At 37.0% G+C, this 144,179-nt stretch overlaps 4 protein-coding genes and 1 pseudogene across 10 annotated transcripts; 2 read left to right on the forward strand and 3 right to left on the reverse strand.

Moving 5' to 3' along the window:
- Nucleotides 1-1,046: 1,046 nt before the first annotated feature.
- LOC145803704 (uncharacterized) lies at nucleotides 1,047-2,091 on the reverse strand. The gene is made up of 3 exons (XM_082897023.1): nucleotides 1,949-2,091; nucleotides 1,360-1,891; nucleotides 1,047-1,229 (listed from the first exon to the last, which is right to left on the reverse strand). Exons 1-3 carry the CDS (start codon nucleotides 2,089-2,091, stop codon nucleotides 1,047-1,049), a joined length of 858 nt encoding a protein of 285 aa, XP_082753149.1.
- A 29,462-nt stretch (nucleotides 2,092-31,553) lies between these two features.
- LOC114277212 (putative sugar phosphate/phosphate translocator At2g25520 pseudogene) lies at nucleotides 31,554-42,082 on the reverse strand (annotated as a pseudogene).
- Nucleotides 42,083-59,080: 16,998 nt separating this feature from the next.
- On the forward strand, nucleotides 59,081-64,095 carry LOC114277284 (putative HVA22-like protein g). Of its 5 annotated transcripts, XM_082899118.1 has the most exons (9): nucleotides 59,226-59,654; nucleotides 60,370-60,393; nucleotides 60,496-60,631; nucleotides 60,803-60,869; nucleotides 61,012-61,110; nucleotides 61,981-62,037; nucleotides 62,127-62,190; nucleotides 62,317-62,535; nucleotides 63,574-64,095. In XM_082899118.1, exons 4-9 carry the CDS (start codon nucleotides 60,838-60,840, stop codon nucleotides 63,964-63,966), a joined length of 864 nt encoding a protein of 287 aa, XP_082755244.1. In that variant the 5' UTR covers nucleotides 59,226-59,654; nucleotides 60,370-60,393; nucleotides 60,496-60,631; nucleotides 60,803-60,837; the 3' UTR covers nucleotides 63,967-64,095. The 5 variants fall into 5 exon arrangements, with proteins under 5 accessions (XP_028074984.2, XP_028074981.2, XP_082755244.1 ...); XM_028219180.2 differs by lacking the exon at nucleotides 60,370-60,393 and having other exon boundaries at nucleotides 59,109-59,654; XM_082899117.1 differs by lacking the exon at nucleotides 59,226-59,654 and having other exon boundaries at nucleotides 60,216-60,393.
- Nucleotides 64,096-68,555: 4,460 nt separating this feature from the next.
- On the forward strand, nucleotides 68,556-70,543 carry LOC145804610 (transcription factor bHLH35-like). Its single transcript, XM_082899119.1, has 2 exons — nucleotides 68,556-68,739; nucleotides 69,072-70,543. Exons 1-2 carry the CDS (start codon nucleotides 68,704-68,706, stop codon nucleotides 69,312-69,314), a joined length of 279 nt encoding a protein of 92 aa, XP_082755245.1. The 5' UTR covers nucleotides 68,556-68,703; the 3' UTR covers nucleotides 69,315-70,543.
- Nucleotides 70,544-78,429: 7,886 nt separating this feature from the next.
- On the reverse strand, nucleotides 78,430-89,415 carry LOC114277287 (uncharacterized). 3 transcript variants are annotated; one of them, XM_082899122.1, is made up of 8 exons: nucleotides 89,221-89,415; nucleotides 88,697-88,945; nucleotides 88,166-88,278; nucleotides 87,886-88,072; nucleotides 85,078-87,802; nucleotides 84,006-84,111; nucleotides 83,498-83,606; nucleotides 78,430-78,799 (listed from the first exon to the last, which is right to left on the reverse strand). In XM_082899122.1, exons 1-5 carry the CDS (start codon nucleotides 89,297-89,299, stop codon nucleotides 87,510-87,512), a joined length of 921 nt encoding a protein of 306 aa, XP_082755248.1. In that variant the 5' UTR covers nucleotides 89,300-89,415; the 3' UTR covers nucleotides 78,430-78,799; nucleotides 83,498-83,606; nucleotides 84,006-84,111; nucleotides 85,078-87,509. The 3 variants fall into 3 exon arrangements, with proteins under 3 accessions (XP_082755248.1, XP_082755247.1, XP_082755246.1); XM_082899121.1 differs by lacking the exons at nucleotides 78,430-78,799; nucleotides 83,498-83,606; nucleotides 84,006-84,111 and having other exon boundaries at nucleotides 87,262-87,396; nucleotides 87,473-87,802; nucleotides 88,163-88,278; XM_082899120.1 differs by lacking the exons at nucleotides 78,430-78,799; nucleotides 83,498-83,606; nucleotides 84,006-84,111 and having other exon boundaries at nucleotides 87,262-87,396; nucleotides 87,473-87,802; nucleotides 88,160-88,278.
- Between the last annotated feature and the right edge of the window lie 54,764 nt (nucleotides 89,416-144,179).

Below are 144,179 nucleotides of genomic sequence, written 5' to 3' on the forward strand. Positions count from 1 at the left end.
TCTCAACCTTTCCACAATTCATATAGAGTTTTAAGAATCTTCTTGTGTGGTATTTTATTCAAAATATAATTTGCGGGAAGAATTGCTTCCCCCCACAAGTTCTGGGGTAAACCTGAGCTAATCAACATAGCGTTCATCATTTCTTTCAATGTACGATTTTTCCACTCAACAACTCTATTTTGCTGTGGTGCATAAGGCACAGTAGTTTGATGAATGATTCCAAGTTGTGAACATAATGTTCCAAAAGGAGCATCATATTCACCACCTCGATCACTTCTTAATGCCTTAATTTTCCTGCCAAGTTGATTTTCAACCTCAGTTTTATATATGAATTTTTCTAAGGCTTCATCCTTGCTTTGTAATAAATATACATAGCAATATCTCGTGCTATCATCAATAAAAGTGATGAAGTACTTCTTGTCCTCTCGTGTTTGAACAAATTTCAAATTACAAATATCACTATGAATTAAATCCAGTGGCTCAGTACTTCTTTCAACGGAATTAAATGGTGCCTTAGTCAATTTTGCCTCAACACACACTTCACATTTATGATTTGAGTTAATAGAAAAATTAGGTAAATAGTCCAAGTGAATTAATCTACACAACGAATCATAGTTAACATGTCCTAATCTACCATGCCATAAATGAGAAAACTCAAACAAATAAGCAGAAGATGTGGTGTTCTTATTAATACTAGGAATTACAGTCAATGCATTCATTTTGAATAACCCATCACACAGGTATCCCTTCCTTACATAAACACCATCCTTACACAGAACAAATTTCTCAGAAACAAAGACCAATTTAAAACCATTCTTGCTTAACAATGATCCAGACACCAAGTTTTTCCGAATTTCTGGAACATGTAAAACATTGTTAAGCGTTAGCTCCTTGCCCGAAGTCATCTTGAGCACAATCTTCCCTTGTCCTTCAACTTTTGCAGTAGAGGAGTTTCCCATGAAAAGATGCTCGTCATCCTTAACTTGTTAATAGGTAGTAAATATTTTATTATCTGCACACACATGTCGTGTTGCCCCGGTGTCTACCTACCATTCCTTGGAGTTTGATCCCATCAGATTTACTTCAGACACAACCGCTGCAAGGTTCATCTCAGTCACTCCATCAGACAAAGTCTCCAATTTAGTTATGTATGCTTGTTCATACTTCGTCTTTTTGGAAGGACCTTGTTGATCTTTGTGATTCCGACAATCTTTGGCCTGATGTCCTACCTTGTTGCACATAAAGCACTTTCCCTTGAACTTTATAGATCCAATCTTAAAACTCCGACCAGTATTTTGTTTAAAGTTTTGCCTAGGACGCTGTCTCTTTTTCTCTTTGCTCCAATATGTTAGCCTTTACTTTAAAAATAAATCCCGGATTTCGTTTCTTTTCAGCATCACGATTATCTTCCTTAATCCATAATCGGACAATCAAGTCTTCTAACTTCATTTCCTTGCGTTTGTGCTTCAAGTAGTTTTTGAACTCTTTCCAAGATGGTGGTAGTTTTTCAATGATAGCTGCCACTTGGAAAGATTCGCTCAAACTCATATCCTCTGCATAAATTTTATGTAAAATCAATTGAAGCTCTTGGACTTGACTAATTACAGTCTTCGAGTCCACCTCAGTCTTCGAGTCCACCACATATTCAAGAAAACGGCCAACCACATATTTCTTGATTCCCGCATCTTCTGTTTTGTACTTCTTGTCCAAAGATTCCCATAATTCTTTAGCCGTTTGTAATGGACTATACACTTTATACAATGTGTTGTCTAATCCATTCAAAATATAGTTTCGGTCCAAAAAATCAGAATGCTTGCACGCCTCAACTGCAACAATTACTTGCCGATCAGTTTCGTCCTCACTCAAGGCGGGTGCATTTTCTTTTACAAATCTTGCCAAATTCAGAGTTGTAAGATAAAATAGCATTTTTTGTTGCCATCTCTTAAACTCTGTCCCATTAAATTTTTCTGCCTTTTCATTGTGGTTAACCAGGATAGTGGTGGGAAGTGAAGTAACCATATGAGTAGTAACCACGACAGATGCAGATGTTGGGTTTGCATTTCCAGCACTGATTACAGTCTCAGTTGCCATTTAAACGTTACATTTACAATTCAACAAACAATAAAACCAAATCTTTTCACAATAAGTAGCTAAGATAAAAGAACCTCAAAATTCAGGAGACCAATAACTGATAAAATAAAAGAAAACAAAAGCGATGCAGACAACACCACAAACTATATATATAAATACACTTATTATGTTTTGTTATACTTAACAAATAAACAGATTCTGACAATATATTAATATATGAAATATAATCTAATAAACAATCTGAAACACAATAAACCATAAAGTAATTGATCTAGGCAAGCCACAAACAAAGTGCACCAAACTAAACAAATAAATAATAGTGGTCCATGTTAATATAATATTGCTTGTTTGTATAAACTTTCTCTTTTCACTTTATTCTTTCGGTGGCTTCACTCATCACTTGGGATCCAATGTTATTTCTTCTCTCTATAAAGAGAGTTCACTTCTCTTGTAATATACAATACACATAATACAGAACACATTATGCTCTCATTCTTTGCTCTCTAGCTTCTCTCTCAAACTAATCTTTCATGGTATCAGAGCACATCAACCTGTCCGAAATTTTCTCCTGAGTCCAACGGCACCAAGCCCGTTCTCAGAAAAGCCAACACGCGCCCACACGCGCCGCCCTTAGCCTCCGCGCGTCAACACGACCGCCACCACTCGCACACGCGCCCACACGCGCCAACTCCTGTCGCTCACTTCCGCCACGCGCCCACACGCGCCCACACGTCCGCGGCTCCCATACGCCGCGCCTGCTACCGTACGCGTACCGTGCGCCGCTTTGCTAGTGTGCACCCGCGTGCGCCAAACCAGCTACCGTGAGCCGCGCCTGCGCCTGTCTGCTAACGTGCGCCGTTGCCTTCCTGCTAACGTGCTCCTCCCTGCACTCTGCTAACGTGCGCCGCTGACATCATTGCTGACATCATCTCTGTCCAGCATACCTTTCCTTGCTATTTTCGACCTTCCGGACTCACTGGTACACTCTGTTTTACCTAATTTTGCTCCTACGGATCTATTTCTATCACTTTAACCCTACTCAACTAGTAATATGGATCGTCATGATGCCTCCCATCCCATTTCCGTCATTTTAAATGGTTCAAACTATGTTCTGTGGGCCCAAGCTATGTCCTCTTTCCTCAAAGGCAAGAAGCTCTGGCGAATTGTCACCGGGGATGTGGCTAAACCAGTAAAAGACAGTACCACTACTGAAACTTCTACTGCTACATATGAAGACCGACTTGAGGAATGGGACAGTAAGAATTACCAAATCATTACCTGGTTTCGTAATACCTCTATTACCTCTATCAGTCTTCAATTTGGCCGCTTTCAGCTTGACTCTGTAACTACTCCTGCGAAAGACATCTGGGAGTTTTTGAAAGAACGATACCAGACTACTGGTCTTGCCCATCAATATCAACTTCAGAACCAACTTCACCGCATGCGCCAAGAATCCACTCAGTCCATTAATGACTTCCTTTCTCAAATGTACTCTGTTTGGGATCAGCTTGCTCTTTCCGAACCAACATGGCATGACCCCGAAGATGCCGTTTTATTTACTATCCATCGCAACCAGCAAAGGTTGGTGCAATTTCTCATGGCTCTTACCTCATCTTTTGAGCCCGTACGTGCCTCTCTGCTTCATCGCCATCCATTGCCCACTCTTGAACAAGCAATTTCTGAGCTGCTATCCGAGGAGACTCGTCTTGGTACTCTTCAAACTCATCATGTGGACTCTGTTCTTGCCACTCCTCCGTCCCGGCCATCATTTCCCCAGCGGACTACTGCTTGCCTCTACTGTCAGAATCGGGGCCTTCCTTCAACCCATCTCCTGGTCCATTGCCCCGTCAGATCCTGCCGCTACTGCAACAAACTTGGTCCTGGCCATCTGCAACAGGATTGCTTTCGCAATCCCTCTCGCTCATCCTCCAATAGCCACTCCTCCCGCGGTGGCTCTTCCCGGGGAAACTTTCACCGTTCCGGCAATCAGTCTCATCACACTGCTGCTGCTGCTTCCGGAAATCAGTCTCATCCCACTGACACTGCCACCTCTGCCGGGTTCTCTGAGTCACCTACTCCATCTACCCCTCGCTTTTCTCCAACAGATGTCGAGGCCATGCTCAAACAGCTTCTCTCCCCATCTGGTACACCTCCTCCTACTGCTTTGTCTGTCATTCCAGGTAACTCTTCTTGGTATTTTGACTCTGCCTGTTGTAATCATATGACCTCCAGTTCTACTATTTTTTCTTCCTTATCTTCCTCTCCTCATATTCCCTCAATACATACTGCTGATGGTTCTCTCATGTCTGTTCGTCATGTTGGTACTGTTTCCACCTCTTCTTTATCCTTACCTCACGTTTATCATATCCCTGCTCTTACCTTAAACCTTATTTCCATTGGTCAATTATGTGAACTTGGTCTAACTGTCACATTTTCTGCTACTGATTGTTTGGTACAGGACCCTCAGACAGGGCAGACTATTGGGATCGGCCGTAAGCATGGACGTCTCTACGAACTCATTCACCTTCATGTCCCTGCCTCTCCTCAAATTGCTGCTCCTACATCTACTTCCTCACTATCTCCCTTTCATCTTTGGCATTGTCGCTTAGGGCATATTTCTGTTAATCGCTTAAGGTCTTTGGTTTCTAGTGGACAGTTGGGTCATGTAATTCCCGATAATTTCGATTGTATACCCTGTCAACTTGCCAAACAACCTGCTTTATCATTTAATAAAAGTACTTCTGTTTCTCTTGCACCTTTTGATCTTATACATTCGGACATTTGGGGACCCTCACCTACTACTACTATGGGGGGATCCCGCTATTTTGTTGTTTTTATTGATGATTTTTCCCGGTTTACTTGGCTTTTTCTCATGAAACATAGGTCTGAATTAAAACACATTTATTATCGTTTTGCACAAATGGTCCACACCCAATTCTCCAAAACCATCAAAATTTTTCGCTCTGACAATGCTCTGGAATATCGGGATTCAGATTTCCTTTCCTTTCTTCAGCATCATGGTACATTGCCTCATCGTTCCTGTGCTGGCACATCCCAGCAAAATGGCCGCGCTGAACGGAAACATAGGCATATTCTTGACACTACTCGCGCTCTCCTTCTCTCTTCTTCCTGTCCTGAAAACTTTTGGGGCGAAGCTGCCCTCACTGCTGTTTACACTATCAACTGTGCTCCTACACCTGTCCTCCATAATCAAACTCCCTTTGAACGTCTGCATGGCACTCCCCCTCCGTACGCCAATCTCCGGGTTTTTGGCTCTGCCTGCTTTGTTCTACTTCAATCCCATGAACACACCAAGCTTGAACCTCGCTCTCGTCTTTGTTGTTTTCTTGGGTATGGCATTGAACATAAAGGCTTCCGCTGTTGGGATCCTCTCTCTCAACGTCTTCGTATCTCCCGCCATGTCGTTTTCTGGGAACACCAAATGTTTTCCTCGCTATCCTCTTTTCACTTACCCGGACTTTCCACTATTGCACTATTTACTAATCCTTCCATCGATCTTTTCTCTGCTGATTTTGATACAGGTTCCTCCTCCATCGAGACGCCCTTGCTCACCCCTGATCCTGTCCAGCCTGCTCTACCTGAAGGTCTACCTCTTGCTACCACACCTCCTTCTCCACCGGCTCTTCCTCTCACCGATCCTCCTCCGGGTCGACCACGCCGGGTAACTCAACCTCCTATCCATCTTCGTGATTATATTGTTGGATCTGCTGCCTTCTCTACTTATGAACCTACCTCCTATCGTGAGGCTTGTACTAATCCTCTTTGGCAGCAAGCTATGACTGATGAACTCCATGCCTTGGATAAAGCTCATACTTGGGATCTTGTTGATCTTCCTCCTGGCAAGACTGCAATTGGCTGCAAATGGGTTTACAAAATCAAAACACATTCTGATGGCTCTATTGAACGCTACAAAGCTCGTCTTGTTGCCAAGGGCTTCAACCAAGAATATGGCATTGATTATGAGGAGACATTCTCTCCTGTTGCTCGGCTTACATCTGTTCGCAGTTTACTTGCTGTTGCTACTGCTCGCCACTGGGGGCTCTTTCAGATGGATGTCAAAAATGCTTTTCTCAATGGTCATCTCCTTGAGGAGGTCTACATGCAACCTCCACCTGGGTCCACTTTTCCACCTCATCAGGTTTGCAAACTACAGCGTGCTCTCTATGGTCTCAAGCAGGCACCTCGTGCTTGGTTTGCTACGTTCAGTTCTACCATTCTTGCCTTCGGATTCACCTCTAGTTCCTATGACTCTGCTCTCTTTATACGGACTACTTCTAATGGTACTACTCTTCTTCTTCTGTATGTGGATGATATGATTATCACTGGTAATGATACAGCTGGTATTCTCCACCTCAAACAATTTCTCCACCAACAATTTGAGATGAAGGACCTTGGTACTCTTAACTACTTCTTAGGCCTTGAAGTATCTCATGATTCTACTGGTTCCTATTTGTCCCAGGCCAAATATGCATCCGATCTTCTGGCTCGTGCTGGTCTTACTGATTGCAAAACTGCCTCTACTCCGATTGATCCTCAGATTCGTCTCACTCCTCTCGATGGCACTCTTCTCTCTGATGCTACTCTTTATCGCCAGCTCGTCGGCAGTCTTGTCTATCTCACAGTCACTCGTCCTGACATTGCCTATGCTGTTCACATTGTCAGTCAGTACATGTCGGCTCCTCGCACTCCCCACTATACTGCTCTACTCCGCATCCTTCGCTACCTCAAAGGCACTCTGTTCCATGGTCTTCACTTCTCGGCTTCTTCCTCTCTTGACCTACGTGCCTTTTCCGATGCTGATTGGGCTGGGGATCCTACGGATCGACGCTCCACCACGGGATTCTGCTTCTTCTTAGGGGATTCTCTTCTTGCTTGGCGTAGCAAAAAACAATCTCTCACTGCCCGCTCTAGCACCGAAGCTGAATACCGAGCTCTTGCTGATACTACTCAGGAACTTCTCTGGCTTCGCTGGCTCCTTGCTGATATGGGAGTTTCTTCATCTACTCCTACCCCTCTCTACTGTGACAATCGGAGTGCTATTCAGATTGCTCACAATGATGTTTTTCATGATCGCACCAAACATATTGAGATTGATTGTCATTTCATTCGCCAGCATGTTACTTGTGGAACTGTTCATCTTCTTCCTATTGCTTCAGTCGATCAACCCGCTGATATCTTCACTAAGGCTCATCCTCCTGGCCGCTTTAATGATCTTGTTTCCAAACTCAACTTGGTAGATGCTTTCCCTCCTTGAGTTTGCGGGGGGCTGTTAATATAATATTGCTTGTTTGTATAAACTTTCTCTTTTCACTTTATTCTTTCGGTGGCTTCACTCATCACTTGGGATCCAATGTTATTTCTTCTCTCTATAAAGAGAGTTCACTTCTCTTGTAATATACAATACACATAATACAGAACACATTATGCTCTCATTCTTTGCTCTCTAGCTTCTCTCTCAAACTAATCTTTCAGTCCACATATGACGTTTCACCAACGAACAATTTTTGTTTTGTTTTTTTTTTTATGCGTTTGAAAAAGAAAACAGACTAGCAGATTCAAACAAACACAATTATAATATATATGTATATCTAATAGAAACCACAACGTTAACAAAAAGTACAACCTAGAATAATAAACAAACAGAATTTACAATATGAAATCTTGTATTAAAACAGAATAGAAAAACAGTCTAAAAACACACTTATTCAGAACTGACTTATTAAAATTATGAAAAGATTAATAAATAAATAAATTTTGTATTAAACCAGAACACAAAACAGGAAAGGGAAAAAAAACACTGTATCAAACAGTAATTGTAGCTGAAACAGAAACATGCAGAATATATTCTGTATTTGAACAGAACCGACACACAGGGAAAAAAATGAAACCAGAAAAATTAATTTAACCGAAACCTTAATCAGAAGCGGTTTATTCTGTCTTAAAATTGTTGGAGAATATTTTCAATAAAATTAATTAATAGCGAATAACAAATAAAATAAAACAAACTTACAATTTTTCGTAGATCAAACTATTGAACGAAGTTGTGATTGAGGCCAGTGTATGGACACTGTGTCTTTAAGATAGAATAACGCCCTCTCCACTGGTGCTCGAGATTAATAGGCGTCCTGTCTCCAGGATACAACAATCACCACACACAGAATTTGCACTAACTCTATGTGTACAGCGAACCAGAATATGTGCTTTACACTCTCTCAAACTTAAACTCTAAAAATATAAAAATGTAGGATGAACAAAGGAGGAAAAAACTAGAAGTCTGATTTTCTTTTTACTAATTTGATATGCAAACCCGTATAGAGGACTGCCTTAATATAGGCAATGTAAAACCCTTTCGGAAGAGACATGTTTGTTGGAAATTTGAATATGAAATTGAAATCTATTGAGCCGTTGCAAAATTTTGAATATGAATTTCAATTTTTTTTTTTGTTTCCCAGCAACCAATTGAAAATAGTTTCAAATAATTTTGGCCCAAGAAGATATTAATGGGCCAACCCAACCCAACTCACACTTTGGGTGTCCTTTGAGCCCATGCCCAAGGTTCCATTTGGGACCTTATATCTTCACCAAATTTTTCCTAACTTTTTTATGTGGGACAAGAACAATCAACACCATTTTGAGGAATATTTTTTTTTTCTTTACCAACATGACTAATGCTCATGAACCTCACTTTCGAGTCAATTTCCCCTTCACCTATAAATGGTTTTGACTCACTAATTTCATAATCTTGTTCACCACACGGCAACGAACACATTGCTATTCAGACCCTCCAAACTGACTTATGGGTCCTAAAAAATTATTAGCATAAAGTTTCCGAAAAATCAGCATTGCAACCATTTTTCCAACAACACATTGCCTTCTCTCATAACTATTGGTATTTTTTCATAATAATACTAGAAAAATATATAAATTAAATTAAATAGAAGTAACGAAATTTTTTTTATTAAATAATGAAATACATAATAAATTACAAAACTAAAAATACAAGAATGAATTAGATTACATCATGAACATCGCATAGACAAAATGACCAATAAAACAAATTATTAACATGTAAAACTAAATATTAGAAATTGTCGTGGTAAAATAAATTCTAAAAATTAAAGAACAAATGACAAGAAAAAAAGCAAATCGAAACTTGAAGTATACATAGTTTCCTTAAAACAGATTCGCCACCTCGCCAATGGATCCTGGAGAAACGTCAGTGTCTGTCTTTCAAGATACGACATTCGAAAGTAGATAGAGTAGAAATATCTTCTGAATAGTTTTGGCGAACTTGACAATAGCAGCATTCTCTCTCTCTCCAACAAGAACCGAAAAAGGGGCTAGCAAAGAAGATAGAGAAGATTTTCTTTGGAATAAAAACCATCTCGAACTTTGTTATCTCAAAATACCATCTCATTTCCTATCTCAAAAATCTCTCCAAAATAATCCTATCAAGTTGTAGGAGAAATGCTTCTATTATACAAATAGGGGACTCCTTAGCCATGAAGACTATCATTATAAGGGTCATCAAATGCCATTAATCAAGGCCATCAACTTTAATCATTAGGACTAGAGTTACAAAGGTTGAAAATCTCCCTTACATTAGATATAAACATATATATATATATATATATATATATATATATATATATAATACTATTTAAATAATCTAACTAGATGAGTCGCAAAATGGATACGGGTGTTGGGTCACTGTCACGACCCAAACCCGCATTTATAGGTTTAGCATCATAACCGGCCAGTAATCCTAAGATTATCGAAGGCCTCTGAAACGGATTAACAAAATAAAAGACTAGTGGAAGCAAATTTATAAAATACAATATCCATAGATTACGGGCTAATTACGGATCAGGGTTGTTACCGTCACAATCCGATCCAAACCCAATCCAAAACATATGCACAAGATAAGCCCAACCTAGCGTAGTATAACCTGGCTCATGCCCAAGACTAAGTTCAACATATGCACATAAACAAACCTAGGCCCAAACCCAACTTCTATTGATATCCACTTTATGAAATAATTCTTATTCACAACTCAATAGTATTGGCTCATTATTCTCGTATTATAATCTTCTCACTTAAGAGAATACAACTCCACTTGGACCCACCTCAACTGACGGTTAAGTCCTACTTTAATCTCAAATTAAAATTACCAAAAAATCATTATTTTCCAACAACAACATGGTGGATTGTACAGCGGCACCGTTGCAGGAGTTGTTTCACATCTTCCATAATGCTGCGCAAGGAAGCATTAATTGTTGAATTTGATTGCATCAAAGCTACAACTTCGGTTGACTCTAACTCTATCACCGCATCAATGTATCCCTTCTCAAAGATGATAGTGAGACCTCCGTAAATGTCCCACATTCTGCCTCCAAGCTTATGCAATTTTTCAGTTTGCCAAAATAACCATATAACCATATTCCAGTGTTATCTCTGACCAAGCTTCCAAATCCTCCAAAACCTAGGTCTCCTCGAGCACATCCATCCGTATTCAACTTAATTTTTCCTGCAGGGGGAAGTAACCATTTGATTAGAACGGGCTTGTTCAACGAATTGGAACTTAAATTCATGTTACCAAATACAACATTAATCAATTGTTACACATAGGGAAAAAAATGTATTAACTCACTAACTTCTTCACAATTAATATGTAGAAATGGGCACAAACTAATTAACAAATCTTCCTACTAAGGTGTTCTCATGTTTCACAGGGATCCAAGCCCATGTCCGAGTGATGCGTCCATGACAGTTTTGTCATACCTCTGCCTCTTTTTCTTTTGTTCTATTTTTTATTTTATTTGTTTATTAAATAAAAAAGTTGCCATCAAGGAAAGTTGGTTAAATTGGTTCAAAGGTGTAGATAATGCAATAGGTCAGAGAAGTTTAATCATTAATTTATTTATTTTTTAAATTTTGGATAAGCTAAATTAATAAAATGTCAATGAATATAAAGAAAAGTTGTTATTCCTAGTTTTGTGGATGAGGTATTTAATCAATAATATGTTTTAGTTATAAAATATGTAGTAGATTAGGTTTAGTGAGACAAGATCTCTCTTAAAAGAAACATTAAAAAGCAAATATCATAGGTAATTGATCTGTAAATCAAAGGTAAACGCAGCGGATGAAAAATTATGGTCATACCTTTTTTCTGCAGAGTCTGAATTGAAGGATCTCGTGGGTAAATCACGTGCTTCCTGAATCTGATCAATCAACCTAGCAATGGAGTGATATTACAGAATGAATATCACCCACACAAGTCACAGTGCAAAATGGCTCTTGATCGTTGTATTTTTTGGGAGAGAGTCAGTATTTGGGTAAAACATACGATATACGTTATTATTCTCTTAATCACCCATATCCCATATTATATCAGATATATAGGATAATAATAAATCTATCCATATCGGTTATATCAGACATATAAGATATCTATATCATCTATCCATATCAGTTGATATGATAGATATAGATATCCTGAGTAGTTATCCAAATAGGTTTTGAATTCAAATTCAAACTTATTTGGATAAGGTTCAAAAGGTTCAAAGAAGGGTCAAGTCATATGGGCGCCCAATTTCTAATATCTCCCACTCGCACATGAGTTGGCATGACACTGCCACATCTCTATCTCAATCTCCCAAAAATGAACAATCTCATACTAGCCAATACACCGTGCGACCGCTGAGAACACCTGCATGTGGGAGCTCTATACTAGAAACTCAATATGAGTCAGCATAGAGACATCAACCCCAAAAGAACAGAAATAGTGTCTCATGTACCCAGACCCATCTAGCTACATCAGTCCAAAAAATATCTCTAATCCCTCAAAGAGAATGTTTGACTCTCCTAGGTCCCGCATTATATTCACACCCAATCAGCATCTCATAAAGAGTGATGTGAGTTGTCGACAGTGAATATAGAGCAGAGATGTAGAACTAGATGATCTTCCCTTCACCCTCATATCATTCAATTTGAAATTGACCGCTTTCCCAGTAATGTCCCTTAAAGTCGAATCACACATGATCGCAGGCAACATACCAAAGTCGCTGAACTTCAACTCCTCATCTTATGACATAGTCAAAGGTCACAAAAGGCACAAAGTGAAGTCATTTAGGGAAAAATGACTTTTAGGACTCACACGGTGAAGAAGCAGGGATCTATTCTTTCACCTCGCTAACTGGTCGATAAGCACATGTAGTATGAATACATGTTATAGTGAAGTAACTCTTCCAAAGAGTGATGTTAAACTCACATACCATACAGATCTTGGTCTAGTCGCTCTTAAGCGCACAAGTCGCTTCCTAGCATCTAACTCGAATTCTCTATTTGCTCGTCTCTCAGGCATCAAATGAGATCTCGCATCTGGTTATCCACAACAGGCACATCATGGAAAAGTGGGTACTCTCATATCTATGGTCGGTCTCTAACAAGACCTCATCTTGGCTCCAACCAAGGCGACATAGCTAGTGGATAATTTTGACTTTTCTATTTGCTCCAAATACAATAAGCCACTAGTCTCATCCTTACTCGCTACCTAGCGCCAAGGGCGATTGCTCGTGTGATTGAGCTAATCTTGCCTGTTAACATCAATTTAATTATTTTGTGTATGCTAATTCACAAACCATTGCAAAAAGTAGTAAACATAAATGTGTAATAAAAATAAATATGAATACTAATGGCATAAATATCCCAAAAAAATATGAGTTCAACTGAATACACATAAATATATCACCACCTACGTAGTCCTAAAGCTCTAACATGAGTAAGATAAACATCTCTAGCAATAGGCTTAGTCAAAGGGTCTGCAACCATGCGACTCGTAGGGATGTGCTCCAGGATCACTTCTTTTTGCGCCACAATGTCTCTGATAAAATTGAACCTCACATCAATGTGTTTGGTTCTGCCATGGTATTTAGGATCCTTAGCATAAGTGAGTGCAGCCATACTGTCACAATGGATAGTCACAGGGTCTGAAGTGTGTGTGACAACATCCAAATGCTGAAGGAATCTCCTCAACCAAACGGCTTCCTGAACGGCAAATGAACAAGCCACAAACCCAGCCTCCATAGTCGATAAGGCGATACAGGATTGCTTCTTACTGCTCCAAGAAATAGTACCATCGCTAAGCATGAAAGCATATCCTGAAGTAGACTTACGCTCATCTAAGTCTCCTCCCCAGTCAGCGTCACAATAGCCAACTAGATGTAGATCTGAACTTTGGTAGCAAAGTATGTAATCTGCAGTCCCTCTAAGATATCGTAATATCCTCTTAACTGCTTTCCAATGAGTTAGTCCTGGGTTGGATTGGTAACGACTCACCAATCCGACTGCATAACAAATGTCAGGGCGTGTACACATCATAGCATACATCAAGCTTCCAACAGCATTTGCATAGGGAACACGGGCCATCTTTTCATTCTCTTCTTGAGTCTTAGGACCCATATCAAGGCTTATGCTCTCGCCTTTTGCAACAGGAGTGTCAATGGGTTTGCACCTTTGCATCTGGAATCGCTCTAGGATAGTCTTAATTTAAGTCTCTTGAGACAAACCAAGAAGTCTCCTAGAGCGATCCCTAAGGATCTTAACACCGAGCACATAGTTTGCCTCACCTATGTCCTTTATCTCAAATGTAGAGAACAACCACATTTTAGTGGCCACAATCATCTCCTTGTCATTTCCAGCCAATAATATGTCATCTACATATAATGACAATATCAGAAAAATGTCCTTGGACCGCTTAACGTACACACAGTGATCTTCATCAATCATCGTAAACCCATTAGAAACAATGACTCGATGAAATCTCAGATTCCACTGTCTGGATGATTACTTTAAGCCATAAATAGATCGTTGAAGCTTGCAAACTTTGCGCTCCTCACCTACTACCTCAAAGCCTTCTGGTTGATCCATATAGATCTCTTCATCTAATTCTCCATTGAGAAATGCAGTCTTAACGTCCATATGATATAGCTCTAAGTCCAACTGAGCTACTATGGCCAGGATGACGCGAATAAAGGCAAACCTTACAACTGGTGAAAAAGTTTCCTCATAGTCCACACCCTCTCATTGGGTGTAACCTTTCGCCACTAGGCGAGCCTTATACCTTTCTATGGAACCATCCACCTTGCGCTTGATTTTGAGAACCCATTTGTTCCCAGTAGTTTTGCACCCTGGCGGTAAATCAACCAAGTCCCAGACATGATTTTTCTTCATAGACTTTATTTCTTCATCCATTGCAGTACTCCATTCTTTACTAGTAGGGGATGAGAGCCTCTTTGAGATTCCTATCACTCGGAGCAATAATGAATGCTTCCCCTTCAATCTCAAAACGATGACGGGGTATAGCTCCATGTTTGCTTCTACGTAGTTGAGAATCCTGAGAATCCTTATCCATTGGATCTAATCCATGGGTAGGTAGATCGCTCCCACTGTTCCTAGGAGCTTGAAGAATTATCTCCTCATTCTCTACTAGGCTACTAGGTGCGCCTTCAAGTAGATCCTCCATCTCATAGAGTTCTACTTCTCTAGTTACCTCACCTCTGCTAGGGAAATCCTCCTCTAGGAAATCCACATCTCGTGACTCAATTTTAGTCACACTTTCATCCGGATGCTCCCCAACAAACACATAGCCCTTAGAATGCTCACTATAGCGAATGAAGATACACTTCTTTCCTCTAGGGCCCAACTTCCCAAACTTATGAGAAGCGTTGTGTATGTAAGCTGCCGAACCCCAAGGCCGTAAATTGCCCAAATCAGGCTTTTTGCCAGTCCACATCTCATATGGGGTGGAAGGAACTGATTTGGAGGGCACATGGTTAAGGACATAGGCAGCAATCGACAAAGCATCTCCCCAATAAGAAATGGGAAGATTAGCTTACGCCATCATTGATCTAACCATGTCAAGCAATCTGCGATTCCTTCTCTCCGCTACACCATTTTGCTGCGGAGTCCTAGGAATTGTCAATTGCCTGATGACTCCTTTTTCCTCACAGAGAACTTTAAATTGCTCAGATAGATACTCACGTCCTCGGTCAGTCCTTAGAGCCTTAATGCTCTTGTCTAATTGATTCTCAGCCTCATTAACATACCATCTAAAGCAATCCAATGCTTCTAACTTGTGAGAAATCAAATAGACATGACCAAAACGCATGCAATCATCTATAAATGTGATGAAATAAGGGGCTCCATGCCTTGCCCTCACATTCATTGGTCCACATATATCAGAATGAATAAGTTGCAATGAGATAGATGCCCTTATGGCTTTCCCAAATGGTTTCCTTGTTACTTTACAAGCAAGACAGTGCTCACAAGTAGGCAAAGTGACTCTAGCGAGTGGGCCTAAAAGACATTCTCTAGCTAATCTAGTCATCCTGTCTTGCCCTATGTGGCCTAATCTGGCATGCCATCTCATAGAATTATTATCACAAAAAGATGCAATATTCGAAACAGAGCCATTGGCATTTTTATTAAAACTAGAATCATCCACATCCAAAACTAAAAAACCATCTGAAAGATAACCAAAACCATAAAAAATTGTTCCCAAATAAATGCAAACACCATTATTCTAAAAAAAAAAGCTAAAACTACGGCTCATCATGCTAATAACTGAAACTAAGTTTCGCCGAATATCCGGAGCATAAAGAACATCATGAAGATACAAGGTGCGCCCTCGTCGCATTTCCAGCTTGTATGTGCCAATGCCAAGCACCTCCACACTGGTCTCGTTCCCCATGTAAACTTTTCTGCTCCCAGCAGGTACTCGGCGATACTCAACGAACCCTACCCTGTCCCTCGCGATGTGGTCTGTTGCTCCGGAGTCTACAACCCCAAAATGAGGAGAATGAGCAATTAATGCTTGACTAGACACAAAGCATTGAATGCGAGAAATTAAGTAAGGGAGTACCTTCTTCTGCTTAGGGCAATCCCGAGCGAAGTGTCATTCTTTGTTACAGTTAAAGCATGTCAATTTAGCCTTTACCTTCTTGCCACCTCTCTTGCCCCTACGCTTGAAATTTCTAGCGCCGTTGGGTTTTAGCGCAGCTGTTGCTTGCTTTTTAGGGGCACCTTTTGCTTTTCCACATTTGAACTGAGAAGTCCTATGTGAGCTCGACTCAACCACCATAGCAGAACCATCAGACTTAGCTGCGTCAAAGCGCTCAGCCTCTAGCTCCAAATGACGCGATATGTTTTCGAATGTTTTCACACTCTCATTATGCATCATGTTCTGCTTTATCTGCTCCCAAGAATTTGGCAGAGAGCGAATCACAGCTTGTACTTGCTGCTCTTGAGTCAAATTGTGCCCAACAGCCGCAAGCTCACGTATTATGGCGGACATGACCCTTAAATGCTGCTTCATCGAGTGATGCGCCCTTTTTTGATAAGAGTCAAACTTCATAGTCAGCCCACGTAGCTTTGCCAAGGAGGTAATACCAAACTTTTGTTTGCGAGCTTCCCACATCTCAAATGCAGTCGGGCAATGCTCAAACTCACTAATCAAGTCGTTGTGCATGCTACTCAACATAGTAAAGCGCGCACACCGATCTTTGTTATGCCAAGTCTGAAAGACTTCAAGATCACGATGATGTGGAGCTGTATTGCCCTGCTCTGGTTCAACCATCACTTGTTCAAGTGTGGTCAACACTTCTTGCTCATTGAGGAGATATTGGATCTTACGGCGCCATATATCATAATTGTTGCCATCCAATTTCTCTCCCTTAGTTAAGTCTGTCGCCAGCAGCCATTTCTACATATAGAGTAAACAAATGCGCAGGGGATATTAATGATAGCAACACAAAAAATTATTTTGCAGCAAAAAAAAAAACTAAATTAAATAATGATAATTTTACACATGTCTCAAGATCGAAAACTTGCTATGCTCGTAATTATCTCTTGCGCCTCTAGTGATAATTATCAAAATTTAATTTAATTCTATGCGCAAAAAAAAAAAAACAATCTCCCACTACTTATGGCATATACAAAGCATGATAAATTCTATACAATAGCATCTTAATGTAAATTTACAAATAACTCATGCTATATTCATTTAATAATGAAATTCAAATAAATAAATAAATAAATAACTAATCATGCTTCTTTAATTGCAACATATTACAAACCCTGAAAATATGATGTATTCAATATTCAGATTATGCCACAATAAAAAGTACATCATTTTGGAATTTTCTGGAATTTTTTCTGAAGTTTTCTGGAATTCTAAATAACTAATAAACACACATAAAATTAGAAATCAAAAATTCCAGAATCTGATAAACTGAAAAAATTATACCAGTAAATAGTAAAACATTTCAGAAGTCTACAATAAAAATTTCAACCCCAGAAAATTATTTATGCAATACCAGAAGCATTTTAAAGCATAAATAATGAATTATTATCACAGAAAAAATACTTTTTATTTCATAAAATTTTCGCAATTTTACAGAGCATGGAAAATTTAATTCTGAGTCAAACAGTACTAACCACGCATAAAACAAATCTATAACGAATTAATTATGACCATTTAACGTGATTCAGAATTAAAAACAAAACAAACAGTGCCTTATGCAACAGCAGCCAAGCTAGCCAAGCTGGCGGAGGAAAAAAACGGCGCGGTTCAGCGCGCGCGGCTCAACACGCGACTCAGCGCACAGCTCGGCGAGCGGCTCGGCGCGCGGCTCAGCACGCGGCGCGCGTGTGTGGCGCGGAGGGCGCCCGCGTGAACAGCGCCGCTGATGCGCACGCGATGGTGCATGGAGGTGCGTCAGAAGCGCGTCTGGCGCGTGGCAGTGCGTGGCAGCGTCTCACTTCGTCAGGTGGCGCGTGCGGACCACGCGCCGCCTTCCAGGGTGTTTTCTGGTCCAATTTCGGTACTGCCGGACTTTTTCTTTCAAAATAAAACCATTTATGGTATTAAAAAGACATTAATGAACGTAAAAAATAGGTATTTATACTCTTAATTTAATGAGAGTAGACATTTTTCTCCTTTATAAACATTCATGTATATAATGTGTACATATATATATAAAAACATACACATGATTAAAGAAAATACGAAAATACCCATTCATGCTCTGATACTAATGTAAATTAAAGGTAAACGCAGCGGATGAAAAATTATGGTCATACATTTTTCTACAGAGTCTGAATTGAAGGATCTCATGGGTAAATCACGTGCTTCCTGAATCTGATCAATCAACCTAGCAATGGAGTGATATTACAGAATAAATATCACCCACACAAGTCACAGTGCAAAATGGCTCTTGATCGTTGTATTTTTTGGGAGAGAGTCAGTATATGGGTAAAACATACGACATACGTTATTATTCTCTTAATCACCCATATCTCATATTATATCAGATATATAGGATAATAATAAATCTATCCATATCAGTTATATCAGATATATATAAGATATCTATATCATCTATCCATATCAGTTGATATGATAGATATAGATATCCTGAGTGATTATCCAAATAAGTTTGAATTCAAAACTTATTTGGATAAGGTTCAAAAGGCTCAAAGAAGCGTCAAGCCACATGGATTCCCAATTTCTAACATGATCTTTTAAAATATAATTTGAAAAAGACTACGAACGTGACATGATAGAGTCATAATTATAAAATAGCTTCTAATTTTACCCTTACGTGATGATATTAATTAGATTGGACATGAAATATTAGAGTATGAATAGATTGTGATGGAATAAATATTGATTATATTCGATTTGTCAATGTTCAACCCTTGTTCAATTTATCAAACCACAAAGTATTCAATGTAATAACAAAATAATTTATGTGCAAAATCCAATTGGAAATACCTCAAAGAAAGAAGAAAACATGGTCTCAATACTCAAATAAAATTTACTATGAGAATCAAGAGTATAAAATAGAAGACTTACAACGCTTAGGTTTATCTAACTATGAAGTCTTAAAGAAACTCCAAGCATGGCCTAATAGTTACCTTTTTTGATCCATTGGACAGCACAAAGCGCCACACCTCAATCTTCGTTCTTGAAAGACTCCGATTACCTAATCAACCCTGAGTGTAAAAACACAGCAATAAAACAATATGCAAAGTTTTGAGGGTTTTTGAATACTAACTCTCAGAAAATTCTCTCACAATTATAAATCTCAAAAAATTTCTAAAAGTCATAAAAAAAATAAAAAAATAAAATAGTTGTGTAAATAATAGTTGGAATACCCTGAAAATATTTTTTGATGTGTTCATATAAAAAATCATATTTAAAAACTAATTTAGGGCAGGATTTGAAAAAATCATTCTAGTTATCAATTCCTTTAAGTCAGTGATCACTTCACTTTTATAGTGATCGATTCCTATCAAACTCATATCGACCGTTGTCTTCTGAAAAATTATGTATCTTTATTTCAAAATAGGATCGATTGCATATCAATTGTTAGTTAATCGCTTTCCACTAAAAAAATTCTTTTATCATAGTATAGATCACCTAGCAATAGCTTATTAATCGTTAGTCTGAAAAAATATACAACTTCCGTTTGAACGAGCAATCGATCTCATCCAAAAGAACTTCATAAGAATTTTCTTTTTTAACCACGAGTTCCAAGAACATTTTACATTCCCATTATAACACTTTTTTTCAAAATACTTTTTCAAGTGAAACTAAAACATGTGTGCTTAAATTATACTTGAGAGGGTAATGGAGTATACATATATAGCTAAGTATGATAATTTTACCAAACTTCTCCTAAATATCCTAAAATTCCATTACAACTTGATTTTGTCATCAAAATTTGCCAATTAACCCTATTGTATTACAAGACAATGATAAAGTTAAGAACTTGACAAACTTTTTATGTCCTATGGACTCTTTCAAGAAATTATATAATAGAATGATTGAATTAAACCACTGTGTAGAGGGAACTACTTAACAATTGTCTTCTCTAAATGCAATTTAAATCAACCTTTTTAGAAACAACTCTACTTACTTTCAGTTTTTTAAGTTGAAAACATATTTTCAGTAATTAAGGGTGAGGGTCAAAAGCCAATGAGCTGTTGTTTCTCTTCATTTGTATAAAATGAAAAGAATAAAAAATAAAAAAATACATTCCATTGCCAAACGGTCACAAAAATTTCAAAAATGCAATTTCTTGACTAGGTCATGTAAAACATGCACTACAAGAAATTTCACTTTGGCGACAAAATTTTTAGTCGCCAAAAGTACGATTTTAGTCGCCGAAAATTTTGCCCAACTAAATATTTTGGTCACCAGATTGGTCGCAAGAAGGTTGTCAGGAAAGGTATTGGCAACTAAAAAATATTTAGTCGCCAAAAGTCCTATAAATGGCGACTAATATTTTTAGTCGCCAAAAATAATATTTTAGTCGCTAAAAATCTTATTTTCTGCCACTAAAACTTTGGTCACCAAAACTTGAAGTACCTACGGCGACCAAAGTTTTAGTCGCCAAAGGGTTTTTTTTTCATCTTATTTTATTATTATTTTTTTTAGCTACTAAATTCTTAGTCGTCTAAAATCTGCTTTTATTTTAGCTACTAAATATTTAGTAGCCAAAAATTTTTCTTTATTTTATTTTTATTTTTAGCTACTAAATATTTAGTAGCCAAATTTTTTTTTTCCATTTTATTTTTATTTTTAGCTACTAACTATTTAGCCGCTAAAAATATTTACTTCATTTTTGGCTATTAATTGTTTAGTCGCCAAAAACATGATTTTATTTTATTTTCTAATTAATTTGTCCACAACATATATGTATTCCATGCAACCTGTATCATATATATAAATAAATAAACACATCTATTATCAATCATTCCACAATTTGCATCCATTTCACTTCCAACCATCCAAAAAGGAATAACTTTTAATGTCAAATTTCATACAAATTAAGTATATGCCAACCTAAAATAATAATATTATTCCATACAAAACAGAGAATCAAACCAAAACATGTTCTCCGTACACAAATATATTCACTACCATGCCAAATATATTCCCTAAAGAAGATATCTTTATTGCTGTAAAGTGAGTTGACAATGATGTCCATAAGCCGAGACACCTTAGCTTGAAATTCAAACTTCTTTGCATTACTATGGAATGATCTCTTTGACAAGTTTCCCTAAACCACATAATTACAAAACATGTTAGAAGAAGAAAAACCAAAAAAAAAAAAAGGAGAAGAAAAATGGAGAGATGGAGACAGAGAGAGGGGAAGGTAAAGAACTAGAAAATTCCAGTTCTCAAAGGACATGACAGTTCCATAGCTTGGGTGGGATTTATTCCAAACAATATCTAAACAAATATAATTTTTATACATAAAACTCATTTAGAATGACATGACAGTTGTATTTTCATAATTACAAGCTACAATGATCAATATCTTGGATGGATTTGGAAAGTGGAAAAGGCAATCCACAAGAATCTAAGAATGAAGAAAAATCTAATTGTAGTTCCGATGACAATCCATCTCAACTAAACATAAGTTGAAGTTCAATTCTCTTTCAAAAAATGATTTTTTTTATTTTTATTTTTATTTTATCAATATTATGTCACAGATTCCCTGATTCTCATGCTATGCCATGCCATGCCAATTTCTTTATATCATCATTTTAATGCTTTCAACCTTTAAGAAACAAAAGGAACTTACCGCAACATTTCATAAAATATTAAATTGATAAGATAAATCACATTATATTATAATCCATACGGAGATCCAGAGCATTATGCGGTTGAATATATTCCAAATCTAAATTACAAGCTAGCACATAAACCATACACTATAACAAATATAATTTCCACACCCTATGGTTCTACATCAGAAGAAGTCATCGCAAGTTATATGGCATAAAACAATTTCCCAAATTCCCATTCCATTGTCATTTAATCAGAACTTCATTCCATACATTCTCAAGAAACAAAATTAGCCTCAACCAACAACCCACAAAAATTTAATCTTGCAAGATCAAACCATCATATATTATATAGCCTACAATCAGATCCAGAAGCTTATGTGAACGATCTAGCATCTATCAGACAAATTTACCAAAACATACACCATTATCTTTTTAGGATGATGATATATTCAACTCCTTATTAAACTTAATGTGGGACCCCAAAAGAAAAGCTAGTTAGGTAACATTAAAAAAATATATATTAAAAAATAGAAGGAAAAAAATAAAAAATCAAGAAATTTATCTCGAAAGGATGATATGTGCTTTGAATTAAATTTTTGTGTAGTGTGATTCACATTTGAAATGAATTTTAACTACATAATGTTTTTTTCGAACCTTTAATGTTGCTACAAGAATAAAGTATAATGTGTAGATTTAAATTTAATAGAAGGTTACATCCAAAATAAATTCACAATTAATCTGGAAGGCAAATGGTCCATAAGCCAAAGTTTCTGAATAGTTGGGCAACAAAGTTAATGTGATGATTGATAACTTGGCACAGCAAATTGATGGAGACCATGTACCAAAAATAAGTGTTCTGGGTTGGTTGATAACAAGGATGTGAAGAGGGAAAGTTTGAGCATCGAAGCAAGCTATTGTTTTCTATTCTTTTTTGCTTAAAATGGTGCAATGCTTTGATTTCAAATATGAAATTAGGACAAATAGGGCTACAAGAAAGTCTCATGTTAAGGAATCTGAGATTGAAGGCTCTGTTTTTGTTTTTGTTTTTTTTTTTTTTGTTTTTGTGGTGAAATTGCACATACAAAGAGGATGCACTTCATTTATCAAAAACTAAAGCAAGAATGGATTAAAAAAACAAATCTTAACCTAGCAACATTGTTTCTGATATTGGTCATATAAGCAAACTACAATTACTTTAAAAACTTGTGAAAAATTAGCAAAAGTGTGTGCACAAACAACCCGTATATCAAGAAAGATGCATATATGAATAAAATAAGAATTAGAAAAGTTCATCATTGGGATGGTTCCTACAGAGTTACACTTACACATATAAAAGTAAAAGAACAAAAAAATAAAAGAAAAGAAAAATTAAAAAAAATAGAAAATTAAAAGTTGATATTTGGTATCTGAGATTCTTACTCTCCTAAAACACATGAAAATTGGCCCCTATATGCAGTAGCTGCGAACCTCGAATCCCTAATACCAGCAAGAAAAACAACAATAAAACTGGCAATAGATTATGGATAATCTAAGCCATAATCTAGTGATGAACTACAATGAACAGCTTGAAAACATACATACAGCCCATGTCCAAGTTCACGAACAAAAAATATGTAGAAATGACATCAGGTAGTTGACAATTACTCACCGTATCCTGAGAGACCAGCCCAACATGGCTCCTTAAACTTTCCAACCGAATATTTTGGATTTTATGATTATCTATTAGTATACAACCTGTTAACATGGGACAAACAAAAGGTCATATAAAAATAATGAAAATAATCACAAACAAATTGTCAAATGTCAAAACAAGGTTTATAATCACAGATGACTCACCACACAGAGGATCATAAAGGCGAAGAAGCAGTTTCATAAGCGTTGTCTTTCCTCCTCCTAAGGGCCCAACAAAAGCAACTGCTTCTCCAGCTTTTATATGAAGGTCCAACCCATTTAATACAAGAGGCATATCCTCACCATATTTGAATGATGTCATGAAATATCACCTCACCGGTAACACAGTTTAAATTAACAACATCCAGTTTTTCAATCACCTAAATAAAATAACACAATAAGTGGCTAATTTTCGAAATCAAATCTTAACAACACCAAACAACAACATTGACTACACTGTCAAGTCAAAATAAACAAGACCGCAAGAAAGTGAGACAAAAATCTATCGAGTTTGTTTAAGTTGAATACCATTAATCAACATAATTGATGGATAAGGACTACTATGGAGGAGATACTGATCCAAAACCAAATAGCCATGTGTATTGCCAGCTATGAAACTCTAATCCTGAGATTTACATAGAATTCATGGCATAGAAGAGGTTGTTTTAGAACCAAGGCTTTATAACTATGTGGAGAAGCACAAGCATTTAGAAAAATAAAAAATAAAAAATAAAAAATAAAAAATAAAACCATGTAAGATCACACAACAATAAATTTTTGAAGGTGAAAGACCATGTAAGATCAAAAACCTCTCCATTGCTTCCAAGTCAGACATGTATGATCAACATCCTGCTTTTTTTTTTTTTTAATATATGTAAGAGGAGCTAATTTGAGCCCACTAAATTAATTAGGCCCAATAGTCCAAGGTTGGTGGGCCCGAATTTATCGCAAGTTCAAGATTGGTGGGCTCGGATTTATCGCCATCAAACAGGTTGAATCGCTCTAAGCCTCGAAAGGGTTCGGATGCACGAACTTAGAGACTTACTCGGGCTCAAACTCGAAAGGGTTTGGATCCATGAACCTAGAGATCTGAAGCACTTGGCTTCGAACGGATTCAGACACAATCTAGAAGTCGTTCCATTAATGAGTCCCAAAAACACTTGCGGGCTCGGAGCTTTCCGGGATCTACACACTAGAACCATAGACATAATGGAGTCCGAATAAAGGACCCGATCCCAAGGACGGTGAGTGGAGATAAATTCACTTTTCGGTTAAACTGGCCTATACCCAGGTCAAGGTGGCACGATCTAGGGGGTCCCTGAGACTCGGCAATATTTGCGGCAGGGCATTCTCTTGAACTACCCCTGACCTTATACGGCAGGACATCCTCTGGGACTACCCTTGACCCTTTGGGATGATTAGGGATCATTGGTTAGGTGTGGCTACGAAGAAGGGTTCGCCGAGAGGTTGATCTCCTCTTCGAAGTTTTCCTCATCCTCGGAGAGGTCACCTCCTCGGACAAGGTGGTTAGAGAGAATACATTGGCTCCATCCTACATCATGAGGTGCCTATAAATAACACTCACCCATAGCTTTATAAAGGATGGATTTTGGAGAGACAACACTTGGGAAAGAACTAATTTTCCATCTCCATTATCAACCTCGAGAGTGAAAGTGAGAGATCCATGGGAGAGCCTTGCCATTATCCTCTCTCTAACTACTTTGCCTTCTTCTTCACCCAATCTCTTATCTCTATCATCTCTTTGCTCTTGTGTTCTTAGTTGAGACAATTGAAGAATCTAAGCCTCTCATCATCTTCTAGAGAATTCAAATTTTTCTTCAAGGATCTGCGAAAATCTTTGAATTTTCTAACGACGTTCTTGAACCCTCTCATACATTTGGCGACTCTGCTGGGGAGGCGGATTGGTTAATGGTCTCAACAAGATTTGGAATCTACACAACTTTGGTGAAGATGGCGAGAGAAGAAGAAGTTCATCAACAAAGCTCTTCCAATGGTGGTGATGAAAGGGCTCAAGTTCAAGACTCACCTCTCATCCTTGAAGCCATTCAAGGACTCCAATACACTCAACAAGAGATTCTCACAACCCTTCAAAATCTCACCCACACCATGTTAGTGATAGGTTCGAATTTCGCACCACTAGTAACAAATGGAGGTCAAGTTGGCCCCAATAAACATCAACTTCATGGTAATGTTGGGAATGGTCAGAACCATCAAGATCCACTGCAAATTCTCGCTGAAGTTGTACAAAATGGTGTGCAAAATCACGTGCTAGGAGGAACAAGTCATGGCCAACCTGCGACCCATGGAGCGTAAAATCATGCACCTGGAGGATCGAGCCATGGTCAAGCGGTGGTTGGAGGAGTTTCCAGCGCGATGAATGGTGTTCCAGCGACGGTGGAAGTTCAAGGAAGGCCTACAGAAATTTCTCTACAAAATGGTGCTCCATCCATGTCTAATTTTGTTCCACTGATTGTACATTCTACTCGTGTACCGAGTGGGTCTCCTTTGGCTCCAACCCCAAGTTTGCAAGTCCAACCTAATATAGTTGTGGCGTGCAATGAACTTTATGGGACCCAATGCAACGTCTCATCACCAAATGGCATGTCCATAGGTGTCGATGGCAAATATCGTCATGTGTCTTCACTGATGATGAATTCTCAACACCAGAGTGGCCAAGTTGCTCCTAGTTTAGTCTTGGGGTCCATAAGCCAAGTTTTGGGAATGCCACCATCAAACTTTCTCCCTCAACAGTTTCTCACGCTTGCCGATGTGCAGGCCATGTTCGATCTCGAACGGGGCAAGAAGACTTTACCCTATTTTCCTGATCTAGATGTCAAGGCACCTTACCCTATTGACATGTTGAGTTATCCATACCCGGATGGGTATACAGTGCCGAAGTTCATCAAATTCGATGGCAAACAAGGAAATGCTTGAGAACATATTGTGCAATTCATCGAGACCCTAGGTATTCATGGTTCAAACCACGTCCTCCGGCTGAGAGAATTCTCTAAGGCCCTCACTGACCGAGCATATAGTTGGTATGTTAATTTGGCACCAAACTCTGTTCGGACTGGGAAGGAAATGGTCAGCAAATTCCATGCCAAATTCTTTCAAGCGACTAAGAAAGTTACTGCACTTACCCTATGTAAGGAAAAGCAGCAAGAGGGTGAAGACATTCTCGAATATGTGAAGAGGTTCCAAGATAAAGCCGTGAATTGTCATGAGGCTGTGGAAGAAAGCTACTTGGTCCAAATCTGTGTTGAAGGGGCATTGAACGGGTACAAGATGTTTCTTGTTAATCACAAGCTACCCACCTTCTCGGTACTAATTGAAGCATCTCGAAACATTAGCATACCTCAATCTCAGGAGATCGAGTTCGAGACTAGTTATAAAACCAGTTTCAAGTCATCCCGAGGACCTTCTGTCACTGCGGCTTCCGCGTCTTCTACCCGAAAGTCGCAAGGGGAGGGATTCAGAGGTCAGAAGAGAAAAAACTGCGAAGATGACACTCCTTTTCCGTGTAGTGTTGAGGAGGTGAAGGCCTTAGTTAAAGAATGGGTAGCAGATGGGGAATTGAAGTTGCCTCGTATCGAAAAACTTTTGCCGAAGAAGGACCGTGAGGGTCCTAATTATTGTGTTTTCCACTGATCACTGGGACATCCTACATAAAAGTGCAGGACGCTTAAGAAGATCTTTAGAAAGAAAGTCGAAGTAGACGAGCTAGAATTCAAAGAACAAGGGCCCCAGGATATCTTAGAAGACATGGCTATGATGGTGCATGATGGCCACAGCACAAGCAGCTGGTGAAAGCTTTCCAAATGACCTTGCAACTCCAGGGGCAAATGTCAACATTCCGCAGAAGAAGTCTATCTATGACATTTACAATTTGTATTTACTGCATTGTCCGAGAATTTTCTATCTTTCTTTCTTATGTTATGAAGAAAGTTATTTCCTCAATATTGTGTATCTTTATTGGAAGTTATTTTCTCTACATTGTATATCTTCATTGTGTTATGTTGCTTGAAATAGTTTTCAATTTTTTTTGTTGGCCCTTAAAGAAGAAAGAGGAATAGTAAACTAGGTTACCAACTTGAAGGGATCTCTCTTGTTGAAGCAGAGTGTGTGCTCCCACTCAGACTTTCGAAGAATAGACCTCGTTTCCATCAGTGTGAGCTTTATAGATCTTTCTTGCTGAAGTAGTGTATGCTCCCACTCAGACTTTTGAAGAACAGATCTCGCTTCCATCAGTGCGAGCTTCGAGGATCTTTCTTACTAAAGTAAAATGTGTGCTCCCACTTGGACTTTCGAAGAAGAGCCCTCAAGACTTGGTTGCCTGTCAGAAGAGATCTTTTTTTTGCTGAAGTAGGATGTGTGCTACTATTCGGACTCCTGAGAGATAGCCTTGCTTCTGTTCGAACTTCCGAGGGACAGCTCTTGCTTTCATTAGTGCGGGTCCGAAGAACAGCCATTGCTACCATCAGTACAAGCTCCGAGGATCTTTCTTGTCAAAGTAGAGTGGACACCTACTCAAACTCCCGAGGGATAGCCTTTGCTTCCATTAGCTGTCAAAGTAGAAGTGCGCATCCACTCGAACTTCCGAGGGACAGCCTTGTTTCCGCTCGAACTTTTGAGGGACAGCCTTGTTTCCACTCGGACTTCTGAGGAATAGCCTTGCTTCCGCTCGGACTTCCGAAAGACAATCTTTACTTTTGTTGATGCAAGCGTGGTAGACTTGATTGCCTTCCAAAGGGACCTTTCTTGTTGAAGTAGGGTGTGTGTTACTATTTGAACTCTTGGGGGACACCCTCGGACTTCTGAGGGACAGCCTTGCTTCTGCTCGGACTTCCGAGAGACAATCTTTACTTTTGTTGGTGCAAGCTTGGTAGATTCGGTTGCCTTCCGGAGGGATCTTTCTTGCCAAAGTAGGGTGTGTGCTACTTTCGGACTCCCAAGGGACAGTCTTGCTTCCGTTCCGAGGAACAACCCTTGCTCTTATTAGTACGGGTTCTGAGGGCCCCGGGGTCATGGAGTTCTTACAAGAATTCATTTGCTTGAAATAGCGAAGCTGACAAACAAGACTAGCAATATCAATTTCAAATCATGATTCAGGCATTATCGGAATGGGGCAACATCAACAAATAACAATAGTAATGATTTACTTAAGCTGCAACAATTTTATTCCTCTGAGCGAGTTCATGAAAATGCAACAATCAAGGTTTTGTCTCTCCAGGCCGATTCCTTTCAAGCCAACGCAAAGCTACAATGGTCACACAAAATTTTGGCATCAGCTATGTATTTCCCAAGCATCCACAAGATCAACAAAACGACAATCAATGTTTCGACAACAAGATTTATATGCAATATGAGGACCTCATTTCCTCGGGTTTCATCGACAACAACAACATTTATTTTATTCACCCCATTCAAGCAAAGCTAGCAACAACGGCACCAAGACTCAAAGGATTCAACTTATCTCTCTCTACACTAATGAATCTTTGCAACAATAATACTCCATCTGTGTCAGATTTATCAATATAAGGTTAAGCTCCAAAACATGAATTTCATGATTACATTACTCATGCAAATGAAGATACAATAGAAGCTTCAATCATCTCAAGTTCAAAATTGGTATACAACAATGCCCACAAATCTCAAAAGCCCAAATCAAATTTCCAGCAAGGCTCACAAATTCAGATTTCGTCAAAACAAGAGGTTAGAGAGTGGCTTTTGAAGAATATACTTACAGATCTGAAGGCCACAACCGTGAGAGAGAGTGGCCAAGAACAGTACAAACTGAAATCGCGAGAAAACGGCGTCGAAGTGAGCAAATGTTGAAGCTGGCGAACTGGACAAGCTGAACGGCGTTAAGCAAGGCCACACGACGCGTTGAGTGGGCGACGTGTGGTTGGCGCTGTGCAGCCGAGGCCAGAGGTGAAGTTTCAGCAAAGAGAGGATGACGATAGGTTGGTTTGGCGTTGGCACAAGGCATCGGGTGCGAAGGATACGCCAGCCAGCAACGAGCTGGGCGGGTGTCGGCGTGAACCAGTGGCCGAGATGCGACGCTAGTGGTAACCAAAACTGTTGCGGCGGACGGCGTGCACAATGGTGTAGGTCTTCAGCGACGACTTAGGTCGCGGTGTCGGCGTGTCTGGAGTTACAGCAGTTAGCAGTGAGCAAACCCGAAGCAGAGCTGCTTGAAGAAGAAGAAAGCAAATGGGTCCTTGGATTTTGATCTTCTGTAAATAAAAAAAAAGTTTCATCGTGGTCTCTGTTTTCTTGATTTAGAGAAGCGGCGGCAGTGTTCTTCAAATGGAGTGCAAAGCAAGCTTGGGTCTTGGCAGTGGTCTTCAAATGGAGTGCAAAGCAAGCTTGGGTCTTGTCCCAGTGTAGAGAGAGGAACAGGGTTTGACAAAAAGGGATAAGGACATATATATAAAGATAGTGGGCCTTCAATATTTAAAAATATATATATGGGCTTTATTTATTTTTCTTTGACCTGGATAAGAAAGTTTGTTTCTCAGATATTCTACAATATATATATATTTATATATTATTGAGATTTGTTTATTTGGCTTCAAAAAGGAACCTGAATCAAAATTATGAAGAAAAGCTACGTGAGCCCTTTACAAGATAAGACCAAAAAAAAAAAAAAAAAAAAAGAAGAAGAAGAAAAGGAAGAAAAAGAAAAGTGTCTAACTATTACTTGGGAGAGGAGTTTAATTCTTGATTATTCTTGGTGGGTGGATTATTAATATTTAAAATTTTGATTTTTTTTTTTTGGAGAGAATAAATCAAAGGTATAAAAGTGTATTTGCCAAACATGGCATAAGGCTAAAAGATTCCTTCTTATCAATATTAGTTGGCAATCTTATCTAAAAGTCATATGAAGGCAAATATTCCCGAGAGAATGAAGTGTAGCATGGCCGCAGAAGTGGTAAATATGCATGTTTGAGAAATTCGCAATTTCTCATACACGTAAGGGGCAAATGTAAGAGGAGCTAATTTGAGCCCACTAAATTAATTAGGCCCAGTAGTCCAAGGTTAGTGGGCCCGAATTTATCGCAAGTCTAAGATTGGTGGGTCCGGATTTATCGCCATCAAACAGGTTGAATCACTCTAAGCCTAAAGGGTTCGGATCCACGAACTTAGAGACTTACTCGGTCTCGGACTCGAAAGGGTTCGGATCCACGAACCCAGAATCCGAAGCACTTGGCTTCGAACGGATTCAGATGTAATCTAGAAGTCGCTCCGTTAATGAGTCCCAGAACACTTGCGGGCTGCTTTCTGGGATCTATGCACCAGAACCATGGATGTAATGGAGTCTGAACAAAGGACCTAATCCCGAGGACGGTGAGTGGAGATAAATTCACTCTTCGGTTAAACTAGCCTATACTCGGGTCGATGTGGCACAATCTAAGGGGTCCCTAAGACTCGACAATATTTGCGGCAGGGCATTCTTTTGAACTACCCCTGACCTTATACGGTAGGATGTCCTCTGGGACTACCCCTGACCCTTTGGGATGATTGGGGATCATTGGTTAGGTGTGGCTAAGAAGAAGGGTTCGCCGAGAGGTTAATCTCCTCTTCGGGGTTTTCCTCATCCTCAGAGAGGTCACCTCCTCGGACAAGGTGATTAGAGAGAATATTCCCCATGTGCCTTGCACATGGGCTCCATCCTACATCATGAGATGCCTATAAATAACGCCCACCCATAGCTTTACAAGGGATGGATTTTTGAGAGACAATACTTGGGAAAGAACTAATTTTCCATCTTCATTATCAACCTTGAGAGTGAAAGTGGGAGATCCATGGGAGAGCTTTGTCATTATCCTCTCTCTAACTACTTTGTCTTCTTCTTCACCCAATCTCTTATCTCCATCATCTCTTTGTTCTTGTGTTCTTAGTTAAGACTATTGAAGAATCTAAGCTTCTCATCATCTTCTAGAGAATCTAAATTTTTCTTCAAGGATCTTCGAAGATCTTCAAATTTTCCAACAACGTTCTTGAACCCTTCTCATACAATATATATATATATATATATATATATAATTTCCATACCCATTTTCTCAAATTCATTTCTTGTGTTTCTAAATTATTTTAACAACGAATCAATCAACAATCAACAACCAATCCTTGACAACCCCAGCAACATTCATAGTCAAAGCCGATGTCTTCCCAACAAGCAAAAAAACAGCAAGATTCAAAGCAAAGCACAAAGCGAACTGGTCCCAAAAATGGCAAAATCGAAATGGAAACTGGAAGTGTAACAACCCTCGTCACTGTTTACTGATTAACCACTGATTACTGTTAAACTGAACTGATTATGACTGATAAGTGAACTGAATAAACTACTGAACTGACCGACTGAAATTGAAACTGAATTGACTGAGTATACCTGTTTAGTTGTAATTCTATATGTTTGGTTATTTGATTATCTGTTCGTGCTTTTATGTTTAAATTGCAAATTGGAGGCCTTATCGGCGGCCGAATCCGAAATTGATTGATGATTTGTGATCCTTAGAATTAATGTGATTTTATGGTATATTTATCTGAAAACTGATTCGGTATGATGAAATTAGGTTAATTATTGAGAAGTTACATAGTTTGACTTAACTACAACTTTGCCATTTGAGTGGGCCATTACACCAAACCTTGTCTAAGGCTTAGTCTTGCTTTACAAACATTTGCACAGCCATTATTCTTGAGTGTATAGCCGACTAGAGAGGGAGAATAGGGAGGTAGAATGAATTCATCTTGAATTGCTTGGAATCTTGAAGAAATTGTGAGAGATTTGCCTTCTTGAGCCTCCATACCTCTAATTCAAGACCTAGGTAAGGAATTCCAACCTCTCCTTGTTGTATTTAAGCTTTTTCATGCGTGGTTCTTGAGCCTTTAGTGATTTAAGTCAAGTTTTGGTCTCATAATGTTGAATTGGAGCCTAGTTCATGCATGCATGCCTTTACTTTAAAGTTTTGAAGTTGTCCTTCATGAAATTGTACATGCATGCTCATATTTTTACAGTAGACCATGTTTTCACCTTGTCTTTGAAATAATTGGCTCAGTAGAGCATGAAATTGAAGCTTGAAATGGTTTAAATTCATGCATGTTTGCATGTTCTTCTTATTCATGGAAATTTGTTTGAATTGGATTTATTTGAAACACCCTTGGGCTTTGATTTTACAAATTGAGTTTTGAATCATGTTAAAGTATGAGTTTTGATGTGTTTTCTGGAAAATTGACCCAAGAGGATCGAAATTTATGGTTTAAAACTTGGTTTTGAGCTTGAGGTTCAAATCTAGAATTTCTAGAATTTGGACTCACGCTCGAGCGGGGTGACTGGCGCTCGAGCGTGGAAATCGTGTTCCCAGCATTCTGTTCTGTTTTGAATTCCGCTCGAGCGGAATAATTGACGCTCGAGCGGGGCATTGTGTCTCATGCTCGAGCGGGTGTCGAGCGCCCAATCGAGCGTGATTTTCGCATATCCAGCACTTTTGACTGTTTTGCAGAACGCTCGAGCGGGTAATTCTACGCTCGAGCGTAAACCTTTGTCTGCATGTCCACTCGAGCGGAGTAACCTACGCTCGAGCGTGACCCCTGTTTTCTGAAAATGCTTTTAAAGTGCATATTTTCATCCTCATCTCATCCTAGGCATTATTAAGCCTAGTTTAAGGCATCTTAATGAGGATATAGATGTAGAACACACCGAGGCAATTAGGGATTAAGTTATTATCTTTCCCAACTGTGTAGCTTAGTGTGTGTTCAATCTGTATACTGTGTAGGGTTGGCGACTGGGGACGCGCTCTAGCTTTACTGTAGCCCAGAACTCTGTGAGTAATAACTGTGTAAAGATATGTTCAAAATGATTATCTTCTGAACAATTGAAACGTACTGCTTTCTGAACTGATATTGCTAATTGAATGAATGTATGTCCTATATTCTAAACTATTTTGTGGCATCCTTAGCAACTATTGTTTGCTGCTACTGCTATAGAGATCTCTGTCGGTTCCCTCGTTGGAACCACTACTATTACTGACTGATGGCCATTATTTACTGCTCGGTCTTTTTAAGACCTACTGTTTACTGTACTGTTATGTTAATGGATGTACCACATATGACTGTATCGACTGAACGACTGAAATACTGATTTAATGAACTGTTTTCATCACTGTAAGGACATTCATTCTTAACCTCTTTACGCATTGTGTTATTCACTGGGCTTTAGCTCATTGTTCATATATATATGTAGGTGTGCAGGCACCAGACCGCAGCTAGAAACGTCGGGGTAAACTCCAGTTTTGTCAAGCCAACCGTTGTGCCTCACTACGAGGTTCCGAGCCTGTCAAGCTACGGCTTAAGGGTGTTTTTAAATTCCCCGTCTGTCTCTGTATCTGTCTTGTTCGACTGTATAGACTGTTACTGTACTGTTTGATAGGGATTAGGTCCCTGAACTGAATGATCGTATATATGTACATACTGTTTTGTCTGACTGTATATATTTGAATGAAAAGTCTTTTTGGCATACAGACTGTCACAGCTCATTGGACATTGTTTATTTATTGTATTGGCTTCCGCCAGCCCCTGTACTCTGTATTACTGTATTACTGTTAAGCAGGCCTTCAGTAATCTCGGATTACTAGCCTGTTACGGTGCTAAAGGTTTGGGTCGTGACAGAGTGGTATCAGAGCGATACTTACCACGAGTCATAACGCACACACGTGTCCAAATGAGCTATAGGATGTCCTAGAAAAGTGATTAGGGCATTACATGAGCATGATAAATGTGTGATATGACTGACTGAATATATGCTAAAGTATGAACCTGTGTAAACAATGACTGCCTATATTGATAATTGTTACAACTGCTTATAGTGAAATGGATAATGCAAACACTGCAACTGAATCCTCATCCTCTGAGGCCAGAATGGCCAGACTGGAACGGATGATGGAACTGATAACTGAAAGATTAGACCAGCAACAGAATCAACAGCCCCCACCTCCTCCTCCGGCTGTACCGGAACAGAATACTAACGTTAATGATAGGGACATAATTGCTCTCACCCACAAGTTCAGCAAAATGAAACCGCCATCCTTTCAGGGAGGCCTTGAACCGTTAAAAGCTGAGGCATGGGTTCTTGAGACTGAAAAATTGTTTGAGATTTTTCCGGGCTCTGAAGCACATAAAGTGCTATTGGCCACTTTTACTCTGCAAGAAGAAGCTAGAAGGTGGTGGATGCTTATCCGTAATGAAAATACAGTTATGACTTGGGCTCAATTCAAAGGAGCCTTCTTCGAAAAGTAGTTCCCTCAGTGTGTCAGGGATAGAAAAGTAACTGAGTTTGAACAGCTGAGACAGGGCACAATGTCTGTTGCTGAATATGAAACAAAATTCACCGAACTTGCTAGATATGCACCACACATGGTGGACACCGAGTATAAGAAGGCCAGGAAGTTCGAAGGTGGCGTTAATGTTGCAATTCTCGACAGAATTAATGTTCTGAAACTACCAAACTATGTAAATGTTCTTGACCGAGCCTTGATGGCTGAATCGAACATCGAGGCACAGAAAACTGAAACACCAGCGTCTGAATGGCGTGGGAAAAGGCAGGGTTTCAAATTCAAGAAAGGAAAACATAACCCAGTGAACAAGAAACAGAATACGGGGTCAACAACTAGCCCCAGCCAGGGAAGTGGTTTCATACCACCCTGTTCTGAGTGTGGCAAGAAGCACAAAGGGGTCTGTTACAAAATATCTGGAGCTTGTTACAGGTGTGGCAAGGTGGGCCACATGGTTAAAGACTGCCCCTCTGCTCCACAGGCTAGTAGTAAAGCTACACCAAGCGTGGCAGTCTCAACTGTTGCACCAAAACCGAACCCCAAAGCTACCGGGAAAGAGCCCATGAGGCAGGGCCGAGTATTCGCCCTAGTACCGGGAGACGTGCAGAATACCAAGACCGTTGTTTCAGGTATTCTCTCTATTTGTAATCAAAATGCTTATGTACTGATTGATTCGGGGTCTACGCATTCATATGTGTCGCATGCTTTTTTGCGAAAACTGAATAGACCATTAGAACCCATGAATTATCTGTTAGCTGTATCATCACCCATTGGGGAATCTATGACCTGTGCATATATGTACCCTGCTTGTGAAATTATTGTTGGAGATGTACATTTGTTTATTGACTTACTGCCACTGAACATTGATCATTTTGATGTAATATTGGGAATGGACTGGTTAACGAAATACCATGCCACCATAGACTGTGTAACGAAACAAGTAGTTTTCCGTCCATCGGGTTTACCCGAATTTGTGTTTAATGGGGTCGGAGTAGTACCTCCTCCGTATTTGATTTCATCTGTGAAAGCTGTTAAATTGATTAGAAAGGGGTGTAAGGGATACCTGTGTTCTGCATTGACTGTATCTACTGATGATGATGCTAACGTGAACAGTATTCCTATAGTCAGAGAATTTTCAGATGTTTTCCCAGATAATCTGCCAGGGGATTTGACTGACAGAGAGATTGAATTCACCATTGATGTGATTCTGGGAACGCAGCCAGTATCTAAAGCTCCTTACCGAATGGCTCCAACTGAACTGAAGGAATTGAAAGTGCAATTGCAGGAACTGTTAGATAAGAAGTTCATCAGACCTAGCACTTTGCCTTGGGGTGCTCCTGTTTTATTTGTGAAAAAGAAAAACGGCTCACTGAGACTGTGCATTGACTACCGTGAACTGAACAAGGTAACTGTGAAAAATAAATACCCATTGCCACGTATTGATGACTTATTTGATCAGTTACAAGGTGCTCAAGTGTTTTCTAAGATCGATCTCAGATCTGGATACCATCAGTTAAAAGTTAAACCAGAAGACATTGATAAAACTGTTTTTCAAACGAGGTACGGACATTACGAATTTTTAGTTATGCCTTTTGGAGTTACCAATGCACCTGCTGCATTCATGGACCTCATGAACAGAATCTTTAAACTGTACCTTGATGACTTTATTGTCGTATTCATTGATGACATACTGATTTACTCCAAAAGTATAGAAGAACATGAACATCATCTGAGACTTGCCCTACAGACCCTAAGAGAATATAAACTTTATGCTAAATTGTCTAAATGTGAATTTTGGCTTGATCATATTATGTTTTTGGGGCATATTGTTAGCAAAGATGGAATTTCTGTTGATCCGCAGAAAATTGAAGCTGTAGTGAACTGGCCTAGACCAATAAATGTGACAGAAGTTCGAAGCTTTTTGGGACTAACCGGATATTACGGAAGATTTGTTAGAGATTTCTCCAAAATTGCCTTACTGTTGACTCAGTTAACTCAGAAAGGGATATCGTTCGACTGGACTGACCAAAGGGAATCTGCTTTCCAGGAGTTGAAAACTCGACTTGTGACTGCACCAGTTCTTACCCTACCTTCAGGTACGGATGGTTATACTGTATTTAGTGATGCTTCTCATAAGGGTTTGGGGTGTGTTTTAATGCAGAATGGGAGAGTAATTGCCTATGCTTCCCGACAACTGAGACCGCATGAAAAGAACTACCCGACCCATGATCTGGAACTTGCGGCAGTAGTATTTGCACTAAAAATCTGGCGTCACTACCTTTATGGGGCGACGTGTGAAGTATATACCGACCATAAGAGTTTGAAATATTTCTTCACACAGAAAGAACTGAACATGAGACAGCGGAGATGGCTAGAACTGATTAAAGACTATGACCTACAGATTTTGTACCATCCGGGAAAAGCCAACACCGTTGCCGATGCACTGATTCAGAAATCGACTGAAAATTTAGCCTGTTTGCTCACTGGGCAGAAAGAATTGTTTTGTGACCTTGAAAAATCTAAAATTGAAATTGTTTTACGAGAACAAGGTAGAACCTTAGCTGCTATTTCTGCTCAACTAGCACTGATTGAAGAAATTAAAGAGAAACAGCAACTGGATGACTTCTTGAAGAAAATCATCGAAGAAAGGGAAACTAAACCAAGACCGGGTTTCAAATTTGAAAATAATGTACTGAAATTTCAAGAAAGACTGTGCGTACCAAATGATTCTGAATTAAAAAGAAGAGTTCTGCAAGAGGGCCACAATTCAAAATTTTCTATCCATCCAGGGAATACGAAAATGTATCAAGATCTGAAACTGAATTTCTGGTGGCCGGGAATAAAGAAAGAAATTGCCGATTTTGTATCAAAATGTCTTCATTGCCAACAAGTCAAAGCCGAACATCAACGACCCGCAGGCTTATTGCAGCCCTTACCGATACTGGAGTGGAAATGGGAACATATTACCACGGAATTTATCGTTGGATTACCTCGCTCCAGTAAAGGTACGGACTCAATTTGGGTTATTGTTGATAGACTGACTAAATCTGCTCACTTCTTACCTGTCAAGACAATTTATAATACGGACAAATTGGCTATACTCTATATTGATGAAATTGTTAGACTGCATGGAGTGCCTGTGTCCATTGTTTCTGACAGGGATTCGAAGTTTACATCGAGATTTTGGCAAAGCTTACAGACTGCGTTGGGTACTGAATTGAGACTGAGTAGTACTTATCATCTTCAGACCGATGGCCAGTCAGAAAGAACCATCCAGACTCTGGAGGATTTACTGAGAATGTGTGTCCTTGATTTTCAGGAAAACTGGGAAAGCCATTTGCCGTTGGCTGAATTCGCCTACAACAACAACTATCATTCAAGTATTGGTATGGCGCCTTTCGAGGCATTGTATGGCAGAAAATGTAGATCTCCGATTTGTTGGGCAGAAGTTGGAGATGGGCCTTTGCTTGGGCCCGAGATTGTATACGAAACAACTGAGAAAGTGAAACTGATACAACAGAGACTGAAAATCGCATAGAGCAGACAAAAAAGTTATGCTGATGTCAGAAGACGGGATAGAGAATACGAAGTGGGTGATCACGTGTTTGTGAAAGTGACACTGATGAAAGACCAGACTCGTTTTGGAGTCAAAGGCAAATTAGCGCCGAGATACGTCGGACCATATGAGATAATTGAGAAAATCAATCCGGTGGCGTATCAAGTTGCACTTCCTCCTGAAATGGAGCATATGCACAACGTCTTCCACATATCTATGTTGAGGGACTACCTCCGGGATCCTTTCCATGTAATAGAGCCTACTCGTGTAGTGCTGAGTGATAACTACACTTACGAGGAACGACCTATTCAGATTGTAAACAGACGGATCAAGAAGTTGAGAAACAAAGAAATCTCGTTAGTGAAAGTCGACGGGCAAAACCACGGTGGCGCGTATACCACTTGGGAAAGGGAAGATGACATGACTAAAAGATATCCCGAACTGTTTCCACTGAATCCTGTTTTCTTCCAAAACGAAGGTAACTCTAGTTTAGAGGACTAAACTCTTTTTAATGAGGGGAGACTGTAACAACCCTCGTCACTGTTTACTGATTAACCACTAATTACTGTTAAACTGAACTGATTATGACTGATAAGTGAACTGAATAAACTACTGAACTGACCGACTGAAATTGAAACTGAATTGACTGAGTATACCTGTTTAGTTGTAATTCTATCTGTTTGGTTATTTGATTATCTGTTCGTGCTTTTATGTTTAAATTGCAAATTGAAGGCCTTATCGGCGGCCGAATCCGAAATTGATTGATGATTTGTGATCCTTAGAATTAATGTGATTTTATGGTATATTTATCTGAAAACTGATTCGGTATGATTAAATTAGGTTAATTATTGAGAAGTTACATAGTTTGACTTAACTACAACTTTGCCATTTGAGTGGGCCATTACACCAAACCTTGTCTAAGGCTTAGTCTTGCTTTACAAACATTTGCTCAGCCATTATTCTTGAGTGTATAGCTGACTAGAGAGGGAGAATAGGGAGGTAGAATGAATTCATCTTGAATTGCTTGGAATCTTGAAGAAATTGTGAGAGATTTGCCTTATTGAGCCTTCATACCTCTAATTCAAGACCTAGGTAAGGAATTCCAACCTCTCCTTGTTGTATTTAAGCTTGTTCATGCGTGGTTCTTGAGCCTTTAGTGATTTAAGTCAAGTTTTGGTCTCATAATGTTGAATTGGAGCCTAGTTCATGCATGCATGCCTTTACTTTGAAGTTTTGAAGTTGTCCTTCATGAAATTGTACATGCATGCTCATATTTTTACAATAGACCATGTTTTCACCTTGTCTTTGAAAGAATTGGCTCAGTAGAGCATGAAATTGAAGCTTGAAATGGTTTAAATTCATGCATGTTTGCATGTTCTTCTTATTCATGGAAATTTGTTTGAATTGGATTTATTTGAAACACCATTGGGCTTTGATTTTACAAATTGAGTTTTGAATCATGTTAAAGTATGAGTTTTGATGTGTTTTCTGGAAAATTGACCCAAGAGGATCGAAATTTATGGTTTAAAACTTGGTTTTGAGCTTGAGGTTCAAATCTGGAATTTCTAGAATTTGGACTCACGCTCGAGCGGGGTGACTGGCGCTCGAGCGTGGAAATCGTGCTCCCAACATTCTGTTCTGTTTTGAATTCCGCTCGAGCGGAATAATTGACGTTCAAGCGGGGCATTGTGTCTCATGCTCGAGCGGGTGTCGAGCACCCAATCGAGCGTGATTTTCACATATCCAGCACTTTTGACTGTTTTGCAGAACGCTCGAGCGGGTAATTCTACGCTCGAGCGTAAACCTTTGTCTGCATGTCCGTTCGAGCGGAGTAACCTACGCTCGAGCGTAACCCCTGTTTTCTAAAAATGCTTTTAAAGTGTATCTTTTCATCCTCATCTCATCCTAGGCATTATTAGGCCTAGTTTAAGGTATCTTAATGAGGATATAGATGTAGAACACACCGAGGCAATTAGGGATTAAGTTATTATCTTTCCCAACTGTGTAGCTTAGTGTGTGTTCAATCTGTATACTGTGTAGGGTTGGCGACTGGGGACGCGCTCTAGCTTTACTGTAGCCCAGAACTCTGTGAGTAACAACTGTGTAAAGATATGTTCAAAATGATTATCTTCTCAACAATTGAAACGTACTGCTTTTTGAACTGATACTGTTAATTGAATGAATGTATGTCCTATATTCTAAACTGTATTGTGGCATCCTTAGTAACTACTGTTTACTGCTACTGCTACAGAGATCTCTGTCGGTTCCCTCGTTGGAACCACTACTGTTACTGACTGATGGCCATCATTTACTGCTCGGTCATTTTAAGACCTACTGTTACTGTACTGTTATGCTAATGGATGTACCACATATGACTGTATCGACTGAACGACTGAAATACTGATTTAATGAACTGTTTTCATTACTGTAAGGACATTCATTCTTAACCTCTTTACGCATTATGTTATTCACTGGGTTTTAGCTCACTGTTCATATATATATGTAGGTGTGCAGGCACCAGACCGCAGCTAGAAGCGTCGGGGTAAACTCCAGTTTTGTCAAGCCAACCGTTGTGCTTCACTGCAAGGTTCCGAGCTTGTCAAGCTACGGCTTAGTGGTGTTTTTAAATTCCCCGTCTGTCTCTGTATCTGTCCTATTTGACTGTATAGACTGTTACTGTACTGTTTGATAGGGATTAGGTCCCTGAACTGAATGATCGTATATATGTACATACTGTTTTGTCTGACTGTATATATTTGAATGAAAAGTCTTTTTGGCATACAGACTGTCACAGCTCATTGGACATTGTTTATTTACTGTATTGGCTTCCGCCAGCCCCTGTACTCTGTATTACTGTATTACTGTTAAGCAGGCTTTCGGTAATCTCGGATTACTGGCCGGTTACGGTGCTAAACCCATAGGGGTGGGTTTGGGTCGTGACAGGAAATGTCCCTCAAAACAGGGAATTCAATGAAAAGACAAGGAACAGAGATAAAAACAAAACAACAAGGTGCAAAATAGTAAAGCGAAGTGATTGGATTCAAAGTAATACCTTTGGAAGTAAGCAAGATCTGAATCAAAACCAATCGAGTGGCTTCAAAACCCACAGCACCGAGTTGAAGAAAAAAACCCCAGGAATCGAATTTGGCTTCTCCATAGGCAGCGATGGCAACGCCGAAGGAGATAGAGAGCATGTTGGCCATGGTGTTGGAGTTGAAAGAGTCTTTTCGGAAGATGATTCTGATGGAGTAGATAGCGATGGGCATTAGGGCTTTGAGCATCTGGATGAAGGAAACAGAGAGGTAGATGTAGGCGGAGTTGGAAGATAAAAACTTTACAATGCGAGGAACTGTGAGAGAGGAGCAGCCGATCGAGCTTCATTGAGTGATAGATCTCAGGCGACGATGACCAACATTGAGGTGAATCGGTGCGCCGGTTGTTGGCGACAGCGAGGGAGGGGAGAGGAGTAGCGGAGAGGGAGAGACAGATGGAGAAAGAGAGAGAGAGAGAGAGAAAGAGAGAGAGAGAGAGAGATAGACAAAGGCGCTGGTTTGGGTTTGGAAACCAAATATATCTATATAATAAGGCACAAAGGTTTTTGAAAATATGTTAGAGACAACTGTCCTACTAGGACATTTTAATGGTCCTGATTCATTTCTATATTTAGATGGACAGCTGAAATGAAAACCTTTTCTCTCACCCTACTTGAATTTTCCGTCCAAGAGCCACAAACTTTGCAACCACCCATCATTATCTTATCTGTCGCACCTCACCTTTCTACATTTTAAATTTCAAAACACACCCATCCACTCTTTACAAAAAATGAATTTTGGATTAAGAGAAACCAAAAATGTCGTTTTCAAAACTTTCACCCTTCCTTGCCCTATTCATTCTTTTCTTTCTTTTCTTCCAAGCACCGGCTTTTGCAGCCAAACTGGTAATTTGGCTTCCTCTAAATTTTGAAACCCAATATGGTTGAAAAATTTTACCTCGCAATTCAATGTATATCCCATAATTATATTTTTTATTGTTTCTTTTAATATCCAATTTATGGACAGTTTTCTTTTTTCCCTTCTTTTTTCCATCTAATTGATGCTTATTAACATATCAAATACAGTCATATATAGTGTACGTGGGAGTGCATTCACATGGACTAGAAGATGCAGAGGCTACTGTTACCAAGGTGAAAGATTCGCATTGCCAGTTTCTTGCATCCTTCTTGGGAAGGTATGGAATTTGGTATATTATATCTCTACTTCTGTATATGGGAACAACTATACAAGTCACATTTTTTTTTTCAAATTTAAAAATAATAAAAAAAACAATCATGACTTGGACCTCCTTTTTTCCCGACCCTTGACCCCCTTTTCACCTGATTGGTCTCTTTCTTTTTCTTTTTCTTTTCTCTTTTCTTCCAATCACCACCCACCATGTGTATGTGTGGGGGGGGAGGGTGAGGGTGGTGATTGGAGGGGGTCTCAATCCTAAAAAAAACTTACAAATTTTTTTTGAATTCTTTATTTTTATTTTTAATGAATTCTTAATTACGTAATTTTTTTAAAAAATATTTTTGGTCAATCTTTTGTAGATGAATTTTTAAATAAAAAAAAATTGAAAATGCCAAAATAATTAATTGTATTTTCTAAATTTTTTTAAAAAAAATTCAGTTCATCTCATCAAGTCAAATCTAAAAATTTAAAACTTTTAAAAAATATGAAAAAAAAAATTCACTAAAAACAAAAATAAATAATTTTTTTTTAAAAAAAAAAAAAAAACTAAACTAAACATCTCCTTATAATGTTGGCGCAGTAATGAGAAGGTCAAAGAGACAATATTTTACTCTTACTCTCGAGATATCAACGGTTTTGCTGCAACTCTTGAGGACGAGGAAGCAGTAGCAATTGCAAGTACGTACAAACATTATAAACTCTTGAGGACGAGGAAGCAGTAGCAATTGCAAGTACGTACAAACATTATAAACTCTTGATAATGATGATGACAAGGCATATGCATTTGGGGTCTTTTTTTGATGATGATGATGGCTTTCGGTGAGAGAGAATGAGTGGCATCAGAGGCTTTTTGGGTTGTGTGTTTCTAATCTTAAGATGTGTTTGGTTGTTTTTTTTTTTTTTTTTTTTTTAAGTTCTATTTGTTCTTTATTTATATAGATTTTTTTTTTAATGTAAGGTATGGATTTAATTTTTTAAAAAATTTTGGATTTGAAATAATATTTGATCTTCATAAAATGGGTTTTGATTTTAGTTTCATATATGAAATGGATTTAATTCCTTAATGGAAAATGAGTGTTGATTTTTTATGATTTTGAAATAGTTTTTGAAATGGATGTTGAAAATATATTTGTTTGGTATAATTTTTCAAAAATCATTTTTAGACTGGTTTTTGTTTGTTATTACTCAATTTTTTTTCCCTCCATATTTTAGTCATTTTTTTGGGGGTACTTTTTAGATATATCAAAATTAGATGCATTTAAAAAGTAAAATACGAAAAAAAAATTCATTAAAAAAAACAAAAATCCAAATAAAAATGCACAGATTTTTGTTTGAATTTTTTTATTGTTAATTTTTTAAAATATTTTAGTCAATTTGTTTTAATTTTCAAATATATTTAGATTAGGTGCATTTAAAAAGTACAAAAAAATGAGAAAAATACAACAAAAAAAATCCAAGAAAATAAATGAAAATACCTTCAAAACAATTTTTTAAAAATCAAACCAAACAATTTATTTTTGTCAAATTAATTTCTATTTTTTCAAAAAAATCAAAAAATAATTTAAAAAATCAAACCAAACCGCTGTATCATGTATTATTTTTAATATAAATTCAAAAAAATTAATAATTTTAATAAAAAATATTAACTTTGATATTAGAATAATTTGAAGACATTTTATCATAAAATACTAACATTTAATTTTTTAATTTTTTAATAAAAATTTAAATAAATTTAATGACCTGAATTTTTAATACATATAATAGCATTATAGTAGAAATTAAAAAATGAGTGTTGATTTCTTATGATTTTGAAATAGTTTTTGAAATGGGTGTTGAAAATATATTTGTTTGGTCTAATTTTTCAGAAATTATTTTTAGACTGGTTTTCGTTTGTTATTACTCATTTTTTTTCCCTCCATATTTTAGTCATTTTTTTTGGGTACTTTTTAGATATATGAAAATTAGATGCATTAAATACGAAAAAAAAAATTCATTAAAAAAAAACAAAAATCCAAATAAAAATGCACAGATTTTTGTTTGAATTTTTTTTATTGTTAGAATTTTTTAATATTTTAGTCAATTTGTTTTCCTTTTCAAATATATTTAGATTAGGTGCATTTAAAAAGTACAAAAAAATGAGAAAAATACAAAAAAAGAAATCCAATAAAATAAATGAAAATACCTTTAAAACAATTTTTTAAAAATCACACCAAACAATTTATTTTTGTCAAATTAATTTCTATTTTTTCAAAAAAATAAAAAAATAATTTAAAAAAATCAAACCAAACAGCTATATCATGTATTATTTTTAATATAAATTCAATAAAATTATTAATTTTAATAAAAAATATTAACTTTGATATTAGAATAATTTGAAGACATTTCATCATAAAATACTAACATTTAATTTTTTAATAAAAATTTAAATAAATTTAATGACCTGAATTTTTAATACATATAATAGCATTATAGTATAAATTAAAATTTACTCATAAAACTTAAGAAAATTTGAAAAAGTTTTTGAAATGGGTGTTGAACTAAGGGACTCATCGCCACCTCCGCTCTGTGACTGTCCACCACCATTGAAAAGGAAAATCTTAACATTATGTTTTAATAATTTTATTTTGATTTATATTTTAATCTCATTATTAATTGCACAGTGCCTTCAGGCACTAGCATACACTAGTCTATATATATTACACAATTAGCGACTAAAAGCCAATTAATTTTTTAAATCCCTCCAAATTTTCAAATGTCCAAATATGTTAGTTTTTTGGCTACTAAAATATTTTTTTGTCGCTAAAAATATGTTTTTGGTGACCAAACTTTTGGTCGCCAAAGATAAAAATAATTTTTTATTTTACATTCGTCAACTAAGTTATTTTAGTAGCCAAAACTCAATATATGGCAACTAAAATATTTTTTTGTTGCTAAAAATATGTTTTTGGCGACCAAATTTTTTGTCGCCAAAGATAAAAAATAATTTTTTATTTTACATTTGGCGACTAAATTACTTTAGTAGCCAAAACTCAATATATGGCGACTAAAATATTTTTTTGTAGCCAATTCTTTTATATTTAGTGACTAATTTTTTTTTAGTCACCAATAATCAATATATCCCGACTAAAAAAAATTTTGATTACCAATTCCACAACTATTGGCGACTATATTTTTTTTAGCTGCCAATTTTAATCGCCAAAGGTACATTTTGTTGTAGTGATGGATGATCTCAACCTATGTCACTTATATGACTGATGCAATATAATCAAGCTGAACTCATACTTACCAAATAAAAAAGTTGGATAATGTCAACCTAATAATTATTATATAATGTAATTTTGATTGTAACTTAAATTAGTACTCTCTCTCTCTCTCTCTCTCTCTCACACACACACACACACACACACACACACACACACACCAAAGAAAGGGCAGTAAATAACACACACACACCAAAGAAAGGGCAGTAAATATGTAGTTAGACCTAGCAAACTTAAAACTTGTATTCAAAGCAGTAAATATGTAGTTAGACCTAGCAAACTTAAAACTTGTATTCAAAGCACATATATGTTACATTTGATACTATAATTTGGTTGAAGGTTAATTGGTAACAACTTTAAAATTTAGAATGAATTACATTTTGCACCATTAAAGTATTAACTAATTCTCTTTTTGACCCCTTAAACTTTTAATCTAGTATGTTATAATTTAATAATTAAACTATTAAACTTTTGTCAATGTGATAACTTCCATCCATCCAATTTTTAGTATTTAAAAAAGAAAAAGAAAAAAAGAAGTGGTACTAAAACTTTTTATACTTTAACGCCTTAAGTGTTACATTTTTCCACTTTGAGCCTAGTGTTAAACATTTTCTACTTTGGCCATTCAAATCAATATGTTAAGTGTATTTGACAAAAATTGGATCACATTAACAAAAATATAATAGTTAAGGGATCAGATTGTTAAGAAAATATTAACTTTAAAGGCCAACAAAAAAAAAAATAGTAATTTAAAATTATAAAGTGTAATTTATCATAATTTTATTAAGAAAGACCTCAAAGAAGCATCTCCATATCCATGCTTGACTTCTTCTAATTAGTTTAAAAAAGCATCTCCATGTCCATGCTTGACTTGTTCTAATAGTTTCAAAACTTTTGTGGTGCACACTCTCCAAAAGGATTACATGATACAGAAGTCCACTTGTGTTCATTTTGTCACATAAAAAATTAAAATTAATATAACTAATTAAATATTTTTTGGTTAACTATATTAGATTATGAAAAATATTATAAATTCATAATTTAATCACAATCACATGGTAAAAAAGTTAAATCTTATATAATTGAGTTTTCATAAATCAAATATTGACACATAATCTTTAATGTCATTGTGAATAAAATTAGAAACGACTTTATAGAGATATCATTGTTTTCCTTCGCGTTATTCTCAAGTTGCATAAAATAATCAATTTTAAATTACATATGCAATCCTAATCAAATCATATTATGTATTAATACAACCACATTGAGTCATAATTATTGAAAACATATGATGGAGACACAGGCTTTCACAACAGAAAACTGACCCATCATGCATTAAAAAATAATAATAATAATAATAATTTAAAAAAAAAAAAGGGGGCTCCAAATGAGCTGATTGCCAACAGGGCATAATTGCATGAAGCACTTACTAACGTGTTCTCATGTTTCATTTCACAGGGAATCCAAACCCATGTCCAATCTGTTGGAAATGGTTAATTTTTCCTAAAGTTTGGTCTATTTTTTAGGTGGGCCCCGAGTGTCGATTTACTCGGGTCAAAGTGGTAACGCGTTCTATGCCGCGTTGTGATTCACGTAGTATATTTGGTTGCTCAAAACCATTACCGAGTGAATGGGAATTTGAAGCCAAAGTGTGCTCCATGGAAATGGAATTTTGGTGGAAATTCCTTAAGGTTGTAAATTGGCTTGTCCCACATTGATTTGGTGGGAGGTTTTGAAAGGGTTTATAAGGCTTAGGGTGAGATACTTGGGGTGTGCCCCAAGGGGTACCCAAGTGTTTTAGAGGGAGAGGTTATGGGCAAAATGGGCTAGACCCATTGGACCCAAAAATCACCACGCGCGCCACCGTTCGGCTGGGCTTGGGCGCGGGTGTGTGGTGTTGGGTTGGGCTTCTAATCTTTTTGGGCCAAAAACATTTGAATTCAATTTTATTTTTTATTAAAATAAAATCCAGAATTCAAATTAAATTAGTTTGGATTTTTTGTTCATCCAAACAGGGCCCTTCCCAGTTTCAAACCGAAATAAACTGTTTTGGAATTAACGCGCACCCAAACAGGGCCCTTCCCGTTTTACTATCTGTTTGAATTCAAAACCCAACAGGTATGATACCTGTTCAATTCAAAACCAAGAGCTACATACCTGTTTAATTCAAAACCAAGAGCCACCTTCACATCTATAAATAGGACCACCCTCATTTGATGTTTTGCATTCAGAAATTTCGTATTTCACCTCTGTTAATTCTATTCTTCATCTTGCTGCATTTTATTTCCGAAAGAAAGAGTGTAAACACTTAGTGTGTTCGTAAGGCAAACAATTTGTAGTGCTGCTATTGTTTGTGGTAAGATCATTTCATCCTGGGAGATAGACGTCCAAATTCTGAAAGCACCGTGGAGAGGACGAATCTGTCTTAAGGACACAGTGTTAAACACTGGACTTGATCAGAAAAGTTATTCAAATAAATTAACCAAGTAAGTTGTTTAATTTAATTATGTTTTATTTGATTATTTAATCAGATTTTAATTTTGTTTTTGTAACAAAATAAAATCTGTGATTTCATTTATTTATTTTTATTTCGAGTTTGATTTTTGTAATCAAACATATTCTCTCATTTTCTCTATTTCTTTTATTCTTGTTGTTGTTTTGTACACAACAGAATTAAATCTTTTTAAATACAGTGAAGATTGTCCAACAATCTTAAGACAGACTCCTTTTTGGGTATCTTCATTGTATTTAATTTTCTGTGTTTTCAAATTAATATTCTGGTTGGAAAAACAAATAGTGATTTATGCTATTTGACAGATAGTAGTAATATACTGTCTCTTTTCTTTGACAACAACTAGTAGTATGATACTGGTGTCATTAACAATTCAGAATATTATTTGGTATTACAGAAAATTCTTGGTATTTTATTTTTCTAGTTTTAGTAACAAGGAAAATAAAATAATATTATTTTCTAGTTTTAGTAACAAAGAAAATAAAATTATTTTGTGTTTTCATTTATTTTCTGGTTTTGGTAACTAGAAAATTATTTTGTGTTTGTTCTGATTTTTGTAATCAGATAGTTTTGTGGTATTTTATTTTCTAGTTTCAGTAACAAGAAAAATAAAATGATTTTGTGTTATAATTTATTTTCTGGTTTAAGTAACTAGAAAATTAATTTGTGGTTTGGTTTTCTGATTTTTGTAATCAGATATTATTTCGGTATTTTATTTTACTAGTTTTAGTAACAAGGAAAATAAAATTATTTTGTATTGTAATTTATTTTCTGGTTTTAGTAACTAGAAAATTAATTTTGTTAATAAATCATGTAACTCTGTGACTCGGTCACATTCTGTTATTTTTGTAAGTAACTTATGGTTTCGTTTGGTAGACCACTTATTTTTGAACCCTTTGTGAAAAGGTGTTAATTATTTTAACTTTATCATAGTTCATCGTGAGTATACATGGAAGAATTTGTTTCTAGAATAAAATATTAGTTTTACAAACTAATTTTAGTTTATTACAATGTGGATTCATAGTCTTGAATTGTTTCTGCACTTGAGTCGGAAAATATATATATATATATATATATATATTCAGAAGAACATTTTAATGCATATTTAATTTGTTTATTTATGTACAAATCAAACTGATTAAATGAAGGTATGTTTTGTCATTTTGAAGTTTAAAGTTTAAATGCGTTGGATTTTATTTATGATTTGAGAATCCTTTTATTTCATGATGCAAGTGATAGGATCGTGCATGATTAATTTATTTTGTTATTTCATTATTTTTAGTTGATGCGTTTGATATGCATGTATGATATCAACTCAAGTTATTTCTTAACAATAATTTCAAGTGATTTGGAATGATAAATTGTTATGTCGACTTAGGACATAAGCATGTTAATTTGAATATTTCTAATCAATTTTGAATGGGTGTTTGAACACCAGAGAAATTTAAACATGAAGATGTATGTAATTATATCGGTCCGTTTAATTGGGAAGTAATTTAAGAAATCTTTTATGTTAATTATTGAATTATGTGACATGAGATGTCATTAAATTATTTTACTTGCGTAGTAGAATTTGTTAAATCATGAACCATTTTATTAATATGGGGGTGTATCTCTTGCATTAGTTGAGATAATTTAATTTTCTTCTGTCACAAATATTTTTATGACAGTGACATTTATTGGTTATTGAGTTGAAAGAATGTATACAATCAAATGGGTTTTTGAATTGTTTGATTCTTAGGCAAAATTTTTTATGAGGATATGATTTTGTCAAAACATTAATTCTGACTTGAGTAGTCATAATTATTTTGGTTTTTTCTTGAATTTGTTTTAAAAATTCATTGATTTATATTAGAAGTGACAGGGGTGGTGAATATGATGCACCTTTAAATGAATTTTGTGCACAACATGGCATTATTCACCAAACTACAGCCCCTTATTCTCCACAGCAAAATGGAATTGCTGAAAGGAAGAATAGAACCTTAAAAAAAATGATGAATGCCATGTTACTAAGTTCAGGCTTACCACAGAACTTGTGGGGGGAAGCAATATTGTCTGCTAATTATGTTCTTAATCGAATACCCCACAAGAAAACCAAAAGCATTCCTTATGAATTGTGGAAAGGTCGACCACCTTCCTATAAATACTTAAAAGTGTGGGGGTGTTTGGCAAAAGTTGGAGTACCTGTTCCTAAAAAGACTAAGATTGGACCAAAAACAGTAGATTGTGTGTTTATTGGTTATGCTCAGAATAGTAGTGCATATCGGTTTCTGACTTATAAATCAGATATACCTGATATAAATGTGAACACTATTATAGAGTCAAGGAATGCTGTGTTTTTTGAACATGTCTTTCCTTACAAGGAAGGACAGGAATTAAGTTCACAGAAAAGAACTTATGATTGTACACAAAGTCAAGAGACTAATGACAATCAAACACAAGAGACTAGTAATAGTCTTGATCAACAGGATTTAACTAATGATGAACCTAGACGAAGTAAGAGAGCAAGAACATCAAAATCTTTTGGTCCAGATTTTCTGACATACTTGTTAGAAGATGAACCTCAAAGCTTTAAGGCAGCAATGACAGGTCCTGAAGCACATTTGTGGAAAGAGGCTGTTAATAATGAAATTGAATCCATTATGCAAAATCATACTTGGGAATTGGTGGATCTTCCACCAGGTTCTAAACCTCTTGGATATAAATGGATATTCAAAAGAAAAATGCAAGCAAATGGTTCAATTGACAAGTATAAAGCAAGACTTGTTGTTAAAGGTTACAGACAAAAGAAAGGTCTGGATTATTTTGACACATATTCCCCTGTGACAAGAATAACATACATTCGCATGCTTATTGCTATAGCAGCGTTGTTTAATTTAGAAATACATCAAATGGATGTTAAGACAACTTTTTAAAACGGTGATCTAAATGACGAGATTTATATGGAACAACCCGAAGGGTTTGTAGTATCAGGGCAAGAAAAGAAAGTTTGTCGACTTGTAAAATCCCTTTATGAATTAAAACAAGCACCTAAGCAATGGCATGAAAAATTTGATCATGCAATGCTTACTAATGGGTTTAAGATAAACGAATGTGACAAATGCGTCTATGTTAAAAACACTGACCAAGGATATGTCATAGTTTGTCTTTATGTGGATGACATGCTTATCATCGGAAGCAGTCAAAACATGATCAAATCAACTAAGCAGATGCTTAACAAAAGATTTGATATGAAAGATATGGGGGTCGCAGATGTTATATTAGGAATGAAAATTACTAAAACATCTGACGGATATGCATTATCTCAATCTCATTATATTGAGAAAATCCTTGATAAATTTATCAAGGATGATTTGAATTTAGCTAGAACACCTGTAGACATCAGTCTTTATTTATCGAAAAATAAAGGTGATGCAGTGTCTCAGTTAAAATACTCCCAAATCATTGGAAGCCTAATGTACCTAATGAATTGTACTCGTCCTGATATAGCTTATGCTATAAGTAAATTGAGTAGGTACACTAGTAACCCTGGAGAAGACCATTGGAAAACGATCATTCGAGTTCTTAGATATCTAAGATTTACTCGTGATCATGGTTTGAACTTTACTCGATATCCAGCAGTACTCGAAGGTTATTGTTATAGCGATCCCGGGTTTACCCTTGTTGTATAGTGATTCGGACATGTGTCCGTGGATGTTGGTAGTTGTTTATTATCTTGTTTACATCCTTTCTTACTTTGTATTTGAGTTATAGGATGTGTTGAGCGGGTTTGTTACAGGTTGGTTGAGTTTAGAAACCAAAACTAGTTGCCCAGATTTTTGGCCTGTACGCTCGAGCGGAGGTGTTGGCGCTCGAGCGTAGATTACATCCATCCAGTATCTTGTTGTGCAGTGTTGTGAGCTCGAGCGTAGGGATTGAGAGCTCGAGCGGAGGCCTGGTTCTGCAAAAGTGCTGGGCGAGTGCATTCTGCGCTCGAGCGGGAGGTTGGCCGCTCGAGCGGAAGTCTGTGAGTGGCCGCTCGAGCGGGGTGTTTTACGCTCGAGCGGAAGACTGGGTTTAAGTCCCGAAATTGTGACTTTTCAAATCACTTTTTCACTTTCTCTTCTCTCTCTTACTTTTCCAAAAAACACCATTGTTGAGTCTTTCTCTCTAGATACTACCTTCTCTCTAGGTTTTGATCTAGTAGGAGTGATTTACTCACCTTTGGCCTTTACAAAAAAGTTGTTGATCGTCGAGGGCTTCATTTTAATCTGAAAATCACGGGTTTTGGAGCACGTTGGGTTTTGTCGTCTTCTCCTTTGGGACTCCGAATTTGAGGTAGGGATAACCTACTCCTCTCTATGGGTTTTGTCTTTAAATTTTGGTATTTTGAGATGTTGGGCTTGGTTTGGTAATTTTGTGAAAGTTTGGGGCTTTTGTGCAATTATACAAAAGTTGGAGTTTTATTCATAATAAACCTAGATGCATGTTTAGCATGAAAAAAAATGGAATGATTGCTGAATCATTGAAGAAAATGGGACCTAAGGGTTGAAATGGTAATTATGAAAAATGGCCTAATTACATTGATTAATTAATTGGAATAATTAATTGGTGAGAAATGAGGAAATGAAATGTTGATTGAATATCCATTTGCGCATTTATTTTCTGTTTTAGAAATAACTGCTTGGGGCTATCGGTGGAGGATAGTCGTGATTGTTGTAGACAATGTATGTTGATTAGGCAAACTGAAACTAATCAATGGAATGTGTTATGGAACTTGACAGTTGCTAGAATACATTAATTGTTTGTATTGTGTGATTGTATATAGAACCAATGTGTTTATATATGTTATGTGTAGAGGAGGAGATAGGGGATGTACTCCGCGGTTTAGGGGAAGATAGGGGATGGACCTCTAAACCGGATAGGTATTTGGAGGAGATAGGGGATGTACTCCGTAGACAGAGCTCATATGCTTGTCTAGAGAAGTGAAGATAGAGCTCATATGCTTATCTTTGTGAAGTGAAGTGTGGATACAGCTTGTATGCTTATCTGTGGATATTGTTGATATACATATCTGTTGTAGAGTGTGGATACAGCTTGTATGCTTATCTGTGGATATTGTTGATATACATATCTGTTGAGAATGTGGATATAGCTTTTATGCTTATCTGAATGTGAGATATAGTTTTTATACATATCTGTGGAAATGATGATAGAGCTAGTATGCTTATCTGTTGTTAAAAGGAAAATGAAAAGTAATTGGGACTTGTAAGTCGTTGACATAAATATGTTATTTTTGTGACTGTATCAGTGTTGACCAACTATCAATTGCTAATGTTTTAGTCATTGTCCAAGGTTGGTTTAGTGTATTTCTACTGGGCTGTGGCTCACCCTATATGGGAATATCATTTTCAGGTGCAGGAAGCATGCCACCTCCAATGACATAGCTGGGAGGCTTGTGGCGGGCATAGTTTTGTCGTTTTACTTTGATTTATTACATGTAATTTCAAGCCAAGGGCTTAATGTGTAAACGAGTTAGAACCCTTTGTTGTAACCAAGTGTTAACTTGGAAAGCTGTAAGCCCGTAGGGCATTTTGTTATGAGATTAACATGTAATACTTATGTAACGGAATTCTAATGAATGAAAGGAATGTGGTTAGTTTAAATGTAAAATGCATGTCTTATCTGGTGGGTTTATTGTTATTTTTTTTGAGGGCGTTACAATTGTGATGCCAATTGGATATCGGATACTAAAGATTCAAAATCCACTAGTGGATATGTCTTTACTCTAGGAGGCGCTGCTGTTTCTTGGAAGTCCACGAAACAAACGTGCATCGCACGATCCACAATGGAATCCGAGTTCATTGCTTTAGACAAAGCAGGTGAAGAAGCAGAATGGCTTCGTCACTTCTTAGAAGACATTCCAATGTGGCCAAAACCTGTGCCAGCTATTTGCATTCATTGTGATAGTCAATCTGCAATAGGTAGGGCACCGAATCATATGTATAATGGTAAGTCACGACATATTCGTCGTCGACATAATACCGTAAGGCAATTGTTGTCAAACAGAATAATCTCAATAGATTATATAAAATCTAAAGAGAATATTGCGGATCCGTTAACCAAAGGTTTGACAAAAGAGCTAGTGTATAGTTCATCGAAGGGGATGGGATTAAAGCCTATTACATAAGAGTCGTCATAATGGTAACCCTACTTATATGACTGGAGATCCCAAGAACTAAGTTCAAAGGGACAACTAAGTTATGTATGGCTCACCAGAAATCACCAAGGGATTAAAATTCCTACCCATTCCTATGGTGAGAGTGATATCTGCAACATATGTTGTCTGCAGGGGTATAAGGATAAGCTTTGATTTTAATGATTACTTATATCTTGATTAAGGCATAAAATCAAGACGAGTATAAAGAGATACTCACAATAAGAATCACCTATATGAGTGTTGAACTGGGGCCGGTTCTATGAGAATGAAGAGGCTAAATTCTCTAGAAACACTTATGAAAACCAGGTGCGTTCAAGGCCAAAATGAACACAACAGTGAGAACCACGATGTGTTAGAAGATATTTTGTGTGAAATCTATTGTCTTGGCTTACACAAACGGCTGAACAATTCAAGGCATCGCGTCCATTGGTTAGCCAGTAAGTCCGATAGGTTATCACTAGGGAAGGTTCAAGGCCGAAAACTACCTATCCTGATGCAAGATATTTTCGACTTATACTCTTTCGTTAAGTCTGCATATTGTTGCATTTCCGTTGTCATCAAATTCCATTCATGTGGGGGATTGTTGGAAATGGTTAATTTTTCCTAAAGTTTGGTCTATTTTTTAGGTGGGCCCCGAGTGTCGATTTATTCGGGTCAAAGTGGTAACGCGTTCTATGCCGCGTTGTGATTCACATGGTATATTTGGTTGCTCAAAACCATTACCGAGTGAATGGGAATTTGAAGCCAAAGTGTGCTCCATGGAAATGGAGTTTTGGTGGAAATTCCTTAAGGTTGTAAATTGGCTTGTCCCACATTGATTTGGTGGGAGGTTTTGAAAGGGTTTATAAGGCTTAGGGTGAGATACTTGGGGTGTGCCCCAAGGGGTACCCAAGTGTTTTAGAGGGAGAGGTTATGGGCAAAATGGGCTAGACCCATTGGACCCAAAAATCACCACACGCGCGCGCGCCGCCGTCCGTCCGGTCGATCGGGCGGGCTGGGCTTGGGCGTGGTGTGTGTGGTTGGGTTGGGCTTCTAATCTTTTTGAATTTAATTTTATTTTTTATTAAAATAAAATCCAGAATTCAAATTAAATTAGTTTGGATTTTTTGTTCATCCAAACAGGGCCCTTCCCGGTTTCAAACCGAAATAAACTGTTTTGGAATTAATGCACACCCAAACAGGGCCCTTCCCGTTTTACTATCTGTTTGAATTGATTCAAATCTGTTTGAATTCAAAACTCAACAGGTATGATACCTGTTCAATTCAAAACCAAGAGCTACATACCTATTTAATTCAAAACCAAGAGCCACCTTCACATCTATAAATAGGACCACCCTCATTTGATGTTTTGCATTCAGAAATTTCGTATTTCACCTCTGTTAATTCTATTCTTCATCTTGCTGCATTTTATTTCCGAAAGAAAGAGTGTAAACACTTAGTGTGTTCGTAAGGCAAACAATTTGTAGTGCTGCTATTGTTTGTGGTAAGATCATTTCATCCTGGGAGATAGACGTCCAAATTCTGAAAGTACCGTGGAGAGGACGAATCTGTCTTAAGGACACAGTGTTAAACACTGGACTTGATCAGAAAAGTTATTCAAATAAATTAACCAAGTAAGTTGTTTAATTTAATTATGTTTTATTTGATTATTTAATCAGATTTTAATTTTGTTTTTGTAACAAAATAAAATCTGTGATTTCATTTATTTATTTTTATTTCGAGTTTGATTTTTGTAATCAAACATATTCTCTCATTTTCTCTATTTCTTTTATTCTTGTTGTTGTTTTGTACACAACAGAATTAAATCTTTTTAAATACAGTGAAGATTGTCCAACACAATCATCCATGATAGTTCTGTCATACCTCGGCCTCTTTTTCTTCTGTTTTTATATTTTGTTTTAGGAAAATGTTTGAGTACACAATTTTTGTGGTCACAATTGATCAAAATTGTCAAAACGATGTTATTTTGACAATTTTAAGCCATTGTGGCCACAAAAATTGTGACTCTCTAACATTATTGTTTATTTTATTTGTTTGTTTAATTAAAAAGTTGCCATCAAGGAGAGCTTGTTAAAATTTGCGTCAACCAGGGATTCAATGTCAATTTTGCCCCTCATTTCATTGTGAGGTTTAGATAATGCAATAGGTCAAAAGTAGCTTAATCATTAATTTGATTTTTTTTTTTAAAACTTTTGGAAAAAAAATGATAAAAAAGTGAATATCAATGTTACCTATGGTATATATTCTCTGTATATTTATATATTATATTTTGTATATTATCATAGTTAGCTTCTCTCCTCCTATATAAAGGAGTCTTATATACATTGTTACCACATTCAATTCAATATAAGAGTTTCTCTTTTCTCTTCTCTTTCTACTCTCATAATTAATCAAGAAGAAAAGTTGTTATTTCTAATCAGTATAAACGCAAGGCAGCTTTAGATAATCCAAATGGGAGTGACTAAGATTGGTTTAGTAAATGAGGTGTTTAATCAATAATATAAATATGTGTTGATTGGGGTTAGTGAAACTTGCACGGCCATGTAAATGTTTTCAACAAAAGGTCTATCTCTATCAAATAAAACAAAAAAAAATCTTATATGATCTTTTAAAATATAATTTGATAATTATAAAACGTTTCTAATTTTACTATTACCTGATGATAATATCAGATAGAACAGATGATAAAGTTAGGGATTTGACAAAATTATATGTCGTTTGAATAATTGAATTATGTTCATATTATGCAGGGTGGTTATAATATGTTATCATTTCCATTAACTTATATAAGTGTCAACTTAAAAGGTCATACAAAATAGAAACAATGCGTATTATAAATAAATAAGTAAATAGAGACAATTCTAATAGGTATAGTTTAAGAATTAATTAAGGGACTTAATGCAATTGGGAGTTAATTATGATAAAAATATGTTTATTGTAGGATAAATTAGACTAATCTTTGTGAGACAAGGTGATCTTCCTTCTCCCTTTATGTCTCTATGTATTAGTGAGTGTTTGAAAGTATTCTTTTCGTTTGAAAATTACTTAGTCTTCGTTTGGGATGTGAGTTGACTTTTTGACTATTTGGCTATTTTAGCTTGGGGCTAAAAGGCCTCGTTTGGAAAGGGGCTTTTTTGACTTTTGTAAGAGGAAAAACAAAATGATTATGGTTTGAATGTGACATTTTGTTCTATTTGACTAAAATAGCTAATTTTGTCCTATATGGCTAAATTAGCCCAAACAGGCATGCCAAACGGAGTGTGGATTATTTAGAGGTTAATTGGATTTTACATTTCAGATCATCTTCTATATACAAATCTATGAATAGTTGACAAAGTAAAAAAATGGATAATAAATAAGAGTAACGTTAGAGACTCAGACATTTATACTCACAAATTTACTTATAATGATGTAATATATGAAAATTGAATCCACCATCATTAAGTATATAACAAATTAAAAGTTGACACATATATTATCACATCATTATGAATAAAATTATGAGTACTTTTCAAGAATCTCAAACATTTTCCAGTAAATAAATAATCTGTGAATAGTTACATTAATAGCTTTTGTATAAATCACTAATAGGAGATGAAGAGTGATTCATTTTATTTTGCAATTGGACTCACACATAAATGTTGCAATAATTGAGAAACTATTCCATTGGACTAAACATATAAGAAATTGAACATGTGATCCAATTATAGCAAGTACTTACAATGGAAAATGATTAATTTGTTTAGAAAATGATTTGTAAAATATATATATATATATATATATATATATATATATTCATGAAAATAATCTGCAGTGACATTTTTTAAAATAATAAATCATTTTGGATGGATATTTTAATTTGAAATGAATAAATACAGATTGTATGCATCATTTTGTATAAATTATATATTATTTTTATGTCATCAATATTTTTTTTTAGTGATAACATTACTTGTTTTTTATTTATTTATTAATATATGAAGGTCATGTTTGTTTGACTATATACGTGGAGGGATTGGATTAGCAATCCAATGAGCCCTGCATAACTCACGTTTAGTTGACAAAAATAGAAAGGGGCTAATAATCTCATGAGACTATGAATACCTCCAGATGGTGAAATTAGCTTTCCCATGAAAGGGATGGGATTGGGTGTAAAAAGACAAATTTGCCATTACATTACAAAAATAACAAAGCTAATTTTTATGCAATGAGGGTATTTACGTAATTTTATAAATTTAATCATATCAAACTAATATCATCATACTAGTACATAAACAAACACATTTTATCATACATCTCTAAATTAATACTATCACATCAATAATCTATTTATTCAATTTTAACTATACTTATAATTTTATCTAACTTAATCCGCCAAACAAACTCAAGCCAAGTGGTAATACATTAATCCAATCCTTTATTTTGAAAGATATAAATGCACAACAAATGCCGAAAATGCCATTACTAAAACACATAACTGCCAAACAGTTATTCCGTTGAGAAGAATCGCAAGAAATCCCGAAGAATGTCTTACGTGCCACAAGGCGTCCGACGAAAGAAATACCCTCAAACGCCTCTCTCTCTCTCGTCCAGATCCTCTGCACCGCAGTGTTCCTATAGTGCCCCTAAACGATGTCGTTTTGGGACAAAACTAATCCCAAAAAAGGACGGAAAAAAAAAAAAAAAAAAAAGAAGTTGAAACTGTGAGGACGGAATAGAGAGCATCACCGGCGTCCTTATTCTTCTCTCTTTGTTGCAGATCTCCTTTTCTATCGTAGATGTCTTTCAGATCTGTCTCAGATCTCTTCTCCTAAATAGGGGTTTCCAGATCACCGAGAAGAAGAAGAGGAAGAGAGCTCGCGCTAGCGGTGGTGCGAGGGTGGGTTTAAAGCGCTGGCGGTGGTGCGAGAGTGGACGACGGCGTAGGGAGGAGTAGGAGGAAGAGCAGTTGCGCAGCTGAAAGGTTGTTCCCAGGCGGCCTCGATCGCCGACGATGGATTTGGGGTCCACCTCGATCGCCGAAGAGCCATCTCTCATCTCCTTTAGAGTAGTCTCCATCAACAGGTTCGCGTTTCTCTCTGCTGGTCGGCCATTAGAGCTCAAAGCCGCTACCACCACAGGTACATGGACTCATCTCTGTGAATGAGATTGATAGTGACGAAATGGGTTTGGCTTAAATCCGATTTCAAAATCACACCAAACAAAACGAGGCCAACGCTGCTTCAGATTATTATCAAACCCAGAAAACATAGGAAACTTGGATTGTTTTGGGTTGAGATTACTGAATCAACATAATAATACCTTAATTATTCATTAATGGCCTTGATTTGTTTCAATTGAAATTTGCATTGTTGGTCCAACATTCAACAATCTGAAAAATGAAGAGAGAGAGAGAGAGAGAGAGAGGGAGAGAGAAATAATCAAGAAATTTCAGTGGTGTTTAGTGGCTTGAATCAATTGTCGCAAGTCTTCTCGCCGAAGTGGAAGGGGAAGGGCTCTGCTTCTGCTTCTGCTTCTGCTTCTAATTCTTATTTTCCAGAATTTTTTTTTTTGGGTTAATTTTGTCCCAAAATGACGTCGTTTTGGGACACTACAGGAACCACTGCAGGGAAGCACTACAGAGGATCCAAACTCCTCTCTCTCTCTCCTCATTTTTACTTAAACCCCAATCGTTGTTTCATAAACAAACAAAACTGCTCGGATGTGTGTATATATAGAAGATATACATACACATACATACTATCAGATTAATTTAGATTAGTTATATATAAATCTGTATAAGGAGTTTCTTCAATCTCATCTCAATTTTCTGGGTAATTCTCATTTTGTTTCCAGTCACCTAAACGCAGGGATTCCAAGGTAATTCAATTCCATTTCTTTGAAAGGAACTAATCTCAAACCCCATTTCTCTCTGTTTCTTTTCCTGGAAATTGTTTCTGATAGATTTTCATTCAAATGTAGTCTCTGAATCCGTCAAATGCCCCTGTTTTCAACCGCTTGATCTTTGCTTAAAGGGATCACGAGTAGTCGGCGCAATTTCTTCTTGGGTTTTGTTTTGTTTTGTTTTGTTTTGTTTTGTTTTTGCTTTTCACAACAGGTATGATTCAACTATTTTTGGGTTTTCAAATTCAAATTTTGAAATTATTTATATTATTCTTGATATTTTTTTCCAATCCATTTGAGTATTTCAATGTCAACTTTGTAAAAATTAATATATTTGTTTTTCATTTGTGTTTGTATATATATGATGCTTTATTTGGTTGTTTAGGAATATTGGCGGGCATTGAGAGATAGGAATTAAGGATGTTGGGAGATTTCTTCACCAGAGGACTTGTGTATGTTATCAACCGATCCTTCTTTTCTGCCACTATTTGATTCCCTGTTTTTTCTTTTTCTTTTTTCTTTTTTTTTTTTAAAATGAATATTCTTGGATTATTGACCTAATTAAAGGCTGATTCTTACATGTTTGATTGGCAGTCTGGTCCTTGGATATGCATACCCTGCGTTTGAGTGTTTCAAAACAGTTGAGAAGAACAGAGTTGAGATCGAAGAGCTTCGATTTTGGTGTCAATATTGGTAAGAACAGAATTGCAATTGAAGTTGACTCAAATATGTTTTGCGAAATTGTTGGTGCTAGTCTTTTAAAAATGTTTAGTGTGGTACATGCCAATCAAATTTTATTTTTTAAAACTTTGGCATGGTTATCCTTCTCATTTTTTCCTAAGCAATTTTTTGTTAATACAAAACCTGAAAACTAAAAACAGTATGCTTATAGTCAATAATAATAATTGGATCATTTTCAGCTTTCAAACAATAACGACATGATCATCGAATAAAAATGGCTGGTGATAATTCAAAGGGTGAACAAATAATCCAAAACAATTGAATATGTATGAAAAATTAGCGATGATGACGATTCATACTCTTCAATGCTGCTAGTGAACTTATGAGCAAGAATTAATGGACGTGGAACAAGTTTCAAAAAAAAATTGAAATGAAATAAAATGTCATGAATATGTTGATTTCTAGTTTAGTTGGTTCTAAAAAGAATCAGTCCAAGAGTCTCTTCATTTCCAACCCCACCTTTGAAGTGTTCTTTCAACTTATTGATGCGATCATTTCCCAATCAAATAACAGATAAAATAGAGAAATAGAATAAATACCCAGAACAAAAAAACTAGTTTTTGATTCAACAGGTTTTCGAGAACTTGTAGATTGGCATGAATTGTCATGAATATGTGGATTTGTAGTGTAGATGATTCCAAAAATGAATCAAATGAAGGGTCTCTTCTCTTCCAATCCCTCCTGATAAATTCCCTTTAAAAAAACAGAAAACAGAGGAAAAAGAATAAATACAACCCCTCCCCCCCCCAAAAAAAAAAGAAACGAGAAATTTTTTGCAATTCAACAGGTTTTTTAATCAACTATTGTTTATGAATTTTGCAGGATAATTGTGGCAGTGTTGACAGTCTTTGAGAGAATCGGGGATATATTCATTTCGTGGTATATACACAGTTTTTCTCAATCTTTGCTTGTACATATCATCCATTTCTCATGTTGAAATATAAAGCTCTGTTTTAACGCTTTTGAAGGTTGCCAATGTATGGTGAGATGAAGCTTGCCATGTTTATCTACCTGTGGTATCCAAAGACCAAGGTAAAAAAAAAAAAAAAAACGAAAGAAAGAAAGAAAGGGATAATTAATCGCATCACCGAACCTGGCATCACCAAACATGATTATGATGTACTAAAAGAAATAATTTTGTGGTGGTTAATAATGCAGGGAACCAGCTATTTCTACGAAACTTTCTTGCGGCCATACATATCAAAGCATGAGACAGAGATTGACCGGAAATTGCAGGAGCTGAGGGCCAGGGCATGGGACTTGGCTATTTACTACTGGCAAAACGGCACAAAAATAGGGCAATCAATATTCATCCAAGCTCTTCAGTACATGGCTGCTCAGTCTGGAAAGATTACAACAACAAAACCCAACGATGAGGTAAAGCTTCCAATGGGTTAGCTATCGAGTCTTGCTATGCATGCGCACAGAAATAGAACACTGAATATGACACAGTCACTCACAAGGTTATTGGTCCCATGTTATTATCTAGGGTTCATAGCTTTGTGAGCCTTATAATCATCCCACCCTTGAAGCAAAGATGCAATCTGTTCTATGAACAATTAGGCATAACATGTATAGACACACTTGTAGTTCCAAATCCAAACCAGACCACTTCTGTAAATGACAAGTTTGAGATTTGAACTACCAATTATGCATGGTTTGGATAACATTTTAGAAATACATACTGTTACATTTGACAGGTTGAAAAATCTAAGCAAGAAGTGCTTTTGACAGCATTTCTAAACTGTCCCTACTTTCTTTCTTAATTTCTATTACCGTATCACAAAATTTCACCATTTGGGCAAACAGATTTGAATTGCAGAGATTTGTGACAATGAAGTGTTTATGGAAGATGGTTTGTGATACCTAGACAAAAAATTTATAAAAATTTATGTGTTTAGTTCTCGTGTTTTCGGAAATAAAAACAATGAAAAGTTAAAAACATCTATCATTTTCATTTTTGTGCAAGAAACAGTTTTTAAAATTCAAAACAACTTTTTGATATATTTCCTAAAAAGTGGGTTGTTTTCTAACAATTTTTAAAGAAGCTGTTTTCGGAAAGTTTGCCAAACAATTTTTACTTGTGCTTTTGGGAAAATGAAAACATAAAACAAAAACAAAAACAAAACCAAAACCAAAACCAAAACCAAACATGACAACCATGGAACTCGAGCCCCTAATGACAAAGTTAAGAAAACAAGCACATATACCATTACCTTAATGTAGCTAACAAATCATAATGTCATGGACAAGCAATTGTAGGAAAATTCTCATTCATTCATTCAAAGACACAATTGCATTAACAAGAATGCATTGTACCAAACACAAATCGATTTACTCTATATATTAGAAAATGGTTCACTATTTTCACCTTCATATGTTTCAAAATTCAATCTAACAAATAAGCTTAACCAGCCTATGCTGCAGCAGCAGCAGCAGCAGCATAAGAATGAAAACCCATACCCAACAGCAGCAGCTCCTCCATCCTCTCCGACTGGATCACCGGCATTTCACCACCGTATGGCTAACAAGCGCAGGCATCCATCCTCCGAGAGGGGGCGGCCACCACTACCTCCTACATCTCTTGGCACCGCAAATCACCAGCGGTTCGTGGCCAATTCACCCAAATCAGAGGCAGGTCAAGTTCACCTCCACAGCCAAGCAGAATTCATACACACTACTACTCAAGAGGAACCCAAACCGAGCTCCAGTAGCGAACCCAGTTCAACCGATGAAAAAGAAACCGGTGTCGACAATCAGCTACACGCAGCCCGGCTCCGACTCCGCCGGTCCAAAGGATTCCATTAAAAAAAAACAAAACTCTCAAATTCAATTATCTTTTTGTACCCCATGTAATTTGTTTTCTACATATGGAGAGAACTTGAAATTAATGAAAAATTTTTAAAAAAAAAACAAAAAAGAAAAAGTTTTGAATAATTGTAGATAAATATAGATAACAAATACCAGGTTGTCATTGTCACCGTTAGGAGCAGATAATGCAATAGGTCAGAGAAGTTTAATCATTAATTTATTTATTTTTTAAATTTTGGATAAACTAAAATAATAAAATGTCAATGAATATAGAGAAGAGTTGTTATTCCTAGTTTTGTGGATGAGGTATTTAATCAATAATATGTTTTAGTTATAAAATATGTAGTAGATTAGGTTTAGTGAGACAGAATCTCTCTCACGAAAAACATTAAAAAGCAGGTGTTATAGGTGATCGATCTTTTAAAATATAATTTGAAAAAGACTTCGGACATGATAGATTCATAATTATAAAATACCTTCTAATTTTACCCTTACATGATGATATTAATTAGATTGGCATGAAATATTAGAGTATGAATAGATTGTGTCTAGAGGGATGGAATAAATATTGATTATATTCGATTTGTCAATGTTCAACCGTTGTTGAATTTATCAAGCCACAAAGTATTCAACGTAATAACACAATAATTTATCTCGAAGAAGAAAACATGGCCTCAATACTCAAATAAAATTCACTATGAGAATCAAGAGTATAAGATAGGAGACTTACAACGCTTAGGTTTATCTAACTCTGAAATCTTAAAGAAACTCCAAGCATGGCCTAATACATCAAGCTTAGGTTTTTGATCCATTGGACCCCACAAAGCGCCACGCCTCGATCTTCATTCTTGAAGACTCCTATTACCTAATCAACCTCGAGTGTAAAAACAAAGCAATAAAACGATGGAAAAGTCTATAGTACATTTTGTTTAAAAAATGTATGGTCCATCGAAAATCAATGACTCAGATTGAGCCACATCATTAAAAGGGACCTGGTAAGCAGGTTACTTTTTATAGTTATGAGCTAAAATCATATTTGTTCATAACTAGAATTAAATTAATCATAACTTAGTTATGAGCTCTCATCACTTATCTCATAACCATATCTCATAACCACTACAATCACATATCTCATAACTACATCTCATAACCAATATCCTTTAGCTCATAATCACACCACTCTGATCATAACCACTATCACATATCTCATAACTACTACTCATATAGCTCATAACCACATCTTATAACCAATCCCCATAGCTCATAACCACATCTTATAACCAATCCCCCTTTGACTCATAACCAACATTACATATCTTATAATCAACACATTTTTGCTCATAACCACATCACTTTGATCATAACCAATATCACATATCTTATAACTAATAACCACATATCTCATAACCAAACACCCTTTTGACTCATAACTACATCACTTTGTTCATAACCAAAATCACATATCTCATAATCAACAATCATATATCTCATAACCATTACCCACATATCTCATAACCAACACTCTTTGGCTCATAACTAACATCACATATATCATAACTACTAATCACATATCTCATAACACCCTTTGGCTCATAGTCACACCACTTTGATCATAATTAACATCACATATCTCATAACCATTAGTCATATATCTCATAATCAATACTCTTTGGCTCATAATCATACCACTTTACTTATAACTACTAATCACATATCTCATAACCAACATTCTTTGGCTCATAACCACACCACTTTGCTCATAACCACTAATCACATATCTCATAACCAACATTCTTTGACTCATAACCACACCACTTTACTCATAACCACTAATCACATATCTCATAACCAACATTCTTTGGCTCATAACCACTAATCACATATCTCATAACCAACATTCTTTGACTCATAACCACACCACTTTACTCATAACCACTAATCACATATCTCATAACCAACATTCTTTGGCTCATAACCACACCACTTTACTCATAACCACTAATCACATATCTCATAACCACATCTCATAACCAATACCTTTTGGCTCGTAACCATACCATTTTGATCATAACCACCATCACATATCTCATAACCACATCTTATAACTAACATCATTTTCACCAATAACCCCTAACTTTGATCATAACCAACTCAAAACCACTAACCACATATCTCTATTTTAGATTTACTTACTAAATACAATAAAAAGGGTAATATACAAACAATATACATTTTAAAATATTTATATACACAAAGACATACATATAAATAATTTGACTAAATTTTAATAAAAAATGTGTTGAAAATTTTTATCTACGATTCACTACAAGAAAAGTGGGCTTATGAGACGGAACTTTTTTGCGACGGTACAACTTGCCGTCTCAAGCAAAAAATGTGACTTTTTGAGACGGCATAACTTGCTGTCGCCAAAAAATGTGACTTTTTTTTTTGAGACGGCACAACTTGTCGTCGCAAAAAATATAGTATTTGTGATGGCAGAAATTGCTGTCGTAAAAAAAAATAGAGTATTTGTGATGGCAGAGATTGCTGTCGCAAAAAAAAAAAAATAAAGTTTTTGCGACGGTACCAACTACAGTCGCAAAAAAGAAGAAGAGTTTTTTGCGATTGTAATACGTACCATTGCAAAAAAAATAAAAATAAAATATATATATATATATATATATATATATTGTGGCTTTGAGATGACATCATATATATATAGTCATAAAATTGTTTAAATAAATGCAACGGTATTTTTCTGTTACAAAAAAAAATAAAAACGACGTCGTCTTACTCTTTTGAACATTTCTCTTTTCACCCATTTTTTCATCTTTCTATCTCTCTTCTCTCTCTCTCTCGCACTTATCACTCTTCTTTGTCTCTCTATGTCTCTGTCTCTCTTCTCTTTCTCTCTCTCACTCATCACTCTTCTCTGTCTGTCTGTCTGTCTCTCTTTCTCTCTGTGTCTCTCGTCTATCTTTCTTTTCTTTATCTCTCTCATCTCTCTTCTCTTTACCTCTCTCAGTTATCTCTCTCTGCTTCTCTCTCGTTTATCTCTTTTCGCTCTTTTCTCTCTCTCTCTCTCTCTTTGTCTATACTTTTTCATCCATTTTTTCATCTCCATCTCTCTCTTCTCTTTCTCTCTCTCTCTCTTACTCATCACTCTTCTCTCTCTATTTGTCTGTCTATTTGTCTCTCTCTCTCTATGTGTCTCTCACTCATCTATTTCTTCTCTCATTTCTTCTCTTTCTGTCCTTTTCGTTCATCTCTCTTCTCTTTATCTCTCTTGCCCATCTCTCTTCTCTTAATCTCTCTCATCTCTCATCTTTCTCTGTCTCTCTCGCTCATCTCTCTATCTTTCTCTCTGTCTCTCTATCTTTCTCATTGTCTCTCTCGTTCATCTCTCTTCTCTCTATCTCTCTTTGTCTCTCTCTCTTCTCTCTGTCTCTTTTCTGTCTCTCACTCTCTATCTCTATCTCTATTTCTTTCTCTTTCTCTTTTTCTCCCTCTCTCTTCTCCCACTATGTTTGCGTTGCTCACTCTCTCCCTCCCGTATACTCTATTTACTTAGCTCCCTCTCGATTTATCGATCCACTACAAGAAAATGCACTTTTAGCGACCACTTTGTCTCTCTCTCACTCATCACTCTGTCTCTCTTTCTCTCTCCTTTATCTGTCTCTCATTCATCTCTCTCTCGCCACCCATCTCCTCTACCACCTTCACCACTACTGCAAACGCCATTCCACCACCACCACTACTTCCACTGTTGCCACTTCACCTCTACGACTACCATGACTACTACCATTGCCACCACTCCACTACCACCACTACTGCTACTACTATTACCTCTCATCCACCGCCGCCACTCCATCTCCCATACCACTACCACAACTTCATCACTAATCTCCTTCGCCATCACCACCACCACCACCACCTCTTATCCATCACTTTCACCACTATTGTCGCTCCCTTTCCTCTACTACAAAAAATTTGTTTGGTCATGGTTTTTTAATAGAGTGTTGAATTGAGTTTTGAATTGTATGTGGAATTGAGTTTTGAAAGTTTGATGTGACATGTGAAATAAAAAAATTTGTTTGGTGATGAGTTTTCAAAATAGTTTTCAAAACTTAATTCAACATATAATTGATAATCAAATACATAACTCATAACTCGATATCCGTATTTTTGATCAACAGTCATAACCAAACTATTTTTAAAATACTCAAATAAAAAAATGTTTTTTTTTCAATTAATTGTTTTTAAGTAATTTTTTTGAATATTTTTTTTTTCAAATCATTTTTTTTTCAAACAACTTTTATGTCAATTATTTTCTGTCAATTAATTTTTTAAGCATGTATAAACATTAAAAACATTAAAAATATTAAAAATATTTAAAAAATTAAATATTAAAAATATTCCAAATATCTAAATCTAACAAAACCTCAATTTCCCCCCCGTCTTTTCCCCGTCTTTCCCCCCTTTTTTTTTTCATTTCCTTTTAGGTTTGTAGAGCCCTAGTTTCGGAGCCCTAACCTTCGAAACAACTGTCTCTCTCTCTCTTTCCCCCCTGTCTTTTCCCCGTCTTCCCCCCTTTTTTTTTCATTTCCTTTTAGGTTTGTAGAGCCCAAGTTTCGGAGCCCTAACCTTCGAAACAACACTGTCTCTCTCTCTCTCTCACGGAGGCGACGACGATCGGCGATAGTGGTGGCTAGCGACGATCGGCGATCGGCAACAATGGAGGCTAGCAGCGATCGAATCATCGATTCGAAGGTATTCTTCTCTTCTCTTCTATTCTCTTCTTCTCTGCTCTTCTCTTCATTGCTCTATGAGATTTGGACCTCTCTCTCTGTTTTTGATTTGTACCTCTCTTCTCTTCTCTTCATTGCTCTATGACATTGGGAAGTGAAGGTGAAGAAGATGTGAGATGGCTTGACAATGGTCTGCAGAAGGCTATGGATAATTTGATAAGTGTTGTGAAAATTTGAAAACTAAAACAAGAGATGTTATGAAAATCACAGAATCTATTAAAATGTAAATCAAATTAGAAAAATTGATGTTAGTCAATTTAATTTTGATGAAGTGTTGTGGTGATGTTGAATTAGATGGACAAGGCATCCATAATCAAAGATGCAATTGACTACATCCAAGAATTGCATGAGCAAGAGAGGAGGATCCAAGCTGATTTAATACAGCTTGAATCTGGAAAATTGAAGAAAAATGCAGTTTTTGACTTGGATCAAGAGATTCCAACCTTGTCAAGACTCAAGAAAAAGGGAATTGATCATAGTTATGATTCAAGGAGATCAACCACTTCTTCCATTGAAGATCTTGAAGTAAGTCTTTGATTAAGATTTGATTAATAATTGTTTAGTTTTTGGATAATTTTGTTTTGGTTAGTTAATTTGTTCATAATTTATACTATTTTAAAAAAATGAATAGAGGGATATATTGGACATATACATATGTATCAGTGACGTGATGTGTAGTTGAAATTCAATATTAAAAATCTTAAAAGTGATTTTTTGTACCTGGCCATTAAATTTTAGTTACACAACACATCACTTATTCTAAAATTACTTTAATAAAAAAAAAAATCACTCTAAAGGATCCATACTAAAATTTTATATCAGAACTTATCCAAAAAATTTAGAAATGGGATTGTCTCCAACCAATTAGAGCATCTAGTCTGGCCTACTGTCATCCCATTTTAGATACAATTTGACAATCCGATATCTAATCAAATTAATTTTTAGTATAAATGATATGTTCGAAAGGTTTGATCTCAATCTGAATTTGGATTTCATTAGTTATAGGACGTTTTGATCTGGGCAATTACATGAAGATATTTTGGAAAGGAAAAAAAAAATGTGACATCTACCTCAATTTTGGCCTTCCCTTTTAGATATAGATATGTATATAGAAAGGAAATCGAAATAGAGAAAGACTCAAACAATTGCAAGAGCCATGCACATGTTATTTTAGAATGGTCAGTTGAACCCTAGAAGGTGCAGAGGCTCTGGCACTATGTGCTACCCCATTTTGGTTGAATTTCTTTGATTTATCTGAAATTTGTGAATTGAACTTGACTCTTCTTCTTCTTCTTCTTCTTCTTCTTCTTCTTCTTCTTCTTTCTTTCTTTCTTTTTATTTATTTTTTATTTTTTATTATTGAATGAGGATGCATTAAAATTTTTATCAATTGGAAAGTAGTGTTCCTTAATTCAATTTTTATTGACTCAATCGCAATTTTTTTTAAAAATTTACACACGCATCGCGTGTGCCTTAACCGCTAGTATTTATTTATTTATTCTTGTGAACTTCTGTTAATTTTCAAGTTTTGCTTGTGAAAATTCTTTGACTGAAATATGAATTTCTTTGTGGTTCAAATTTTATTCTTTGGGTTTGGTTTTGTTACAAATCTATGACATAAGAATGGGTTTCTATGAATAGATATGTTATGTTATTATTTGGCTTTATATATTTGGTAGTTTAGCATTATTAGTCCTATTTTGTTCTTAGTTAGTTAATTTTAAATTTTAAGTTGTTATGGGATAGTTTTTAAAATTTTCACTATGTGTACGTACTTTTAGTCCTATTTTTCATCCTTTTTGGCCTAGCAATAAATAAGTAAATAAAACTTCAATTTACACCTGTCAAATGAATTTCATTTTATTTATTAGTTGAGTTTTATAGGCATGGCAGCATGGGCTAGATTTACGCTAATTGGTAGGCTCCTGTTGATTGTGATACATGCTGCTGATTGTGATTTTGAGCAAGTCTTCATGAAGGGGGAATTTTTTTCTTACTTCTTATTTTAGCTCATTTTTGGTATTAATAACTGTTTGTTTACTTTTTAACAAACCATTAATAATTGCTTGTTTACTTTGGTTATGAAGTGTCAGTTTTCTCTTGCATAAACCACCTCCTGCAAACAAACATGGGCAATTAAGTTATATATATTATACTCTTTTTGTTTTTATTTTCTATGTTTTATCCTCAATATTTGAAATTGCAGAGAAATTTTATGCACTTAATTAGTCTGCTTTTCTAACATCTTGTGCTTTAGTGTTTTCCAAAACTAGCATGGAAGACATTCATAATGTTTACTTGTCGTTTGCATTTCTGGAATGTCAATATGGGCCACTGATTTTCTTGAAGGTTCTGGGGATCTTTGCTTAGTTGATCACAAGAATTGACGATGTGGCCTGCATACCCGAGGTATATTTTTTTATTTTTTAAAAAATTTGACCGGAAGGAAAAGGCACTGGACTAAATTTCTGAGTGATTTAAAAGAACAAGCTTGATTTTTGGAGTGGGGCTTGTAACCCCCTAGCATATGATGAATCTGCTAGTTCTTTCTGTTGCCAAATGTGATTTTGGGCAAGTCTCCATGACCGTAAGTGTTTTCTGTAGTAGCAACATAATACAGAACATTCTGTTGGATTCATTTGCTGTTGATTATGTTGCTGTCTTCTTTCTCTAGTTTTATTTTGTAGTTAATTCTTAGCTTTAATTAGTAGATTTATAAGCAGTATTTATGTTTCTTGATCATAAGCTTAATTGGAAGATATAGAAGCACTGTTTTTGTAGGTTAGTCATTTAAGTATGTTATGTTGTGTTTGGGACATTGTGTTGCTGAGAAAATATGCAATGAGGGAAAGAAAAGGAGACTGCAAGTCTATTTGGGTTTTTTTTGTGTGTGTGTGTGTGTGTGTGTGTGTGTGTGTGTGTGATGTATTTGTGATGTATTTGTGCTTGAAGAAGATAAATAACTGCTAATTGTTGCTTATTTCGTGTAAGTAGTAGATCTATAAGCACGGACTATGCTTGGTTGCTGAGAAAATAAGTTCAATGAAAATAAGGAAGAAGGAAACTGAAATGCTGAAATCTTTCCTTAATTTTATTTTTGATTTCCCAAAATTGACAACTTACCATATGCCCTTATGGTTTTGGATAAACTATATTGACAAAGTAGTTTACGATTCTAGTTTTTAGAGGGCAGTTATAGTTGCGCTATGCAATTATGAATTCCTCATTTATTTGTCAACATTCTTGTACACTCACAATGTTGAGTAGCAACAGCCAAAATCCTCATTTGGGATCGTTTTTGTACACTCACAATTTTGAATTGCTTTTTTTTTTTTACAAGAATTGTATTTGAGGGATAGAACAACAAAAAAAGTTTGGTCTATGGAGTTGTGAATTTGTTTTGGTCTTTTTATTTTGTTTAAATATGGGACAATGGTGTTTTAGCCAATCGCCGAAACATCCCCAACTATTCACACCCCCAAAACATCGCATTCAACTCTCTGTCTCCCACTCGCTGCTCCTCACCTTGCCGATCACCTCCACCTCTATCGCTGTTAGAGTTGCCAATCGCCGTTAGTGGTACCGATCATCACCGCCACCGCCACCGCCACCGCCACCGCTAGCCCTACCCTCCTCTTAGATTGCCTCACCGCTTAGCAATTTGGTAAGTTTCTTTTTCTTTCTCTTTGCTTTCTCTCTCTCTCTCTCTCTCTATGCTTTTTGCTATGCTATCTTTGCTGTTGGCTCTTTCCCTTTGGCTTGGGCTCTTTATCTCATCCTGTTTCTGGTAAGTTTTTTTTTTTTTATTGACATGATTCTATTATTGTGAAATTGTGAGAGGTTGAAAATTTCTTATATTTGATGAGCATTTGTGAAACAAATATAAATGTATTGATTTAACTTAAAATATTTGTAAGCTTTTTGGTTAAAATATAAATGTAGGTTGTTTGGTTAAAATTTTAATGTAGGGTGTTTGGTTGAAAGATTAAAATATATATATATATATATATATATATATTTGTAAAAAATATGAAATACAGGAAAAAAAAAAGAAGAAAAAAAAGGAAGAAAAAAGTATTGATTTTGCTTAAAATATGAATGTAGGGTGTTTGGTTATATTTGATGAGCATTTGTGAAAAAAATATAAATGTAGTAAAGTTTAGGAATGTTGCTTTAGTAGTTACTTTGCTATTTTTTTAGATTTTTCTCTCAAAATATCAAATAAAAAAAATGTTATATATGGTGTTGCTTCAGTAGTAACTTTGCTTTTGTTAGATTGTGGCTTCACAGCATTGGTTTTTAAATGATGGTTTGCAAATCCTTAGCCACTATATTTCATAGTTTTTGAAGCAGATTTAATGCCTTTGTCTTTGGCTCATCATGATAGTGTTGACTTCACTGGTTTTTGCTGTTCTAAATAAACAAATTCTTTTGGTAGCCCTTCCTACAGCTAGGAAGGCACCTCTTTAGGCAAGTAAATTCTTCTCTACTTAGTGAATTAAAGCTTGAATTATGGTTATTATAGTTATAACAATTCTTGTGTTTTTTAGATTCTTTGTTACCTTAATTAATTGATGTGTATCGAAATTTGTAGGTACCAAAAGAGTATTGAGCTCCTGATCTTGAAGCTTCCATTCAAGAGGCTTGTTCATGAAATTGCTCGAGACTTCAAGGTAATTGAATGGTCGCAATAGATAAACAGTGTCATATTTATTGTAACTGTTTAGGGTTTTTTTTTTTTTTTTAAATGTTTTTGATTAGTAATGTTTTTGTTAATTCTTGCCATTGTATGTGAATTTTTGTTTGTATATTTGTGTTTGTGGCTTAAAATACACATTTTACACTTATGTCCAAACTGAACATTAATAGGTCATGTTGGATTGAATAGGATAAGAAATACATATTAAGCCGATAGAGATTCAAATATTGTTGGAGTTTGAAAATGTTGAATGTACATTATTGTAATTTGAGTATCTCCCTCTCTGCTAGGAGAAATTTTTCTCTCCAGTTATACGTTGTCAAATATCTCCCTCATTTGACTACTACTTTTTCCTTCTTCTTTTTTTCTTCTCCCATTTAATCAAATAGAAAAATGCTATGAAATCCACTTATGTACCTCTATTTATCCTGAATGAGAGTTATCTAGTTGAGATTAAATTTGTGTAATGTGGAGTTGATATGTAGAATAATTTTAAATCACAAGATGACAATTTTGGACAGTTAAGTCTAGATTTATATTGTAGTATTACTGAATCAAATAACCTAATATCAATTTATTTTCTGTCTCATACTTTTTGATGTCTTAGAGAGCCCTTTTTTTTTTAATTTATAAAAATTATGTTTTCTTTTCTTCTTTTTAAAATCTTAATTGCACACCGAGTACAATGCTCTTGTTCAATTTTTTCTTTTCTTTTTGGGTGTATCACATAACTCTTGTTTTTCTTCTAAGGTGTTTTAGAACTGTGTGTGTGTGTGTGTGTGTTCAATCTACTTTCCCAAATCTATCTCTATTTATTTTTTCTTACTTTTCTTTTTATGAATTTTTACTTGAACACAAAATTGCTTAGTTTCAAAGCAGTTCATCTCCATCTCTCTTTTGTTTTTAATTTTTAATGAAATGCAAAGTTTTTCCTACTGAGTTTTCTGTTGTATATTTCTTATAAAACACGGTTCTTTATACTTTTAACAATTTTTTTTTTTAATTTCTTTGTTTTGGTATAATTTAGACTCATTTTGTATATACTTCTCAAAAATGTTAATTCACATACAAATTGTTACAAGTAGGATGTTATGATCGTTGACCTATAACCCTTTTTTAATGACTCAACATAGAATCCCAATTTTAAGAGAGAAAGATCTAAATTAACTTGAAATGCAGTAGTCAAATAAGAACTTCAGTTAATTTGACTGAGTGTATAACACTTGATAGAATAGAATGACAAAATGGTTCAATATATGGTTCAATATATGTTCAAAAAATCGAAAACCCATCTTCAGTCAGTCCCATTTCCTTTGAAGAAAGACTTGATTTTGTTTTTCCAGGTGTAATTTATGAGATTAGGTTGATTGTTTGTGTTATTTAATGTTTTTGTGGTTGAATCTATGTTGCTCTAGACTTGGTAGGTCCACTACACTACAAGAAAAGTAGGCTTAAAACACAGAAGCATTTGCAACAGCACACTTGTCACCAGGTTTTATTATTTACTTTTTTTTTTTGGTTCAATATGATTGCAGTTCAGCAGATATGACAAGATAAGTGGAAGAAGCCGGGGGTTTGGAGATCCACTGTCCGTGGTGGAACCAAGAAGTAGACACTCGAAAAGCAAAATTTGTGTTGCTTTGTTATATAGATTTTGTTAACTTCAGGGCCTCTAGGGTTTGGAGATCCACTGTCCGTGTTGTTAAAACTTATGTTGGTTCAAATGATTGGAATCTATCCACAAAAAAAGAAAAATAGTTATATATATATATATATAATGTATAAATTGTTGTTTTTTGCATAGTGTTCATGTGAGGAATGAAACTTTAATGGGTTTTTAATATTGGAGCATTCTACTTTCATAAAAATGAAAGAAGGGTTCTATAATTGTAAGCACATTGTGTGAAGAGGACTGGAGTTCTGCATTTTTATGAACACGAGCTTCAAATTTTATGATCCAAACACATCCTCAAGGAAAGAAGTTGATACGGATGCATGAGGTGTTGTGTTTGAATTCATTGTGACAATCCAATATCTATTTGCCTGCAGGTCAGGTCAGCTCTGAAGTGGGAGATAAAAAGTAGAGAAAATCAACGGAGAAAGATAGGTGTTATGTTTATGTGAGAATGGTAGATCATGCTTGAGATATGTTCGTTTTAGGTTTCCCTGAGCAGGATCTGTAACGCCCTCAAAATAGCAACATTAAACCCATCAGATAAGACATGCAATTGCATATAAACTAACCACATTCTTTTATTCATTAGAGTTCCATTACATAAGTATTACATGTTAACATCAAAACAAAATGCCCTACGGGCTTACAGCTTTCCAAGTTAACACTTGGTTACAACAAAAAGAGTACTAACTCATACACCTTAAGCCCTTGGCTTGTATTTACATGTAATACATCAAAAAGTAAAATGACAACATTATGTCCGCCTCAAGCCTCCCAAGCTATGTCCTTAGAGGTGGCATGCTTCCTGTACCTGAAAATGATATTCCCATATAGGGTGAGCCACAGCCCAGTAGAAATACACTAAACCAACCATGAACAATGACTAAAAGATTAGCAATTGATAGATAGCTAACACAGATACATTCACATAAATTACACATTTATGTCATACAACTTATGAGTCTAAGTTACCTTTCATTTTCCCTTTTTCAACAGACAAGCATGCTAGCTCTATCATAATTTCCACAGATATGTATAAAAACTATATCCCACATTCAGATAAGCATATAAGCTATATCCACATTCTCAACAGATATGTATAACAACAATATCCCACATTCACAGATAAGCATATAAGCTGTATCCACACTTTACTAAGATAAGCATATAAGCTCTATCTTCACTTCTTTAGACAAGCATATGGGCTGTGTCTACGGAGTTCATCCCCTATCTTCTCCCAACACTATCCGGTTTAGAGGTACATCCCCTATCTTCCCCTAAACCGCGGAGTACATCCCCTATCTCCTCCTCTACACATAACGTATATAAACACATTGGTTCTATATACAATCACCCAATACATACAGTTAATGTATTCTATCAACCGTCAAGTTCCATGACACATTTCATTGATTAGTTTCAGTTTGCCTAATCATCATGCATTGTCTACAACAATCACGACTATCCTCCACCGATAGCCCAAAGCAGTTATTTCTAAGCAGAAAATAAATGCACAATGGATATTCAATCAACATTTCATTTCCTCATTTCTCACAATTAATTATCCCAATTATTTAAACAATGTAATTAGGTCGTTATCCATAATTACCATTTCAACCCTTAGGTCCCATTTTCATCAATGATTCAACATTTATTCCATTTCTCTATGCCAAACATGCATCTAGGTTTATTATGAATAAAACCCCAACTTTTGTAAAATTGCAGAAAAGCCCCAAACTTTCACAAAATTACCAAGCCAAGCCCAACATCTCAAAATACCAAAATTTAAAGACAAAATCCATAGAGAGGAGTAGGGTATCCCTACCTCGAAGTTTAAGCCAAAAAGGAGATGAAGACTCGAAGATCAACTTGCTCCAAATCCAAACTTTTTCAGATTAAAACGAAGCTCTCAACGCCCTCTATCTTTTTAACAAAGGCTCTAGGCTAGATTCACACTCTAGGGAGATCAAATCTTAGAGAGAGAGTAAGTTTAGAGAGAGAGGGTCTCGGATCAAGGGTTTGATCAAAGAAAGGAAGTGAAAAAGTGATGTTTAAAACGCTACTGTCCGCTGATATAAAACACGCTCGCTCGAGCGAAGACTTGGTCGCTCGAGCGACCAGACACAAAAACTCTCGCTCGAGCCAAGGAACTCTCGATCGAGCGAAGAAAAACCCAGACCGCTCGAGCCACGAAAAGCTCGCTCGAGCCAAGAAAGGCAACTCTCAGGTCCAGAACCAGACGCAACACTCGCTCGAGCGAAGCCACCCTGGCTCGACCCACCAGACACAACTCAACTCTCGCTCGAGCGACAAACTCCTCGCTCGAGCGAAGGACCAAAAATCTGGGCAGCAACACTAGGCTCCCAAACACAACCAACCTGAAACAAACCTGCCCAACACATCCTATAACTCCTTGCTATGATCTGCCTTTGTGGCTTTGTATTATGCTACCTTTGTCTCATAGAAAAGTTATGTATGTCTTGTTTAATTTCCTTCCCTTCTTTTTTTTGCCTTTTCCTTTTCTTTTTTCTTTTCAATAGAAATATATATCCAGAAATACCTTCCAGTGCAATATACCTGCAGTTCTTTATGTGATGATGTTTTTCCTGGGTATCGGTTGTGGTCTTCCTTTTTGGTGCTGTTGTTTCAGACGTTGGCTGAAGATAAAAAAGAATGTCTTCAATTAGTCTTTTCTAAAGGAGAGAAGAATACAGGCATACATTTTTTCTTTTCTTTTTTGTTTAAATGGTCATTTTGAACAACAAGAGTTCCCTAGGGGTGGTCTACATTGTGGTGTGGATTTGACTGGTAAAATATACTCAATTTTCCACAACTGAATACAAGTAAATGTGTTAGAAGGTTTTCCACAGAAAATTCGACTACTTGGTATTGTATTGATTTCAATCTGTTTTGGTGTTTGCAATGTGTATGGCATATTTGGCAGATTTCGGATTTGCTTAAGTTGAAAGTCTTAACTTCATGTATGAAGTTAATGTATTATGAGATTAATTTATACTCATGTCAATTATTTGAATCATTTATTTCATATGATAAGATGTGAAGAACATGCAAAAAATATGTTGCTCGGGGAAACCTAAATGGAACATTTCAAATCTATTGCAATAGTTCCCATTGTTGTGCATTGACCTTGTAACAGTTGCCATTATCCTGGCAATAGTGTCACCCAAAGCCCTCTTAGCTCTTTGCACTTCAGAAAAAACTAACTCAACCCACAGTTCCATAGGAAAATCTCATAATCAAATATAGAAACAACAATATTAACCATCACTCTGTTGTCAACTAAAAATAACATATTCAACCACCTTTGTGGTAACCTTAAAAAATAACTGTAGAGTGGTAACATCACAATAGTCACAGGAGCATATTTTAATTTCCCCTGCTTCCTTGATTATAATTTTTACTTGCATATAATTAAAAAATATACGCTTCTCATAATTAACTACCCAAAATAGGACGGCTCATTTAGTAAGGTTACATCTATCAAATCACATGTCATGTATCAATCTCATCTATTTATCAAATATCTTGTGTATCAATCTCATATGTTTATTGAACATCTTGAGTATTTTCTGTCCCTAATGAATTAACTGCATATCGGCAACATTTCTCCAAGACAGCATCATGAACCTGCAAAATATCCCCCACTCATCAACCAAGGAGAAGATTGAAAAATTTTAAATATTATGGCCATAACAAATAAAATAAATAAATAAAAGTACCAGCAAAATAAAAAATAAAATAAAAACAAAAATACAGGTTCCAGGATCAGAAAGCTATAAATGCATGATACTGTGAAATAGACAACACATCCAATGGCTGGTATGTGTCCAATCCCATATACTTCACAGAATTTCAATGGCCCTTTTGTGTCCCATGAACTCTTGGAAACCTGGTGAACCAGAGTTAGCATCTATGCATGATAGATTAGATGTTCCAAACTAAATGAGACCATTAAGTTACCACACTTAACCAGATTGTGAAATGGACATGCCTGCCCAACAAATTCTTGAAGAACAAGCCCCCGACTGGGATGTGTAACAAGCCCGCAGGGGACCTTATGCTACAGTTCGGACTCGATTTGTGTCACGGTTCTTAATCTGAACCAAAGAGTCCAAATCTGACAAATCGTTTTGAGAAACAGATTTTTGAAAAAGTAGTGCCAAACATGGACTGCTTTGCCAGATACAGAGTCGCCACCTAAATATTTTTAAAATGGGAAAATTTAGGAAACCCTGACTCGGTGCCGAAGGCCACATGTCCGTCATCACCGGAGTTGTCTCGGCTCGGGAGCTTGGGTACGATCGGGGAAGGTCAGCTATGAGCACCCCCTCTCGCCCGGTCCGAAGACCGGCCTCTACTAACCGTGATATCCAGTTTTGAAAACGTTATGTATTCTTATTCCAATTATTAGCCTAGCATTACTATGTTATGCACGCGGTAAACAAGTATAGACCGAATCGCCTAAATTGGAAATAAAACATTTTATGTTCGTTTTGAAAATGGTTTGCTACTCGTAAGTAGGCTTTTGGAAAAGATGGTTTTGCCACTATCTAGTGGGCTTAAAAATCGCAGTTTTAACGCATCATCCCAATTTAAGCAATTTGACCTCCACCCACAGGCATTCGAGCAGTTTATCTCACGTAAGCACTTAGCCGCATGGTAAGCATACTGTCATGGCAACACTCACACGCATGCTGGATGCTAAAGCAAAAATACTTACATCGTACTCCGTGCCAAAACAGTAAACTAGTTAGCAAACATGCATGTCCTAGTTCATGTTAAAAGTGGCTAATGCATCACATGCAAAATGCGATCTAGGAAGGCTCGGCTAGCCCTAAACATGGTATGTGAAAATGCACAATTATCACATATTCGGTTTAGAATTTGAAATACAAATGCGGTTAGCGTGATGTACCGAGCCTAATGTATGCAATACAAATGCATGGATGCACGCATGCATAGCATAAGGTATGCTAATTTCAAAAAATGCCCTAATCTACCATCATAAGCGGGTAAATAAAAGGGAAGAAAGAAATAGGGATTGGAAGACATACACACCACCCACACACACTTATTACAGATTTTCCCTCACTCGGAGGGCCCAAATAAATATTACAGTCCCAAAATAATAAACAAATGAAATTATTACAAAATTTCTAATTTAATTTTAAAAGAAAAGATGGCAAAGGAAAGAAGAGGGTAGCCGCAGCCTCTGCCTCGGGATGCGCGAATGATGCATGCTTGAATCCGTCTCGCCCGGAAAACCCGTACTGTACTCCTGCCGCCTCTGTTTGTACTGCCTTGTCTTTCTGAAAATTGCCAAAGTACTGGAGCAAGTTCCTTGCATCCTGCAGAGCACCACCGGCCGGACAGAATTCCCACCGGCACTTCACAATTCCCATCGGCATTTGTTGGATTCCTCGGCACTCCAGATATTGCCGGTCGGCACTAAATTCTGCCGGTCGGCAGAAACTTCCTGCAGAAGACAATTTGACAGCAAACAGAGAACAGACAGTGCATGGCATGGGGTTCTCAGGTACATGTGGGCATGGTTGTGCTTCTTATCATGTTTTGAACTCAAAGAAGCACGACCCTCGATCTTTGAGCCATCAATGGAGCATGATGACCCAAGGGATCAAATTCGCCACTCAATGTAAGGATGCATGCAACAAACAAAATGAGATCCGAACCCTTTTCATGTCGAAGTCAAAGGCCCCGGTGACCGAGAATCAAGGTACATTGCATCACTTGGAGTATGAATGTCCCTTGATCCTCATATTTGGCTTGACACCCCAAGCCAAATGATGCAATGCATGTTATGCTCACAAGGCTCAAAATACAACATGATGCTAATTATGCAAGATATGCCAAATGTCATGCAACAAATATGACAAGTATGTAATGCTAGTATGCAAGATGCAAGTATGATACAAACATGAACCAATTTGGCAATGGGATTAACATACTACAAGGCTTAATGAAGCAACCATGCAACACACATGAAACAAGCATGCAATGGGGCCTTGAACCATAAAGGGACAGACCTTAGTCCACCCCAAAACAGTGGCCAAAAAGGTGCCAAAGTAGTGGACAAACAAGCATGGAAGCATGCACACTAATAGGCCCAAAATTAAGGCACAACAAAGGAGCATCTTGCTATCACTACCCCAAGCCAACATGGTATGAGCCATGCAACCAAAAATGATATTTGAATACATTAACAGCCCTAAAACCCAATGATATGGCAACCTTGAAGGCTCAAACACTTAGGCATACAAAATATTCATTTCAAAGCATAAAAGGGGAACACCTTCAAAGCATGAAAGGAATGATAAATACAAGCATGCTAACATGTTTTGGGGACTGAAATGACATGGCAAACAACTTCAACTCATTAAAGTAGACCAACTAAGGCAATTTACGGTTCATACACTTGAGGGCTCACAAGCCAAAATGCATAGCAACCATGACAAACATGTCAAACATGACCGAATTGATAACCAACAGATTTTAAGCATGGAAAAACAATGCTAAAAAAACTTCTTAGTGCCAAACCAAAATCATGCTCAAATGGTGTGTTACAACATGGCACTCTCTAAACCAAATAATGGGATTTCAAAGCAAGTATGCTAAGCATGTAAAGGGGCCATAAATCCGGCCAAAAACAGTGATCCCTCATGACCCAAAAACACCCAAAAAGTTCTGAAATAAGGCAAAAAACCAAGCAAGCATGCATGTTACCCTTTTGGGCCAAGACTCAAGGAAACAAGACCATAAAGGGAGAGGGGTGTCCCTCCCCTATGCAAGACTTCAAACCAACTTTTTTTGACACTAAAAATACACTGATTTTCAATGATCAAAGGACCAAAACACTGAAGTGAACAAAACCTTATCAAAGAGGCACCAAAATGGACCAAACAAGGCCTAGAAGGGTGAGTTTGCACTCAAACCACAAAATGACCTTAATGAAAGTGCTAGAGCAGGAAAATACAAGCCCTTTTTATGTTATACACAAGGGCTAAAACAGCAAGCAAAATAGGTAAAAAACTATTGCAAGTTTGGGGAATATAAATCAAGATGCTCACCCTTGAAGAACCTTTGAAGAACAAATGGTCTAGCCTCCTTCTTTTGATCAAAACCAGTCCAAAAACTCAAGAAACAACCCCCCAAGTCCCTCAATCTCGGAGTAAGGTGTGATGGTGTGTGTAATGGTGCAAAAGTAAGGTAAAAACCACATTTTGAGCTAAGAAACACACACAAAGGAGGAGAGAGAGGGAGGTATAGAGATAATATGTATCTATATCTCCAAGGTCTGGTTTTTGGTTCCAAGAGTCTAACCTAGATCAAAGAGGAAGGCCCTCCTCTTATAAGACTCCCTCTTGCAAAGCTTATTCAACAAGCTTGCTTAGAGGGAGATCCCTCCATACACGTGTATGGAGGGGGGAAGAGTTGGTGCCAGCTATCACAGCTGGCACAAAATATCTCCATAAAGTGGATGAACAGTGGTCGGCTACCCAAAAATGCCATTTCGGCAAAAAACAGTGCCGACCGGCAACAAACTATGCCGACCGGCAATAAAATGTGCCGACCAGCAAACAAAAGTGCCGATAGCAGCAAAAAACCAGCCGGTGGCCTCTAGCCACTGCCGGTGGGGTGTAGGGATGGTCCACAAGCCCTACCCTGCCTCTCAAAGGCAAGATGCAAGTGTTTGGTGCAAAACCAGACACTAAACGGTTGAGTTCGGAGATCCTGAGGTAGGGCACGCGAGCCGAGACCTCCGGGAACTCCAAACGAACACAAACAAGGATAATCACCAAGTATTCAAACGGTGACGTCCAAGTCTTGAGGACGGTCAAAAATGGGGTGTCTACAGGATGCTAATGAATCTATGGATATATCTCTTTCATAAAATAAAAAATATATATTTTAACATAAAAGGACTTCAGAGGAATGAGTTCATCATAATGTGTTCTAAATGCCTGTGAATGACCAAACCAGCCATTTAAGATTCCTAGGAGCTGATGAACCATGAAGTTAATGAGAAATTGTTCAACAAGCTAGAAAGATAAATCCAATGAAGTGATTGGGAATCTTTAGAAGATTAGTCAGTATAAAATTGTGATTGGGAATCTTCAGAAGATTAGTCAGTGTAACATTGTTTTTCTTAAACATGAACTACTCTGTGTCTGTCAAGTAGCCACATTGATCTGGGTTTATAGCACGTACATAAATGATGTTACGATCATTAATAAATTCTTTATTCGTAGTTTAGTGGTGGTTTTGTTTAATGATTTTGAAAATATATATTTGAGGAGAGAAACTCACGTCGATGGCAGGAAATGACTATGACTTCATAAAGCATATAACTTTAGCTGTGCACTTTGAAGCATCTCAGATGTGGGAACAATTGAAGCAGTTCTTCATGACTTCGTCTCTGTGAGGGAAATATATACACATCAAAAAAAGGAAAGAAAAAAAAGAAACAAACAACAGGAGAATCTACTAGTGTGTTACACGAAAAAAATAAATAATAAAAAATAATAAATAAATAAGGGCAAAATACAAAGCCCACAAAGCCGTAGTTAAACTCTTGCTCTAATGTCAAAAGTGGCAAACCCCAAGCAAATCAAATTGACAACCAAAATAGGAAAAGCTATAAAAAACAAAAAATCTAATGGAATTTCTATGGTGACTTAGAAGAATTTGAGTGGTGTAAAAGTAGTTAGGTTGACTGATTTGTTCAACAAAATATTACAAACTAAGAAGATGGTTGATGATTGAAAGAAAAATGCTCTCGGTACATGTATATAAGAAAAAATGTGATATGATATACCTTGATGCCAATGCATCCATTCACATCGAGGGTTGTAAGTGTGTTTGAGCAGAACCTTGACAGGGCCTCCAAGCACTTATCAATAACACCAATAATACCAAACAAGCTGCAGTTTTTCCATCCATGAAATCAGTAACAGATGTTATATCAAGAGGAAACTTTTTAATAGCCAGAAGATGACTGCACGACCATACGATTTCACCATAACAGTATGGAATGGCCAATGCTTATCAATCTTGCTAGTACTCTGTATTTGATACTAGATGTGCATGTTGCACTAAAATTGTTTCAGCAAGGTTGCAATAAAATTCAATCAATAAAAAATTTGAACAATATGACAATGACCATCGTGTCATATCTCAACTCAACTCAACTCGACAAGGCTTTATTCCAAATCCCAATTACTTTAGTGTAAGCTACATGGATCCATTTCCTTGAATTGATTATGATAAATACAGCTGCTTAAATTACAGATTTCATTTTAAGTTCATTCCAAATTATAGTTCAGCTTTCATATTTTCTGCATGCCATGTTCCAATAACTTGGGTATGGATGTCAGAGGTGTGTATGTGCCTAAAATCTGATTAATCTATTTCCAAATTTAAGAAATGAGGGACACAACTAAATGTGATATTACTTAATGCTCTTTTGTTTTTGTTTCTAATGCTAAAATGGTGTTTTTATGTAACATAGATCATCAACCACCGATACTATACCCAATTTGAAGCAACAATATCCAATTCACATAATAAGGGAGTTTTGACTTCATGGCATAATCGCATGGTATGCTCTTAAAAGCTTCTAAAGGCACAAACCAGACATAAAATGCATCAATTTTTCACATTCAATAATATTAGTCTCATCAAGATTTAACCCCAAGGGGCCGAGTGGTAAAGACACAAGAATAAGATCCAAGGTCTCAAGTTTGAGTCTCCCAAGGGGCCACTAGAGGTTTGTGGTTGTTAACTTCAGGCCATATGCTTTCAACGTTCAATGCATACAAAATACGATTTTAAAATGGAATCCAAAAGGCTTTGACTAAAAATTAAAATAAAACATTCCTACAACTTACACTAGAATGTTGAATTGGAGCACAAATTCCCATTAGTCCACATCCAAGATGCTCTATACCATCTTCAAATAATTGGACTATGTTATAAGTCAATTTTTACCTTGTTCTTTCAATAATCAAACAATAACAACATGTTTTCTGTAAGAAAAAAGCACAAAATCTGCAATAGCACAAATGAATAGAACATGCAAGTGATGCAGACATATTTTCCAAAACCATAATTAATTTTTTTTTCTTGCCATACCCATTGAAAGGTTTTAATTTGCAATTGCAATCACTGCCAAACTTCCAAAGCATGGATAAGTTCTGTCAATGGCCTATTGGCATAATTAATGAGTCATAGGTACTAACATTTCAATAAGAAAAATTGAAAACAAAAGGAATAACAAATGGCATACTACCATAAAAGTTGCTATTTAAAAGCAACTTTAACTTAAAAGTCAAGAGAGAAGGTCAAATAATGTTTCCCTGAAGAGTAGGTAACATAAAACAATTTACTAAGGGCTATTAGTTTTGGGTCCTCCAGGTACCACTCCTCATTTCCCCATTATGCTACCTAATTAGACGCTACAGATTCACCGTAAATCTAAAATTGGTAAAAAAAAAATTAATACAAGAGATATAATTACTAATTTATTAAATATATGATTTCAAGGTCTAAAGATCGATACAAACAATCAAGAAAACTAATGGGTATAAGGGTAGATTATATGTATGCATATATACATACCTATATGCATATGATATGCTATCTCTATGTGTGTGTATATATATATAAACAATGCCCAAATAGTACACATTAATATGTGTTGAGGAGGGAAAAGATTGGGTACACACCTAACCTTTGACATAGTACACAGAGTGGCTGCCTCGAGACTTAAACTCATAACTTCAAGGTTATTAGGCTAAGATTTTTACCATTGAACCAATGGTCACCCCTGTGTGTGCGCGCACGCATATATATATATATATATCTTAAATATACAAACATAAGAAAGTAACACTTCTCATAGGAAAATAAGTTTCCAGTAAACCAAAAAATGGGTAAACAAGAAGTATTATCATTGAATCTGTAAACAATGTTCAAGATTATCATTATCAAAGGGTTCAATAAAACCACAATACACATACACACAACGAAATGATTTTCTAGATAATAATTTTTGAAGAATTCATCAAGAAAATTGGTTGCACCTGTCTTCAACTAGCCTGAGTTGAAAGAAAAGAATTCATCAAAAAAAAATTATTTATATTTTTTGGAAAATTTTGATAAAACTCTAATTTGAACGAGAGTGTTAAGATGAGTTGGGTTTTCCCATATCACACTAATCTTGCACATAGCTTTCAAATCCAAAATTTCATATCAGGAAGTACTAAACAATCCAAGAAAGCTCTTTTGATTCTAACATATTAATCAGAAACTCAAACAAGGTCTACAATTTCTTACATATCTATTGGTTTTCATAAAAAAATCATATGATCAAAACAAGACCCAGATAACTTATTCTATCAAACAACACCATTTAAGCTCGATCCACAGATCATCTTAAGATAAGTAAAAACACCAATTAGATTATATTATTTTATTATAAATTTTCTTTTACACATTATTATGTTAAAATTAGTGTTTGTTTTATATGTCTAGATTTTTTATTTTACTTGTGTCTAATAAAAATTTGGATCTGCCAAACTTTAAAAAAAAAAAGACTAAAACTTAAAAGTAATTTTGTAGCTTAAAAACAGAGAAAATTTATTTTATACAAAAATTTACATTGTAAAAAAAACTTGTTTAGATTTTTCTCCTTAAGTACACTTTTAGATTTTCTCAAAAAAGCTTGAGCTGGGTCGCCTGTGTGTTTAATCAGCATGTAGACGTATAATGCTATAGCAAAGAGAAAGCAATTAAACAAATGCCAATATGATTGAGAACTGATGTTAATTTTGAATGTGAACAAAACTTAATATCCTCAGCTATTCACTTTTTAGGGTTAGGGTTTTGAAATCAAAGCCCTATCTTCGGTGGTTACAGATGTTAATTTTGACTGAGAACAAACCTTAATATTAGATATTCAATAAGGGTTAGGGTTTTGAAATCAAAGCCCCAATGGCACAGCTATCTTGGGTGGCTGTAAATAGGAACATACCTGACCTACAGAAGAGAGCTCTCGTAAATATTCAATTCAACTAGAAGGGAAAATATTTGCTAACAAACCCATGGTGGAGACGTGAACAGAGTGATGGCTTGTGAAGAAGATGTTGACAACGGTGGCATGGATCGCCGACGGGGCTGGTGGTCTTTGGCCATGGCGGAAGCTTCGGCTATGGTGGAAGAAGACATATAAATACAAAATAAAAAAATAAAAATAAAAAACAGAAAACATAGAAGTTAACACACCAAAGCTGAAAGCTACTCATCCAGTTTCCAGGCTTAGTTAAGATTGAACATTGCAACCAACAGAATTGCAAGCTTGTTTCCCACAGATAGGTTTACTCTTTGACATTGGAAACATTGCTTGGACATTTCGTTGAGAAATGGTATTATCCAATTCTGTAAGCAATTGGGTGCTGTTGGGAAAACTAGGTTGTGATGATTCCTTCAAACATTTGACTTCTACACTGTCATGAGCCGATCCTTCTAACAACGAAGGATTGACAGCCTCAGCCTCAGAAGTAGTTGAGAGGCAAAGTGACTTTGAGTCCTCTTCCTTTTCAGGAGCTGCAGAACCTGATGAATTAAACAATTTAACGTAACAAGACAAAGAATGCAAAGAAGAAAGAAAAATGATATGACATATATACGAATCAAACCTTCACATGCAGGCCTTGAACTCTCTCCCTCAGGCAAAGGCCAAGATTTTGGTTTTCCCAATTCACCATCCAAGCCATTCTTGTTATTGTTTGGGAACATATCAGCCAAGGCATACAGAGTCTCTACCACTTCTTCCTCATCTTTTGTGATTGGCCGGCTTGGAGATCCATCTAGATCTTCTGGTTGCTGCAAATCCAATTCCGGTGTTAAACACAAAATGGCAAATTGAGGAAAATTGTAAAACATAATCTGAAATTCAGAGGAAGAGATTACTACTACATTCAGTCTGGATTTCTTTATGCCCGGTAATTCAACTCCATTGGCCCCATGGTTTGTCTCTTTCTTATCTGGGAATGGTGGAGAAATGGATTCACGGTTGCGCTTCTTCATGGCTGTAAATGTAAAAGAATAATTCCTCAACCTTATTAAAATCCAATCAAGTATAAATTATTGAAATCTAAAAATCTATCGAGAGCATTCAATTTTCAATCTTTTTTTTTTTCCTTTTATTTTCTGATTTAGACAAGATGTGATAAATAGATAGATGAAAATTGCAGAATACATAAAGTATATAATATCAAATAAAAATTACAGAATCTTTCAATCTGAAAAAGAAAGGAAAAGCAAAGGAACAGTTCGGCAACAAAGCATCAAAGATGAGGAAAGTTCCAATTAGACCCACCAGATAGAGCCGAATTAAAATCTGTGGGCTCCAACTAACTAACCCGAAAATCAATCAAAAAACTCCAATTGACCAGAAATCGAACAAAAAGTAGAAAAATTTATATTCTCGTTTCACAAATTACACACCTGACCGTAGCTTCCGAGGAACAGAGGCATGATCAACTGTGTTGCATTCATGAAAAACCTTTTGGGGAAACCTAAATCTCTTGCTAATACTTGTCGTGTTACGAATCTCATCTTCAAATTCAGACCCAGCACAACCCATTTCGCCGTTTTCGTTACTAGAATTCACTTTACCAACAACGCTCAATCTTCTCATTCTTTCTTTCTTCAATTTCTTCGAGAAAACAGTGCCCTCAAAATTATTATTCATACCTTCAAATCAAAACAAACATTCACAAGAAATTATATGAGTTTTGAGAAAAATCGAATAAGGGACAACAAAGAACAACCCAGAACAGGGCAGATAATAAGAAGACACCCAATATTAGCAAATGCTTATCTCAAAACTAGGAGAAAAAAAATTAAAAAAATTAAAAAATAACTAAGAATAAACAGGTAAAGGCAGACAGCCATTAATGAGTTTTGTTGTTTAGCTACAACAAAAAAAACGTAAAATTCAACATGTAAATTTGTCGTCAAATGATTACCAGATTGCTTAATAACTTGTGGATTTGCAGGCGAGGACCGACTCGCTCCTCCACGCCTCATGTCTCGATTCTTGTCCATTTCCTAGACGATAACAGAAACACAAACATCGAATTGAAAACGGCTTCAACGGCCCAAAATTCGATCGAACCCACCTCAGATAATGCTTCCAAAAACAAACCCTTCAGAGAAAGGTGAAGAGCAAGAGAGAGAGGGAGGCCAATCATTCTTCTCTCGCTATGGTGGAAGAGAAGAGAAAGGTGAAGAACGGTGGCCCCGACGCTTAACCGTTGGACTTCGACAATCTCTGCAGCTTCGGCTATGGTGGAAAAGAGGAGGGAGGAGAAGAGAAGAGCAAAAGCACGAACCAGACCAAGAGAGGGAGGCAACTGACTTGGGACCGTTGGACTTCTGATTTTGGTAACCGGTTAGACCGGTTGCCAATTCAAAATTAAATTATTAAAATAATTTAGTTATATGATAGTTATAAGATAATATGGTATATATAAATAATTAAATATAACTAAGTTATGAGTTAATATGAGAATAGTTATGATTTATATGATATTAGTTATGATATCAAACCACATAATTTCATAACTAATGTATGGTACATCCAAATGTACCATAGCATCACCCATAAAACGATATGCAAAGTTTTGAGGGATTTTGAATACTAACTCTCAGAAAATTCTCTCCCGATTATAAATCTCAAAAAAATTCTAAAAGTCATAAAAAAAAAGAGTTGTGCAAATAATAAATGGAATACCGCAAAAATATTTTTTGATGTGTTTGTATAAAAAATCATATTTGAAAACTAATTTAGGTAGGATTTGGAAAAATCATTCTAGTTATCGATCCCTTTAAGTCAAGTGACCAATCACTTTACTTTTATAGTGATCAATTCCTATCAAACTCATATCGACATTGTCTTCTGGAAAATTATGTATCTTTATTTCAAAATAGGATCGATTGCATATCAATTGTTAGTCAATCACCTTCCACTAAAAAATTCTTTTATCATAGGATAGATCACCTAGGAATAGCTTATTAATCGTTAGTCTTTGAACGAGCAATCGATCTCATCCAAAAGAATTTCAAAAGAATATTTGTTTTTAACCACAGATTCCAAGAACATTTTACATTCCCATTACGACACTTCTTTTCAAAATCCTTTTTTAAGTGAAACCTTTTTTTAAGAGATTGAATCTTAAGTTGTCTAATCAGCATTTGGTGTGGGTTTAATGCTCCCTTGCTATGCGAGTTCTGACTTAAAGGGAGCTTGTTTTGGGAGATCGGGATAAGTTCTTAGATTATAGTCTCCTCACTCGGAACGGCTAACAGGACACCCTGGTGATCTTTGCAAAGGGCACTACTTTGGACCTGCGGGAGAGTAGGAAGGATTTTCCTGTAACCAAAAAAAAAAAGAAAAAGAAAAAAAAAAACAAGTATGATAATTTTACCAAACTACTCCTAAATATCCTAAAATTCCGTTACAACTTGGTTTTGTCATCAAAATTTGCCAATTAACCCTATTGTATTACAAGACACATGATAAAGTTAAGAACTTGACAAACTTTTTGACCCGTTTATTTTTTGAGGTAGAATGGATGTCATTGATAATGAGGGGATTGTTAGTGAGAACATTAAGTAAAATTGTGTTTATTTTGATGGTAGTTGTTAATGTGGGGATTGTTAAATTATTACCCTATAAAAGAAATATAAAATATTAAAACAAATAAAATTATAATTTTTACTTAACAAAAAATACAAAACATTAAACATTAATGTTTAAAAAAAATGCCCAACATGTAAATAAAAAAATAAAAAACCCTAATCTCATGGGACTAATTTCTTAATATCATCTGTACCTCCTCCATCTCAATCCCAACACCCAAGCCCATCCTAATCCCATGGGATTATGAATCCCCTCTCAATCTCCCAAAACAAACACAACATATAATGGGTCTCACCTACATCTCAATTTCACCTCTATCTCCCAAACCAAATGTATGTCCCATGGATTCTTTCAAGAAATTATATAATAGAATGATTGAATTAAACCGTGTAGAGGGAACTAACTAACAATTTGAAAAAACTAGAAATCCTCTAGATGTTGATTTGTGATTATGTATCAATTTTAAGCAGTAAACAACAATCCCAATCAAACAATCCCAATCAAACAATCAAACAATCAAGACAAATCGACATAACGATTTTACGTGGAAAAACCACAATTGGACACCTCCAATTGTGATAAAAAAACCACGGGCAACAGCCACTAAACAATCCACTAAGAAGATATAAAGCAATTACACAGGTATACTCTCAATTACCTAGCGAATCCATGCCCGAATTGAACCAACCTCTATGTGCCTCTTCCAACCCCGTCTTCACCTCGGAATTGTCTTGACGATGAGCCACTCCGGAATCCGCCAAAGCTTTAGGCTCGAATTCTTCAGAATCCACTGAAGAACAACCCTCTCTTTTGTGTAGAACAAACAAATAATCCTTTGATGTATACTCTTTAAACCATGAGTTGAATACTCAATCAAAACATCAAAGAAAACTAGCAAAATATCCCCAGATATAAACCTTAAAACCCAAAAAGAAGATCTGGAGAAGTTATCCTAGATTTGGACTGAAACACGTATTTATAGAAAACTGTCCCGCGATCTCCGCTCGAGTGTCGGATTGGCCGCTCGAGCGGACCTATGCTCAAGCGCGGAAAGTTCCGCTTGAGCGGAAAACAACAACATCTAGTATTTTTGCAGGCGAATAAACTTCTGGAACTCAGCATTCTCCGCTCGAGTGGGGGAATGTCCGCTCGAGCGGACAGGTAACTTGGAATGCATTTTTGCATTTTGCTTCGGGGGCGCTGCCCCTCGACCCCGCCCCGAACCCGCCAAGGGACGCTGCCCCCTCGACCCCCGCGAGCTGATCGGGCAGCTTGATCCCCGTCATAATCAGCGAAGTAGCAATCTTGAAAGAATTAACATCACAAACTGCTCTACAAAGCACGATTCGGGTTGGATTCGCATCTAACAACTCATATCCTCACTGAAATAAAAATGCGAATAAAATTACAACACGAAGGAGTTTTGTTAAACGGGATTGCCAAGAATAAAACCTAACACAATTGTCTTCTCTAACTGCAATTTAAATCAACCTTTTTAGAAACAACTCTGCTTACTTTCAGTAATCAAGGGTGAGGGTCAAAAGCCAATGAGCCATTCTTTCTCTTCATTTGTATAAAATGAAAATAAATAATAATAATAATAATAATAATAATAATATACATTCCATGGCCAAAAGGTCACTAAAAAATTTCAAAAATGTAATTTCTTGACTAGGTCATGTAAAACATGGATGATCTCAATCTACGTCACTTATATGACTGATGCAATATAATCAAGCTGAACTCACACTTACCAAATAAAAAAGTTGGATAATGTCAACCTAATAATTATTATACAATGTAATTTTGATTGTAACTTAAATTAGTACTCTCTCTCTCTCTCTCTCTCTCTCTCTCTCTCTCTCTCACACACACACACACACACACACACACACACACACACACACACACACACCAAAGAAGGGGCAGTACATATGTAGTTAGACCTAGTAAACTTAAAACTTGTATTCAAAGCACCTATATGTAACATTTGATACTATAATTTGGTCGAAGGTTAATCTAACATAACTGTTAAATTGATATTTTCATTGAAGACAACCCTAGTTAGCGTCTTGCTTAATTGGTAACAACTTAAAAATTTAGAATGAATTACATTTTGCACCTTTAAAATATTACCTAATTCTCTTTTTGACCCGTAAACTTTTAATCTAGTATGTTATAATTTAATAATCAAACTATTAAACTTTTGTCAATGTGATTCAGTTTTCCATCCATCCATCATTCGCCCAAAACTTCCATCCATCCAATTTTTAGTATTAAAAAATAAATAAAAAAAAGAAGGAAGAAGAAGAAGAAGTGGTACTAAAACTTTTTATACTTTAACGCCTTAAGTATTACATTTTTCCACTTTGAGCCTAATGTTAAACATTTTCTACTTTGGCCATTAGTTCAATATGTTGAGTGTATTTGACAAAAATTGGATCACATTAACAAAAATATAATAGTTAAGGGATCAGATTGTTAAGAAAATATTAACTTTAAAGGCCAAAATAAATTAGTAATTTAAAAGTATAATGTGTAATTTATCTTAATTTTATTAAGAAAGACCTCAAAGAAGCATCTCCATATCCATGCTTGACTTGTTCTAAAAAAGCATCTCCATATCCATGCTTGACTTGTTCTAATAGTTTAAAAACTTTTGTGGTGCACACCCTCCAAAAGGATTACATGGTACAGAAGTCCACTTATGTTCATTTTGTCACATAAAAAATTAAGATTAATATAACTAATTAAATATTTTTTGGTTAACTATATTAGATTATGAAAAATATTATAAATTCATAATTTAATCACAATCACATAGTAAAAAAGTTGAATCTTACATAATTGAGTTTGTCATAAATCAAATATTGACACATAATATTTAATGCCAATGTGAATAAAATTAGAAACAACTTTATAGAGATATCATTGTTTTTTCTTCACGTTATTCTCAAGTTGCATAAAATAATCAATTTTAACTAAATTACATATGTAATCCTAATCAAATCATATTATGTATTAATCCAATCACATTGCGTCATAATTATTGAAAACATATGATCGAGACACAGGTTTCCACACCATAAACTGACCCATCATGCATTAAATAATAATAATAATAATTTTAAAAAAAGAAAAGAAAAAGAAGCTCCAAATGAGCTGATTGCCAACAGGGTATAATTGCATGAAGCACTAACACATCTTTCCTACTAACGTGTTCTCATGTTTCATTTCACAGGGAATCCAAACCCATGTCCAAGGTGATGCATCCATGATAGTTTTGTCATACCTCAGCCTCTTTTTCTTCTGTTTTTATATTTGATTTTATTTATTTGTTTAATTAAAAAGTTGCCATCAAGGAGAGCTTGTTAAACGATCAAAACTTAGCCGTGGCTGGGGTGGTTGATGAGTTCCACTGGTGTCTTGGTGGTGGGTTCTTTCCTATGGGTTGGGTTAAATTAGGCTGGCAACCGGTTACCTCGAGGCCTGGACCTACGGATGTAGTGATGACACCTCAGAATAACTTTTTTTTTCATAGGTCAAAAAAAAAAAATGAGAGCTTGTTAAAATTTGCATGAACCAGGGACTCAATGTCAATTTTGCCCCTCATTTCATTGTGAGGTTTAGATAATGCAATAGGTCAGAAGTAGCTTAATCATTAATTTTATTATTTTTTTTAACTTTTGGGAAAAAATGATGAAAAAGTGAATATCAATGTTACATATAATATATATTCTCTGTAAATTTACGTATCATATTCTGTATATTTGTTAGCACCATAAATCTGCAATTTTTATTATTATTTATTATTTATATAATTGCAAGACATGTGGCATCCTCCTACTCATTTGGAGGTTATGAGAAGTTATGAGGGCATGAAGGGTTATGTGGCATTATGGGAATGAAGATGGAAGAGTGGGTAGTTTTAGGTGGTTATTGGGTAGTTATTGCTGGAAGTTTTTTCCTACAAATATTTGTCTATAAATAACCATTCATGGCTACATTGTAAAAGATTCAGAATTCATAATCAAAGACAATTGATTTCAATATTTTTTGTCATTTTCCTTATCTTAGGAGTAATTTAACATAGATTTATATTTCAAAACATTTATTTTCAGCATTTCCATTTCGAAGCATAGGAGTAGAGGTAAGTAATTATTACTTTGATTGTTCACTCAATCGTCTTTCTCCGTCTCCCTCATTCTTCTTTTAATTTTTCTTTTCGCTACACTTGGCAATTTTGAAGTCCTCTTCGTTGAGGCAAAAGAACCGTCAACACAATCGCTTGATAATTGACTTGAATTTAATCTGTAAGGATTTTTCAATCCTTGCTGGCACGCTCGCATTTATGATATTTTCCTTCGTAGGAAAAATAAGCCAACAATTTTTGGCACGCCCGATGGGACGTCTAGTGTAATAAATGGAAAATGAATTGGATTTATCCATTTCAAATAGCCTAGATGAAATTTATTGGCGTAAACAAGAAATTTTAGATCTTCAAGAAGAGATCCATTTTCTTGATGAAATAAATTTTCATCCCTTACAATATTATTTGGTGGAAGAAAAAAGACATCATTTAATTGGAGAAATTCATCAACTTGATATGGAAATTCGCCAATGGAATGATGAGTTATCAACTCTCACTACCAAGTCTTTAACTGAGGCCTTAATGGTCGGAATTGGTGATTTTTTTTCAGAATTTTTCCATGGTTAAAAATAGCAAAAGCAAAGAGTTGATTTCATCAATGGCTCGGGGGGTTCAAGAATCCGTTTTTAAAGAGCCAAATTATGAAATTAACATAACGAAAGAGCATGTTCTTGAGCTAAATTTGGCTAAGAATGATGTTCCATGCATGGTTCGGGGGGTCTCAAAACCAATTTTTAGAGAGTCAAGTCATGAAAATAACATATCTATGGGTGATTTTCATAAGCCATTAATGGCTAACATGGAAAAACAACCCACTTTGCCAAATAATTATGAAAATCTATTCGGCAAAAGTCATGTTTTTAAAACAAACATGGTCAAAAATAATGAACAAGCCACTGTTCATGAATTCAAATTTTTTGACATTTTTCAAAATGTCAAAAAGTATGAATTTTCATGGTCACATTATACCATGACTTTTGTTGTTCGAAATCCATTTTGGATTTGTGGATTACATCAAATGTTGGCTTTGATGGAATGGCTAACAAATAATATGTCGTTATTGCAATATATTGAGCCAAAAATGTTGTTTTTAGTTGATCCATAAAATCATCACCATTTGGTTTTGTGGTTACCTTCGAAGCATGTCTCAAGACACTTCGAAGTAGATTATTCATTGAAATATCATTTTTATAGCCATTAATGGCTAGTTAAAATGCCAAACTAATTTCATAATAATCCAACTCTTTGGATTTAGTTCGAAGAGATGTCATGAGCACTTTCGAAGGACGACTTTAATCCTTTATATGTGACTTTCGAAGGGTGGTTTTGTCATCAATAAACACTTTCGAAATGTAACATGGGACAAGAAAGCTTTCGAAATGTGTACCTCCCTTCAAATATATGTAAAATGACAATTAATTAATTATCGAATAATGCCTATTTTTGGCATGATAATTAGTGGCTTTACTGATAACCATTTTTATAGCCATTTGTTACATGAAAATGTAACTAGTATTCTATAAAAGTTGGTTCGAAGAACAACGATTTTGGTGTCTTCGGAGAATTAATAATTGGTTTAAAGCATAAAATTAATATTTTCATTAATTATGTGTGAACCAAAACATACAAAATTTGAATAACCACAATGTTGCCTTCAATGCATATATATATAATTCGCAACATCTAGTCATAATTTCATGCTCATTCGAAGGAGTTTATTGGTGCTATTATATCATTCGAAGCACTTTGTTGATATTATTCGAAGCACTTTATTGCTTATGAAAAATCTAGAAATCCCCTAGATGTTGATTTGTGATTATGTATCAATTTTAAGCAGAATATAACAATCCCAATCAAACAATCAAACAATCAAGACAAAGAGACACAACGATTTTAACGTGGAAAAAACCACAATTGGACACCTCCAACTGTGATCAAAAAAACCACGGGCAACAGCCACAAGACAATCCACTAAGAAGAATTAAAGGAATTACACAGGTATACTCTCAATTACCTAGCGAATCCACAACGCCTAATTGAACCAACCTTTATGTGCCTCTTCCAACCCCATCTTCACCACGGAATTGTCTTTCTGATGAGCCACTCCGGATTCCACCAAAGCTTCAGGCTCGAATTCTTCAGAATCCACAACTGAAGAATAACTCTCTCTTTTGTGTATAACAAACAAACCTTTGATGTACTCTCTTTAGATCATGAGTTGAATACTCAATAAAAACATCAAAGAAAACTCCCAAAGTATCCCCAGATATAAACCCTAGAAACCAAAAAGAAGATCTGGAGAAGTTATCCTAAAAATCTGACCCAATACGCAAATTTATAGAATCTGTCCCGCGATCTCCGCTCGAGCTCAACACAGCCCGCTCGAGCGGACTGACCAAAAACTGCATGCGAATAAACTGAGATGCGCTCGAGCGTAGGAGAATCCGCTCGAGCGTAAAATCACACCTTCCAGTATTTTTACAGGCGACTGCAGAGATGTTGAGAGCTTCCAATCCCCGCTCGAGCGTCCCTTTCCCCGCTCGAGCGGGAAGGCCAAAAATGGAAAAAACTGGAAAAAAATAACATGATCGGACAGGCAACTTTGAATGCATTTTTTCATTTTGCTTCGGGGGCACTGCCCCTCGACCCCGCCGTGGCGCTGCCCCGGACCCGCCAAGGGGCGCTGCCCCCTGAACCCCCGCGAGCTGACTGGGCAGCTCGATCCCCGTCATAATCAGCGAAGTGGCAATCTTGAAAGCTTTATCAACACAAACTTCTCTGAAAGGCTTGATTCGGGTTGGATTCACATCTAAACACTCAAAGTCTCACTGAAATAAAAATGCGAAAAAAATTACAACTCAAAGGAGTTTTGTCAAACGGGTTTGCCAAGAAATAAAACCTAACAGCTTAGATTAGTCATGTGCTTGGTTCGGCCCTTCAAAAATTCAAATAAACATCATTTTTAAGGGCCGCGGGGGGTAATGTTAGCACCATAAATTTGTAATTTTTATTATTATTTATTATTTATATAATTGCAGGACATGTGGCATCCTCCTACTCATTTGGAGGTTATGAGAAGTTATGATGGCATGGAGGGTTATGTGGCATTATGGGAATGAAGATAGAAGAGTGGGTAGTTTTAGGTGGTTATTAGGTAGTTATTGCTGGAAGTTTTTTCCTACAAATATTTGTCTATAAATAGCCATTCATGGCTACATTGTAAAAGATCCAGAATTCATAATCAAAGACAATTGATTTCAATATTTCTTGTCATTTTCCTTATCTTAGGAGTAGTTTAACATAGATTTATATTTCGAAGCATTTATTTTCATCATTTCCATTTCGAAGCATAGGAGTAGAGGTAAGTAATTATTACTTTGATTATTCACTCAATCATCTTTCTTCGTCTCCCTCATTCTTTTTTTAATTTTTCTTTTCGCTACACTTGGCAATTTTGAAGTCCTCTTCGTTGAGGCAAAAGAACCGTCAACACAATCGCTTGATAATTGACTTAAATTTAATCTGTAAGGATTTTTCAATCCTTGCTGGCACGCTCGCATTTATAATATTTTCCTTCGTAGGAAAAATAAGCCAACAATATTACCATAATTAGTTTTTGTCCTCCTATATAAAGGAGTCTTATATACATTGTTACCACATTCAATTCACTACAAGAGTTTTTCTTTTCTCTTCTCTTTCTACTCTTATAACAGTCAAGAAGAAGAGTTGTTATTTGTAGTCAACATAAACTCAAGGCAGCTTTAGATCATCCAAATTGGAGTGACTTTAAGATTGGTTTAGTAAATGAGATTGAAAAATCTAGAAATCCCCTAGATGTTGATATGTGATTATGTATCAATTTTAAGCAGAATATAACAATCCCAATCAAACAATCAAGACAAAGACACACAACGATTTTACGTGGAAAAAAACCACAATTGGACACCTCCAACTGTGATAAAAAAACCACGGGCAACAGCCACAAAAACAATCCACTAAGAAGATTTAAAGGAATTACACAGGTATACTCCCAATTACCTAGCGAATCTACGCCTAATTGAACCAACCTCTATGTGTCTCTTCCAACCCCGTCTTCACCTCGGAATTGTCTTTACGATGAGCCACTCCGGAATCCACCAAAGCTTCAGGCTCGAATTCTTCAGAATCCACCGAAGAACAATTCTCTCTCTTCTGTAGAACTTGTAGAACAAACCAAAACCTTTGATGTACTCTCTTTAAACCATGAGTTGAATACTCAATAAAAACATCAAAGAAAACTCACAGAGTATCCCCAGATATAAACCCTAGAAACCAAAAAGAAGATCTGGAGTAGTAATCCTAAAATCTGACCCAACACGCGAATTTATAGAATCTGTCCCGCGATCTCCGCTCGAGCACCCAACAGCCCGCTCGAGCGTCTTCAGCAAAATATGCGCGAAATATAACAGAGATCTGCTCGAGCGCTGGAGAACCCGCTCGAGCGCGAAATCACACATTCCAGTATTTTTACAGACCTGACAAACTGCTGGAACCAGGGATTCTCCGCTCGAGCGGGGGAATGTCCGCTCGAGCGGACAGGCAACTTGGAATGCATTTTTGCATTTTGCTTCGGGGGCGCTGCCCCTCGACCCCGCCGTGGCGCTGCCCCGTCATAATCAGCGAAGTGGCAATCTTGAAAGCATTAGCATCACAAACTTCTCTGAAAGGCACAATTCGGGTTGGATTCGCATCTAAACACTCATAGCCTCACTGAAATAAAAGTGCGAAAATAAATACAACTGAAAGGAGTTTTGTCAAACGGGGTTGCCAAGAATAAAACCTAACAGAGATGTTTAATCAATAATATAATTATGTGTTGATTGGGGTTAGTGAGACTTGCACGGGCCATGTAAATATTTTCAACAAAAGGTCTATCTCTATCAAATAAAAAATAAAAATAAAAAGTCTTATGTGATTTTTAAAGTATAATTTGATAATTATAAAATTATTTATGTTAGATTTTTATTCTTGGCAATCCCGTTTGATAAAAGTCATTTCAATTATAATTTCATTTCAATTATAATTTTATTTGATCTTGTATTTAAGTGAGGCTATGAGTTTTAGATGCGAATCCAACCTGAATTGTGCCTATGCAGAGGATGTTTCAGAAGTTAATTCTTTCATGTTTGCCACTTCACTGACTATGTCAGGAATCGAGCTGCCCGATTAGGTCACGGGGATCCAGGGGGCAGCACCTCTGAAGCAAAATACAAAAATGCATTCGAAGTTGCTTGTCCACTCGAGCGGCCATTTGTGCACTCGAGCGGAGAATGTTTGATTCCAGAAGTTTGATCTGTCTACAAAAGTATTAAAAGTTAGGATTTTACGCTGATGCGAACTTTCCTGCGCTAGAGCGAGGTCCACTCGAGCGGCCATTCCTGCGCTCGAGCGGAGAACGCGATTCAGTTTTCTATAAATATGTGTTTCAGTCAGATTTTAGGGTACGACTTCCAGATTTTCTTTGAGGGTTTTAGGGTTTTCCTCTGGGGCTATGTTGTTAGTTTTCTTTGATGTTTAATTGAGTATTTAACTCATGGTTTAAGAAGTATACATCAAAGGATTGTTTGTTTATTCTATACAAAAGAGAGAGTTGTTCCTCGGTGGATTCCGTGGAATTTGGGCCTGAAGCTTTGGTGGATTTTGGAGTGACTCATCGTCGTGGATTCGACATCGGCATTATGGATTCAACGTTGGGCAAGTCGATTCCGAGGTGAAGACCGTGGTGGAAGAGGCATAAAGGGGTCGGTTCAATTCGGGCATGGATTCGCTAGGCAATTGAGAGTACAATTGTGTAATTCTTTTTGTCTTCTTAATGGATTGTTTTGTGGCTTTTGGCCGTGGTTTTTTTATCACAACTGGAAGCACTCCAATTGTGGTTTTTCTATGTTAAAATCGTTGTGTCGATTTGTCTTTGATTGTTTGATTGGGATTGCTATTTATTCGTTAAAATTGATACATAATCACAAATTAATATCTAGGAGACTTCTAGATTTTTTAGTTTCTAATTTCACTATTACCTGATGATGATATCATTAGATAGAACAAATGATAAAGTTAAGGATTTGAGAAATTTATATGTCGCTTCAATAATTGAATTATGTTAATATTATGCAGGGTGGTTATAATATGTTATTATTTTCATTAACTTATATAAGTGTCAACTTAAAAAGTCATACAAAATAAAAACAATGCATATTATAAATAAATAAGTAAATAGAGTCGATTCTTATTAGTTTAAGAATTAATCAAAGGACTTAATGCAATTGGGAGTTAATTATGACAAAAATATGTTTATTGTAGGATAAAGTAGACTAATCTTTGTGAGACAAGTTGATTTTGCCTTCTCCCTTTCTATCTCTAAGTATTAGTGAGTGTTTGAATGTATTTTTTTGTTTGAAAACTACTTAGTGTGGATTATTTAGAGGTTAATTGTATTTTACGTTTCTGTTAATTTTTTTGGCTTTCGAATGTGAATTATGAAATTTTTAAGCGTGCCAACAAGGATCAATAAGTTTTTACAAAAATTTAATTGCTAACTAATTATCAGACGATTGTGTTAAAGTTCTTTCAGCCTCAATAAAGAGGACTTTTACTGGTGGCTTGCTTAGGAGAAATTTATAAATAATGACAAATACAAAAAAACAGTTTAGAAACTGAATTTCATTGAGTAAATAAGAATTTACAATGAGTTTACAATGACCCAGTCTCGAAAAGATTTACAACAACAAGCTACTTGAAACTATTTCTAGGAAATAAAGTGCAGTACAGGAATTGAAGAACTGGAAATGTAACAATTGGAAAGAAAAATATGAAGTAAATAACTGGTTTCTGAATCTAAGTCTGGGTCCTCCTTCTAGTGGCCTTCTCTTCTGTTTATACTTTCTAATGGTAACTGTCGAAGTGGGCTTCCAACCGTCAAAATGCCCTCCCATGATCACTAATCATGTTCTCGCACAGTTAGCCTTCACTACGCCATCCTTGCAGTTAGGCTTCCCTCCTGAATTTGAATTTGAATTGTGAGTAGCCGTTAGACCACGTCATCTTACGCCTTCTAACTGTTCCAATACTGCGTAGATCCATTATTATCAATATGAATTGCCACATGTCTGTTGCTTATTGGAGACTTGCATTAACTCCCCAAATTACCCTTTTACAAGCCACGTGTCAAGCTGTGATTGGCTTATACAAAATATATAGCCAACAGTTTTAGATCATCTTCTATTAACAAATCTATGAATAGTTGGCAAAGTAAAAAAATGGATAATAAATAAGAGTAATGTTAGAGACTTGCATATTTATACCCACAAATTCACTTATAATGATGTGGCATATGGAAATTGAATCCACTATCATTAAGTGTATAACAAATCAGAAGTTGACACATATATAGCCACATCGTTATGAGTAAAATTGTGAGTACTTTTTGAGAGTCTTAAGTCTCAAACATTTTCTAATAAATAAATAATTTGTGGATAGTTATATGGGCGAATTACACTAACGGTCCTTGTAGTTTACGATTTGTGTCACTTTAATCCTTGACCTTTCAATTGTGATATATTTGACCTTAAATTTTGAATCTTATTCCAAATAAGGACAATTGAAGATATTGTTGTTATATTTGAAGGGTAAAGTTGTCAATTTGATAAAATATAGATTAGTTTGACAAAAATAAATGTGAAAAAACTATTTTTGAATTTTCAAAAATTATTTCTACCCACCAAAGATAAAATTATGTAAAAAATGATAAATCTTTTACATTTTTTTAATATTTTTTTACCAAATTAATTTTTAGTATGTGTTTGGATAATAATCATGTAATGATTGATTGTTTTTGTTGATATTTTTTTTTTTTATTATTGTTATCATGTAATATATTATTGTATTTTTTATTAACAGATATTTTTGGATGGTTATCATGTAATGCATGGTTATTAGGCTTTTATGTGTAATCGATATATTTAATATATGAAATATTTTTAATTTTGGAGTTTTTGATTTAATGGATTAGTTTAATAATGATATCAAAAAGGGGTTTTTTTTTAAAGTCCCTGATATTAAAATTTTATAGTAGAAAGGACATTTACTATTTTCATAATGTCTAAGGTCCCTCAACAATATTTTCATAATGTCTAAGGTCACTCAACCTTGATCCAGAGAAATTTCAGTCCAGAGAAATTTCAGTCCAGAGAAAATTGGTCCAGAGAAATTCTGGCTTAGAGAAATTTAAATTTCTCTGGACCAAATTTCTCTGGAAAGTCTAGAGAAATTCTGAATTTCTCAGAATTTCTCTGGTCCAATTATTCTCAGAATTTCTCTGGCCCAATTCTTCCTATAATTTCTCAGCATTTCTCTAATGCATTGGCTAAGTCCAGTGAAATTTTGAATTTCTCTGGTCCAATTCTTCTCAGAATTTTTCTGGCCCAATCCTTTCTAGAATTTCTCTGATGCATTAACTGACTGTCCTAACCATATGCAATCACATGAACTTATGGACATTAGGTAGTACTTTGTTCTCTCTACTATCTCACTAAGAAAATTTCCAGATCTGCTGCTACTTTTAGCATGCAAAATGCCCATGATTTTGTTTGGTATTGATTAGTACTCTTTCTCTCTTAAATTTTCAATTGAATCAGTGAAATTCAATTCAGTGAATCAAAATGAGAATGTTCTGAATCAGAATGTGAATGCTTTGATTCTACATCACAGAGAAAATCTCACCAGAGAATTTCTCTGGATTCAACCCAGATAAATTTGCCTCTCCACCCCAAAGAAATTTACTCATTCCCAGAGGAAATTCCCTCCAACTAGAGAAATTTACTCGAACCCTCACACACAGTTCCAACAGAAGCAAATTAAACAATAATACTTATTGCAGCAAAAATGAAATTAGTCTTTGAGAAGGAATTTTAGGTTTTGCTTCATACTATGGATAATATGGAAAATTACCTAATGAACTGTTCATCAGCATTTTCTCTAAGCTTGTGCCAGCATCTTATCAACTCATTCAGAAAACACAATTACCTGCTTCAGGGAAGCAGGAAAAGTATAGCGATCCCGGGTTTACCCTTGTTGTACAGTGATCCGGACATGTGTCCGTGGATGTTGGTAGTTGTTTATTATCTTGTTTGCATCCTCTTTACTTTGTATATTGAGTTATAGGATGTGTTGGGCAGGTTTGTTACAGGTTGGTTGTGTTTGGGAGCCTAGTGCTGCTGCCCAGATTTTTGGACCTTCGCTCGAGCGAGGAGTTGGTCGCTCGAGCGAGAGTTGAGTTCGTATCTGGTGGATCGAGCCAGAGTGGCTTCGCTCGAGCGAGCGATTGTGTCTGGTTCTGAACCTGAGAGTTGCATTTCTTAGCTCGAGCGAGTTTTCTTCGCTCGAGCGGTCTGGTTGTTCTTCGCTCGAGCGAGAAGTCTGTCGCTCGAGCGTGCTTCTGGTTGCAGACCTGAAGGTTTGAGTTGTTAGCTCGAGCGAGCATTCTTTCGCTCGAGCGCACTTCTGAGTTTTTGGCTCGAGCGAGAACTTCTTGGCTCGAGCGAGAGTTTTCTGTGTCTGGCCGCTCGAGCGACAAAGTCTTCGCTCGAGCGAGAGTGTTTTATATCAGCGGACAGTAGCGTTTTTGAACATCAGTTTTTTCACTTTCTTTTTCTTTCAAACCCTAGATCCGAGACTCTCTCTCTCAAAACTTACACTCTCTCTAAGATTTGATCTCCCTAGAGTGTGAATCTAGCCTAGGGCCTTTGTTAAAAAGATAGAGGGCGTTGAGAGCTTTGACTTAATCTGAAAAAGTTTGGATTTGGAGCACGTTGATCTTTGAGTCTTCATCTCCTTTTTGGCTAAAACTTCGAGGTAGGGATATCCTACTCCTCTCTATGGATTTTGTCTTTAAATTTTAGTATTTTGAAATGTTGGGGTTGGTTTGGTAATTTGGTGAAAGTTTGGGGCTTTTGTGTTATTTTACAAAAGTTAGGGTTTTATTCATAATAAACCTAGAAGCATGTTTGGCATAGAGAAATGGAATAAATGTTGAATCATTGATGAAAATGGGACCTAAGGGTTGAAATGTTAATTATGGATAATGACCTAATTACATTGTTTGATTAATTGGGATAATTAATTGTGAGAAATGAGGAAATGAAATGTTGATTGAATATCCATTGTGCATTTATTTTCTGTTTAGAAATAACTGCTTTGGGCTATCGGTGGAGGATAGTCGTGATTGTTGTAGACAATGCATGATGATTAGGCAAACGGAAACTAATCAATGGGATGTGTCATGGAATTTGACGGTTGATAGAATACATTAACTGTATGTATTGAGTGATTGTATATAGAACCAATGTGTTTATATACGTTATGTGTAGAGGAGGAGATGGAGGATGTACTCCGCGGTTTAGGGGAAGATGGGGGACGTACCTCTAAACCGGATAGTGTTGGGAGAAGATAGGGGATGAACTCCGTAGATACAGCTCATATGCTTGTCTAGAGAAGTGAAGATAGAGCTCATATGCTTATCTGTGAATGTGGATATTGTTGTTATACATATCTGTTGAGAATGTGGATATAGCTTATATGCTTATCCGTGAATGTGGGATATAGTTTTTTATACATATCTGTTGAGAATGTGGATAGAGCTTATATGCCTATCTGTTGAAAAAGGGAAAATGAAAAGTAACTTGGACTCATAAGTCGTATGACATAAATATGTGATTTATGTGAATGTATCAGTGTTGGCCATCTATTAATTGCCAATCTTTTAGTCATTGTTCATGGTTGGTTTAGTGTATTTCTACTGGGCTGTGGCTCACCCTATATGGGAATATCATTTTCAGGTACAGATAGCATGCCACCTCCAAGGACATAGCTTGGGAGGCTAGAGGCGGACATACTTTTGTCATTTTACTTTTTGATGTATTACATGTAAACTCAAGCCAAGGGCTTAATGTGTAAATGAGTTAGTACTCTTTTGTTGTAACCAAGTGTTAACTTGGAAAGCTGTAAGCCCTTAGGGCATTTTCTTTTGTTGTTAACATGTATTACTTTTGTAATAAAACTCTGATAAATGGAAGAATGTGGAACTTTTACATATCAATGCATATCTTTATTGACGGGTTTAATGTTGTTATTTTGAGGGCGTTACAACTTGGTATTAGAGCGTACCGGGTTCGAATACTTTGGGTACCTGGGAAGTGATTAGTATCACAATGGGTTTGTCTCGCTTGATAGAGACTTAGATGTAGTGTTATATGCTACGTGCTTAATTGATAACATGCTTATGTGACTATGTGGGTATGGGATTTAATTTCTAGGATGTTGATTGGATCCTTGGGTTTTTGGGAGTCTTGTTGGAAAAGCACTTGATCAATGCTATTTCTAACCGGAACTCTAGTAACGCCTCGGGACTATCATTATCCGGAAATGAAATTCGTAGGTGCTTATGTGTTTATGTGCTTACGTGGAGTGAATTACAGTTGTCCATGCATTAGGACGTGGGTGTTTAGTTTGGGCACATTTGTGAATGTGCTAACGTTCTGTATTACCTTTATTAGGATGTTAGGACGAGGAAGAGGTGCTAGGCGTGGTAGACCTGCGAAACAGGAAGTACCGTTACCGGGTGAGATTCCGGCAATGCACGAGGGAGTTGGTCAGGCCAATGTGGCCGAGCTAGTGGGTCAGCAGGCCATGGGTGCCTTGGCCAGAGAGATAGCAGGAGCTTTGGGTATTCTTAGAGCTGGGAATCAGGCAGCTGAGGCAGGGCCTTCTTTCTTGAAGAGGGAGTTTTTCCGGTCTAATCCGGATGAGTTTATCGGGGATCCGAAGGAGCCACTGAAGGCTGATGAGTGGCTAGAGCAAATGAGTACGACGTTCGAGATGCTTGGCATCGAGGACGGAGCACTAAAAGTGACCTTGGCATCCTTCCAGCTGAAGGGAGATGCGGGTCAATGGTGGAAGTACGAGAAGGCTCGTGTTGGTGGTACTTGGGAGGCGTTTGTGAATGCTTTTCAGGAGAGGTTTTTGTCTGCAGCAGCTAGGGAGAAGCTGAGGGACCAGTTCAGCCGGCTTAAACAGCAGGGCTTGTCAGTGGCCGAGTTTGAGGCTACTTTTACCAGTCTGTCCAGGTTTGCACCTGAACTAGTGGCGTCTGAGGAACGCCGTTGCTATGAGTTTGAGCGGAAGTTGAGGCGGGGCCTCAAGTTGAGAGTTGGTGGGTCTTACATTCGAGAGTATAGACACCTGGTAGATGCTGCTGCTCATATGGAAATTATGATGCAGGAAGAGGAGGAAGAACAGAGGGGCTCCAAGAGGAGCCAGGATGGTCAGGGTGATGGCATGAGACAGAGGGGTTATAACCCTCAGCAGTCTCAGGGAGCAGTTTCTAGATCGACCTTTCCAGTGCCGAGTGCAGGCTCAGGGAGAGGCAATCAGGGGGAGTTTGCTTGTTACAAGTGTGGCCAGCTGGGTCACAAGGTTTCTGTTTGCCCGCAGAAGGGTGGGGGTCAGAGAGCTGCTTCTTCTTCAGCTAGACCGCAGAGTCAGAGTTTGGGCAGGGGGCAGCCCTTGTCTTGTTATCAGTGTGGACAGCCTGGGCACCTGAAGAGGTTTTGCCCGCAGTTGAGTGCCACTTCGGGAGCGTCTGGTTCTAGGCAGACGCAAGGTTTTCAGCCAGCTCAGTCTGTGCAGGCCTCGAGGGCCAATCCGGGAGCTTCATCATCCCAGTCTGTGCAGCAGTCTTTTGCTCCGAGGGGTGAGCAGGTAGACCAGGGGCCTATGGGGCGCGTGTATGCTGTTACCGCGCAGGATTTAGTACCGACTCCATCGGTAGTGAGAGGTACTTTTCTGTTTTGCAACTCAGTTGCTAATGTGTTGATAGACACGGGTGCATCTCATTCTTTTGTATCTGCTGCATTTGCATCTATTTTGGAATTGGAGTTAGCACAATTAGCATCTCCTATTTGTGTGGTATCGCCTTTGGGTGGTGAGTTGATCCTGAAACAGGGTGTTAGAGGTTGTGATATAGAGGTCGCCGACTATAGGCTTCCGTTTCCGTTCGTTGTCATGCCCATGAAGGGCTTTGATGTTATTTTGGGTATGGACTGGCTATCGTCATACCGGGCTGTTATCGATTGCTACCGCCAGAGGGTCACGTTATGTACCTTGAGCGGGGAGTGGTTCCATTTCTTGGGAGACCGAGTTGGTTGTGTGTTGCCACCGGGGTATGATTCGCGAGGGCGAAGTGAGCTTAGTAGTCTACTTGCTGGCTTTGAGAGTGGTGAGAGTGGTGAGACCCAGCTTGTGTTGCCGAGGGTGGTTTGTGAGTATTCGGATGTCTTTCCCGAAGATCTTGTTAGTTTGCCACCTCACCGTGAGATAGAGTTCTCTATTAATTTAGTGCCCGGCACGGCGCCGATTTCTATGGCACCTTACCGTTTTGCTCCAACAGAGTTGGTTGAGTTGAAAGTTCAGCTCCAGGAATTGCTCGATAAGGGCTTTGTTCGCCCTAGTGTTTCGCCGTGGGGAGCATCGGCCCTCTTTGTTAAAAAGAAAGATGGTGCCTTGAGATTGTGTATTGACTACCGGAAGTTGAATCGGGCTACGGTTAAGAATAAGTATCCTATGCCCCGTATAGATGACCTGTTTGACCAGTTGAAGGGTTCCCGTTGTTTCTCTAAGATAGACTTAAGATCGGGTTACCACCAGTTGAGGGTCAGGGAGGAGGATGTTCCTAAGACGGCATTCCGTACGCGGTATGGCCATTACGAGTTTCTGGTGATGCCATTCGAGCTTACCAATGCACCGGCAGTCTTTATGGACTTGATGAACCGGATCTTCCGGGAATTCTTGGATCGGTTTGTAGTCGTTTTTGTGGACGACATCCTTATCTATTCGCCTTCTGAGGAGGAGCACGAGGCACACTTGAGAGTGGTGCTTGAGTTACTTAGAGCCCATAGGCTGTATGCCAAGTTTGGGAAGTGTGAGTTCTGGCTGAGGGAAGTCAAATTCTTAGGCCACGTGGTATCCGGGGAAGGAGTGTCTGTTGATACATCCAAGGTAGAGGCAGTGCAGGATTGGGCACAGCCTAAGAGTGTGTTTGAGATCCGCAGTTTTCTGGGATTAGCTAGGTATTACCGTCGGTTTGTGAAAGATTTCTCCAGGTTAGCGTCACCGTTGACTAGACTGACTCGGAAGGGAGTCAAGTTTGTGTGGAGTGAGACTTGTGAAAAGTCGTTCCAAGAGCTGAAAGTTAGATTGACCACCGCTCCGGTGTTGATTATTCCGGAGAGAGGGTTGGGTTATGCGGTTTATTGTGATGCCTCACGAGAGGGTTTGGGTTGTGTGTTGATGCAAGAGGGGAAAGTGGTAGCTTATGGCTCACGTCAGTTGAAAATACACGAGAAGAATTACCCCACACACGACCTAGAGTTAGCAGCAGTGATCTTTGCCTTGAAAATTTGGAGGCACTACCTTTATGGTGAGAGGTTCGAGGTATTCTCGGACCACAAGAGTTTGAAGTATCTGTTTACACAGAGAGACTTGAATCTGAGGCAGAGGAGATGGATGGAGTTCATCGAGGATTATGATTTTGAGTTGCATTATCATCCGGGAAAGGCCAATGTTGTGGCCGATGCCCTTAGTAGGAAATCCATTAGTGATGTAGCTAGTATAGCCATCCGAGAATGGAAGATGTTGGGAGCACTTGGGGAGTTTGATTTACTTCTGGGCGAATCTGTTGAGGCTGCGGCCTTTTTTTCTGTTGTTGCGCAGCCTACACTTGTGACTAGAGTGTTAGAGGTACAGAGTGGGGACCTTGAGGTAGAATCCCTCCAAGAGAAGATCTCCAGTGGGAAAGTTGAGAAAGGTTTGACGGTGTATCCCGACCTGAGTGTGAGATACCGAGACCGTTTGTTTGTGCCGGAGTCTTGCCGTGAGGAAGTACTCCGAGAGTTTCATCATTCGCGCCTTACGGTGCATCCGGGAGGTACTAAGATGTATCGGGATTTGGGTCGCCGGTTTTGGTGGCGGGGTATGAAGAGAGATGTGGCTGTTTTCGTATCGAAGTGCCTTACTTGTCAGCAAGTGAAGGCCGAGCATCAGAGGCCAGCGGGTTTGTTGCAACCCTTGCCTATTGCCGAGTGGAAGTGGGAGCATGTCACTATGGACTTCGTTGTAGGTCTTCCAAGGACTCAGCGGGGTAGTGATGCTATTTGGGTGGTTGTAGACCGGTTGACTAAGTCGGCGCACTTTATTCCTATGCGCGTGAGAGATTCAGTAGATCATCTTGCCGACTTGTATATTCGGGACATAGTGAGATTGCACGGGGTCCCAGTGACGATCGTCTCAGATAGAGATCCTCGTTTTACTACTAGGTTGTGGCAGAGCTTGCAGAGTGCCTTGGGCACTAAGTTGACCTTTAGTACGGCCTATCATCCTCAGACTGACGGGCAGTCCGAGCGTACTATTCAGATCCTTGAGGATATGCTTCGGGGTTGTGTCCTTGACTTTAGCGGGACGTGGGAGAGGCACTTGCCATTGGTAGAGTTTGCCTATAACAACAGTTTTCAGTCTAGCATCGGTATGGCACCGTTTGAGGCTTTGTATGGCCGACCATGTAGGTCTCCAGTTTGTTGGGCCGAGGTGGGTGATGCACCTTTGTTGGGTCCGGAGTTGGTTAGGGAGACGACGGAGAAAGTTGAGCTTATCCGTAGGAGGCTTGTTACAGCCCAGAGTCGTCAGAAATCTTATGCTGACCGTAGGAGGAGGCCTTTGGCATTTGAGGTAGGTGATCATGTCTTTCTGAAGATATCACCTAGGCGAGGTTTGATGAGGTTTGGGAAGAGTGGGAAGTTATCCCCTCGATTTATTGGTCCTTTTGAGATCCTTGAGAGGATTGGCGAGGTTGCTTATTGGTTAGCTTTACCGCCGCAGTTATCAGGAGTGCATGACGTGTTTCATGTGAGTATGCTTCGGAAGTATGAGCCAGATCCATCACATGTGTTGGATTGGACCGATTTAGAGGTAGGTGAGGATGCCTCGTATGAGGAGAGACCGGTTCGGGTCTTGGATAGGCGGGATCAGGTCCTGCGTGGCAAGACCATTCCTTTGGTGAAAATCTTGTGGAAACATCACGAAGTGGAGGAAGCCACTTGGGAACGTGAGTTAGAAGTCCGCGAAAAATATCCGGACTTGTTTGTTGATATGTAATCCTGTATTTAAATTTTGAATTATTGTTGAACTTAAGAGCTTTTATATATGTCTTAAGTTGTGAAACATTGAAAATGTTTTGGTTTATTGGAAGTATGTTTTGGAACTTGCCTCATATGGAAGTTGAATGTAACATTATATATGTTGAATATATCGTTAAAATTGGAAAGATAATGCGTAATGTTGATGCATGTTGAAAGTACATATGTTGTTTACATATTGTGAAATGCCTCTTGTTAAAGGGATGGGATGACCAGTAATGGGTCGAATTGTTGAATGTTAAAATGTAACATTGTTTAAAATGGAGAAAAACTTGTTTTTGAAAACTTGTGCTTAATTTCGGGGATGAAATTCTTTAAGGGGAGGAGGTTATAACGATCCCGGGTTTACCCTTGTTGTACAGTGATCCGGACATGTGTCCGTGGATGTTGGTAGTTGTTTATTATCTTGTTTGCATCCTCTTTACTTTGTATATTGAGTTATAGGATGTGTTGGGCAGGTTTGTTACAGGTTGGTTGTGTTTGGGAGCCTAGTGCTGCTGCCCAGATTTTTTGACCTTCGCTCGAGCGAGAGTTGAGTTCGTGTCTGGTGGATCGAGCCAGAGTGGCTTCGCTCGAGCGAGCGATTGCGTCTGGTTCTGGACCTGAGAGTTGCATTTCTTGGCTCGAGCGAGTTTTCTTCGCTCGAGCGGTCTGGTTGTTCTTCGCTCGAGCGAGAAGTCTGTCGCTCGAGCGTGCTTCTGGTTGCAGACCTGAGGGTTTGAGTTGTTAGCTCGAGCGAGCATTCTTTCGCTCGAGCGCACTTCTGAGTTTTTGGCTCGAGCGAGAACTTCTTGGCTCGAGCGAGAGTTTTCTGTGTCTGGTCGCTCGAGCGACAAAGTCTTCGCTCGAGCGAGAGTGTTTTATATCAGCGGACAGTAGCGTTTTTGAACATCAGTTTTTTCGCTTTCTTTTTCTTTCAAACCCTAGATCCGAGACTCTCTCTCTCAAAACTTACACTCTCTGTAAGATTTGATCTCCCTAGAGTGTGAATCTAGCCTAGGGCCTTTGTTAAAAAAATAGAGGGCGTTGAGAGCTTTGACTTAATCTGAAAAAGTTTGGATTTGGAGCACGTTGATCTTCGAGTCTTCATCTCCTTTTTGGCTAAAACTTCGAGGTAGGGATATCCTACTCCTCTCTATGGATTTTGTCTTTAAATTTTAGTATTTTGAGATGTTGGGGTTGGTTTGGTAATTTGGTGAAAGTTTGGGGCTTTTGTGTTATTTTACAAAAGTTAGGGTTTTATTCATAATAAACCTAGAAGCATGTTTGGCATAGAGAAATGGAATAAATGTTGAATCATTGATGAAAATGGGACCTAAGGGTTGAAATGTTAATTATGGATAATGACCTAATTACATTGTTTGATTAATTGGGATAATTAATTGTGAGAAATGATGAAATGAAATGTTGATTGAATATCCATTGTGCATTTATTTTCTGTTTAGAAATAACTGCTTTGGGCTATCGGTGGAGGATAGTCGTGATTGTTGTAGACAATGCATGATGATTAGGCAAACGGAAACTAATCAATGGGATGTGTCATGGAATTTGACGGTTGATAGAATACATTAACTATATGTATTGAGTGATTGTATATAGAACCAATGTGTTTGTATACGTTATGTGTAGAGGAGGAGATGGAGGATGTACTCCGCGGTTTAGGGGAAGATGGGGTACGTACCTCTAAACCGGATAGTGTTGGGAGAAGATAGGGAATGAACTCCGTAGATACAGCTCATATGCTTGTCTAGAGAAGTGAAGATAGAGCTCATATGCTTATCTGTGAAAGTGGATATTGTTGTTATACATATCTGTTGAGAATGTGGATATAGCTTATATGCTTATCTGTGAATGTGGGATATAGTTTTTTATACATATCTGTTGAGAATGTGGATAGAGCTTATATGCCTATCTGTTGAAAAAGGAAAAATGAAAAGTAACTTGGACTCATAAGTTGTATGACATAAATATGTGATTTATGTGAATGTATCAGTGTTGGCCATCTATCAATTGCTAATCTTTTAGTCATTGTTCATGGTTGGTTTAGTGTATTTCTACTGGACTGTGGCTCACCCTATATGGGAATATCATTTTCAGGTACAGGTAGCATGCCACCTCCAAGGACATAGCTTGGGAGGCTAGAGGCGAACATACTTTTGTCATTTTACTTTTTGATGTATTATATGTAAACTCAAGCCAAGGGCTTAATGTGTAAATGAGTTAGTACTCTTTTGTTGTAACCAAGTGTTAACTTGGAAAGCTGTAAGCCCTTAGGGCATTTTCTTTTGTTGTTAACATGTAATACTTTTGTAATAAAACTCTGATAAATGGAAGAATGTGGAACTTTTACATATCAATGCATATCTTTATTGACGGGTTTAATGTTGTTATTTTGAGGGCGTTACAAAAAGTAAGCTTCCCACAGAACTCTGGACTTCTAACAATTTCTTTGCACATACTCCCCCATGACCTGCAAACAGTAGCATAGACGACAACATGTTTTCGAGCAGACCAATTACTCTCACTCTCCTCCAATCTTTTAATTACATCGCAAAGTAGCTCCAGAGGGAGATTAGCCCAACGACTGCTCTGAATTACCAGAGGCTGGTCAGGCAACTCGTGAAATGAACCATGTGACTTTCCCCTGTGATGACCGTGACCGTGCAGCCTGACGTCGAAACTCCTCCTGGATAAGCTCCCAAAACTGTCTCTTACGAACCTCCTTAAACCTCTCCACCGACACATCTTCCAACGAATTGATGGAAATCGGTGCCGGATCCTCGGCCTCAACGTCGCTCAGAATGGTTTCTAAGCTCCTTCGTTCCAGTCGAAGAATTCGCCGGCGCCTCCGTGAACGACGGCGGATTTTAGGGAAAGGAGAGAGAGGCCCTCGGAGGAGAGAGAGTGTGTGAAGTTGAGATTTTGAATGTAAATGAAAAAAACATAATAAGAGCGGAGAGAGTTGAGACATTTGGAGAAAACAGAGCAGAGTTGAGCAAATATCTCTGATATATGTTTAGGGACCTTGGACATTAAAAATATTTTTGTGGATCTCTTCCATTATGAAAAGTGAGAGAGGGACCCTAGACTAATTTTCCCTATCAAAATTGTCGCCACGTTTTATTTTTGAAAAAATAGAAACTAATTTAACTAAAATAAATATTTAAAAAAGGTTATTTCTACCCTCCCAGTAGATAAAATTATATAAAAATGATTTGTTTTTAAATTTTTTTCAAAAGTCAAACATGGTGACAATTTTGATGTGATTATTAAACCAATCCATTAAATCAAAAAATTTAAAATTAAAAACATTTTATATATTAAACAAATCGATTACAAATTATAAACCTAATAACCATTCATTACATGATAACTATCCAAAAATATCTATTAACAATAAATACAACCATCTATTATATGATAACCATAAAAAAAAATATTAACAAAAACAACCAACCATTAAATGATCATCCAAACACATACTAAAAATTAATTTGGTAAAAAAATAAAATAAATAAAAACGTAAAAGATTTATTATTTTTATATAATTTTATCTTTGGTGTGTAGAAATAATTTTTAAACATTTAAAAATAATTTTTTCATCTTTGTTTTTGTTAAACTAGTTTATATTTTATCAAACTGATAACTTTGTTCTTGAATGGAGCAACAATATCTTCAATTGTCCTTATTTGGAACAAGAATCAAAATTCATGGTCAAGTATATCATAATTGAAAGGTTAAGGACCAAAGTGTTACAAGTCCTAAACTGCAAGAATTGTTAATATAATTCGCCCTAATTATATTAAACAACTCATGTGGGGATATATTTTTAGAATACCAACACGTGGCATGGTGACGCCGACGTGTCAGCCGAGGTGCCACGTGCCTTGGTAGTTAAGCCGAGGTAATCTCGGAGAAGCCGAGGTCATCTCCGAAGATATCGGAATCTGGGATAAAGGGGTAAGAGTCCTAAGGCAAAGAGGGGACTTAACCAAGATACGGATAAAGCTCTTAGGGAGTTTATCTTTATCTCTTGAAGAGTCCAGAGTAAACAGTAAATTGGAGTTGATAGAAGTCATACTTCTAGTGGGACTTGGATTGAGTATATTATAAAAGAGAGGCACCCCCGTGGGTCTAAGGTATGTAATTTATACTTTGAGTATTCGGTTTAGTACTTGATTATCTTTGAGAGATATACTGACTTGATCGTCGGAGTGCCCCCGGGTGGAAGAACCACCGCCGGAGCTTTTTCTTTCTGTTTCAGGTTGCTTAAGCCATCTATTCTGCTTGTGCTCTCCAGCTGATCACTAGACGGGCAGCGTGGTCAGATTTTTACCCACACAATTTGGCGCCGTCTGTGGGAACGAAGGAAGAATAGATGGCCAGTGACGGACAGCAAAATATTGGGGATAACGCTCCCACTGGGAGTGGCAGCCCAATTGATCTTGACATCGAAGGAGATAACCACAATGCAGAAGCCCGTGACCAGGGTCACAGAGAGAACGACGTCATCCCAGAAGGCGACACGTCAAAAAGAGCAAACCAAGGAAAATACTACAATGAAGATAACCTACAGGTATGGAGGGACAGGTGCCTACGGAGGGATGAGGAAGTGAAAGAACTAGCAAACAAGTTGGCGGACCTCCAGTCAGTCGTCAACTTCATGATGCAGAATAATGTTATGCAGCCACCATACCCGCTGCAAGATACGCTGATGCCGGCAAACAACACTCAGAAGGAGGTAAGAAAAACAATCCCCGAAGTCCCTCAGCATACCAGAAGCGGAAGGCATTCTCACCGGCCTTCCAGGGAAGTCGGACGGGAAAAGCCGAGGCAAGAAGAGTCCCGAAGGACACACCACATGAAGAATCCTGACCCCAAAGAACATCAACATGTTCAGGGGCAAGTACTCCATTTTGACACATCCCATGAAGAAAGATCCAAACGACCCCACCACGAGGCCGAAAGCAGTGTACCAAAAAGACTAAAATCCAAAGACAGCCGAGCTCCAGGAAGGAGCAAAGAAGACTTAAGGGACTACCTCAAGAGGAGGCAGCAGAATGCAGAAGCCGAGGTAAACTCCCCAGTGAAACCGAAGACAGCCTTCTCGGTGGAACTGGACAAATTCGAACCGCCCAAAAGATTCAGTATGCCGAGGTTTCAAATCTATGATGGTAAGTTAGATCCAAACTTTCATGTTGGGCTATACCTGAATTCAATGGCATTATATAGCGGAAACGAGCCATTGCTCTGTAAAGTATTCCCCTCATCCTTTGGGGAAATTGCATCTGATTGGTTCCATAAGTTACCAAAAGGAAGCATAAAGACATGGGAAGGCTTGGCCAAGATGTTTGTGGCCAGATTCGTGACCAACAAGCTACAACCCCTGAGGGTTGATGCTTTGATGGCTCTACGAATCACCAAGGAAGAAGGCCTCAGGGCCTATGCGAAGAGGTACTACGAGGTGTTCAACCGAATACCCGAATGCAACCAGGAAGTAGCAGTCGTATCCTTTAAGAACGGCCTGAAAGATGACTGCCCTCTACGGAAGTCTTTGGCAAAAACATTGCCAAAAAGCATGGAAGAACTCATGGCAAGAATTGAGAAATACGCCAGGGCCGAGGAAGATACATCGGGAAACAAAGAGGTGAAACAAGAAAAGGGAAACGGCTCACCAAAGCGAGGCCGAGTCAACAATGGGCCGACCAAACAAGAAATAGAATTAAGAAATAAACAGGCGGTAACCACAGTATTCCGGATCCCAATCCATAAAATCTTGGATCGAATTCGAAATCAACCTTATTTCAGAGCTCCAGCAAGAGCACCAGGGGAATTCATGGGAAGGAACGTTGGTAGACGTTGTGCCTACCACAATGAAGAAGGGCATCCAACTCAAGGTTGCAGAGCCTTAAAAGCACACTTGGAAGACTTAGTAAGACAAGGCCTTCTGAGGGACCTGGTCGATGAGGCCAGAACAAGGGAAGAACAGGCAAGGTTGCCTCAAGCACCAGCGGCACCCCCTCCCCCAGCACAGCTACCACAGGCAGGAGAACCGAGGGTGGTTAATGTGATCCACTCAAGGGTCAACGAAAATGAAGTCAGAGGAGAAACCCAGAGGGTAAGACATTTACAGCATATCTATCAAGTCGGGGAAAAGAGACATCGGCCAGAAGAATGCCAAGGGCCAATGATAGCCTTTACTGAAGCCGACCTAGAACTGGTCCAACATCCGCATAATGATGCCTTGGTAGTATCCCTCTAGGTTGGGGAGTGCCAAGTTAAACGCATCCTAATAGATCAAGGCAGCTCCTGTGACATCATGTATGTCAGATGTTACAAAGAGCTAGGCCTTCACCCCGATGACCTAGAACAATCAAGCGGCCCGATGGTCGGCTTTAACGGAACACCGACATGGCCACTAGGTGCAACAAGCTTAGAAGTACAAGCCGGCACTAAGAAGATCAGGACGGAATTCCTGGTAATTGACACACCCTCACCATACAACATCATACTGGGAAGGCCATGGTTGCATGCAATGGGGGCAGTTCCCTCGACGTTGCATCAACTACTCCGGTTCCCAACAGAGCATGGGATTGAAGAAGTCAGAGGGGATCAACTACAAGCCAAAAATTGCTCCATGGCAGCAATAAAGACCACCTGTAATATACGGGAGCCAAAGAAAGCAGAAGTTGAAGATGAGGACATGGAAGTCCTTGAAGACGTCGGGAAAGAACCAGCCAAGAAAAGCGAAGAGGCGCTAAAAAAAATCCTCGTCCAGGAGGGCGACGAAGAACGATTTTTTCTTCTCGGCTTAGGCTTAGCCAGAGAAGAAGAAAAGGAACTGAAAGATTTTTTAAGGGCAAACATAGAGGCGTTCGCCTGGACACCTTATGAAATGCCTGGCATTGACCCCGAGGTCACTTGCCACAGTCTGAATGTCGACAGATCGGCAAAACCTGTGATTCAACGAGCCAGAAGGCCGACGTTAGTGCACGTCGAAGCAGTCGAAGAAGAGGTAGACAGACTCCTTGAAGCCAGGGCCATCCGAGAAGTCCAATACCCAACGTGGCTGTCCAACACAGTAGTAGTAAAAAAGAAGAATGGCAAGTGGAGGGTTTGTGTAGATTTCACCAGCCTCAACAAAGCCTGCCCAAAAGACAGCTTTCCTCTGCCCAAAATCGACCAACTAGTAGACGCCACCTCGGGACATGAAAGAATGAGTTTTTTAGATGCATACAGAGGGTACCACCAGATTGCTATGTACCCTCCAGATGAGGAGAAGACCGCGTTCATCACCCCGAAAGGCCTGTACTGTTACAGGGTAATGCCTTTTGGGCTGAAAAACGCAGGAGCAACCTATCAGAGGTTAGTGACAAAGATGTTTAAACACCTGATTGGCAAAACGGTAGAAATTTACATCGATGATATGGTCGTAAAGACCAAGGAATCAAAAGGTCATCTTGCCGACCTAAAAGAGGTCTTTGACATACTCAAAAGATATCGGCTCCGACTCAACGCCTCAAAGTGCGCCTTCGGAGTTGGGTCAGGTAAATTCCTAGGATATCTGGTAACAAGAAAGGGCATTGAAGCCAGCCCAGACCAAATCAAGGCCATCTTGGAACTACAGAGTCCAACATCGGCAAAGCAAGTTCAAGTACTCACTAGAAGGGCCGCAGCCCTAAACCGATTCATCAGCAGAAGCTTAGACAAGTGCAGACCCTTCTTTAACCTGGTGAAAAAAGCCACAGACTTCCTATGGACGGAAGAATGTGAAGCTGCCTTAGCCGACCTAAAAAAGTACTTGACCACAACCCCGGTCCTTTCTAACCCAATCCCAGGGGAGGAATTGTTTTTATACTTAGCAGTCTCTGAACACGCAGTCAGTGCAGTGCTAATCCGAGAGGAAAAAGGGGAGCAGAAGGCTGTCTATTATGTAAGCAAGACCCTGGCTAACGCAGAAACAAGGTACCTACCACTGGAAAAATTAATGCTAGCCTTGGTAATGGCCTCAAAGAAATTGAGCCATTACTTTCAGGCACACAAGATTGTGGTCCTAACAGAGCACCCACTGAAGTCCTTATTACATCAAGGAGACCTAACAGGAAGGATAGCAAAATGGGCAGTAATACTAGGCCAGTTTGACCTAGAATTTAGGCCAAGAACAGCAATAAAGGGCCAAGTTTTGGCCGACTTCGTCGCAGAACTCACACCGGAAGCCATCACACCTCGGGCTCCGTCGAGCCAAGATGAGCATCGGCCCGACAAGGAAAAAGAATTCCAGTCAAAGACAAAAAAGCAAGAGAAAGAAAAGCTCAGACCATGCAGCATCTACATCGGCGATTCATTCAGACTATTCGTCGATGGAAGTTCAAACCGCCAGGGAGCAGGAGCAGGAGTACTGCTGATATCTCCAGATGGAGAAATTGTAGAACAGTCCATCCGTCTGGGGTTCAAAGCCTCTAATAATGAAGCAGAATATGAAGCATTAATCGCAGGGCTAAAGCTAGCAGCAGCGGCAGAGGCAGACGAGGTAATTATTTTTTGTGATTCACAATTGATTGTTAACCAGTCAACAGGAGAATTTGCAGCCAGAGACGAAAGAATGTCGGCATATGCAAAGGAAGTCATCCGACTGGCAGCCCTATTCCAAAACTGCAGATTACTCCAAGTAAGCCGAGATAACAACACCCACACCGACGCGTTAGCCAACTTGGCCAGCTCAATTCAAACTGGAAAAACAAGGACAATCATGATCGAATACATGTCGGCCCCGAGCATAGATAAACAGAGCACCGAACAAGAAGCAATGTGCGTGGGCTTTGGACCAAGCTGGATGGATGCAATCATCGCATTCCTAAAAGAGGGGAAGCTGCCAGAAGACCATAAAGAAGCACATAAAATTAGGCTGAAATCGGCCAGATTCAGTCTAACAACGGAAGACCATCTCTACAGGAGGTCCTTCACTGGACCACTTTTAAGGTGCGTACATCCTTTGCAGGTTGAAGATTTCCTTTACGAGATTCATGAAGGAATTTGTGGAAGCCATACAGGGGGCAGATCGTTAGCCCATAGGGCCATTACCCAGGGGTATTGGTGGCCCTACATGCAAAAGGATGCCGAAGCTTATGTAAAGAAGTGTGAACAATGTCAAAAGTTTGCACCTTTGATACATCAGCCAGCTGCCGACCTAAACCCAGTATCCAGCCCTTGGCTGTTTGCCCAATGGGGCATGGATCTGGTTGGACAACTTCCCCAGGCAACTGGGCAGAGAAAATACTTGCTGGTAGCAACAGGCTACTTTACAAAATGGATAGAGGCAGAACCTCTTGCCAAAATCCGAGATGTGGACGTCAAGAATTTTATTTGGAGAAACATAATCACCAGATTTGGGATTCCAAGGGCAATTGTTGCCGACAACGGGACACAGTTCGACAGCAAACTCATCAAAAACTTTTGTGCAAAATTCAAGATCAAGAATTATTTCTCAACACCAAGTTTTCCTCAAAGCAATGGGCAAGCAGAAGCATCCAACAAAGTAATCCTGGATGGAATAAAGAAGAGGCTGCAGGCAGCAAAAGGAAAGTGGGTGGACGAACTGCCCAACGTACTTTGGGCATATCGGACTACGCCGAGAAGGTCAACAGGAGAATCCCCCTTTGCCATGGCCTATGGCACAGAAGCAGTCATCCCATTGGAGATCGGCATCCCAGGGATCAGAACCCAGGGAGTAGAAAATGGCACCAATGACATTCTGTTAGCCCGAGACCTGGATTTATTGGAAGAACGAAGAGAAAAAGCTGCGATTCAGCTCGCAGTATACCAGCAACAGCTTGCCAGAGCTTACAACAAGAAGGTTAATCCAAGAGATTTTCAAGTTGGCGACCTAGTCCTAAGAAAAGTCGTCAGGAACAAAAAGGATCCCAGGGAGGGCAAACTTGGCCCAAACTGGGAAGGACCCTACAGAGTTACTTCAGTAGTAGGCAATGGAGCATATCGACTTGAGGACAGTGAGGGCAAAGCATTGCCCAGACCTTGGAATACTTGTAATTTGAAATTTTTCTATCATTAGATAAACATCATTGTTTGGCCGATATTATCAATAAAGTCTTTTCAGAATCCTTTCAACATGTTCGATTGATAAAGTTATGCATGGATGTTTTCGAAGACATATCAAACTCAGGCAAAGATAAGCCGATGTTATTCCTTAATCCACTTGTTGAAATTTGTAGCAATTTACAAGTTGGAATTAAGCTGATTCCTTATCTTCACTTGTTGAAATTTGTAGCAATTTACAAGTTGAAGTTAAGCCGATGTTATTCCTTAATCCACTTGTTGAAATTTGTAGCAATTTACAAGTTGGAATTAAGCTGATTCCTTATCTTCACTTGTTGAAATTTGTAGCAATTTACAAGTTGAAGTTAAGCCGATGTTATTCCTTAATCCACTTGTTGAAATTTGTAGCAATTTACAAGTTGGAATTAAGCTGATTCCTTATCTTCACTTGTTGAAATTTGTAGCAATTTACAAGTTGAAGTTAAGCCGATGTTATTCCTTAATCCACTTGTTGAAATTTGTAGCAATTTACAAGTTGGAGTTAAGCTGATTCCTTATCTTCACTTGTTGAAATTTGTAGCAATTTACAAGTTGAAGTTAAGCCGATGTTATTCCTTAATCCACTTGTTGAAATTTGTAGCAATTTACAAGTTGGAATTAAGCTGATTCCTTATCTTCACTTGTTGAAATTTGTAGCAATTTACAAGTTGAAGTTAAGCCGATGCTATTCCTTAATCCACTTGTTGAAATTTGTAGCAATTTACAAGTTGGAGTTAAGCTGATTCCTTATCTTCACTTGTTGAAATTTGTAGCAATTTACAAGTTGAAGTTAAGCCGATGTTATTCCTTAATCCACTTGTTGAAATTTGTAGCAATTTACAAGTTGGAATTAAGCTGATTCCTTATCTTTCCTTGTTGAAATTTGTAGCAATTTACAAGACGAAGATAAGCCGAGGTTATTGCTTAAGTTCTCATAGCAATATATGGGTTGTTTACACCCAAGGGAAGATGCTTGTTGAAATTTGTAGCAATTTACAAGTCTATGTTAAGCCGACATATGACCACCCGCTGAGGTATACAGAAAGTTACAGGTTAAAATAAAGGCTAAGTATATTGTTCGTTACTTGTTGAAATTTGTAGCAATTTACAAGTAGGTCAGACTGAGATTATCATTTAGTACTTAATTGAGAATAAGCTTGCAAGGTTTATATTCTATATGTTCTATACTTGTTGAAACTTATGAAAAGTTTGCAGGATAGTATCTTGCCGAAGTCAGAGTTTTATGGTTATACCCGAGGTATGAAACCCCGAGGAGATTGCAAAAAGGAAAGCAACATAAGGAAATATGCAAAAATTTCATAAGTACAAGACTATGCAGAAATAGTCAACAGAATATCACAAGATTGGAACATCCAGAGGAAGAACTGTTGCAGTTATATATTGAAGAAACCACGTCGGCCAAAAGAAAGAGTTTTGCATTAATCCAGAAAGAAAAAAGTACAAAGCGCAAAAAATAGAAAAAAAAAGGAAAAAAGTACAAAGGACAATTTTTTCAAGATTCTTCAGCATCAGCCACTGCAGGGACTAGGACCTCAGATGACTCTGGTGGTACCTCCTCGGCCACTTTCTCCGCTTCTATCTCGGCATCAATCTCAGCGATTGTTGACTCAACACTTCTTTCTACCAAGAGAAGATTGGACGATAGTTGCCCAGTAGCAGTCTCCTTGGGTGCCCCCTCAGCCCCATCACCCTCCTCATCCAAAGTCAAGTCCATAACCTGCTCAGCAGGAGGAGGGGACTTGGCTTCGGCAGCATTCTTGGGTCTTCTCACCAAGGCGTCACCATCATCTTTTTCTTCATCTTCATCAACGGCCTCGGCCTCAGACTCTGATTCACCTTCAGGAGGAGGAGGAGGAAACGGTAACGGAGGCCTGACGCAATGGCGAGTCAGCAGGAAGGTCAAGCTTCTTTATCAAGGACATCCAACCAAGGGAAAATCCCCTGTTGCATGCCTGCCTGACTTGAAGCTTGTAGTCTTCTGCGACGTCGGCCATACCTTAAGCATAGGCCTTTTCGTCGGCCTCTTTGATTTCGGCCTCTTTTGTGGCCAGAGCTTGCTGAAGTTCTTTCTCCGCTTGGGCCTTCTGAACCTCGGCCTCTCTTTTCTCGGCCTCAGCAACTTTTCTAACGGCCTCAGCAGCTTCGGCTTTCTCAAGAGCTAAAGTTTGAACTTTGGTTGCAGCCTCGGCTTGATCCTCCAACTTTTTCATTTTTGCTTCAAGAGACTTGATCTCTTTCTTCATAGCAGATGCTTCCCTTTTCATATCAACCAACCTTTGACGACTTTCAAAGGATTGCATGGCAAATGAGTGGGCATGCTGAATGGCCTGCAGACAAACAGAAATGTGAGACAGTACTCTCAGTGAAGAACAGAAGAAAAAATCACAAGTACAAACAGAAATACTTACTTGAGCAGAGTGTTGGAGCATAAGAGCATAATTTTCATACTCACTAAGCTTGCTATTTTGCTCCAAGTCATTTGGTAGAAGAAGAGCAGTGCTAAGGGCGACAGCAACATTAATGTCGTCAGCACTTTCACTAGCCATGATGGGCCTATCCTCCAGGGATAGATCAGGGGCCCAGGGGACGTCGGGCTTCTTCGATGCCGAGGTCGTCGCAGACGATGACCTTGGCCGCTTTGATTGTGTAGACCCTGAGGGTTGGCCCTCAGCAGACCTCTTAGTTGAAGTAGAGGTTGATTTTTTGCTTTCTGCTAGTTTAGAGATCAGCAAAGCATCCTCAGCCTCGGCATCTGTAGCCTTGGCCTTAGGCTGAGCCTTTTTTACTCTCTTTGGTTTGGGTGGAAGCATTGACTGGGTTGGTGCGGCTTCGGCGTCAGTTGGAAGGTCGGCAAGAAGGTCTTGGACGACAGGCCTTGGACGAACCATTTCGGCAGTCTTTACAAGCTTTCGTCGGCGTCTACGTTCAGGAATTGGTATTAAGTAGGGGGCCGAAGTTGATGGAAGATCGGCTGGGTCAGATGTGGATTCTTGATCTGTTCGGGATGTAGAAGCAATTAAGGTTGTGGTTGTTGGTGGGGAAAGACTCTTCTTCCTTTTTCTGGGGACGTCGGGTAAGGTGGACTTGTATGTAGGGATGAAGTTGAGTAATACTGGGGCTTTTCGTTTATGGATTGGAAGGCCAAGAAGTGTTTTCAGATCTGTTCCTGGGAAGAAGGATTGACGAAAATTTTTCGGTGGTTGATGGAGATCTGCAAAGAAACAGACGTCAGAAACAAAAAGTATTAAAGTCTTAAATAAAAACAACTGAGTGTTGACTCAGGGCTCTTACTCTTGCCCTCTGTGATTGTTCGAGGAAGAGGGTAGAGGTGGACATCTTCATCTGGGCCAAATTCCCAATTTCCAGAAGCAATGAGAAAATCATCTCCAGCCCCCTTGTTGGAGTCTGGGAGGTCGGCTATAATTTTGTACTGAGTAGATCTCGGCTTAAGGTAATAGCAAAACCCCTATCCTTCATATCAAGAGGGCACATGGTATAACAATATTGAAGGTCGGCTAGGGTGATTCTAAGGTTTTCTTGCCTAGCCAAGGCTATAATACCGTTAATTACCCTATAGGAATTGATAGTAAGCTGCATAGGGTTCAGCCTATAGAAGTGGAGAATTTGACGAAAAAGGGGATCAAGTGGAAGCCGAAGTCCACATTCGGTAAAAGCAACTATTGGAAAAGGCATTGTATGGTCTGTGGGCACGATGGTATCATTATCCCCAGCCAGCTTAAGATGAACGTCGGCTGGGATAGAAAATTCTTGCCTAAAGTATTCAAGTTTTGTTGGGGTATTTACCCTATGCCTCCACATACCCATTATGTCGGCTTAAACTAAGAGGAATATGTTTCAGAGGATGGGCATTTTTCAGGTTTCCCTAAAGATTAAGGGTTCTACAGACAAATCCCAAATCTATGAAGTATGAAGATAAAAATCGAGGGCACAGATCTGGGGCAGAAAAAAAAAAAAAAAAAAAAAGAGACGAAGTTTCAGATTCAAGAACAGAGGTATAGTTCTCAGAAATAATAGAGATACAGAAACAAATCAAGAACAGCGGCAAAGAGAATGATGAAAAAACATGGAAGTTCAAGGCATAGCCGCAAATTCAAGATACAAATATGTTCAAAACCTCGAACAAAGATCAGTAATGGCAACAGACAGACAAAAGCACATAAAGATAATGGAAGACTTAAAGAAGAGGGTCTTACCAGGACAAATGAAGCCAAAGCAATGCTCGCCGAACCCAGAAGCCGGTTGCAACAGCAAAGAAGGCTTTGCAAGAATGAGGGATTAAAAGCAAATCCAGACGAGAAATTGAAGCGATGGAAGATTCAAAGAAGAATGAACTTTTAGAGAGAGAAAGAGCAAGGAGACGAAAAAATGAAGAAGAAAATAGAGGCAAAAGAAAAGTTTTGTTAAAAATTTGAAACGGCGGCAAAAATAGGGCAATTATTGCACCTAGAGCAACGCACGCGTCAGACGGCGCAGACGAAATGAACAGACAGCTTCAGGCGCGTCACTGACACGCTCCAGTAAAGATGAAATACGTAAAAGAAACAGTTAGATATGCATGACAGCTCATGCGCGTGGGAGAGTACGACCGAAGCCTTGTTCTCCGAAGAGAACATGTCGGCTGAAAGTAGATAATCTTGGCTAAATAGTTTTTGAGCCATTACTCAGAAAAGAAGTGACAAAATTTCGGAATAGATTCCATCACCTCAGAATGTCGAGGTAATAGAACCTAGGGGGCAGTTGTGGGGATATATTTTCAGAATACCAACACGTGGCATGGTGACGCCGACGTGTCAGCCGAGGTGCCACGTGCCTTGGTAGTTAAGCCGAGGTAATCTCGGAGAAGCCGAGGTCATCTCCGAAGATATCGGAATCCGGGATAAAGGGGTAAGAGTCCTAAGGCAAAGAGGGGACTTAACCAAGATACGGATAAAGCTCTTAGGGAGTTTATCTTTATCTCTTGAAGAGTCCAGAGTAAACAGTAAATTGGAGTTGATAGAAGTCATACTTCTAGTGGGACTTGGATTGAGTATATTATAAAAGAGAGGCACCCCCGTGGGTCTAAGGTATGTAATTTATACTTTGAGTATTCGGTTTAGTACTTGATTATCTTTGAGAGATATACTGACTTGATCGTCGGAGTGCCCCCGGGTGGAAGAACCACCGCCGGAGCTTTTTCTTTCTGTTTCAGGTTGCTTAAGCCATCTATTCTGCTTGTGCTCTCCAGCTGATCACTAGACGGGCAGCGTGGTCAGATTTTTACCCACACACATGGTCAAGTATATCATAATTGAAAGGTTAAGGACCAAAGTGTTACAAGTCCTAAACTGCAAGAATTGTTAATATAATTCGCCCTAATTATATTAAACAACTCATGTATAAATCACTAAAAGGATATGAATATTTTGCAATTGGACTCACACATAAACAGAAACTACTCCATTGGACTAAACATATAAGAAATTGAACATGTGATTCAATTATAGCAAATACTTACAATGGAAAATGATTAATTTGTTTAGAAAATGATTTGTAAATATATATATTCATGTTACTAATCTGAAATTAATGAATACAAATTGTATGTGTCATTTTGTATAAATTATATATTATTTTTATGTCATCAATCTTTTTATTTATTTATTTTAATGATAACTTTACTCTTTTTTTTTAATAATATATGAAGGTCATGTTTGTTTGACTGTGTGGAGGGATTGGATTAACAATCCTATGAGTCCTACATAACTCATGTTTGGTTGATAAAAATAGAAAGGGACCAGCAATCCATCAGACTATAAATACTTTCACATGGTGGAATTAGCTTTCCCATGGAAAAGATGGGATTGGGTGTGAAAAGACAATTTTGCCATTACATTACAAAAATAACAAAGCTAATTTTTATGTAATGAGGGTATTTACGTAATTTTATAAATTTAATCATAACAAACTAATATCACCACACTAGTACACAAATAAACACCTTTTATCATACCATTACAAGAAAAAACACTTTTGGCGACCACTTTTGCCGACCAAAAATATTTTGATTGCCAAAAGTTGTGGAATTGGCGACCAAAAATTATGTTAGTCGATAAAAGTACAATATTTAGCTACTAACTTTTTTTAGTCGGGGTATATTGATTATTGGCAACTAAAAAAAATTTAGTCGCTAAAAATGTCACAATTGGCGACTAAAAAAAATTTAGTCGCTAAATTTGCCACAATTGACGACTAAAAAAATATTTTAGTCGCTGTATAGTTAGTTTTGGCTACTAAAATTTTTTAGTCGCCGAATGAAAAATAAAATCTAACTTTTTTATTTTTTGCAACCAAAAGTTTGGTTGCAAAATATTTATTTTTAGCGACTAAAAAATATTTTACTCGCTGTATAGATAGTTTTGGCAACTAAAATTATTTAGTTGCCAAATCAAAAATAAAAATTTACTTTTTATCTTTGGCGATCAAAAGTTTGGTTGCAAAAATTTAATTTCAGCGACTAAAAAATATATTAGTCGCTGTATAGATAGTTTTGGCAACTAAAATAATTTAGTCGTTGAATGAAAAATAAAAATTTACTTTTTATCTTTGGCGACCAAAAGTTTGGTTGGCAAAAATTTAATTTCAGCGACTAAAAAATACTTTAGTCCCTGTATAGATAGTTTTGGCAACTAAAATAATTTAGTCGCTGAATGAAAAATAAAAATTTACTTTTTTATCATTGGCGACCAAAAGTTTGGTTGGCAAAAAGTTAATTTCAGCGACTAAAAAATATGTTAGTCGCTGTATAGATAGTTTGGCAACTAAAATAATTTAGTCGCTAAATGAAAAATAAAAATTTACTTTTTATCTGTGGCGACCAAAATTTTGGTCGACAAAAATTTAATTTCAGCGACTAAAAAATACTTTAGTCTCTGTATAGATAGTTTTGGCAACTAAAATAATTTAGTCGCTGAATGAAAAATAAAAATTTACTTTTTTATCTTTGGCGACCAAAAGTTTGGTCAGCAAAAATTTAATTTCAGCGACTAAAAAATATTTTAGTCGCTGTATAGATAGTTTTGGCAACTAAAATAATTTAGTCGCTGAATGAAAAATAAAAATTTACTTTTTATCTGTGGCGACCAAAAGTTTGGTTGGCAAATATTTAATTTCAGCGACTAAAAAATATTTTAGTCCCTGTATAGATAGTTTTGGCAACTAAAATAATTTAGTCGCTGAATGAAAAATAAAAATTTACTTTTTATCTTTGGAAACATAAAGTTTGGTCGGCAAATATTTAATTTCAGCGACTAAAAAATATTTTAGTCGCTGTATAGATAATTTTGCAACTAAAATAATTTAGTCGCTGAATGAAAAATGAAAAATTATTTTTTATCTTTGGTGACCAAAAGTTTAGTCGTAAAAAATTTAATTTCAGCGACTAAAAAATATTTTAGTCGTTGTATAGATAGTTTTGGAAACTAAAATAATTTAGTCGCTGAATGAAAAATAAAAATTTACTTTTTATCTTTGGTGACCAAAAGTTTGGTCGGCAAAAATTTAATTTCAGCGACTAAAAAATACTTTAGTCTCTGTATAGATAGTTTAGGCAACTAAAAGAATTTAGTCGCTGAATGAAAAATAAAAAATTACTTTTTTATCTTTGGCAACCAAAAGTTTGGTCGGCAAAAATTTAATTTCAGCAACTAAAAAATATTTCCGTCGCTGTATAGGTAGTTTTGGCAACTAAAATAATTTAGTCGCTGAATGAAAAATAAAAATTTACTTTTTATCTGTTGCGACCAAAAGTTTGGTTGGCAAATATTTAATTTCAACGACTAAAAAATATTTTAGTCGCTGTATAGATAGTTTTGGCAACTAAAATAATATAGTTGCTGAATGAAAATTAAAAATTTACTTTTTATCTTTGGCAACCTAAAGTTTGGTCGGCAAATATTTAATTTCAGCGACTAAAAAATATTTTAGTCGCTGTATAGATAGTTTTGGCAACTAAAATAATTTAGTTGCTGAATGAAAAATGAAAATTTATTTTTTATCTTTGGCGACCAAAAGTTTGGTCGTAAAAAATTTAATTTCAGTGACTAAAATAATTTAGTCGCTGAATGAAAAATAAAAATTTACTTTTTATCTTTGGTGACAAAAGTTTGGTCGGCAAAAATTTAATTTCAGCGACTAAAAAATATTTTAGTCGCTGTATAGATAGTTTTGGCAACTAAAATAATTTAGTCGCTGAATGAAAAATAAAAATTTACTTTTTATCTTTGGCGACCAAAAGTTTGGTCGGCAAAAATTTAATTTCAACGACTAAAAAATATTTTAGTCACTATATTGGTAGTTTTGGCAACTAAAATTATTTAGTTGCCGAATCAAAAATAAAAATTTACTTTTTATCTGTGGCGACAAAAAGTTTGGTCGGCAAAAATTTAATTTCAGGTCGCTGTAGAGATAGTTTTGGCAACTAAAATAATTTAGTCACTGAATGAAAAATAAAAATTTACTTTTTATCTTTGGTGACCAAAAGTTTGGTTGGCAAAAAATTAATTTCAGCGACTATGGTAACTAAAATAATTTAGTCGCTGAATGAAAAATAAAAATTTACTTTTTATCTTTGGCGACCAAAAGTTTGGTCGGCAAGAATTTAATTTCAGCGACTAAAATATATTTTAGTTACTATATAGATAGTTTTGGCAACTAAAATAATTTAGTCGCTGAATGAAAAATAAATCTCCATGTTATATACCTAAAGAGAGATTGTTAGAGAAAATTAGAGAGCTGTTTACAAACAGGCCACCAAATTATGTGAGAGTTGCACATGAATTACACGAGGACGGAGAACGACATCTCCATGCTCTTGTCCAATTTCCATACCGTTTTCAGACACAGGATGAACGGTTCTTCGACGTTACTCACGATCGAAGTAATCGTCATTTCCGTCCAAACGTACAAGGGGCCAACAACCATCAGAATGTGCTGGAATACATCTCCAAACACGGAGATTACATAGAATGGGGCGAATTCCGTCAGAGGGGCCGCTGCGCTAACCAGGACAACAAAGAAAATATATACCATGAGGCTCTTGCAGCCAGAAGCAAAGAAGAAGCTATGGCACTGGTAAGATTACGACAAAATTTCAAATACTCCGCCATTCCCGTATGTTCATCAATTTACAGACACAGTGTGGATCGTTCCAACAGGCATACAGCAATGGGTTGCAAAAAATATAAGGGATAAAGCCCAAAGACCACATAGGCCCAAGAGCATTATAATTGAAGGCCCATCTAAAATTGGGAAAACATGTTGGGCCCGGTCTTTGGGGCTGCATAATTATTATTCTGGCCACATCGACTTGACGGACCACAATGATGACGCTTTTTACAACATAATCGATGATGTGGCCCCACAATATTTGAAACATTGGAGGGAATTTATTGGAGCGCAACGGGAATTTTTTTCAAGTTGTAAATATGCCCGCCCAAAGAAAATAAAAGGCACGATTCCAAGTATTATATTATGCAACCCCGAAGATGACTCTAGTTACAAAGAATTTATGGAAAAACATGAACACGCCGGGCTCCAAGCGTGGACGATCCGAAACGCAGACTTCTACACAGTCGACCAGCCCTTGTTCGCCAAAACCAATCAAGAAGAGGCATCGCAATGAGAAGAAGAAGGCCCAACGTAGGAAGATATTCCACTTCCAATGCGGCTGTTCGATATTCCATACGAACGGATGTGTCGAACCACATCCACTGGCGAGAGAAGATGCTGTCAGGGGTCTTCTACGACACTTTGAGGAACCCGATGTGGTTCAGAGCCGTAGACATGTCCATGCCGAGGAATCAGGGGGTATACAAGATAGAATGCCTGTTCAACTACAACCTCTGGAAAGCATTGGGAGTCCGGACGTTCACCGCCACAATGTATACATGGCTGACATATAGTGGTCTCAAAAGCCTATTAGAGAATGTATTTACCCGGTTTATTGCACGCAGGATGACGAAGACATTATACAGCTTTAGAATTATTAGCACTGTAATTATTGTCTCACACTAACCATTGTACTCGACGAGCTTTCGTATAATTTCGTATCATGTGCAGCCCTCACATAATTTGGTGGCCTGATTGTGAACAGCTCTCTAATTTTCTCTAACAATCTCTCTTTAGGTATATAACATTTGGGATACGTGAGGAAAATGTTCTTGTTTTGAACTCTAAAACGACGTCGCATTGAGGCCATAAGTCACTCACTCTCAATGACGTCACTCACTATCTCGGATGACACAAGTCACTCTCTAAAAACTTTACTGGTATAAGAGAGTGAGGGAGTGAGTTATATAGGTTCCCAGGAGTATCCCACTAATATTACCTGGGACGCTCCCCCCCCGCGCCACGTGTCGTCCCCCGATTGGTGCTCCCTTCCGCATTTTGTGGCGTGTTGTCGGCTAGTGTCTCTGCTCCGCGCCCAAATCTGCGGCCAAGATTAAAAATCTAAAAAGGCAAGCGCAAGCGGGAATTTTAATTTAAACGGTGGCAAGCGCAAGCGGGAAATTATATAAGCCAAAATAATTGGGGATTTTATATTATTTTGCAATGGATCTCGGAGATCTAGGTCAATTTAGGCAGTTGATTTTAAAATACGAGCCGGATCTTTTACTGCTACACTGGTCCTTGTTGGTCGTTGGCAAAAACAACGCCGAAAATTTAATCCGGCTCATCAACGCCTTACAGCGGCAAGAAGATGTTCTATTCGCCGGTCTGAAAGCGGTTTTCGAATTAGAAACCCAGGCGACGGCTCCATCCATGCAGACAATGGAGCGATGTGCAGACACACATAGGAATAGTGACACAATTTCCTAATTATCGTAATTGTATAATTGTTACTATTCCAAAATAAATAATTTGTTCAAATGTGTTGTAGTTCTGGGTCCAAATGTGTCCACTTCTTTCATAGTTTTGATGGGCCTATGAAAATCATTAGATATGTTATGGGCCTTGTCATGTTATATGGGCCGCTGGACCTCTGGGCCTCTTAATTTGCAGCAGTTTAATTGGGCCCATTTATGTTATTGTTTATGATCCAAAACAATAATCACATTAATTAAATATAACTTGACATTTTATCAATTAATCATGAAAATTTACATAAATATTTTCCCACCGCCAATCTTTTACATAATACGAAAGCTCGTCGAGTACAATAGTCAGTGCGAGACAATAATTTACAATGCTAATAATTCCAAAGCTGTATAATGTCTTCGTCATCCTGCGTGCAATAAGCCGGGTAAATACATTCTCCGATAGACTTTTGAGACCACTGTATATATTTAGTCGCCGAATCAAAAATAAAAATTTACTTTTTATCTGTGGCGACCAAAAGTTTGGTTGGCAAAAATTTAATTTCAGGACACTGTAGAGATAGTTTTGGCAACTAAAATAATTTAGTCACTGAATGAAAAATAAAAATTTACTTTTTATCTTTGGTGACCAAAAGTTTGGTCGGCAAAAAATTAATTTCAGTGACTAAAAAATATTTTAGTCGCTGTATAGATAGTTTTGGCAACTAAAATAATTTAGTCGTTGAATGAAAAATAAAAATTTACTTTTTATCTTTGGCGACCAAAAGTTTGGTCGGCAAGAATTTAATTTCAGCGACTAAAATATATTTTAGTTGCTATATAGATAGTTTTGGCAACTAAAATAATTTTGTCGCTGAATGAAAAATAAAAATTTACTTTTTATCTTTGGCGACCAAAAGTTTGGTCGCCAAAAATTTATTTTCAGCGACTAATAAATATTTTAGTCGTTGTATAGTTACTTTTGGCTACTAAATTTATTTATTCGCTGAATGGAAAACAAAAATTTACTTTTATTTTTGGCGACTAAAAGTTTGGTCGCCAAAAATTTATTTTCAGCGACTAAATAAATTTTAGTCGTTATATACCAACTTTTGCCGACTAAAAGAAATTTAGTCGCCAAATATCTAGTATAATTTTATTTTTAATTTTTGGTGACTACCTCATTTGGTCGGCAAATGTACATTTTTGGTGACTAAAACACATTTAGTTGGCAATAAAACTCAATTTTTTTTGTGGGAACACATACTGCCCAATTTGAGTTCATGTTTAATTTTATTATTATTGTCATTATTATTTATTATTATAATTTTATTTTTTATTTATTATCATTTTGGAGGGATTTTTAAATTAATTTGGTGAGGAACTCTGGAGGGATTTCAAACACACTAAAATGAGTTAGGGCTTAAACACGTCTCTCTCTCTCTCACCCTGTGACTCTCTCTCTCTCTCTCTCTCTCTCTCTCTTTCTCTCTATCTCTCTCTCTTTCTCTCTCACGCCGATTGCCCTCCTCCTGATATTGAATCTTTGTCGCTTTGTTTCCATCGCCGTCGAGTAAGGAGCACCACCGCCATCGATCACCACCGTCGATCCACTATTGGAGCATTACCCCAGTATGTCCTCTCTATTTTGCCTTCTCTCTGTCTCTCTTCCCCTAATATTTGTCTCTCTCACTCTGTTAAAAAAATCATCATCTATTTTGTTACAACACGTAATTTTAACAATTTTCTTCATAATTATAGTAGTAACTGAAAGAGTAAACACAAATGCAATACTTTGCAAACAAGTGGATAAATTGTTTCATTTTTTAGTCCTTCTCAACCATTGACGCAAAATTTTTGTAATCTCTTTAATTCTCAATTGTATTTTCTTATGATCCGTGAAGTTTTGAAGATAAAACTTGTCTGTAATCAACTCTCTTTCACTTTAAATTTTTTATTTAGTCTTGTTTTTTATTCTAATAAAATCTGCTCTACATTTTTTGTATAACAATAATATTCATGGTCATAATAGGCAATGTCATGGAAAGAATGACTCAAATTTATTTGTGAGAAGTCAAGCCGTTGAAAATTTTATCATTTAAATGAGGCTAGTAATCTTCCTTTTGGTTATTCCAAATCATAATGCACAATATGCACTTATTTGAGAATTTCTCTTTTTCGTATATGTAATGTGAGTTATCTAATTTTTCACGTAATAATTTACACATGCATCCGCATAGTGTGGAATAACATTTCTCTTTTTATATCCTTATGTTCTGGTTCATTGTTTTGGTTCATCTCTGTATCTCTCTTTGTCTCTTTCGCTTATCTCTCTTCTCTTTCTGTCTCTCTTTTTCTATGTATCTCTTTTGTTCATCGCTTTCGCTCTCTTTCTCTACCTCTTTGTCTATCTCTCGCTCATATCTTGTTTTTCTCTCTCTCTCTCTCTCTCTCTCTCTCTCTCTCTCTCCCACTGTGTTTGCCTTGCTCACTCTCACTCTCTCCCTCCCATCTTCTCTATTTACCGAGCTCCCTCTCGATTTATCGATCCACTACAAGAAAATGCACTTTTAGCGACCACTTTGTCTCTCTCTTGCTCATCACTGTCACTGTCTCTGTCTCTCTCTATCTCTCTTCTCTATCTGTTTCTCACTCGTTTCTCTCTCTCTCTCACCACCCATCTCCTTTACCACATTCACCACTACTACAAATGTCATTCCACTACCACCACCACTACTACTGTTGCCACTCTACCTTTACGACTACTCACCATCGCCACCACTCTACAATTACCACTACTACCACCACTATTGTCACTACTACTACAATTACCTCTCCTCCACCACTGCCACTCCATCTCCTTTACCACTACCACAACTTCACCACCAATCTCTTTCACCATCACCACCACCACCACCGCCACCACCGCCACCATCTCTTCTCTACCGCCTTTACCACTATTTCCGTTCCCTCTCTTCTATCTCAAAAAATTAGTTCGTGATTTTTAATAATAAAAAAAAATAGGTTGCAAAAAAATATTTTTCATTGGCCACAAAAAATTAACTTTATTTTAATTGAAAATATTTTTCATTAAAATATTACCCCTACTTCTACCAAATAAAAAAAACAAATTTTTTCATTAAAATAAAAATGAAAAAAAAAATTTCAACCATAGTAACTTAAAAAAAATGAAAAAAAAAATTCATTAACTACAAAAAATATATATATATATATATATATTTTCACAAAAAATAAATAAATTATCTTAACTCTCCTCTTCTTTTCTTCAATTTTTTTTTCGTTTTCCCGCTCTTTCTAATTCCCCCTTTCTTTTCCCCCCTTTGTTTCTCACGATCTCAAATCCCCAATCCCTAACAAAAAAAATCCTCAAAATACAATACTATAGGGAGGGAGAGAGAGAGAGAGAGAGTGTTGATCGGAGATTCAAAAATGGCGAACTATCACTTCATGTACAAGGACGTGGAAGGAGCTTCGACTCAATGGGACGATATTCAGAGAAAATTGGGAAACCTCCCTCCGAAGCCCCCTGTATTCAAGCCCCCATCCTTCAAGCCCGCCGAGGACGACGACTCTAAACACAAAGACAAAGCCTGCCACCGCGAGTGCAACTACCACCGACAACTACGACTATCTATTAAGTTCTCTCTCTCTCACTTGTTTATTGCTCTCACTCTGTCCCTTTCCCTCTCCTTCTAATTTTCGAAACCCTAACAAGTAATTTTTTTAAGGCTAGGTGTATGAGTGATTTTCAGATCACACTGCCCGTTTAGTAATCAGCTAGAGAGCACCGGCAGAATAGATGGCATCAGCTAACCTGTAACAGAAAGAAAAGGCTCCGGTGGTGGCTCTTCCACCCGGGGGCACTCCGACGATCAAGTCAGTATATCTCTCAAAGATAGTCAAGTTCTAAACTCACAATTCAAAGCATAAAATTGCGTACCTTAGACCCACGGGGGTGCCTCTCTTTTATAGTTTACTTAATCCTAGTCCCACAAGAAGCCTGACTTCTATGGACTCCAATTCAGTACTTACTTTGGACTCTTCAAGAGATAAAGATAAACTCCTTAAGAGCTTTATCCTCATCTTGACTAAGTCTCCTCTTTATCCTAGGACTCTTATCCCTTATCTTTTATCCTCTTATCTCAGATTCCGATATCTTCGGAGATAACCTCAGCCTTGCCGAGATCACCTCGGCGTCACGACCAGGACACGTGGCACTTCGGCTGACACGTCGGCGTCACCTTGCCACGTGTTGGTATTCAAAAAAATACATCCCCACACTAGGGTTGGTCAAAGTCGTCTATCTCCTATGTGATTTTGATTTTGATTCAATTTGTTCATTTCCAAGTTCTTTTTCTTTAATTTAATTTATGTGTAAATTATGCACACCACCTATTTGCTAATATGCCTCTGAAAATAGAAAGTATAAAATCTGTTAGTGTCTCAACCATGAATAAAGAGGCATTCTAACTACCAACCACCAACATTAAGCTATAAAATTTGGAATAGAAATTTATACTCTTGGTCTAGTAACAAATAATGAACCTTACCATGCTTAAACAAAAGAAATCTAAGGCTGCTTTCAGAAGGTGTAGTATAGCCATCAGTTCTAGGTGGGGTCGTGGTTATTAGGAAATTGTTGAGATATAGAAGGAGCTAGAATTGACAAGCTATTTTACTCTCCTCCAGGTTAAAATCCTGGTCTGGTCTTTACTCTCCTCCACAGTACTATATGACAAGCTATTTTACCCAGATTATCTAGACTTAGCATTGAAGCTCATGCACCTACTTGTGTGCATGAATTAATAATGATGTTAAAATGCTATTAATCTTACTTAATAACAATCATCAATATATAAGGGGAAATGGCCAGCATATATGAGAACTCAACTTGACTTAAATCATGCACCCATCTACTATTTGTTAATAACTCGAGCATCTTACATTCAAGCTTTCCCCTTGTGTTTGTAGCATCTTCAAAGGTATGTACTTGAAATTCCAGTGATGGCCTGATGGGTCTTGATGCTCCTAACATAAATTGTCCCTGTGGACTTTCTCACATGATATTTATTTTTAATTTTATCTTCTCTTGCTACTCATACGTATTCATTTGACAGCTATATGTACATACGTATTCATTTTATAATGCTTTAGTTGCTAATTATGCTTCTTGTGATTACACCCGTCACTATTCAAGTTTGTAGTAATTGATTTGTTTTGCAGTCATTCTCAATGATCCAGTAGTACTATCAAACTTTATTATAGTTAACAGTTGTTTTCACTTGTAGCAAAACCTATATAGAAACTGATGTGCTATTTTTTCATTCGACCATTATTTATAATTAATGCATTCATTTTCTAAACCCTTTAGTTACTGATTATGCATCTTGTGATTAACCCTGTTGCTGTTCAAGCTCATACTCATTGATTTGTGTTAAATTCATTCTTTCTCAAGGATCTGGTTTTCTAACGCAATTTTATATGTTTTCTTCTTTCATTGTTTCAGACGAAGTAAAGATATCAGATCAGTTCTCTCCCCAGCTTGATAATTGTTTATCTATATCAGAACCAATTCAAGAGCCGTATATCCACAGTGGTGTTCCCCCACATTCTACTACCAGTTCATGCAATAATGTTAGTTTAGGACCATGTTCTATAGTGGAAGGGGAATCAGAAAGTACTATTGCTCCTCATAAAGATGATAAAATGCCCATTCCTGCAAAATCAACTTTTGAAGCCACTAATAATGTGCCCTTTGGACAAATTGGTATGATGGGAGATAAATTCAATAAACAGCAAAATTCCAAGCTGGTGCTTATTTCTGATTTCCTATGTGCTATATGCAAGAAACTGCTCTACGGACCTGTAGTTCTTAATTGTGGCCATGGTAAACTTTACTGCTTTAAATCGTCATTGTACACAGTTGAAGTTTGAAAAATTATATAATGAAATGTCGGTCTGTTGTCTTCCTTTGTGCAGTATATTGTGAAACTTATATCATCAGTCCTGACGACAAGGTCCCCGTGTGTCAAGTATGTCTAAGTGAGCATCCAAATGGGAACCCAAAAGTTTGTTTGGTATTGAAGCATTTCTTGGAGGAGCAGTTCTCAGAACAATATGCATTAAGAAAGGAGGCTGCATCCAAATAGTCTGCTAGTCAGAATGGGAGTCCACCCGCATGTATGTTTTAAGTTTTAGCTACTTCTTTACATTGAATTTTTGTTGATCTTAGGATACTTCTAATTGCACAATATATATATATATATATATATATTGATAACCAAGAGTGCAAACTTGGGATAGGTGTGACCACCCCCTAGCCTCACTTATCAGGCAAAGTAGGACGTCAGGACTCTGACCTTATTGCATAATATTTGGGAGAAAATTGTACCAATGTCAACATGATATTTTACATATTCCCCTACCGATACTGATGGATTATTCAACGATACTCTCTAGATTTTAGTTGCCCATTTATATTCCATTTTGTTATTTTTTGCATGATTAACCCTTGCTGCTACTAATATGATCAACAAGAGAATATAATTTTATATTCTCTATTAAGATGAGATTTTTGTGGATGTTTTGCAAATTTACTCACATTTTTAGCTTGTTAATGACAATGTATCTGTTTCAGTTGCTGAGTAATCTAAGATACTGTGTAGATCCTTTTGTAGTATCCACTATTATTTTATCCGTGCCTTTATTTTTCTTCTACTCTGATAGGTCCTCAAAGTTGCACTCAAGATATGGTTGTTGCATGATTTGAAGGAAATTGTATTGCGAATGAATATAACGTAAGCATTTGTGAATCCACTGTGAAATTTTTGTTATAAAAAATTGTATTGGTGATCTTTTCCTGAATGCTTATAGGATAGTTTAATAGTTAATTGTACAAACATCCACTAATAAGTATTTTTTTTTTGGGAACACTAAAATTTTATGGAATTGGGTCGGAGTCGGAGGATGCTGCTGCCACATTGAACAGGTAGGTAAACAAAGCAAAATTTATTTTCTACATTCCTTCTATATGCTCCTTATTGTAGTAGCTTTTATTACATAACATCATTAAAAGAAGAAGAAGAAGAAAAAATTAAGATTTTCAGTTTTCTACATGCTGAAAAGTATTTAATATATTCAGAATAAACACATCTTTTTTAGAAGTATAAATTAATCCACTGTCATCATTTCCTACATAGCACTAATAAGACTTGTCTTTATATAAATTTGCATGGGTTAGTTATTCGAGTACAAAAATCTGTTTTCACTTATATTCCCTTCTTTGTCATTTTGTATCATACAAAGGAAGCAAGATATAAAAGATTAATCATTATGCATCAACCAGTATTTTTTTTTTAATATATTTTTGTGCACTTTACATTTCTGTTACGATAACTCACAAATACATCAAAAGTTGGATTGACCTGCTTTACCCACACACAAATGCGCCATTAAAAGTTAAACATGCTTTACCCACCTTCTTTGTCAGAAAAAGTAAACATGACGTATAAGATGTGCCGTTAAAAGTTTTTCAGGACACATTGGAAACACTTGACACATTGTGTTGCGGTTATAATTTTTATGAATCCAGAACAAACGTTATGAAGTTGTTTATAAGGAGAAAAGACCTATCTCAATACTTGAAGGTGGGTCTCAACTAGATTTTCTTATCTAAAGTTCAACCAAAGCATATAGACTATTCAGAAGTAGAAAGACTATTTTAACTTAGTTTCCATTGTTGAAACATAGGTCAATATTGGCATATTGTGGAACAATAGTTAGAATTGATATATACATATGAATGATGTTTTATTTACAAAATGATATTGATAGTCATTTAATTTATTAATGTTTCAGTTACTTTCCATGTAGAATTTACATTTTTTGTCCAATTTTACAATAAAATGATGTGCAAATATTTTCAACAAAAATTTACCTGAGATTATTTCTCATTTGCTTTGGTACAGATGGATTATCTCGTGCACAAAGCTAAATTGTATATGACTGATTGGCACTATAAGCATTTTTGGAAGGAATATATATTTTTGGATAGATGTGTATGGAAAATATTTGGGTGGACTAGTAGTTATATTTTTGGAAAGACTAGTAGTTATATTTTTTGGATGAATGTGTATAGAAAATATTTGGATAGACTACTAGTGTGTATATTTTTTGATAGATGCGCATGTATAACAATTTAAAACATAATAACAACTAATTGTTATGTTTTAAATTATTATGCTAGATGGATGTGACTTGGATGATTATATAGATTGCAAGTGGATTTTTAATTGGAGGAATATGTAGTTTGAAATTACTTGTGGATGAAAACTTATAATAGTTGATGACTTTCATTAAACAGGTTCAGTTGGATGATTTATATTTTGTCGAATGTTCATGATTCAGTTGATTTGAATGATGCTTGTAAATTATATATTATATTGAATGGATTGGATGAATTATTATGAATTATAGGTTTATTTTGTTGGATGTTGGCGACCAAATGTTAATCTTGTATTTTTTGTTTTGGCGACCAATCGTTAAAGTCATTAATTTTGGCAGCCAAAAAGGAATTCGTCGCTAATAGGTCAATTGTCGACTAAAGTTTTAGTTGCGCAAACATTCTTTTCCACGACTAGCATGTGCGGTGGTTGAATGTGACAATTGCCGACCAATCTTTTTTGTCGTGGAATGTGCCATTTGCCGACCAAACTTGTTGGTCGTGGAATGTATTGCCGACCAAACTTTTTGGTCGCGGAATGTGACAATTGGCGACCAAATTTGTTGGTCGTGGAAATGGGCCGCAATTGTCGACCAAACTATTTGGTCGTTGAATGTGCGAATTGGCGACTAACATGTTTGGTCGGGAAAATATAACTTTTTGCGACTAAAGTGTTTTAGCTACTAAATGGATTAGTTGCAGTAATTATATATTTAGCGACCAAAAATTTAAATGCCAACATACAAAAAATGTAGTACATTTTTCATATTTTTGGGTACTTATTAATATTTTTAAATATTTTTTCAAAAATATTTTACTATTTAGATACATCTAAGTAACGTGCATCTAAAAAAATAAAAAATAAAAAAATTGCTTAAAATTTAAAAAATATTCACTAAAAACAAAAAATACGAAAAACAAAAAACTCAATTTGCAAAAACCTAAATTCAAAAAATTGAAGCCAAACACACTGAATGTGATCTCTTTGGTGACAAGCACGACCTGTACTAGATGTGTAACGACCACTCATATCAGGAATATCTATATCATATTTTCTACAAAATAGTTGAACATTCTCCAACAAAGGAATCCATCCATCTTTTCTATATTTTTGAACAATGCTTTTGTAGTTGACACTAGGGGTGTACACAATCCGGATTGGTTCGATTCTGAGAAAATCCAAGAACCAAATCGATCCTAACGGTTCTATGATTTTGAAAACCAAACCAAACCATTACACTTGTAAAACCAGACCACAACCAAATCAAAATAACAGTTCGGTTGCGGTTTAGTTCATGGTTCCAAAAATTTCTATTTACAAGAATAAATTGTTAATATTAGCAAAATAATTACTCAAGCTAATTACATTTAACTTGTGATAAAAACTAATAATATTAAGGAATTACTCAACATTGCATATCTATATCATCCTAATATCATTAAAATTACAAAAAATCAATAAATAAAAACAAAACTTGATATGATAATAACCATTACATACCATTGAAATTTGAAATCATACAATCATCCAAAAGCATTTAAAAACATTCTAAACATTGTAAATAGTCAATAGAAACTTTTCCAAATAAAAAATAGCAAAAACACAAGACAAGTTAAACAATATTGATGCAAATACAGCAGCCAAAAGAGAGCATTACTAAGTTTCCAAAAGAGAGCATTCCAAGTTTCCAGCAACAACAAAATGGAAACATTAACAGCAACTAGCAACATTAGCAGCCTAGCAACAAAACCAACTACAGCAACAAAACCAGTAACAATGGTCTTTTCCAACTTTCCAAAAGCCAAATCATCCTCCATTAGTCAGTAATCACATTCAGAGACATAACATTTAGAATTGAAATTGCAAAAAATGATAACATTAATTTAAAATGAAGTATACAATACATGAAAATAAATTTCATAACAAAATACCAAATTAATATTACCTTGTTCGAGTTCTTCAATGTCCGTAATATTTTCTTCCACTTCAAGTGGGAGTGGTGAAGCACGCAACCAATCCTGCAAACAAATCAAGCATTCTACAAGCTTGGGAGTAAGAGAACTACGAAATTGGTCAATGACACGACCTCCTATACTAAAGGCAGCCTCTGAGGCAACAGTGGATACGGGAATGGCCAAAATATCCCGGGCAACTTGAGAAATAATTTTATATCTAGAGGAATTCACCTTCCACCAATTCAAAATTTCAAAATGTGAGTTTGGGCCTTCCTTTTCACAAGCATCTTCCAAATATTTATCCACTTATGACTTTCCACTATCACATTCTTCTTGTGCCAAATGTTTTTGAAACTTTGATTTGAGAGTCACTAACTGTTTACTTGCTCCACTAATTGGTTGATCAACTTCAACACAAGTTTGGCTAGAAGAACACATTCCAAATTCAAGCTTTTGATACTCATCATAAATTTGATTCAATGCCTCTCTTAGCTTTTTTGTAAGCTCAGTCACAATGGCAACTTCATAAGGTTCAGAGTAACAAAAACTAACATATCTCAACTTACAACGGGGATCCAACACAACAGAAATCAACAACAATATGTTCACTTTTTCAATTTTTTCCTAGTACTTATCAAACTTGCTCTTCATTTTCATAGCCATTACATTTAAAGAAAGATCCAAACTCTTTGCACATTCAGATAAGAAACCCTCAATTGCACAAACTTCAATAAAATACATAGTAGAAGTAACATACAAAGAACCAGACAAATGAACAATGGCATCATATAATTTTTCCAAAAATGAAGTAAAATGCCTAGCATTATCCCAATCTTTGGTGGTAAGAGGTATATCATTAAGTTCTAACAAAAAATGTGGATCCTGATCTTCTAGTCTTTCAAAAGCTTTTTGAAACTTTAGTGCAGTATTTAACATGAGAAAAATAGAGTTCCACCATGTTTGAACATCTAAACACAAAGAACTCTTATGATTAATCCTCTCATTTTCTACATATGACTTGAAACGTTGCTCTCTTTGAGGAGAACTTCTAACATACTTCATAGCATCACGAATTCGAGTTACCGACCTTTTGATTTCATTCAAGCCATCTTTCACAATTAAATTAATGATATGGGCACAACACCTCATGTGAAAAAACTCACCTTTTAAAATAAAGGCATCACTCTTTTTAGAGAACTTTCTCTTCAAATATGCAAGTGCAACATCATTAGCACTTGCATTATCAACAATTAGTGTGCACAATTTCTCTATACCCCAATCAATCAAGCATGCCTCTGCTGCCCTTCTAATTGCCTCACCTTTGTGGCTAGATATTACCCAAAAGTTTAAAATTCTTTTGTGTAATTTCCAGTCCTTATCGATGAAATGTGCTGTGAGGCACATGTAGGAAACATTTTGTAGGGAAGTCCATGAATCAGTAGTGAGACAAATTCTTTGATGTGATTTCATGAATAAATTCCTCAATTTCTTTTTCTCATTACTAAACAATGCCACACAATCCCTTGCCACTATAATGCATGAAAGTTTTCTAAAATTAGGTTGCATCACACTACAAAAGTGGCGAAGACCTTCACGGTCAACAAACCTAAAAGGCAACTCATCTTTGACTATCATTTGAGCAAGTGCATCTTTGCATGCATCTTGTTCAAATTTCCACAGTCCAAGACT

This window comes from Camellia sinensis, chromosome 12 (genome assembly GCF_055761805.1).
Source record: "Camellia sinensis isolate YWXY chromosome 12, ASM5576180v1, whole genome shotgun sequence".
NCBI classification, from domain to species: domain Eukaryota; kingdom Viridiplantae; phylum Streptophyta; class Magnoliopsida; order Ericales; family Theaceae; genus Camellia; species Camellia sinensis.

Coding starts and splice junctions, on each gene's coding strand:
- LOC145803704 (XM_082897023.1), bottom strand. CDS start 2,091: ATGGCAACTGAGACTGTAATCAGTGCTGGAAATGCAAACCCAACATCT. Junction 1,892..1,948: donor GAAAAATTTAATGGGACAGA/GTTTAAGAGATG, acceptor GAATTTGGCAAG/ATTTGTAAAAGAAAATGCAC. Junction 1,230..1,359: donor ATCCGGGATTTATTTTTAAA/GTAAAGGCTAAC, acceptor ATGTGCAACAAG/GTAGGACATCAGGCCAAAGA.
- LOC114277284 (XM_028219183.2), top strand. CDS start 60,838: ATGTTGGGAGATTTCTTCACCAGAGGACTTGT. Junction 62,038..62,126: donor GGGGATATATTCATTTCGTG/GTATATACACAG, acceptor ACGCTTTTGAAG/GTTGCCAATGTATGGTGAGA. Junction 62,536..63,573: donor CAACAAAACCCAACGATGAG/GTAAAGCTTCCA, acceptor AAGCTTAACCAG/CCTATGCTGCAGCAGCAGCA.
- LOC145804610 (XM_082899119.1), top strand. CDS start 68,704: ATGGAGGCTAGCAGCGATCGAATCATCGATTCGAAG. Junction 68,740..69,071: donor ATCGAATCATCGATTCGAAG/GTATTCTTCTCT, acceptor ATGTTGAATTAG/ATGGACAAGGCATCCATAAT.
- LOC114277287 (XM_082899120.1), bottom strand. CDS start 89,299: ATGGACAAGAATCGAGACATGAGGCGTGGAGGAGCGAGTCGGTCCTCG. Junction 88,946..89,220: donor ACAAGTTATTAAGCAATCTG/GTAATCATTTGA, acceptor TTTGATTTGAAG/GTATGAATAATAATTTTGAG. Junction 87,803..87,885: donor TTCAAGGCCTGCATGTGAAG/GTTTGATTCGTA, acceptor TTAATTCATCAG/GTTCTGCAGCTCCTGAAAAG.